Source organism: Carettochelys insculpta, chromosome 17 (genome assembly GCF_033958435.1).
Source record: "Carettochelys insculpta isolate YL-2023 chromosome 17, ASM3395843v1, whole genome shotgun sequence".
Classification (NCBI taxonomy): domain Eukaryota; kingdom Metazoa; phylum Chordata; order Testudines; family Carettochelyidae; genus Carettochelys; species Carettochelys insculpta.
Window position 1 is genome coordinate 9,842,623 of NC_134153.1, and position 144,179 is coordinate 9,986,801.

Here is a 144,179-nt window from a genome sequence, read left to right on the forward strand (position 1 = left end):
CAGGTTGACTATGCATTCTGTGAAGAAATATATCCATTTATTTGTTTTAAATCTGCTACCTATTAATTTCACTTGGTGATGCCTAGTTCTTGTGCAAAAAAAGTAAATAAACTTTTCCTTATTCACTTTCTTCATACCATTTACGATTTTATAGATCTTTGTCATATCCCTACTTGGTCTCTTCTTTTCTAAGATGAGAAATCCCAGTCTTTTTAATCTCACCTCATATATCAGACATTCCAAGCACCTAATTATTTTTGTTGCCCTTTTCTGAACTTTTTCCAATGCTAAGATATCTTTCTTGAGATGTGGCAACCACATCTGCATGCAGTATTTCAAATGTGGGTGTATGATGATAGATTTATAGAGACACAATAAGATATTCTCTGTCTTACTCTCGATCCCTTTTTTAAATGATTCCTAACATTCTACTTGCTTTTTTTGACTGCCGCTGCACATTGAGTGGATGATTTTAAAGAGTCATCCACAACGAATCCAAGATCTTTCTCTTGAATGGTAATAGCTAATTTAGTCCCGATCATTTTGTACACATATTCAGGATGATGTTTTCCAATGTGCATTACTTTGCATTTATCAACATTAAAATTCGTCTGCCATTTTGTTGCCCAATCAACTAGTTTTGTGAGATACTTTTGAAGCGCATTAAAATCTGCTTCAAACTTAATTTTCTTGAGCAGTTTAGTGCCCGCTGCAAATTTTGCCACCTCACTACCAAATTTCTTCAGTTTGTTTATGAATATGTTGAACAGGATATGTCCCAGTAGTTACCTCCTCTTCATTCTGAAAACTAACCATTTACTCCTACCCTTTGATTCTTTTCTTCTAGCCAGTTATCTATCCAAAAGAGTACATTCACTCCTAGCCCATGACTGCTTACTTTAGTAAAGAGCCTTGGCGATGGATCTTGTCAAAGTCTTTCTGGAAACCTAAGGATACTATGTTCCCTGGATCCCTCTTAAAAATTCTACTAGATTAGTGAGGCATGATTTCCCTATAACGTAAACCATGTTAAACTTTTTTCCCCAACAAATTATGTTCATCCAGGAACATTCAATAATGGATCTTAAAGTCACCATTGTCCTACAAAAGGATTTTACCACAAGATTACAGAGGGAGACATTTGAATTGGAATTCATTTGCAAGTTTGACATATTTAACCAGGGGCTTAACAGAGATCTAAATTATCTTATGTATTATTACATGGATAATTTCCCCAACTTTGATATTTGCAGTAATGGCACCCATTCTGTAGATACATCTCTGCATTAACTATTTTCTAATTGGAGTTTTGAATATTGTATAAAGTCCTTTTATATAGAAATTTTGTAGCTTTTCACATAGAACATAGAAACTTTGCATTAAGTCATTTTACATAGAAATTTTGGATCTTGTAGAATAGTTCCTAGAAATAAGTAAGGTAAAGAAAATGTTTTTGTATGCTTTTTTGTTTGTTTGTGTAATTGATTGCCCTGTTGAGTGAATGAGCTGTGAATGGACAAGACATGGAAGACAAGCACTTCCAGGTACCTGCAAGGTTTGGAGAAGGGATGAAAGCCAGATCCAAGACCAAGGAGAAGAGAAGAACAATGGGACCTATGAATTGGGCATATTGAAAGAAGACTGGACATATGGATGCTTTGGGAAGCACCACCCTCTTTGAAGGTGAATGAGACACCACCCAGAAGGCAGCACCACAGATATCTAACCACTAATACATAGCATGGCTCTCACAGATTATGCATATGCATGGGATGGCTAACTGGTGTCAACCTGCATGAGAGGGAGGACACAATAAATCTAAGGCATCTTGCAGAGGGACCCTAGGTCTTGTCTTGTCAGCTTTGGAGCATGGATCCAGATTGGCAGAAGCCCAGCTCCACCCCTCCCTCATCTAACTCACCTGGCTAGTGCCGTTACAGAGAGCAAATATTGGTAACAGCAATGAGACAGAGTGTGCTTGTGTGTGTGTATGTAATATAGCATATGCATATGGTAAGTGTTGATTGCTGTATGTGCATTACCAATAAATGTGGCATTTTGCCTTTTCCCCAAAAAAGATCCTGTGTGGTACTTTTAACAATCCCACTTAATTTACTTCTTCCACAAGTCCTATTAATGACAAGTGACTCCCCGCACCTTTTTTCTTTTCCTCTTGACCACCCCTGCACCAGCTCCAAATCTGATGAAATGGATATTACCCATGGAAGTTCATTACCTAATAAATAAATTAGTTGGTCATCCAGGTGCTACAGTATTGCTTGTTGTTTGTGAAGCTACAGACTAAGAGGGCTACTGTTGCTGAGACTGGTTTTAATCACTACTTAATGGCTTGTTCACAAGTTCAATGTCATGGTAACAGGCCTGGCAAGCTGAAAGACTTTTCACTTTTAAATTAACATTTAGTTTGGGGGAGGAGTCTTCTGTCAGCCAGCTGCAAGAGGCTGTTGAAGGAACCTTCAGGAACAGTAGAGGGGAAAGGTTGAGCACTAAGACCCAGGAGAGGCATTGCCTCCTTTCGCCTCTTATATCTGCTGCCCCTGGGAGCCGGGAACTTGTAAATTCATAGTTTTAAAGCCAAAAACAACCATTATGGTCATCTAGTCTAAATTCCCATGTTTTCATCCTGGCTTACCCACTCACTTGCTTTGTGTGTTAGAGCAATGCATTTCAACTCTCTGCCCTATTTTCCCCATCTGTAAATTGGGGACAGTACTTATTAACAATAAGCACCCAGGCCACTGCTCAGATAAGGCTTTGTCTATACTACAGCTTAAATTCAAATCTAAGACACTTAGCTCAATTTAAATTGTGACTGCTCACACATCAACTCCCGTTATTTCAAATTTAGGGGAAACTACGGCCGATATTCTTACTCCGACAATCTGAGTGGGATAATGGGAAGTTTGAATGTAAATTTTCAGATTAATGTCCATGTGGAAACAGCTTTTGTTTAAACTGGTTTTATCGGCCTCCAGAGTAGTCCCACATGTATCCCACAATGCCCCACAGATGTCCATTATGGCTGGTTGCATCTCCAGTGCTCTCCAGGTGGGCAGGAAGCAAGGTAACAGGAAGCCTGCAAATTTAAGATTTTTGACAGCTGGCTGTCAGAAGTGGTGGGGGGAGTCTCTCCACACCACAGCAAAGATTGTAGGGGTTGCCTGTCATCAGGGGAAGTCTCTCCCTCATGACAAAGATTGCAGGGGCTGGCTGTCACTTTGGTGGGGGGCGGGGGGGGGGGGGGGGGGCTCCTTCTGAAAAAATGGCCATTTGCTTTCCATAGGAGGGGAATGAGGGCAATGCAACGTGAGATGACATCACATACCCACAACCATTTGCGGGGCATTTTTCCCCATACTGCATCCGCAAAAAAACCCAGAATACTATGGGAGGGAACTGTGGGATAGGTCCCCACAACACACAGCTGCAACAGTTGATGTTTAGCAATTTACTGTGGCAGCACTAACATGACTTTGTGAGAAGGTGAAGATACTCAAATTCAAATTTATAAAACCCAGCGTTATAAAGTTGAATTTATCTTGTAGTGCAGATGTAGCTTAAGAAATGAAATCATGGCGCCTGTTGAGAAACTAACATCTACAGCAATCCTTATAAAACCAAAATACGAACCTGAATAAGTTAAAATTATCATAAGGAAATATATACAATATAATGTGTGAATAGGCACTGTTGTGCTGATGGACACTACTATGTTGGCAAGCAAAACAGGCATATTGATAAAAAACCATCAGAAAAGTTCCTGACAACACCATCCTTGCCACCATGGATGTAGAGGCTCTGTACACTGAACATTCCACACAAAGATGGATTACAAGTGATCAGGAATACCAGCCCTGATGTCAACACAGCCAATCTGGTGTCTGACCTCTGTAACTTTGTTCTCGCCCACAATTATTTCCGATTTGGGGACAATTTATACCTCCAGGTTAGTGGAACTGTTATGGGCACCCGCATGGTCCCAAAATATGCTAATATATTTATGGCTGACCTGGAACAACAATTCCTCAGCTCTCGTCCCGTTACCCTTCCTCTACTTATGATACATTGATGACATCTTTATGATTTGGACCCATGGTATAGAGACTCTAGAAGAATTCCACAGAGACTTTAACAATCTGCACCCCACCATCAACTTATGCCTCGACTATTCCACCCAAGAGATACATTTCCTGGACACTACAGTACAAATCAAGGATGGCCTGATTGGTACCATAATGTATCAGAAACCCACTGATCGCTATACTTACCTACATGCTTCTAGCTTCCATCTTGCACACACGACTAGTTCCATTATTTCCAGTCAAGCCCTTAGGTACAAATCGTATTTGCTCTGATCCTACTGACAGAGACTGAAACTGCAAGATCTACCAAATGTTCATAAACCTGAATTACCCACCAGAAGAAATAAAAAAAACAAATCGACAGGACCAGACGAATACCCAGAGACCAGCTATTCCAAGATAGGCCCAAAAAAGTCAAGAACAGAACACCACCGGTCATCACCTACAGCCCCCAACTCAAACCACTGCAAAGCATTATTAAAGACCTACAACCTATCCTTAATCAGGGTGCCACACTGCAGAAGGCCCTAGGTGACAGGCCTGTTCTCTCCTACAGACAACCTCCCAACCTTCTGAGGATTCTCACCCCCAACCACAGTTTATACTGCACGAACACCAGTCCTGGAACTTTTCATTGCAACAAAGCCCGTTGCCAGATTTGTTCACATATCTATTCTGGAGATACAATCACTGGACCTAACCAGGCTATTCACAGAATCATGGACACATGCTCATGCTCCTCAACTAACATCATATATGCCATCATGTGCCAACAATGCCCAGATGCTTTGTATATTGGACAGACTTCAAACTCTTAGACAAAGAATTAATGGGCATAAAACAGACATAAAAACACTCCTGATCCACACACCTGTCAGTCAGCACTTTAATGGAGTGGGCCTTTCTGTTAATGACCTGAAAGTTTGCATCTTACTGAAGAGGAATTTTCACAACAGTTTGGAAAGAGAGGCTGCTGAACTCTCTTTTACATTCAAATTCGACACATTAACACGTGGTTTGAACTGGGATGGGAATTTTCTAGGTCAGTATAGGGGCTCTTATGCATATTTGGCTTTGTCTAATTCTTGACTCCCCCACCCCCTCTTCTGTGCCTCTACTCTCTGATTTGGTCACCCTGATAATATTTTTCTGATTTGTCAATCTTGGTTACTATTTTTGGTTCTCTATGCTTTAAATATTGAGTCTGTTCTGGTATGGCTATGAGCTGAAGAAGTGGGTCTGTCCCATGAAAGCTCATCAACTAATCAATTATTTTGTTAGTCTTTAAAGTGCTATTGGACTACTTTTTTGTTTTGATAGTATATATATAGACTAGCACGGCTATCCCTCTGTTACTAGGTATATTGATGATTTACTACATTTGAGAGAATTGTGGAAAATATTTTCTGAAAATATTTGTGTGTGAAAATGAATAACTGCATTTGTAACCCTTTCACATTCATTTTTCATCAGTGCAGAAGCACTCATCTTTATTAGTACAAATACTGAGGTTTTTTTAAGTTTGACTGCTCAATTAGTCACTAAAAGCACATTTCAAACCAAGCATTCAATTGTAAATCTGGCAATTCACTTATCTAATAGCTCAGCTTGGTAAGTCAGTCATGTGGGATTTTTTCTTCTGCCTGACTGGATAATCAATAGAACTAAGAGTTCCCCTATGAACTGCAAATATTACAATTGAACACAATTTAAAAGTCATCCCATATCGATCCATTTCATGATTCACTTGAACAGGTTTTTAAAAAGGCCCCTTGAGATGCAGTCACATTTTTTTTTAAATTTGAGATAGTTTACATACTTTACCTACGTTACATGGGTTAGTGCAACTTGTGTATGAGATTATAATACAGTACACCCTCAATATAACAGAAAGTCCATTATAACCCAAGGGTTGGGCAGAGCCGGGGGGCTGCTAAGGCTTCCAGCTACCTGCCAGGGATCCCAGCCCCTGGGAGTAGGCAGTTGGGGGGACCTGGTGCCAGCAGTACTCTATTTTCTTTGTGGGGGGAGGACAGCAGTCCGTTATTACTGAAGTCTGGTAAAACGGGGTCTGCTATAATGAGGGTTTATTGTACTTACAGTTTTATCTACAGGTCAAGAATTAATTACTGAAAAGATTCTTGAACATCTTTTTTTAAAAAAGGAAATCATTTGCACTGTGTTCTCTTCACAGACAGCTCCTATAAAGCAAAAGTGAAATTACATGAGCAAATTATTTACTCTATTCTAATACCTTCTGCACAAGGGGTAAGAGAAGTTCAGTTTTTAGGGAGGCAGCTTTGTTTTGGTGTCTTCCAATTCTGAATTATGGATACTTGAACAAGTCACTTCACTTCTCTTTGCTTGTTTATTCACCTTTTTGTAAAGCACTTAGACATTGACAGATGAAAATGTGTGATGTATTGTTGAGTTATTACAATGCACTTGTGTGAAGGACTTGGAGAGAAGAAGGGGGACTAAGTAGTTATGGCAGTAGCCTTGGTCTTGAAAGAAATGGGTTCAAGTTCCCCCTATGCTGTAGCCTTTCCATGGGAATTTAGGCATGCCATTTAGTTGCAGTGTGCTGCTGTTCTCCAGCTGTAAAACGGGGCTAATAGCCCTGTTCCTGCCTCCCAGAGTATTGTAAGCACAGGGATACTTGGCAAAGCAAGGTTGAGGTGTTCATTTTGCATTGGATGTAACAATGATGTCATTATGGGAATGAGGAATGACTCTGTATATTGTTTCTAGATCAAAATTAAATTATAATTACACATTATAAATAGACTCCATATGTTGAGGAACTCACATACTGCAGTAACAGAGGCTAAAATACCACTTGAGACAGTTACTTAGGGGAGAAACCACTGTGCACCTCTCTCATCACTAAAGGGGGCAAACTTCCAAGTTTTCTCTCTGTAAAAATTTGTACAGAGGAAAAACATATTTGGGCCCCACAGAGGCCGTGACCTTGAGTGCTCTCAATCCTTGTGACCGAGTCTTCCCAGACCTGAGCTGTTATAAAAGTGTCTGCACGACTCTGGTGGGAGACTGTTACCTCAACTTTGTGCCTTTTCTGGGAAGACCAGAGCATCTAGCCCAGGAGGACAGGGTGGTGGGTAACCCCAAAGGGCAGGCAGGCTGGCTTAGTGATATGATCATACCATGAGTTAACAGTTTCAGATTAGACCACAGAAATCCACTTGTCACATAGGCCTCTGAGACAGACGAAATTATTGTTCAGAAAATTTTTGTGAGCAGAGGTCTCTGTAACAATTACTGTATTATTTGAACTGATGCCTTAAAACTTGCATGGCTTTTTCTGCTATCATAGTGGATTGAATGTTGAGGTAAAGCAAATCAGTTTTGTTTTGTTTTCAAATTCCCAGTAGAAAGTCAATTTAATAAAGTGACATTTTATTGGGTTATTTTAAATGTGATAAATGTGTCCTATCTGGACAGAGGAAAGTAAGTGGCTAGATTCATCTTTCTGGTTTATAATACAGGAAAACAGGAAATGAATAGACACAAACAATATGATTTCATGAATAAGATAATCAAAACAAGGATATTTTATCTGCAGTATCACAGATGTCTTCTTGGTAACTACTGTTTTAGCAATTACGTTGCCTGCTGCAAATATTTTTCCCCTCCATGAGCATTTTCTACATTCAGTGGAAGATTGACTCATCTAAATGTAAACAGCAAATAGCTACAATTCCACTAAAAGCCGATTACTTTGTGTTTAGTTGGTGGAGCTGTTGTGTGGGGGGAGGTTGTGGAGGTAGGGGGCACATGTCCATGCAAAGCCATAATGTTAATCTCAAAAGGTAATTGACAATGGCTGGACTCAAGCATCAAGAGTGAAATAAAAATGTTGATTTTAAAGAAAGTTTTGAAAATCGTGACTGTATCAAGTCACAAGCTAGAACTCCACAAAAGTCTATATTTTATATTTCTAAAAATACTGATTCTTGTTTTAAAATATCTTCTATTTATAGGCCAGGTACTTTTATATTAAAAGTTACGATTAAAAATGCTCAGATTCCAGAGTAATGAAGAAAAGTTTTATTAATTGTGCAAGAAGCTTCTACTCCATCTTTTTATCATCATCGGTATTACCCTAGTGTTTTGATGCTCTGGTTATGAGGTCACTGTTCTGCTAGGACCTGGTGAATGCGTCTAGTCATCTTGCATTTCAAAATGGTGGAAGAGGTAATTTAGTCCTCATAAAATGTTTCCATCAGCATACATAAAACCAGCAGATGTGGAATGTTTTACTTTATTATCCCATTTTATGGCTTGGCTGTTGCATAGAGCATATTACAATCCTTTATCAAATTGAAAAAAAATGAGCCTGATTCACCTCTGCATAATATCTGTGTAAGGCTGCTAAAATGAGTGGCGTTACACTGGTGTAATACTGCTATAAGAGAGCTATGAATATTACCTGTTATCTTTTACTCACACTGAGTAATCAGGCATGCCTGTGACACGTATGAACCATAATTATACGGCTTAGCTGCATTGCTAGTCTTGTGCCTTCAGCTGTACAAGAAAGATCATAAAAGCGCTTACAGCAGTGAGATAAGAACTGAAGCTAAACAGCAACAAATACAGGATCAGGAGGAGTATTCACAAAAGCCAAAATGATGTTTATTACAAATAAAGCTGAAGAACAGAACCCAGGGGATCAGAAAAAATTAGATACGATTAAGAATGACAAAACTAGTCTCTTTTAAACCAGGAAAATTAGATACATACAATAATTGCAGCTGCATGGGAGAAGGAAAGAGCAAGCGCCCACTCAACTTGAAGAATAGAAGATTGATAGATTACCTGTCCTGTGTCATGCCAGCATTGATTTATGTCTTAGATACACAGGCACTTATGTAATGATACTTGGAATACAGAGTAACTAACTCAGAAGTGAACTGCATCCTGGGAGCAGCTCAGGCAGCCCATCCATCATCATAATATACATGCATAGCCTGACAGCAGAGACTCTTCAGTCTATAATGCTTCTAAAGCCACGGTGTCCAATAGGTTAGCTACTTGCCACGCGTGGCGAATAGGACACTGTGTTGTGACGAATGCATGCACCCCTAACTCTTAAGAAATAATAATTCTTTGATGTCATCACATCTGTCGATTAGCACAGGTGCTCACCAAGTGAGGCAGCCTACCAGCCAATGGGGAACCCCTGCAGGCACTGGACGCCCCCAGCAGTGCAGGGCATGGCAAGGATGGGGGGTTTGGTATCACACTCTCTAACCCATGGGGGTAGTGCCACTGTCTCTGCACTACTCACAGGGAACAGCTGGAGCCACGCCACTCTCAGCCGTGCTGTGTGTGCGCGCGCGTGCATGTGTGTGTGTTTGTTTTACAGGCTATGCAAAGTTCAAAGCCTTTCTGTAGTTCGCCTTTCTTTGCTGCAACAAGTTGTGTTGCCATTCTTGAGTCTGTGATTATGTTGTCTCACAGTTTCGCATGAATTCAAGGCCAGAGGGTTTTTATTTTTCTAATAATATGTAATAAAGTTTTGTAGAATATAATGTGGTGAATAGGGAAAGATGACAACCACAAGTGTGGTGAACTTTGAGTTCCTATTGGACACTGCTGTATAAAGTGCCTTAAGCAACACAGTACTTCACAGCGCAGGTAATATTTTTCCCCCCCGATATTGAACATAATGGGAAAAGCTAGTCAGGGGTAGGCAACTGTAGTTGCCAGTGATCAAGTCAAACAGAAGAATATAGAAGAACGAGAAAACACGGTAAACCATGATGACATTTTTGTTATGCAATAGTCACAATAATGCCACTTTCATGATGAATGTAATTGGCTGTTGAAAACTGAGAATGTCTCCTTTGGTTCTACATCAGCACGTCACTTAAATTCAGACTGAGGATATGCCTCATTGGCAATGTCCTGACCAGTAAAGCAGCCAAGTGTACATGTTGCTAAGCCACTCTGTGTACGGAAACTGTTCAGCTGAAATACTGTAAAAAAACCAACCCATGGAAAAGCATACGGCTCTCTGTGATGGGGGTAAAGTGCCGTTGTACCAGTGTAGACACCTTGGTCTGTTACAATGTTGCAGCTGGCCTCCAGAGATGTCCCACAATGCCTATTTTCACCTTTCTGATCATTGATTTGAACTCTGCTGCCCAACCCTCAGGTGGCCAACCATCAGACCCATTCTTCAACTTACTTGTGAATTTTGAAAGTCCTCTTCCTGTTCACTTGACAATGCATGAAGCCATCTCTGTGCATCTTTCCAGGTGACCATGGCTCCTCCATGCATTAGGTGATCCCCTGCTTGGAGAAAAGCCACGTATCATCAGTATTTGGGGAGGGGAGACAGTCCACACTCAGCTGCACTCCAACCATACAAATTTTTATACCTACAGACAGGTATCATGCTTTGTGACAGAAAGGAGCCATGACCTAGTGAAAGAGCTGTAGAATAGAATGTCTATCCCAAGACACAGAAGGCAACCCACCATGGTGCTCTCAAGCTCCTGGTTCTACAAAGAGCTGGATAAAATACTCAGACACGACTCCACCTCCACTGTGCAGAGACCACCATGGATACTTCAGCAGCTCAGGAGTCAGTGGAGAACAGACCCAGCTGGCAGGAGGAAAACATGGATGAGGATGTGGAGGGACTGGGAGACAGAGGCTACGTCTACTTTAGCCCCAAACTTTGAAATGGCCACGCAAATGGCCATTTCGAAGTTTACTAATGAAGCGTTGAAATGCATATTCAGCGCTTCATTAGCATGCGGGCGGCCGCGGCGCTTTGAAATTGACGCGGCTCGCCGCCGCGCAGCTCGTCCCAACGGGGCTCCTTTTCGAAAGGACACCGCCTACTTCGAAGTCCCCTTATTCCCAAGGCGGTGTCCTTTCGAAAAGGAGCCCCATCTGGACGAGCCGCGCGGCGGCGAGCCACATCAATTTCGAAGCGCCGCGGCCACCCGCATGCTAATGAAGCGCTGAATATGCATTTCAGCGCTTCATTAGTAAACTTCGAAATGGCCATTTGCGTGGACTTGGTGTTCAGGACTTGGTGTTCAGAGCAGGACTTGGTGTTCAGAGATTAATACAGCCAGCAGCTCTTCTCTACCCTGGATGTGGCTAGCCAGTCAAAATGGCCAGCATGGTGAAGCCGAAACAGTAGAAGAGGCCTCTGATAATTGGCTCAGTGATTCTCAAACAACTGTAGAGGGGAAGAGGGTTGCATAAGGCTGCTTGTTTCTCTGTGCTGAGCGTGCAGGGAGGGATTTGCAGAAGGCTGGTTTGTGCTTGGGTGATGCACATATCACCATGTGCCTAATCAGAGCAGTGCAACAGGGTGTTTGTGCACTCCTTCACTTCACGGAAATCTGCCTCAGATTTCCACAAAGCTCTCCTGGAGATACTGGGCAATCTGCTGTGGCAGGTTCTTTAGCAAAGCTGCTTTATATCTAAAGGTAAGGGTAACATTGCTGCGCCACTCTGCTATCACAAGCAGTAAAGAGATCATTGCTGCACACTGGCAAGCCACATACGGGCCCAGGCTGAAGTCATGGTGTTGGAAAAGACTCTCCCCCTTGATTTCCTTCTCACCCTCAGCAGTGAGCTATCTTCCATATTGAACATCAGCTGTGGAAAACTTGTGTGGACAGTAACAATAGGTTTTGTAATTCCAGGAAATCCCAGTCATTTGTATTGTTTATCTCTGTTCCTGCATTCTCCTTACTTCACTCTGTGCCCTGGACACACAATGTCTTTATTACAGCCATTAGTCTCTTATCCATGTTAAGCAGCGTAGCAGAATAGTCCTATTGACGAAGTGGGGTCATTCTGCGCCACAGTATCAGACTCCAGCTTTTAGCATGTAAGACCCAGATGGTCAATGCTCTTTAAGTATCTAACTCCCACTGAAATTGATAGAGTTAAGTAAATACAGAGGCTATGTCTACACGAGAGAGTTTTATAGCGAAAACTCATGAGCATCTACACACAAAATGCATTTTGTCGATAGACACTGTCAACAAAAAAGGCTGTGTAGATGTTCTGGGAGTCCCTTTTGTCGACAGAGCAGATCAAAAGATTGATCTGCTTTTATGTGTAGATGTGATCTGTCGACAGAAGTTCTGTCAGAAAACCTCTTCCGACAATAACTTGGATAGACAGATGTTTCTAATGTAGATATAGCCATACTCTTTAGGATGTGGGTGAAAGCTCCTTGAGACAGGGATAACTTCTCCCTATTATCTGAGAAATGATATGCATTTTGGAACATTGTATCAATAACACAATAATTCTGAAGCTGTTTCTAAAGGATTAATCGTACATGAAACAAGTGAAAAGACCAGGATGTCTGTATGCTGAACCTGTGCCTTATAATCTTCTGCAGTCCCAAGAGTAGTCTTAGTGATGGATTGTAAAAGTTGACACAGCTGACAACAGCCAGATCTCTTTCAGCATTGATAATTATGACTGAGCTAGCCCTTCTTAATCACGCAGCATCAGAACAGCCAAAGAACACTCAGCTCAGGAGCTGGAAAAATAGTTTCCTGTTTAAATTTTTGCTTATGTGAAAAAGGGTCTGCTTTGTCTTTCACTTATATCCCCTTTTTACTGGTAATCCCCTTATGCCATTAAGCGGTTGACACAGTGCACAAGATGAAAGCTACCCACAGCTTAATAAAGTCTGCCACAGCTGGCCCACGGCAGATAGGGTCAAACCTTCCTCATGTTCAAGTCAACGGCAAAATGCCATGTCATTCCATTGCGTTAGGATCAGACCCAAAACTGCTTACAGAATTAAGTCACTGGGAGATATTAACCCAATTAAATTTCAGCCTCCTTTCTAGATTTTGCCCAACCAAAATGACCTCTCTTGGGTTTAACAAACAATTAAGGCTACACTCCAGCAAAATCTTTAAGTACATACTTAATTTTAAACTTAACATCAATGGAATTACTCACATACCTCAAGTGCTCTGCCAGCTCTAGACATTAAACTCCACCCTCTGTACTGCTGAGTAAAAGATTTCACCATAGAAATGGAGTTATCCTGATCAAGAGACATCTTTTTTGGAGAGTAACTACTGTTTGTACAGTACTTGGGCACCTTAGCTTCAGCCAAGCACTGGTCTCTGCATTTCCTACACATGCTTACGTATTAAATTCAGGTAGCACACATTTTGTTTGAGTTCATTCTAAAAGGACAAAATACAGAGTGATTTTCCATCACAGCTGAGACACGTGATAGTTCGGTTGAGACAACGTGGACACAGCTGTGAAAAGACCCTGATTGGGGAACACACTCGAAAGACTGAAGACTGTTATTATTGCCACTAGCTGACTCACAGAGGCATAGGATCAGGAGCAAGCATCAAGCTTTTTGTCTTCAATTATTCTCATCCCGCAATCAGTCATTCATTTTAGCAGTCTCTGGAACAAGTGGAAGTAGTCTCTCTGAGGTGAGGCCAATTATGCCTTTGTTACATTCAAAGTCAAAAGCTTGATAAAGCTATTATTTTAAAGCATACGGTGATCACAGAGAACAATGTGCTTATTGACAATAACTTCAGCTGAGATTTGCAAATAGCTCTAAGTACGACCCATTGATGGGACTAGACCTCTTCTCCATCATCAATATTACAAATGGGACCTCATAAAGAGCAATTATATTAAAACATCAACTGCCTCTTCAAATGCTTACGCATCATGAGCCAACATTTTCAAAGTTGTACACTTGGATTTGCACTTAATTTATGTACACAATCAACTGCATGTACATATTGACTTTGTGCCCATGGCTATCAGTTGACATGTACCAGCAATCGCAGCAACTGCACATACAGTCACACACAAATATTCTGACATTTTCAGAAACAGGTCTCAAAATATGAGTTTTTTGTCCAAACTTGGTGATGCTTACAGAAATATTTATGTGAAATGAGTTTGTAGCTCCAACCCAACTCCTATTCATCAGTATCAGAGGGGTAGCCGTGTTAGTCTGTATCTGCAAAAACAACGAGAATTCCTGGGGCACCTTACAGACTAACAGAGTTTTTGGAGCATAAGCTTTCATGGGCAAAGACCCACTTCGTCAGATGCATGTAATTAATCAGTTGTCCACATCATTAAAACTATCTCCTTTACAACAAAAACTGGAATTAATTCCTAGCCTTACTGGCTGGCAGGTAAAAAAGAGCAGGGGTGAAACTAGCAAACATACTAATTACGTTTGGACGTGAAAGGAAACTTGCTTGTGCCTGCTCTGTGTGTAAAAGAGCTCAGTTTTCATGGCTGTCAAGTTAACAGATGGCACAAATACCTTAAAAATCCCTTTCAGACATTATATGAAATGAAATGTAGGTAAGTATTTTGTTAGTAACACAAAATAAGAAATATGTAGGACTTAAGTACGTTGAAGGCAGACACTGCCAGAAATCTTTATTCTTTCCCAGTAAAATTGAAGAAATATTTCACAGCTGTTTTCTTCTTCAAAATTTACACCAACATAGGATTTATGGGCAATCTATAAATAACTGAGTGGGCATTCACAAGGAATAAAGCAAGGAAACATTAATTTTCTAGGCACGTGAAATAGACAGTAAATAAGGTGTGATGTAAAACAATCCTTTAAAATTATGAAATTAGTTTAATAGTTACCACAGGCTAATATCTAACCTGGAGAAGGAATCAAATTATGCAAAATCTAATGTTCAAATAGTAGCATTTAGTTTTACTTTTAAAGGTCAACTTAAAGTAAAAGATTTCAACTTGGTCTCAAGCCTTAATGTAATGATCTCTGGACTGAACATATTTCACAGTAATATACAAAATGTTTTCTGTATAGTTCTAGTGAGATGCAGAAAAAGTGAAATATGTTTGTAATTTAAATGTAATTTTTTTTATCTTTTTGAAAGATTGCTTATAAAACTTATTTTACTTACCTTTGTCTCACTGACTGCCACAGAAGTAAGGTCTTGCATGAGTAAGGGCTGTAACATCATAATCTACATTCATGGTGGTATAATAACCCTTGCCTTCTATCTTCACCACGATTTGCAAACATCAAATGTTAGTTCCTCTCAACAATCTTGGGTATGAGTAATATCCCCTTTTTTTAATATCTGTGGAAATGGAAATAAAGATAAACACCTCTTCCAAAACCACGTTAGAACTTGGATTGCAATTAAAAAAAAATCCTAATTCCCTGTACTCATCTTAGTCTATGCCTCTCTTTACAGCAGTATCTTCACAAAAGGCCAGCTGCCCAAGTTTAGAACAGCTTTTGAGACAATGCCTTTACGGCTGCTGAAGACAGTTCTCTGCAGCTACATATGCTACATGTACAGGAATAATTATCTCCAATATCTAGTACACTAGAATTACAATTAGCATTTCATCCTTTGCGAATCTAGTATTTTCAGCTTAAACATATAGATTATAGTACAGTAGTTTTGGCACTGCTGGAAGAGAGTTTCCATCACCAGCTTTTATCCAACATTTATTCTATGAACTCTATTGTACTTTGCATGCCTTAGGAACATTTTTTGATTTTCATCAGCAATGGGACAAAGACTTGAAAGTACTTTAGCTTGCAGCTCACTGTGATATACAGCAAAGCATCACATGTTCTACCAAGAGTCTAAATTAATCATTTATTCAGCCAAGAAAATTTACTAGTGACACTATTTGAATGTTCAGCTAATTTAGAGACCTACTCTGACACCTTCAAACCTGAGTAACACTTCAGTCTAGGAGTCCAACTGAAAACAACAAGCTGTTTGCGGGGAAGGACACATGAGCAAGGAAAAGAGAACATGGCCAATAAAATGTTCAATGTTTCTGAAGCTAATCATATGAATACACAATGAAAATCACAGAGCATCTCAGAGCACAAAGAGAAAGCTGCTATAGACAAAAGCTAATTATTTAATTAGTATTGTACCTTGTTAAACTACTTAGCAACATTCTAGCATAGAGGCTGGCTTTTGAAAAAGCATTTCCCAACAGTGGATTTGCTTATTTTTCTCTGTTTGCATGTTACTAAGCAGAATATTCACAGGAGCTAGCGTTATTTGAGCAAGGGGAAAAATATATTACACACACACACCCCTTTAAGAGTGTATATATATATATATATATATATATATATATATATATATACACACACACACACACACACACACTGCAATGAAAGCCTGGGGTTTGAACTCAAGCTGAAGTCTAATACTTCTCCTGTGTATACATGAATTGTGCTAATCTAGGGTCTAGGGTCAAAGGACCCTCCAGTGGCAGAGGGTCTGATTCTGCACCCAGACAGAACCCAGTGTTCAAGCTCTACTGCTTTGCAACATATGCACAATCCACCAGGCTTGTGCTCTGGGAATCCACCAAAAGCTCCTCACAGTCTCACAGAGTGAACTTTTTGCCCTCTGTTCAGTCAAGTTAAAGGACAGCCAGTTTTCACATATTGTGCCACAAAGAGCTTGAGTGGCCAAATTTGGGAGGGCACTAGGAAGTCTGGGATATGGGTGACTGGACTCAGACCTGCATAATCAGTGGAGGTGGTGAAGCCCCAGGTTGGGAGCCAGAGTTCAACAGTTCTGAACTTGGGGTTACAAAGGAGCATAGTATCAGAGGGTAGCCGTGTTAGTCTGGATCTGTAGTAGCAGTCGGCATCCTTCAGTCTGCACAGACTATGGATCGCGCCCTTTAAAGTTTCAATTTAAGACTTCATTTACAGTGTCTATTGTGACTATAAAGACCCACGCGAGAGTGACAGTCCTTGCTGCATCTCTTGCAGATGTAGTGGGTGTCTGGCAAGTCCTTATTGTGCTTTCTGTGCGCTCGCTTCTCCTCTGCTAGCTGTCTGATCTTCAACTCGCCCTTCTGAAGGCCCTTGTGTAACCCCTGCCTCCATCTGCCGCGGTCGTCTGCTAGTTCTTCCCAGTTGTCCAGCTCGATGTCTGCCTCTCTGAGGTCTCTCTTGCAGACATCTTTGTAATGCAACTGGGGGCGTCCGGGGGGTCTTTTGCCAGAGGCTAGCTCACCATACGTGATGTCTTTTGGAATCCTTCCATCGTTCATCCTGTGGACGTGGCCAAGCCAGCGGAGCCGACGCTGCCTGAGGAGGGTGTGCATGGTTGGGATTCCAGCTTGCTCGAGGACGGCAGTGTTGGTAACTCTGTCCTTCCATGATATTCCAAGGATGCGCCTGAGGCAGCGCAAGTGGAAGACGTTCAGCCTCTTTTCCTGGCGGGCATACAGGGTCCAAGTCTCGCTGCCATAAAGGAGGGTGCTGAGTATGCAGGCTCTGTAGACTTGCATTTTGGTGTGAGTGTACAGCTTGTTGTTATTCCACACTCTCTTGCTGAGTCTGGACAGAGTTGTGGCCGCTTTTCCGATCCTTCTATTTAGCTCAGTGTCCAACGACAGGGTGTCAGTGATGGTGGACCCGAGGTAAACGAACTCGTGGACAACCTCTAACGTATAGTTGTCAATGCTGATTGATGGGGATTCAGCAACATCTTGACCAAGTACATTTGTCTTCTTTAGGCTGATGGTAAGCCCAAAGTCCTTGCACGCTTTGGAGAACCGATCCAGCAGTTTTTGAAGCTGGTCTTCTGTGTGAGACACTACAGCAGCATCGTCTGCGAATAGCATGTCTCTGATGAGGACTTCTCGCACCTTAGTCTTAGCTCTCAGCCTTGCAAGGTTAAACAGTTTCCCATCAGATCTTGTGTGCAGCAAGATGCCCTCTGTTGAAGATCCAAAGGCATGCTTCAGGAGGAGTGCAAAGAAGATCCCGAACAATGTCAGAGCAAGGCAACAAAAGGGTCCTGGGGCACCTTATAGACTAACAGAAAAGTTTTGAGCATGAACTTTCGTGAGCAAAGACTCACTTCATCAGATGCTGGTCCAGCATAGACACTCAAGCCTTCTGGTAACAAACCCAGGTTTTACTAACTCCAATTCTATTAACTCTGGACTCACACTGCAGCACAGAAGTACTGTAACAGGGACACCATCAGCTTAAAGGCTAATCAACTAAAAACCCATCCAGAGTGTGTGTGTGGGGACGGGCGTGGTGAAAAGGCAGTTTCAGGTATACAATTTCTACCATGCATCTATGCCAACTTTGGTGGTCTGATAATACCTTCCTGTTTTTCCTCTTGCGTTGCCATGTGGCTAAACCTGCACAAATAAAAGAGAAGGTGAAACTATTTACAAAGTACTGTCAAGTCCATAGAGCAAATAAAGTGAACATTAAAAAAGAAAACCTTTTTTTCTCAGTTACAGAAATAGGTGTTATAGATAATATATTTCACAGAAATTAGATTTTAAGGTGAACCACATCCACTCAAGAGGAGACTGAGTACTACATTTAAACTTGATTCCACTTAAATAAATATCTGACACAGTTCACATGGTCAATGTGGGCTGGGCCAAGTTGCAAGATTATTATTTTGAATTCATATGTCAATTGGGATTGTGATGAAACCAAGGTCAGAAGTGTTCCCAAATTGTTTAAAAGCTAGAGGAGACCAGAAGTTCAGGACCCCTCTCTTCTACAAATGCAATCACAGCACAACATGGCTGCCTTTCAATAAACCACTCAGAGCCTGAATGTGGCTTGGGTAACAACCATAGTCCCAACTATATTTTTAAATGCTGAATCACATAACCTGAACTACAGTTGTTACCATGTGCCTCAAAATGTAATAGTGTATTGTACTGATTTGTTTGCAATAGGGCTATAGGTAAACCAAATCTTGGTCCAGATGGGAGTTTTCCCATCGAGCTGATTGGATTTCAATATCTCTAACTGAGGCAATATGAAAAGGATTAATAGCACCTTTCTCACCAAAAGACCAAGACTGCAGACTAACACCATTGGATGAAGTTGGAAGGGACGATTAAACAGTTCTTCATTAAACTACTCAAACCATCACTGCCATAATGCTGCACTACTTCCTGACAACGGAAGAATCCATTAAGTTGGGGTCTGAAACCCACAAGCATGCTTGACAAGAGTAGGACGCGAGCCAATTTTCATCAGCACAAGGCAGGAGCTCAGCCCCACTCCTCCTCCTCCCCATTCAGCCAGGAGCTTGCTCAAAGCTGTGCTGCCCGTGGATTAACAAAAGACCAGCTCTGTGTCTTAATTTATTAAAGAAGTTGTTGTAAGTAGGATTATTAGAAACTTCAAAAAAGCATCACTGGCTCTCGGACTACAAAGAAGTCAAAAGGTCAAATTTTGGCACTCTACTTCAGAAAGGTTGCTGGCCCCTACACTAAGTGTTCACTGCTTTTCTTAAAAAAAGAGGGTGTTTAAAAAAAAAAGCCAAAAGATGCAATCAACCCACTTTTTTCAGAGTTCTTAGGTCCTTAATTACAAAAATACTTCAAGATTTTTGCACTTTAAAGCACCAAACTGTTTTCAGAGCACATGAATAGGGCCTTGTCAGGTTCACAGTCCATTGTGCTCACTGTCACAGGATTTTAAAAGTTGTAAAATTCATGATTTCATCACTTTAAATCTGAAATTTCATGCTATTATAATTAAAGGGGTCCTGATCCAAAAAGGTAGGTGTGTGTGTATGGGTGGGTGGTGCGGCGGGACAGAGAGGGATTGCAAAGTTATTTCTACCCTTACTTTTGCACTGCTCTTGGCAGTGGCACTGCCTTCAGAGCTGGGCAGCTAGAGGACAACAGCCTAAATCTGAAGATAGAACCACCAGCAGCAGCAGCAGCACAGGAGTAAGGATGACACAGTATAGTACTTGTGTCACCACAGAAGATTAACAATACTGACACCCACCAAAAATAACCTTGGAACCTGCCTGAAACTCACTTTTGGGTCAGCACTCCAAGTCTGAAGCTATGTCTACACTACAATATACATTTGATTATTAAATTTGATTTTATAACATTAGGTTTTATAAATTTGATTTTGATTATCCTCACCTCTCCACAAAGCTGAGTTACTGCTGCCACACAATCACCAAACATCAACATCAGCAGTGCACCATTGGAACCTACCCCACAGTTCCCTTAGCCCTGTAGCATTCTGGGTTTCTTTGCTGGTGCACTATGGGAAAAAAATGCCCTGCAGGTGGTTATGGGTATGTGATGTCATCTTCCCACACTGCATTGCCCTTGGTCCCCCTCCTGTGGAAAGCAAGGAAAAGTAGGGAATCCTAAGCAAAAGAAAACCAAATAGACTGGCTTCAGAAGGTGACTGAACCATGTAAACTGGTTGCTCAGCTGCTTTTTCCCATCAGAAAGAACACCTTTAGGTATGACTTTTGCTTGATCAGCCAACTAGCACACCAGGCAGGGGACTGTCATACCCACAGGCCAGAATGACTCTGCACCCTAAGATCACCCAGATGACTGTGCCATCTCAACTGCCTTCCAGGCCACTTTGCCCCCCCCTTGATTCCACCCCTGCCTGGGCAGAATGGTGTGACTTTTACATTATCAGCTAGGTAGTGTGCCAGGCAGGGGACAGTCATATGGTCCTGGGATCGCCCAGGTGAGTGTGCCTTCTCAACCGGTCCTGCAGCTACTTTTCCCTCCTTGAAAGCACAGTATGTGTGGTATGAAAACAGGAAGAGCTTTCTTGAAATGAACCCAAGTTTCCAAAGCTTTCTAGCAGGGGGGCCAGCCCCAAATATCATTCAATGAGGGGGCAGGCCCCCCATATTTGCTCTGGGGTGGGGGAGTAGTTGAAGGGCCAGTTGACTTGGTCCCCCTTACAGCCCTTGTCTGGCAGGGTGGAGGACAGCGCCAAATTTTGTTCAGTGTGAGGGCTGGCCCCCTGATATGCTATCGGGGTGGGTAGTCGAGGGACCAATTGAGATGGTTCCTTCAGGGGCTGTCTCCATTGAAGGAGTGTAGTTGAAGGAACTGTCAAAGGGGTCCCCTCATTTGTTTCCCCCAGTGACAGCTAGCCCCTGAAATCTTTGCTGCGGGTGGGCAGGGGGAGACTTCCCCGCAGCGACAGCAAGCCCCTGAAAATCTTTCCCAACTTAGAGCCTTCACTGCATACCACATGCAAGCTTTTATTGAGTAAGAGGTTTGCCATGTGATTGGGTGGGGGGATAGACCCCTGACTGTATGGCACCTGTGGGGGTTGAAGGGGCTGCCCTGTACAAATGTGAACTGCAGAAGAAAAAATTCTCAGCCTCCCATACACGCATGACCCCCATAGACTAAGTGCCCCATGGTGTGCTGCAACAATGGCTAGCACAGCAGTGGAAAAAAAAAACATCTCTGTCTCTCCTGCTGTATCCTGTGGAGGGAAGAAGCCACCACTCCGTATTGGGGCTATTTTTTCATGGGTAGATGTGAGCACTGCGCTGCTAATAAAGAATTCTCTCTGCCTCTCACACCCAGTCTAGCCACCCTGGGCTTCCCAGGGCCAACTGCAAATTCACAGGCTTCCCGTCACCTACTTCCTGTGCACCTGGAGTGCAGTGGAGATGAAAGCAGCCAGAGCAGACAACCCTGAGGCATTGTGGAATACATATGGGACACGTCAGGAGGCCAATAAAGTCAATGCAAATAATTACCATTTCCACATTAGCATTAATCTGACCTTTTAAATTTAAACTTGGCGCTACGCCGACTCACTTTGTGGGTGTTATAGTACAGTAAGGTCTCAGAGCATGTGAGGGTTCCATGTCATGCACCCTCGTGTAACCCAGATTTCGCTAAGTGGCAGTCCGGCTTTTGCCCTGGCAGAACACATGTTCTGCAGCCAGGGAAGCAGCGGAAAAGTAAGTGCTGGGGTGGGGGGCAGTTGGGGATGGTTAAGCCTGGCGGTGGGTTTGGGGATAAGGCTGGGGTGGGTTAGGACTGCAGGGGGGAGAGGGGTGGAGTTAAGCTGGAGCTGTGTGCAGGTGGTGAGTCAGAGCCCCTCTTGGGTGATAAGCCAGGATGCAGTGGGAGGTTGAACCACAGCCAGAGCCAGGCACGGGTAGTGAGACGGCAGGAGGTGGGGGGTTTGAATGGGAGGCACACATGGGTGGTTTAAACTGGGGTGGGGAGTGGAGGGTGAACTGGAGCCATGCATGAGGCTTGGTGAGCCAAAGCCGGGGTGGGGGTGGCAGGTGAGCCAGAGCCACGCGCAGGTGGTGAGTCAGGCCGTGGTGGGGGGGGCTGAGCCAAAGCCAGGCATGGGTGGTGAGCTGGCAGGGGGGGGTTGAACTGGAGGTGGAGTGTCGAACCTGAGCTGCACGCAGGGGATTTAAACCAGGGCAGGAGTATGGAAATGGGGCCACATGCGAGAGGTTTAAACTGGGGTGGGGGCCGGAGGGTGAGCTGGAGCCATGTGTGAGGGGTGGCAAGCGAGCTGGCAGGGGGTGTTGAAGGGGGGTCAGGGAGGTTGAGTGGGAGTGGCGCCTGGGGGCGGGGGTGAGCTAGAGGCAGTGGCAGGGTAGGGGGCGGAGGAGCTATGTGAGGGTGGTGAGCAGAGCTGGCGGGGCGGCCTGAGCAAGTTAAGTGCAACTGGAAATCGCGCTACAAGCTTTACAACAGGAGTCGGGAGTCAGACGCGTAAGAGTGGGGTCGCGTACTCAGACCTTACTGTATTGAGTTTAGCGATCCCTTATAAAAACAGTCAAGCTAATGGTACTTACAGTGAAGACGGGGTATTGTAAAATCAAGCTAACTGCCTTAAAATTGACTTTCATGTAGTCGATTTTAAAACAAAACCACTGGTCTCTCCCCTGAAATCTGTGTAGTACAGATCAGAGGTTGGGAACCTTTGGCACACAAACCATCACAGTAATGCATTAGTGGGTGATGAGGCATTTTGTTTACATTGACCATTCACAGGCACAGTCCTCTCCCTGACCTGCAAGTGACTGTGTGTTGTCACTCCTAACCAATGGCAGCGGCAGGAAGTAACAGCCAATACATCCCTCACACACCACTTTACAGTTCCCATTGGCTGGGAATGGCAAACTGCAGCCACTGGGAGCTGTAAGGCTCCATGCCTACAGATGGTCAGCGTAAACTGTCTCATGATCCACCAGCATATCACCCTCATGGGCTGCACACTGAAGGCTGCCAACCCCTGATACGGCACAACAAAGACCAGATTTCATGGACTGTGACTCATCTTCATGGCTGTGAATTTGGTAGGGCCCTACAAATGAAGAACTGGATGGATTTGCACAATGCAGTGGCAACAGATAGGGAAGACTGGAAGTTCCTGTTTTTAAATGAAGCAGTTGTTCAGCTAAAATCAAAATACTTAAGTTTGCACAGCAGCAAGGACAAGTGCCTTTATGGCAGGCTTGGACTTGACTGGTTCTAAAGCAATGTTAGTATATTGGTTCATGACAACATTAATCCCCCTCTTCTCCTTTCTTCAGAACCTTACTACTAAAGCCTGAAGTAGGTCTGCATCCAGGTGGATGAGGTAGGGCTGTACAGCTACACCACACATTTAGGTTGATGCTTATGTGGCAATTGGACACGTATAATACCCTTTTTGTGCTGTCTGTCTCAATTCCTGCATGAAAGGATATATATTTCACTTATGTTTGTTTGACCTATTTTCTTAATTGCAAAAAGACACCTGAGTTTGTAATCATATTTAGCAGACACGCTTGGAACACTGTTCAGACATTAATCTGCACAACATGCACGTGAAATAAGAAATTAAGTATAGGCAGTGAGCTAAAACAGACAAATTTGCTATCTATAAAATAAACCACTTTCTCAGAATGAAACAGAAAACATGATCTATGAAGGATCATAGATCCTTTTCTCAGACTGAGAAAAAAAGACTGAGGACATGATAGTTTTCAAATAATAAAAAGCTTTCAAATAATTAAAAGGAAGAGGGAGAAAAACTGTTCTCAACTTTTGAGGATAGGACAAGAAGCAACTGGTCCAAACTGCAGCAAGGTCTGGCTAGGTTGTACATTGGGGAAAAACTTTTTAACTATTAGGGCAGTTAAGCACTTGAATAAACTGCCTATGGAGGCTGCAGTATCTCCATCCCTGGAGATTTTGAAGGGCAGGTTACACAAACAGGTTTAGTCTAGGTGATACTTTATTCTGCCATGACTGCAAGAAAAATCAGACTAAAGATGTCCCAAGGCCCCTTCCAGTCCTGTGATTCTGCAATTGTTCCTCAGGAACAAAAAGAGTACAGCTCTTCATTCACATTTTATATGCACATCTTTGCACTCAAGTAACCAGGGACTTGATTCAAGTGTGTTCTATATTAAGTAAAAGAACCAAGATCAGCAATGAGAATACATGTCACTGAACCCACCAACTGCCTCCATCAGCACCAGTTTGAACCAAAAAAAAAAAAAAAAAAATCTAGCACACTTATTAGGATAGAAGACCAACAAATTATGAAGTTTGTTTACCAAGGAATGCTACTACGTGATCAGGGATCACATGTCTTCCAAGAACTTCAGTAGTACAAAAGGATCACCAGTGATGGACATACAATGAACACTCAAGCCAGACTGTCTTAAGGACGTAGCTAGAGATCGAGCCACATGGTATTCAGTCTATAAGACTACATCTCTTTGTCTATGTCTAAACTTGCCCCTTCTTTGAAGGGGGCACGGTAATCATTAGTAATCTCCCATCACCCTCAAGTGCTGTGATGCATATGCAGCACTTTGTTGTTAGGCAAATTGCCCCCAAGGCAACTTAGAAGCACCAAACTTCAAAGTGCCAACATGCCCTGTAGATGTGGGCACTTCAAAGTACCCTTTACTCCCCAAATTATACTCCCATGGCCCCAACCCACCACCATCCTTAACCCTCCCCAACCCCAGGACTTACCTTCAAAAGGAGCTCCAGGTGCTCCTGCTGCTTCCCTGGCTGCAGAACATGCGTTCTGCCAGGGAAATAATTGCCCCCTCACTTACATGAAATTCAAGTTATGTGAGGGTGCATGGAACTGCAACTCTCACATAACTCAAAAGGACTACTGTAATCTGTTCCTTTTTATCATTCTTAGAAATAAATGCTGGATGAAGAATGGATGGTCTCTCCTGACTTCTACTGTATGTCTTTTTTTCAGCATGCTAAAAGAATTAGCTGTGGAAAGAGAACAAGTGGTCTCACTATGTTGGCTTCATAGAGGAACAGCAGTCTGTTCACAAAAGGCAACATATATAAACAAACCATTTGGAGGAATTGCCTTGCTGTTGAGATAGAGATGAAAGGGCATCATTTGATTTATGCTTAACATGAAAGGACAGTACCATTACAGCAACTTCTGTTTCTCCTCTTCAAGCTCAGTAAATCATATTAAGGTATATACACTGGATTTTCAACCACCCGGACAACAATTTTAATAATCTCATGTATATACAAAAATATACTTGGGCCAAGAACATGCAGAAGACACTATTTCTGAGGAAAGAAATGACTTAATGAAAAGACAAAACAGGAATGGTGTCCACATAACAGGCGCAAAAAGAACACTTCCTGCCTGTGAGAGTATAGCCCTAGCCTACGTTAATAAAACCACCAGGCAGACACAGCTGCCAGTACAATTTGTTCAAACTATGATCACTTTAAAAGACAATCTCACTCTTGGGCCAAAATCTTATTTTCGTATAACCCACTGCGAACCAGAGTACATATGCAGGTTTTCTTATGAGATAGCACAATTTGTTCATATACACCACCCCTACAAATTTTTTAAACTTTTTCCAACAAAATCTGAAGACCACAGAAAAAAAAAATAGGAAATGGTTATAGTTCTACTTATTTGGAGCAATAATCCAGAACAAATCAGTGTGTTGTATCCATGCTTCTCCCACACACAGATCGTTGATCATAGGATGCTGTTTTTCTCCTCTATTCAGCCTAGGGCTCACAGGACCTCCACTTTTTACCATTTGACTGGGTTTTGTCTCTGTGATTGTTCAGTTTTTACATAGCAATCATACAAATCTCTTAGGTGCAACAGTAATTCCTCTAGATTGTTTCCTGTCAATGCAGACAGTGGGATGACTCTCTGCTCTACTCTCTCCTTAAGGAGTAATAAGTTAGCTTTTGACTGAGGAAGATCAATCTTGTTCCCAATCACAGCATGCGGTCTCTTCGACAAGCCTTCTGCATACTGCTCCAATTCATATTTTAAGTCTTGGAGCTGAGTCCATGGCTCAGACACAGACAGGTCCACCACAAATAAGAGAAAACGGCAGTGTTCTATATGCCTCAGAAAGGCCAGTCCAAGACCCTTGTTTAGATGAGCTCCTCTTATTACACCAGGAACATCAGCAACTATAAATGAGAGAGAAATGAATGTGAACTCAACATGTTAAACCTAAAGATATTTTATTTGTCTGTTGGCCTAGATATGTATATAGCTCTCTTTCAATGCAGTCTCTAAGAATGCACTGTATGGGTTTGTCTCCTCTCATCCTGAACAATTAAGTAATTTCACCAGTTTCATCTCAGGAGTCTGAGATCAACAGTGCATACAGGAAATACAAGACTTAATATCTATTTCACTTTTATATCAGGTTTGTAGCTCCCTAGAACTAGCAAGCAAATAGTCATTTTTACAGTTTTACATTTACTGTCTAAAGCGAGAAGACGAAAGGAGACAATCAAATGTCCACATCTAAAAATAGTGATTATATTTACAAACTCTTGTAACACATACCTGACACTTGTTCATAGTCTTGGTACTGAACAATGCCTACATGTGGATTTAAGGTTGTGAAGGGGTAGGGCGCCACTGCAGGCTTTGCATTGGAGATTGCTCGCAAGAGTGATGACTTCCCAGCATTAGGAAATCCCACCTGGAATACAAAATATTCAAGAAGGTTAATTTGGAATTGTAGCCAAAATAAAGAATGATCTTTTACAAATATATATCAATGGCTCTTTATCCGTCATAATCTGAAGAGCTGTAGACCCTTTTGCATACAAATGCATCATAGAATAGTAGGACTGGAAGGGACCTCGAGAGGCCATCGAGTCCAGCCCCCTGCCCCCACAGCAGGACCAAGCACTTTCTAGACCACCCCTGAAAGCCATCTATCTAACCTCTTCTTAAATGTCTCCAGTAATGGAGATTCTACCACCTCCCTTGGCAATTCGTTCCAGTGTTTGATCATCCTGACAGTTAGGAACTTTTTCCTAATGTCCAACCTGAACCTCCCCTGCTGCAATTTCAGTCCATTGCCTCTTGTTCTATCCTCAGAGGCAAGGAAGAACAAGTTCCCTCCCTCTGCCTTATGACACCCTTTTAGATACCTGAAAACTGCTATCATGTCCCCCCTCTATCTTCTCTTTTCCAAATTAAACAAGCCCAATTCTCTCAGCCTTCCTTCATAGGTCATGTTCTCTAGACCTTTGATCATTCTCGTTGCTCTCCTCTGGAGCCTCTCCAATTTCTCCACATCCTTCCTGAACTGCGGTGCCCAGAACTGGACACAATACTCCAGCTGAGACCTAACCAGCACAGAGTAGAGCGGGAGAATGACTTCTCGTGTTTTGTTCACAACACACCTGTTTATGCATCCTAGAATCATGTTTGCTTTTTTTGCAACAGCATCACACTGTTGACTCATATTTAACTTGTGGTCCACTATAACCCCTAGATCCCTTTGTGCTGTACTCATTCCTAGGCAGTCCTTTCCCATTCTGTATGTGTGTGTGACACTGATTGTTCCTTCCTAAGTGGAGCACTTTGCATTTGTCCTTATTAAACTTCATCCTGTTTACCTCAACCCATTTCTCCAGTTTATCCAGATCCTTTTGAATTATGACCCTATCCTCCAAAGAAGTTGCAACCCCTCCCAGCTTGGTATCATCTGCAAACTTAATAAGTGTACTTTCTATGTCAATATCTAAATCGTTAATGAAGATATTGAACAGAACCGGTCCTAAAACAGACCCCTGCGGAACCCCACTAGTTATACTTTTCCAGCAGGATTGAAAGCCATTGATAACTACTCTCTGGGTATGGTTATCCAGCCAGTTGTTCACCCACCTTATAGTAGCCCCATCTAAGTTGTATTTGAGTAGTTTATTGATAAGTATATTATGTGAGACCGTGTCAAATGCTTTACTGAAGTCAAGGTATATCACATCCACCGCTTCTCCCTTATCTACAAGGCTCGTAATTCTATCAAAGAAAACTATTAGATTGGTTTGACATGATCTGTTTTTAACAAAACCATGCTGGCTGTTCCCTATCACCTTACCACCTTCCAATTGCTTGCAGATGATTTCTTTAATGACCTGCTCCATTATCTTTCCTGGCACAGAGGTTAAGCTGACTCGCCTGTAGTTCCCCGGGTTATTCTTGTTCCCCTTTTTATAAATGGGTACTATATCTGTCCTTTTCCAGTCTTCTGGAATCTCTCCCGTCTCCCATGATTTTCCAAAAATGATCGCTAATGGCTCAGATACCTCTTCTATCAGCTCCTTGAGGATTCTAGGCATCAGTTCTGCCTGCTCAAGTCTAAAGATGGAGTGCACATCCTCTACTTTTAATTTCTTTTAAATATTTCCTTATATTAACATATATGAACTTTCCATAAACTAAACAAATCATTCATAGTCTTATTATTTTAAAAGGTCCATTTCCAGTTGGTCAACCATTTGTCAGCTTTGCATTTATTTTCAACTTCCAAAGCCAATTATCATATATTATGAAATCTACTTGCTTCGGACACTGATCTTGGCAGATCACACACCTGACTACTAGGAGTAAATTGTATCACCACTCTGCCCACAGTCAATCATCTCATTTGGCCTATAAGGTAACAGAACCACAATATGTGGGTAAGCTAATACTTTTCTCTTTGTTCCTCTATTGCAGTCTCTCTTGGAGGCTAGTTGAAGCCTCCACTTTAAAACAAACACTTTCCTGGGAAGCTCTGCTCACTGGCTGGATTGGCCTTAGAACAGCTATAGGATATCTTATCCAATACAGACAATAGTAACGAAGAGGAAGCTGTGCTAGTCTATACACTATCAAAACAAAAAGCAGTCAAGTAGCACTTTAAAGACTAGCAAAATGGTTTATTAGGTGAGTTTTCGTGGGACAGACCCACTTCTTCAGACCAGAACAGACTATGGTCTGAAGAAGTGGGTCTGTCCCACGAAAGCTCACCTAATAAACCATTTTGCTAGTCTTTAAAGTGCTACTTGACTGCTTTTTGTTTTAATACAGACAAGTGTTTGTGGAGGGTAAACAGCACTTAGAAACTGATGTTCCAGCTTGTGGAGGATAATCACTCTCTACAACTGCTATGATAAGTTTGGTAGAGATCTGGAAACTCATGGATTCCCTCTGTCAGTTTTAAGTCCTGATAATGCTCCCATAAAAACCAGTGACCGAATTCCCATTGGCTTCAATGGGCATCGTCTACAACTTAAAATGCTGAATTTAGTACTGCCAATTTAATAACTAAAATAGAATGCCCAAGCAAAGATATGGCTAAGTTTATTGTACCAGCCATGCTGGTTCATCTCCTTCTCAGGAGATGCATATATTATAAGATACATGCATCTTACGTATTATTGTAAAATAACGGTTTGTTCAACAAATTTACCAGGAAGATGAAAAACTGTATGGATTTAAATACAAAAAAGTCAGATTTAATACCCACAACAATTCAAAGACAAATGGAAGGATGATTATGGTTTTGTTCAAAAAGAATGTTATTTAAGAGCCATAAATGTTCCTTGATAATTTCTAGGTGTAACATGCTGTCTCAGTGCATTTCATCATGTCACCCAGAAACTGCTTGTCCAATTACTTTAAAAGCAGCATTCAAAAGTTCTCCTGCAGTAGAATAAGCCCTGTATTTTAAATGCCAAAAGACGGGGGGTTTAGTTCCTGATGATAACTTTGCTTCCTGCTTGCATTCAAACCCTGTATCATGTCAAGACATATTCTAGAAATGTTTATGGGAAACTGTTTCATTACTGCAGTTATTACTGAAGCTTGTACCTTGTTTACTGTTGATTTGGCATGAAACATGTTACCAAAGAGATAAGGCTTTGACCTTATATATAAACAATAGCAAGAAAATGACAGAAGGGCAAGGCACTCTGGATACTCCTCTATTAAACAACACTGTAATCATTTACAGTCATGTCCCAAACAAACTTGCAGAGAGAGATAACAGTTAACATTCCTTCCTCAACCAGTCAAGTGACATGTTGGAAGTATCAAAAATTAACAAAACAAAAACACAAGGCAATACCCACCAGCCCTGCATGCGCCATAGTCTTGAGCTCCAAATAGAGGATTCTTTTCTGACCTGGTTCTCCTATAGTAGCGGTCTTTGGTGCTCGATTCTCATTGGACAGAAAGAATCTGTTACCCTTCCCTCCAGTTCCTCCATAAGCTGCAACATATTCTTCACCATGCTGAGCAAGATTAGCCACAATTTTCCCATTCTCCTTAACGACAGTGCCTATGGGAACCTTGAAAAGAGAGAAAGTCCTAAGCCAAAAAACCCCTACTAGAGTTCAAATACTTAACACAGTTCAGCTGTTCTCTGTGGCTAGGAATGTTTTCAGGGTTTTGCTAACATCACAACTCTCCATCTCTCAGCTGTGCAAAAGTATTAAAGCAGTCATCAGGACCCCAATTTAGCAAGAAAGGCCACAGACACACTTTTTCCCTATACCCAAACAGCAGTGTTGGACATTTATCCTAATGGTACCATAATTTGCTTTTGCTTTCTTGTGTACCCAGTCCTAAGTATCATAGGGCAATTGGAGAAGGGTGATAAGAGGTTGTAAACCAATTCAAGATACCAAAAAAAGGCATAAGCACATTGGGGACCGGGTAGCTAAAAAGCAAGGTAAGAATGACTTATATTTTAATAACAAACTAAAAAAAGAAAGCAGCAAAACAGATTAAAAAAAAAAAAAAAAAAAAAAGAGAGATTCCCCACCTGCTTAAGTTAACCAAAAAAAACCAAACCCACTAAACCAAACCAACATGATATATTACCATGTGTGATTTACCTGGGTTTCATTTTCCCACTTACTTGAAGAGTGCTTACTTGATCTGGGGCACTACCCCCCAAAAATTATCATCAAATAAATAAATCAGTTCACTCCCCATCTGAAACCAAGTCTGAAGACTGACTTCATGGATAGCACAAAACACAGATATAAAGATTAGGGCCATATGTGCCATAATCAAAATGGGTGTTTTTAAATCTGTGGTAGCTCAGGTATTAAAGGCTCAGCTGAGACAAAGCAAGTTGTTTTAAATATATTAGTGGTTACTGTAAACCCTATCTAACTTGTTAAAATCTTTTCCCTTGCACTCCCTTCTTTCCTAGTGAAGACAGGGCTTGGAAGCGTGGAAAACCTCCCTTAACTTGTGCTTGTAAAGCACATGATGAAATGTAAAATCTATTCTTGCATGAGAAAAGAATAAACACTGCTAAAAAAATATAGTCATGAACTCAAAGCATGGTAGGGGTCTGCATCAAAATGGACATGTCAGGTAGCAGAAATAGCCTGTGAAAACAGACACTCTGTCCGTCCATCCGTCCGCCTGCCCGTCTGCCCACCCAAGATGCAGCATGATCTTTCAGAGAGATGCTGGTGTGTGACCAATGAGAACTAAGTGGGTTGGTTATGCCTGTGTATGAACTAGTTTTGATGCTATGAATACTTACTCTGACCAGCAGCACTATTCACGCGCGTAAAGTTACTCACACAGGTAACCTTTTGCAGGATTGAGGACTGAATTCTCACATAAATTTTTTTTTTTTTTGACAGTCAACAGCAGCAGCTTACTTTAATATACTTGTAACTGCCATTGGCTCCATAACAGTTTTTGCTTCCTCCTCTTTCTCCATCAAAACCCCGATACAAAGGGAGGACTGAAGCCAGTGATTTAATTTGCTGGTCAACTATAAAACAAAACACAAAACTTTAAAAGCATTCTTATGTTAAAAGAAATACAGCAGAACCATCCTTTTGGCCACTTTATCCTTTCAGTGTGGCACAGACAGAAGTATTGCATAAGCTGGTGTGAGAGTCCGAGAGAGATATAATAGGAATTCTATTAAAGTAAAATTCTACATTATTTATATGCTTACATGTAAAAAAAGTCATAGAAACAATGGACATATAAAGCTCTGTTCATTCACTGTTAAACACACTTCTTAACCAATAAAGAACATTCCATGGTAATCAATTCATTGCTAAATCACTAGTTAGCATTGAGGACTAATAGAATCAGTTTAAAAATATATTTTAAATTTCTCCCTTCTGACAAATTACTGTGGTTTTTTAAACGTTTAAGGTTATTTAAAAAAAAAAAAAAAAAAAAAAAATCACACCAAACCAGTTGTGGTCTTATCAGGCTGTTTTTATTCCTCTTGTAGAGGACCCAGCACAATGAAATATCTTTGTGCTAATGTAATAAAACTAATGATCATCTCATAAGCTATCCTAGCTCACACTTACTATGTAAATGACAGGGAAAACTCCAAAAAATATCCAAGCCAGTCTCCATGATGGTGGCTCTATATAGGTGCTATTATAATCCAGTTGAGTGGACTCCCTTTTTAATAAGTACTTTTGAACTGCTAACTCAGCATGATACTACTGTTGCATGTGTAATTGGAATTGTTGCCTTCTGGAGGAGTGAAATCAAATCCTGATCACCTGTGGTTATTAGAAACCACAGGATTAATATTGGCCATATTCCAATTTGCAAAATTACAGACTCAGTAGTCTTCCTACAGCCCAGCCTCAGTGGGATTTGGCATTCATCACTCTCTTATGTAATGATGATGACTCTCTTTTTAAATTTGTATTTCATGACAAACATGGAGGCACTCTTTGATGGAGAAAATTACTGTTGTAAACGTACTTTGTAATACTCTCAGGGTTTGTCTATATTACCACCTTCCTTCAAAGGAAAGATGGTAATTAGGGTGTTGGGAGTTTGCTAATGAAGTGCTGCTGTGCATAGGCAGCACTTCATTAAGCAAATCCAACCCCCCGCCCCAGGCAACTCTGAATTTTTAAATTTTGAGCAGTAAGGGCACTTCGAAGTACTGGCGGGTGAGCTGTGGCTAGACGCACGCCAGTACTCCGAAGTTTAAAACTTCAGAATTGCCGCGGGGGGGGAATTTGCTTAATGAAGTGCTGCCTATGCCCAGCAGCACTTCATTAGTAAACACCCTGATTACCATCCCTCCTTTGAAGGAAGGCGGAAGTGTAGACACAGCTTTAGATTCTTTGGAGTGCAAGATACTATATAAAGCTACATTTACACTGGCAAATTTTGATAGCAAAACCCCAGTGGAGCATACACACACAAAACAGGATTTGACGACAGCATCTGGACAAAACACAGCACGTACACTGGCTGCGTTCTGCCTTGAATACTTAACGCTGCTGTCAACAGATTCTGTTGACAAAAGGATGTGTGGTCACTCTGGTGGGCCTCCTCTCAACAGACAGGGCATCCACAACAATGGGCAGCCCTGTCTGCTATGCTTCCGGGTGCCTGTTTTGTCAAGAGAACAGCTGGGCAGTCCAGCTGCTCTATCAACAGAGCGGAGCACTCTTCTGATTGGCTTTTGTGTGTGGCTGCACTCTGTCAACAGAAGTTTTGTTGTGAAAGCTCTTCTGACAGTGACTTCTGTTGACACAGAGCTGTAGCGTAACCATACCCTAAGCGTAAAGATGAAAGGAAGAACTGTAAAGTGACTAAATGCTAAAAAAAAAGTTCAAAAATACTTTGTTAGTAGTATTAAGGAGTTTAAATGCCAACTTTTAAAAAATGATTCTTTACAAGCACCAGAAGGAAATGTCAAATCTTTAATTTATTCTACATCCTTCCAGTGCCAACATGGGAGCCCAAATTGGAATCTAGTTTCTTCCATTCTCCACTATCATTTGTTGCTACTTCCATCTGCTTTTTCATGCTAATACCAACTATTATGCCCTCTCTGCTAAGTTTTCTTCTAAAGGTTTTTCTTGGGAACCCCCATTCCCTCCAATCAATTGGTATTCACTTGACAGTTTTCGCTGGGGATGCCCTAAATATATCCAAAGGCTTCTTTCTGATTCTGGTGGAAATGAGCAGCTGATCCAGAATCTCTCTCTCTTTCTTTTCCCCATTTTTTTAGACAATGTAAGATCTAAACTCTTGTAGCCACTGTATGGCTATAAGAGTTAGCGCTGAGATTATATTTGTATTGAAAATTTTCAGTTTTGTTCTGCTGCTTCAAGTCTTTGATTTCCATATGCTGCCAAGTTTAGAAATGTTGTGGAGCCTTTTCTGTCCTTGAGGACCTTAATGTACACCACAAAGGTTATCAAATGCCTTTTGGAAAAAATAAATTAAAACCCAGTATGGGCAAACCCTGGTAATCCAACCCCACGTTAACCAACACTCCATTTTATCCAACACCGCCTCAGACGGTGTGGAATGAAATGGAATGTTTGACAACTGGGGGGTTGGATACTCTCCTCCAGCACAGTGCAACTGGCAGCATGCCCTGGGCAGCCAGCAGTACCACAGGGCCAGCAGCAGCTCCCCACTAGCATCACTGGGCAGGAGCCCCAGTTGGCCAAGTGCCTTCCTGCCAGGGGAGCTGGCCAGCACAGATGGTGCCGGGGCAGGTGGTGACCCACTGGAACTCTGTGCCCTGGAGCCAGCGGCGGCTGCCCACCCAGTGAGCCAGCTCTGAGGAGCTGGCCAGGGGCAGTCAGCAGCCTGTGCCTGGCCCCCAGTGGCTCCCAGCCCTGGGGCTGCTGGCCCCACCGTGCCCTAGGACCGATGGTAGCTACAAGCCCTGGTGCTGGCAGCAGCTGACCATTGGGAACCTAGCCCCAGTGAGCGAGATCAGGGCCGCCCCCCGGGGGGGATCACCCCCCGCCGGCACCCACTTGCAGTGGCTTGGGCCCCAGGATCAGCTGGGACTCTGCGCCCTGGGGCTGGCAGGAGCTGCCTGCTTGGGAGGACTGGGGCTCCATATCCGACCAACAGAGCTCTTCTCCCTGGGTCTGGCTCTAGCCTGGGACCAGCTGGCTCTCAGCTTCCCAGGACTGGTGGGGACTGCTTGCCCAGAAAGCCAGCGCTGGGGAGCTGCTCTGTGGCAGCCCACCCCAGGGAGCTAACCACCATCATTTCAAAAGGGGCCCAGGCAATCCAGCCCCCCGCCATCCCCCTCCATGACCCCACACCCCACCCTTGCTTATAACATTTTTGGGTACCTGACCAGTCAGTCAGTCCTGATTATGTTGGATAATTGGGATTTTACTGTATTAGGAGAGCTTGCCATTCTTTCATTCTTCTAAGATTGTTCATGTGATTATCAGCTCTACACAGGATCTCTTTGGTCTTAATCAAGCCTGGTCTTCTAAAATTTGGTGCACTGCTTCTTCCATCCTGGCTTGTTACAGATGCTTTCCCTTATGATAGAGTAGTATAACTCCTCCCTATTTGTTAAAGTCAGGCCAGGTCTACAGGAAGGATCAACAATTTGTTTTAGATAAGCAATTCTCATAGCTGGATTTGTCTATCCGGACTCAACGAATCTAAAATAGTAGATATCTGCTGCTGTCCCCACAGTGGGAGGACGACGGTAGAAAACTCCCATCCACTTCCCCTATTGGCAGGAAGTGGACGTGGACGGTGGTGCCATGACAGTTCAATTTAGCAAGGCCCCAATAGGCACGCTAAATCAAGCCCTGGAAGATGGGCAGTCAGTGCATCAATCTTAAGTGTAGACATACCCTCAGTAAGAAAACCTTTTGGGGAAGATTGCGACTCCATGCTTCTTCTGGTCACAATGGATTTCTTTTTCCCCCCAGAGTTTCATTAAATTAACAACTTAATTTGCAGGTTTAAAAATGGATCCAATCAACTAAAAATTACTTAAAAGCAAGGCAAATTCCATATGGAATTGCTGACCCAAAACCAGAAAGTTAGGAATATCTTCTTACCATTGTATGATGCAACAAATTCCAAACAGGATAACTTAAAAATGAAACTAAATAAAACCTGGTATGTTAGTGGAGCAGAGTTAGTTCTTTTGGAAATAACTTCTAATTTCAGAGCAAAACACAAAAGTGAATGTCCTTCCAAAACACAAAACATTAACCACTGTAAAAGTCCTCCACTTTTTGTTTCCCAGTTCAGTTATAGAAAAATCAAAACAGATAAAGATTGACTATTTCTTTTCAAACCAGAAGCTGCATTTTATTTAATCCATTTTTGAACAAATTTAATGTTTTACCTTTTAAAAATGTATTTAACTTTAAAATTATGCCAGCCAATATTGAAGACAAATCTTTTACTACATAAAAGTAATTTTAATAAAAAAAAAGCAAGCAATTGTTTGTTGCCCGAGTTTTAACAAAAGTTAAAGCCACTAAATGTGTGAGTCACTGGCTAAAAATTTGAATCCAGAGTTTAAGTGCTAAATCAGGCTTTAAACATCAGGAGACCCTTCCATAGACATAAAGAGAATATGTTCCTTGTTATTTACTCAGCTAGTTCAAAATCAATGACGAGTTCATTCAATTGGAAGTTAAGCAGGAAGACTTACTGTCTTCTTTCAGTAAATAAAAACAAGGTGCAAGAGGATGATATCTACTACTTCTAAAATCTTACAGGACATGCTAAACAAAACCAACCAGTTCAACTCACTAACTCCTGATGTTTCTTCTTTGGGTAAACCAGCTATCTTTAAATTCAAAATCTATTCTGATTAACTCTTTTCTTCTGTGTGTATCCAGAACACTTTGGGTAGTTTTATTTAACTAATCAAAAACAAATTTTTAAATACTGTTTTGGTGTGTTTTAAAATTCAGCCAAATCAACTTGACACATCATTCATAAAAAAGGCATCATTTAGTAAAATCAGAAGTGTCATTCTCCATTTCCATCATAAAAGAATCTTAATGTATGTTAAGCTATATCATTGTATGTACTCTCTCCCCCCCACTGCCTAGCAAAAAAATTGTCCAAGTTATATTTAATTACAAATCAATATGTTTAATGTTGCTAATCAAAAAGAATAAGGCTTTCTTTAGGAAAACAACTACAAAGTACAACAGCAAAACAAAGTTTAAAAATCACTGACAAACCAATCCAGGAAAATTTTCTGCTTTGGAACTCACAAGTATGAAGCCAATTAGTAATTTAGAGTCTGTTTTAAAGATTATACACTATACCAATTTCCAGGTATGTATTTTATCCTTTTCAGATTCTTACATCACTCTCATTCATATTGCAGTATCCAAGTATTTTCCAGAAGCACATTAACAGATATGACTAGCATGTATTGGTTCTCATCCTTTTAGTATTCACCCAACTTACATTTTTGTAGCACTTTAGGTTTGCTGTGCCATGCATTTTTATTACTAAAAGCAAGGTCAAAGAAGTGCACCTTGAATGTATGTGTACAGTTCTACAAAAAAAAACCTTGGTTTCACTTCGTGCTTCAAGAGCAATCTGTGTCAATGGAGGAAGACGACAGAGTGTTAGTATTTTCCAAGTAATGTTATGAGATTTTAATAAGATATTAGATTTTTAAAGTCAGTCTGACATGTAGCTATGTCATAAGAAAAATCAGTCATTCACATCCCTTTCGCAGTACTACAAAGCACAGATGGAACAAAGACAAAAGAAACACCCTCCTGTCACATACATTTGTCAGTTGTATCACTCAAACTAGGTTTGCAGAAAAATATACCTTTAAGAAAAAAAAGACTATTTAACAAGTCATCCTTTAATTTGTCGTATAAACTATAAAAAAAAACCCAAAGATATATATGTGCAACTTTTACCTTTCAAAATGACATGGCCCCCATCTCCTCCATTTCCACCATCAGGACCGCCATACTCTTTTCTAGGTTCACTGTGAAAAGAGTTAATACCTTGTCCTCCATGGCCTCCAACTACACTCACTCTTCGATGATCTACAAAATATCGAGTCTGTAATGGAAAGATGTTTTCACATAATTTTTCTAGTTTGGTGAAACACATATCATAACTCTGCTTAAAAAGCTGAAAGTTTGTGAAAAATTTAGGTAATGGAGGTGTGTTATCTTTGATCAGGAAATTCCAATTTCCACTTGAAAATGAAAATCTATATAGATTAGCTACAGTTAAGACAAGACCCAAAGAAAGTCCATTAACCTAGCAATTATTCTGAAGTACTTACACAGAATCACATATGTTAAAAAGCCCTTAAATAGCACAGCATATGTCTTTTGAGTCTCCCCAGGCAAAGAATTCTAGTGAGCAGATACTGAAAAATCATTCTCCCTAATGATGTACATTATGAAGCAATTCTCATGATAATGCTCAGCTACTGAAAAAAATAAAAGTGGGCAAGGTAATATCTGGACCAGTTTCTGACGGTGAAAGAAATAAGCTCTGAAGCTCACAGAGAACACTTCTATGCAAAAAAAAAAGCGATAAAACTCAGTGATCTAGGTAATTGACAACACATGGATAATTTTAAAAAGGCCAGTTTAAGTCAGTTTGCTCTGTGAATTCAGTCAGCATGGAGTTTCCAGCATCTGACCAGAGGCCCTAGATTTTGTAAGAACTTTTTCAATAGAGTGGAAAAGTCTGGAGACATTTTGTAGATGGGATTTTTAAAAAAGTGCAGTGAAAGGAGTATCTCAACAGCACTAAGATAAAATGTTATTACAGCTTCTTCTTTTTATAAGGATGAAACCATTCTGAGGAACATATTATCAGTCCTAATGGAGGCCGACTATCAATAATTGGCCATTAGACTTCTATAAAGACAAGTAGCTAAACTCCTTGCTGCTTACCTGAAATATATGAATCTCAAGTCTACTGAAGTGGAATATTAATAGATTCTCTAAAGGGCACCTCTGGGTAGGGACTGAATCTTTCTTATACAATTGCAGAGTACCTAGTGCAATCCTGATCTGGAATCTCTGTGTAGTATCATCTAGCATTCTGTTCTACTCATGAGCACAAAATGGAAGGACTGGGGCATTGAAACATTTGAGAAATGCATAGATTTGTTTCTTGTACATGAGGAAAAAAAATTGCATCGCAGGGGAGGAAGAGGGCTATTTTGTGGTATCAGTTCACCACTCAGTACTCCAAATGATGCCATTCTTCATGCAAACATCTATCTTCATTTCATAAGACAGAACAGTCTGGCGTTCCAGCACATCAAGAATTTAAGGAAAGGTCTTTCCTGGGAATGGGGAAGGGTGGGGAATACTAAACAATTCCTGTAGGCAATGGTACAGTGGATAAAACAGGGGGAGAGTGTGAAGAATTCTGGATTCTCACCCCAGGCCTGTCATTGATTTATTGCAATGCCTTGGGCGAGCCATTTTAAATTCTCTGTCCTTGAATTTCTCCATCCAGGTGCCCCATGTTCAGTGGTACCTGAGGCTACTACATATGTGGGACCCCAGGTCCAGGGTCAGTGGTGAAGGCTCAGGCAGCAGCCAGAAGTTGGAGTGCAGGGCTGATGCACAGATTCTGGGCCCATACTGGTGGCAGCTAAGCATCCACATGAAGGCCATGTCTACACTAGCCAAAAACTTTGAAATGGCCACGCAAATGGCCATTTTGAAATTTACTAATGAAGTGCTGAAATGCATATTCAGCACTTCATTAGCATGCGGGCGGCCTCGCCACTGTGCGGCTCGTCCCGATGGGGCTCCTTTTCGAAAAGACCCCGCCTACTTTGAAGTCCCATTATTCCTATGAGCAGACGGGAATAAGGGGACTTCGAAGTAGGCAGGGTCCTTTTGAAAAGGAGCCCTGTCGGGATGAGCCGCATCAATTTCGAAGTGCCGCGGCCGCCCGCATGCTAATGAAGCGCTGAATATGCATTTCAGTGCTTCATTATTAAACTTCGAAATGGCCATTTGCATGGCCATTTTGAAGTTTGGGGCTAGTGTAGACATGGCCGAAATGTGGGAAGCAGCATGACTTCCCAGGTCCTGTGCTTATGCCTTCTTGCCCAGCTCACACCCACTTTCCCCCTACCCGCCACAGCTCTGAGCACAGTCCCCACCCCAAGCAGTGACTGCTACTCTGTTCCCCTCTACCCCACTTCCACATAGGGCACCATAAACCATAGGGCCCTGTGGTTAATAATGCTTAACCACTGACTTTTGGAAAAATTGCTGGGATCCTTAAATGAAAAGTGCTATAAAAGTATTAGTATGTACATGAGTATTTTCTTGGGTCAAGATGTAGAAAGAATTTTACTTACAAATGATAACAAGAATCTAGTAATGTGCCATGGGATTTTAAAATCAGGTAGAGAATGGCACATGTTTTTAAAAATAGAATAAATTAGCTTGCGTGGTGAAAAATTCCATTACTAGTTCAGTGACACTGACAAGCAAAAATCCAATTCTTGAATAACCACAATTCCTTTTGCACAGTCGTCAGTACAAAAGAACCCAAGCATTAAGAACACCACACTTATGACCTGATTGATCCTAAACTTCACCTGCAACTGAAAGTATCAGGCAGCCACAGGGACAATAATAAAATAAAGAGCAAATGCAACAAAAACAAAAATAAAAGGAAGTTTAACGTTTCAAAACTCTGTTAAGTGAGCATTCATTTGTAAACTTTTGAAAGAACCAAAATTGTGGCTCTAAACAAAATGCCTCCATTTTCATGGTGTTTATAACACTGGGGTTCTACTGCATAATACAAATGTGATCATTCCTAAAAGGCCTCCTTTTTCAAATGTGGTTAGCACCATCAAATGACAAAATTGCAAACTGCTGTTTTAAATTAGATAGATTTATTGCTGCTTATAAGAAACAGTTAATTTTCCTGCAACTGAAATATTGACCCAAGAGGTATCCCCTGAGCCAAAATGAGAAAGCCTATGATTAAATCAGCCCCAAAATCTAGGCAATTTGGGAACCACACAAGCTTTTTTTTTTTGTTAAAACAAGCAAAACTAATTTAAATTTTAAATTAATCACAAACACAAACGTCATTTTTTCAAACACAATAGAGAATTATAATCACTGAAGCCTCTACAGCATCATTTCTCATCCTTTCCAGACTACTTTGCCTCTTCAAGAGTCTGATTTTATCTTGATATGCCAGGTGTCACCTCATTTAAAAACTACTTGGTTACAAAACCATACATAAAAAGTGTCAGACCACACTGTTACTGAAAAATTATAATTATGTTGAAAAAATGAGACTATAAACAAAATAAATCAAGTGGACCATCAATATTGTACTTACACTTCAGCAGATGGCACACAGAGCAGCATAAACCAGTCATGGAATTTTAATTTTTTTGTGACGTTGTTAGTGCTTTTTCTGTAGTCCATTATAAAACTAAGCAAATGAGTACTCAGAGGCTTCCGGGGGGGACTGGTTGTCAACCACTGCTCTATAGTGAAGAAACTCCTGTAACTACTGATACTGAAGTAGTCATGAAAAATGTTTATTTATGAACCAGTATTATATGAAATACCTAAATACAACCATTTTTTCCAGTTTAAAACAGGTAATTATATTTTATAAAACTATTTCCTGATAACATCAATGGCTGGTATGTTATTTCATTACAGGAAAAAGGTAATGAGAGAATATAAACAAAATATATGTCTGGGAGTAAAGTGTTCATTTTAGCATGCAGCAAGCTCTTTTAAGATATGGTAGGTCAACCTATTTGAATTTTAGTTTAGACTTTACCAGCTTCTTTTCCGAAATTGCTCTTTTTTGTCTCAGCCGTTGATTTTTTGCACACTTTGCACAGCTTGTGGAAAGAATCCTCTGCCAGCTCTTAACCGGCTGCTGCAATAAACAAATCTGCATATGTGAATATGCAGTTCTCCATTGCCATAAACAGTTCAACGAAGCCCATGTTCTTGACGAGCAGACTTTAGAATGCAGCATAGTCACCTATAAAGTGAAAATCATAGACAAAGGCACACCACTAACTAAACTTCACCTTCGTGGCTCTAGAAACAACGGTTTCACATGCAAGTCGAGAGAGCAAAAAAGAGATTTACACTGATGAAGTGAGTCTGTGCTCACGAAAGCTCACGCTCAAAACTTTTCCGTTAGTCTATAAGGTGCCACAGGACCCTTCGTTGCTATACCTAGCAATAGAAAGCCAATCCCAGCGCCCCTGCCCCAGAGCCAGCCCCTGAGCCCCCCCACCTATATCCCAGAGCCAGCCCCTGAATCCCCACCTCTGTCCCTGAGCAAAGCCAGCCCGAGCCCCCCACCTATATCCCACAGCCAGCTACTGAATCCCCCACTCTGCCCCTAAACCCCCTACCTATATCTCAAAGCCAGCCCCGCGAGAGATTCCCCCCCAGTACACACCTATCGTGAGATATTACTTCCCGTCCGGCTCCGCCCACTCGTGCGTTCTCACGGACGCAGAGGTCACGGCCTCACGCAAAGTACGTCCTCATCCTTCAGATTGAGGCACGCACAGTTTGCACTCACCTCACGTGTGAGGCGTAAGGACGAAAAAGGCGGGAAAAGAAATGCGGCTAAAGGCTCTGTCAGCTCGAGTCGGGCGCGCTATCCCCTTCCCCTCCCTCACACATACTGGGTTTTAGCCAAGTGCGTGTGTTCAAAAGCGGTGATACAAACGCTGTCCTGGTCGGCAGAGCCTGCTGCTTTAACAATGACTTAGCGTGTGTCCGTGGGACTGGCTATCCTCAGTGTTACCTCTTCTGGCTTTCTTTTACCTTAGGGCTATTGGAATAGAGCCTGCTCGCCTGGGCCTGGCCAAGACTTCATCCCTCTGAGGCATGGTGATAGGCCAGCTGGCAGTCACCCTTCACCTCTTACACATATGCTAGCTCCTGGTAAGCCAGTCTACTTAAAGTAGAAGTGGGGCCAAAGTGATGCAAACTAGCTCCCTGAATCCAACCGTGCCTCCCTGGCCTCCAATAGGTGGTCAGCAGCCTCTGGGCTGTGGCCGTGGGCCAAGGTGGGAGAGGCTTTGGTCTGTGCCTACAGGAAGGTGTAGGGCTGGCTCAGCCCTCGTGATTGGCTGGAGGACAAAGCAGCCACTCACCATTGCCTAAGTATGTCATGTGACACAGTAGCCGTGTCTACACTAGCCCCAAACTTTGAAATCGCCACGCAAATGGCCATTTCGAAGTTTACTAATGAAGCGCTGAAATACATATTCAGCGCTTCATTAGCATGCGGGCGGCCGCGGCACTTCGAAATTGACGCAGCTTGCTGCTGCACGGCTCGTCCCGATGGGGCTCCTTTTCGAAAGGACCCCGCCTACTTTGAAGTCCCCTTATTCCTATGAGCAGATGGGAATAAGGGGACTTCGAAGTAGGCGGGGTCCTTTCGAAAAGGATCCCCATTGGGACGAGCCGCACAGCAGCGAGCCGCGTCAATTTCGAAGTGCCGCGGCCGCCTGCATGCTAATGAAGCGCTGAATATGTATTTGGGGCTAGTGTAGACACGGCCACTATTAGCAATTTAAAGGGCCTGGCCTTCTGTTGCCACAGTAGTTGGAGCCTGGAGCTCTAGGCTATTTGGATTGCTGGGCCTTTCAGTGACTACTTTTGCATACCCTGTTGGCAGGCCTGTCTCCTCCAGTCATGTTTTTTGACACTAGTGTCAGCCCCAGCCTTGCTGTTATTTTTTGTGTGCTAGCTGGAGAGAGCTACCACCTCTGCCCAAAGTGGAAAGTAATCTTAGAGGACCTGTGCAGACTGTACAATTGGGAGCACTGCTTTTGAAGTCAATTCATACATTTGCAGTGCATAAAGTTAAGCATCTGCATAAACCTTTGTAATATCAGAACTTTTGTTTCCATCTTTTTTGCCTGAGTCTGCCATCCTTAACATCAGTAGGAGTTTTGCTTTGACATCTGTGGAGGCAGGGGACGTATCTCTAAGCATTTAGTTACAGCCTATCCTGCAGGTGTATTGGTGGTTCAATATAAAAGTATAATAATTTTCCAAAGTTCAAACAAGACTTAAAACATCTGAAAACTGGTATTTTCAAATGCAATGATCTTTACCGACAGTATGGCATACTATGAGGGGAGGGAGTGTGATGAGACATTGTTTCCAAAAAGTCTGTAAATAAAAACTGAATCTCCCATTGTTATTACACTGGTCCTTTTTAAAAAAAGTCTTTGTATCATAGAAAAAATACCATCAATAGGTTTCATAATCAGTTCATTTTAACCTAAACAAGTTTCAAACATTCTGTATTACAAAACAGAAAATGATACAATTAATAAATGCTGGCATCACTTTTTGTTTCCACATTAATACATAAAAATGGACAGCACATTAAATAAACATTTCATTATTAACAATTAGAAATATTAACACCAAAATAATGTATAAATTAGGAAATAAATGTACAAACTATTTCCAAAGTGCTTTTTCAAATATAGTATATACACAACATTCAAGAAATTCTTAATGTAAGACATTTCAGATAGATGTAATGTTGCTGTTTAATTTTTTTTAAATGTTGTTCATATTAGCTCAAAAGGATGATTTCAGCACTTTCAAAAACTACATAAAAGGCATATTTCCAAGCTGGCAAGGAACAATATTGCATTCTCTTGGCTACCTGTAACATTAACATAGATGTAAAAAAAAATCATATTTCTTTTCTGTGCCTTATTCACTTGTATGAAAAGAGCAAGGAGGAAAATCAAAAAAGGACGAATAAAAAATGGTAACTCCATTTCACTGATCAGCAATTAGGACTGTTAATATGCTGCAAGGTCAGATCTTGAATAACATTTAATAATAAATTGTTTAGCTATCCAGTAGTATGATATTCTTCTTAAGGAAAAACAAATCCAAACCTAAAGTGTGACATCCAAATTCTCTGAGTGGTGTAGTGTGCAGAGGGTAAAAATTCCACAATTCAAAATATAATCCAATAAACACCTTATTTTAGACAAAGAAAAAGCAAATTCGTACAGGGTATATTTAATTTGATACTGTGGAAGTTCCAGTTAACCTTAGGGTAATATTTTAATTTTTAAATAATGTATATTAAATACATTTGACCCATTTTAACCCTCTACATGTCCAAATTGTCTGTGACTATTTTATTCTGCAGTAAAAATCCCATTTTTTGAAAAAGGTAAAATTGAATATAAATTACTTTTCACTAAAATTGTTCATATTGGCTTATAAGCACCACTGTCCCTATATTTTTTATTCTCCCTTTATATGTTTTAATGTCAAATCTCATAAACAACCACCTTTCCATATGCACAACAAATATTCAGAGTTAAAGCTGAAATACTGATTTTTTCTTTTGAATCAAAAATGGATTTTTACACCATTTTTATATTCTGGCAAGCTACAAGAGAAAAGTAAAAATGATGAACAACTACAGTAAAAGTCAAATTTATATAGCTATAAAGAGAGTAAGATTAATGCTTGCTGGAAAATCTGAACTAGCAGGCCAAAAACCAGAAATTAAAGAGCAAACGACCACCTACTGGGGAAATTTGGCATGGATATTTTTATGTTGGGATTACATTTGGAGTAGCATATTTAAGACTGGAATGTGGTCACATGTTTCATAGCTAAACATGGTATGAAGCACTATTGATTTCTAATAGACTTACAGATCCATTCCCAGAGTTTTCTGTTTTTTCGTTTTACCCATGACAGATACCTTTTCTTTCATGGGTGTATAAAAGGTGCTTCTGGGTATTTATATTTCCTTGAATATAGGGTTTGATTGTTTCTCTGCACCTTTTACTACAAAAATATGGACCTGTGCAGATATTAAATCAGAATACATGAGTAATTAGCTATGTAAATTTTATGAGCATAATGTCCTCAGCAAACAAAACGTTACTTCAGTTGTTTTTATTTTTGTCTTATAGTGTGGAAATGTATTCAATATAAACAATATACCCACCTCCATATGTTAAAGTAGTATGATTGAGAGCCATGGATTTCAGAGGCTGGCATATACAACAGGTAAATTGCAATACATCCAGTTAAACATAGTTTCATAACCTACATTAGAATAACTATATGGGGAGAGATGGGACTGAGTGGTGTTTGTATTTAGCTGGATTGCAGAATATCCAAGCTGTTTCCCAGATCTGGGCACATAAAAACTCTGATCAAATGACCCCTAAGCTATTTAAAAACATCAAAAATGGAGGAAAAGAACCCCAAACCTCTGCAATGTATCAAGATACATACTATACACAGCATCAAATATATCAAATCATTAAAGCGTTGTCTTGTTACCAGTAGCGCACTGCTTCATATCCAGCATGAAATGAACACTGTTCACATACAGACGCTGCTTTGTGCTAAGGGGTAACCAACATATTACAATTAATCAAAACTGCCAGTACATCCAGTTTAAAAGATGGATATACGTTCTAAATGAATCAGAGACAGGAGCTTCTCCTTTTATTGCTGGTAGTTTCCATATTGACCCTGTTAAAATTATAAAATATGACACATTAAAAGACAATATCATTTCTGTGTCATGCACAGGGGGGCTGAATGAAATGATTATCTTTTGGTTTGCAAAATTGAATGGGCCCAAAAATGCATTGCTAGTACTCTCACATTGGATTCCCTAGTAGTGTGATATCCAATACGTTTGCTGTTCACCACATGTGGTGAATGGGACACTACGTTGTGGTGAATGCATGCATACCTAACTTATAAGAAATAATAATTATTTGGATTGGTCATACATACTCAAGACAATTAGCACAGGCGCTCACCCAGGTGAGGCAGCCTGCCAGCCAGTGGGGAACCCCTGCGGACACTGACACTGCCCATACTGAAGGGCACAGTAAAGATGGGGTTTGGTATCATGCCCTGTTATGTGAGGGGGTCAGCGCCACTGTCTGTGCACTACTTGCAGGGAACAGCTGGAGCCACGCCACTCCCAGCCACACCGAGGGTGGTGACTGTTATGGACTACATGGGGTTCAAAGCCTTTCCATAGTTACTCTTTCTTTGCTGCAATGAGTCGTGTTGCTGTACTTGTGTCTGTGATTGTTACATCATCTCACAGTTTCGTGCAAATTCAAAGGCCAGAAGGTATTTATTTTTCTAATATAATATAATAATTATATATAATGTTTGTATAATATAATGTGGCAACTATAGAAAGATGACAAACACAAGTGTGGCAAGCTTTGAATTCCTACTGGACACCTTTGAATTCCTAACGGACGCCGCTGGCCTAGTATGACAGTAGATCTGGGTTTTACACCTCAGCTTTTTCTGTATGCAAGAAAAAAACTGAGTTCCTCCAAAACAGGATTTCCTCTGAAAGGACTAATCCAGTAATCCAGACCCTTTGTGGCAGAAATTAAGATAATTTACCTGCTCATAGCCATAAGGCCTCTGTTGTTGGGCAGATGGTCCTGTCTGAGATGCTCTGTAACTACCATACTGCTGCCCTTGTCCCTGTTGGTAGCTGGTATACTGTGAAGAGGCTCCTTGTGCAGGAACTGCAAAAGAAAGATAGGAAGAACAATAAGTGGTCAGTATGGTTCCATCAGAAGCGCTTTAATAATTTGAAAATCAAAAAGAAATCCTACAAAAAGTGGAAACAGATGAATTGTTCAAGAGTACAAAAGGGATCAAATCATAAAGGCTAAGACACAAAATGAGTCACACCTTAAAATGGGCGGAAAAGGCAATAAGAAGTTCTTAATATATATTATCAAAACAAAAAGCAGTCAAGTAGCACTTTAAAGACTAGCAAAATAGTTTATTAGGTGAGCTTTCGTGGGACAGACCCACTTCTTCAGACCATGGCCAGACCAGAACAGACTCAATATTTAAGGCACAGAGAACCAAAACCAGTAAGCAAGGAGGACAAATCAGAAAAAGATAATCAAGGTGAGCAAATCAGAGAGTGGAGGGATGACATTTTGATGACATCTTTATGATTTGGACCCATGGTACAGAGGCTCTAGAAGAATTCCATAGAGACTTTAACAATCTACACCCCACCATCAACTTATGCCTCGATTACAACATGCAAGAGATACATTTCCTGGACACTACAGTACTAATCAAGGATGGCGTGATCAGTACCACACTGTACTGAAAACCTACTAATCGCTATACTTACCTACACCCTTCTAGTTTCCATCCTGCACACGTGACAAGATCCATTGTTTACAGTCAAGCTCTTAGGTACAATCGCATTTGCTCTGATCCAACTGACAGAGACCAAAAACTACAAGAACTTTACCAAATATTCATAAACCTGAATTACCCACCAGGGCTACGTCTACATGAGCCCCAAATTTCGAAATGGCCACGCAAATGGCCATTTTGAAGTTTACTAATGAAGCGCTGAAATGCATATTCAGCAGTTCACTAGTATGCAGGTGGCCGCGGCGCTTCGAAATTGACGCTCCTCGCCGCCGCGCGGCTCGTCCCAACGGGGCTCCTTTTCGAAAGGACCCCACCTACTTCAAAGTCCCCTTATTCCCATGAGCTGATGGGAATAAGGGGACTTCGAAGTAGCCGGGGTCCTTTCGAAAAGGAGCCCCGTCGGGACGAGACGCATGGCGGTGAGGCGCGTCAATTTCGAAGCGCTGCGGCCGCCTGCATGCTAATGAAACGCTGAATATGCATTTCAGTGCTTCATTAGTAAACTTCAAAATGGCCATTTGCATGGCCATTTCGAAGTTTGGGGCTCGTGTAGACACGGCCCAGGAGAAGTAAAAAAACAAATCGACAGGGCCAGACGAATACCCAGAGACCAGCTACTCCAAGATCGGCCCAAAAAAGCCAAGAACAGAACACCGCTGGTCATCACCTACAGCACCCAACTCAGACCACTGCAACGAATTATTAAAGACCTACAACCTATTCTTAATCAGGATGCTACACTCCAGAAGGCCCTGGGTGACATGCCTGTTCTCTCCTACAGACAACCTCCCAACCTCATGAGGATCCTCACTAACAGCCACAGTCTATACCCCAGGAACACCAGTCCTGGAACCTTTCCCTTCAACAAAGCCCGCTGCCAGCTTTGTCCACATATCTTCTCTGGAAATACCATCACTGGACCTAACCAGGTCACTCACAGAATCACGGGCACTTTCTCATGCTCCTCTACTAACATCATATATGCCATCATGTACCAACAATGCCCAGATGCTTTGTATATTGGACAGACTTCTAACTCCCTTAGACAAAGGGTCAATGGGCATAAAACAGACATCAAAACACTCCAGATCCACAAACCAGTTCGTCAACATTTTAATGGAATGGGGCATTCTGTCAATGACCTCAAGGTATGTGTGTTACTGAAAAGGAATTATCGCACCGTTCTGGAAAGAGAAACAGCCGAGCTGGCTTTTATATTCAAATTCAGCACATTAACACATGGTTTAAATCATGATGGGAACTTTCTGAGTCACTATAGGGGCTCGTCTGCATACTTGGCTCAATCTAATTCTTGACCTTCCCCCGCACCCCTCCACTCTCTGATTTGCTCACCTTGATTATCTTTTTCTGATTTGTCCTCCTTGCTTACTGTTTTTGGTTCTCTGTGCCTTAAATATTGAGTCTGCTCTGGTCCGGCTATGGTCTGAAGAAGTGGGTCTGTCCCACGAAAGTTCACCTAATAAACTATTTTTCTAGTCTTTAAAGTGCTACTTGACTGCTTTTTGTTTTGATAGTGTATAGACTAGCACGGCTTCCTCTCTGTTACTATTTAATATATATTAGGAACAGGAAAAAGGAAAGGAAGTTCCTCCCCTCTACTCAACAGTGAAGGAGAGCTAACAATTAAGTCTAAGATTTAGTCATGGACATTTTAGTAAAAAATTATGAACAGGTGCTGGGCAGTAAACAAAAATTCACAGTCCTGTGACTTGTTCATGATTTGTATTATACACCTCTTAGATGTTCGAGGAGGCTCTGGGGTGCAGGTGTTGATCAGCAAGGGTGGGTCTGTGGGGCACCTGCTGATGCAGGGAGATCCAGGGCCTTGCTGGGTGATGGGAGGGAGATGCTTTGGGACCACAGCAGCCACAGCTGGCTGGCCTGGTATCACCACCAGTGGTGGCAGGGGATATCCCAGGACCACCACACTGCTGCTGGTTTGGGAGTGGTCCTGCTGGCTCAAGACTTCTGTTGCTACCGCTGGCCAAGAGTGCCCCAGTACTGCCACTGTTGCAGGGGGAAGAGGGTTAATCACACCTGCTGGCTGGAAAAGTCAAGGACGTCGGTGAACATCAAGATTCTGTGATCTGTGTGACAGACTCACAGCATTACTACAAACTGGTGACATCAAAAAGGTTGAAGTGTTTAATACCTATTTTGCTTGCTCCACTAAGAAGACTGATTAATGATGATAGATAGCACAATTAATATTAACAAGATGGAAGGAATGTAAGCCTAAATAGAGAAAGAACAGGTTAACAAACATTTAGATAAGTTAAATATATTCAAGTAAGCAGGGCCTGAGGAAATTCATCCTAGGGAATTTAAGTAACCAACTAGCTGAGGCAGTTTCAGAACTGTCAGCAATTATCTTTGAGGTGACATGAATGATAGCTAATGCCAAAATCAACACAGGGAATTATGGACCAGTCTTTTAATACCTTGAAAGATACTGGAAGAAATGATTAAATAATCAGTTTATAAGCACTTAGAGAATCATATGGTTATAAGAAATAGCTAGCATGGATTTACCGAGAACAGATCATGCCAAACCAACCTAATTTTCTTTTTTGACAATGTTACTAGCATAATGGATGGTAGGGGGATACGGTAGAGCAGAATTTAGTGAACATAAGAACAGCCATACTGGGTCAGATCAAAACTATCTTGCCCAGAGGAATGAACAGAACAGGTAATCATCAAGTCATCCCTCCCTTCACACATTCCCAGCTTCTGACAAACAAAGGCTGTGGACACCATTCCTATTCATCCTGGTTAATAGCCATACATGGACCTATCCTCCTAGCTCTTTTCTGAACCCTGTTAAAGTCCTGGTCTACACAACATCTTGGCTGTGGCTACACCCCACTTTTCGGCTAGCCCCCGCCCTTCAAAAGGGGGATGCTAATGAGCCACTTCAGCAGATGCTAATGAGGCGCTATCATGAATATGCAGTGCCTCTTTAGCACAACCGCGGCTGCATGTGTTTCGAAAGTGCCGCTTTTGAAATGCATGCTGCTCGTGTAGACAGGGGCCTTTTGAAAGGACCCCCAGATTTTGAAAGCTCCTTCTTCCCATTTGGTTTTGGGAAGAAGGGGCTTTTGAAAGCTGGGGGGTCCTTTTGAAAGGCCTGTCTACATGAGCAGCATATGTTTCAAAAGCAGCACTTTTGAAATGCGCGCAGTTGACATTATGCTAATAAGGTACTGCATATTCATGGCAGTGTCTCATTAGCATCTGCCAAAGTGTCTCATTAGCATCCCCCTTTCAAAAGGTAGGGGCTAATGTAGCCATGGCCCTTCTGACAAGGTGTTTCTTTGGTTAACTGTGTGTTGTGTGAATATTTCCATTTGTTTGTTTTAAACCTCCTACCTATTAAATTCATTTGGTGATCCCTAGTTTTTGTGTTATGAGAACAAGTAAATTACTTTTCCTTATTCTCTTTTTATACACATCATAATTTTATATATCTGTATCATATCCCCCCTTAGTTTCTTCTTTTCTAAGTTGAAGAGTTCCAGTCTTTTTAATATCTACTCATATGGCAGCCATTCCAAACCCCTAAATGTTTTTGTTGCCCTTAGCAGAACTTTTTCCAATGCCAAGATATATGTTGGGGATGAGGTGACCATATCTGTATACAATATTCAAGATGTGAGTGTACCTTGGATTTCTATAGCAACAAAAAGATAAACTCTGTCTTATTTTCTATCCTTTTTTAAAGTAAGTTCTAACATTCTATTTGCTATTAGTGCGCTAGTCCAAGTTAAATATTCAGATCACATTAAACCTCTTCCTCCTCAAGTGACAGTAAAGCATTTGTGCAGTTGCAAGAAACCTATGTGAGTTAGTAGTGATTTTGTGGAATTCCCTTCCCCTTTAAATTATATTAAAAATTCACATTTGTAAAGCATGATCAGCAATAAAATAGCCTTCTACCCACTCCTGTAAATAAGTCAGAAATATGGGGAATGAGCATACTCTCTGTCTGGACAGCTTTCCAACCCTTGGTGTTAAGATGTTCAGAGATCCTCTATGATGTGATAACACACTGAACCATGACTGGGCTGAATCATATTAGTTTTTTAAGTTAAAGCTGGTGCCTTGAGCAACAAAGGAAAATATATGTTCATTACTAGGTACAGAATGGACACATTTGTACCAGGGATTGCAAACACAAGACATGCCAAAGAAGACTTCCTCACCATATCCAGGTTGTTGTCCTGGATAACTTTGCTGATTTGGGTACTGTTGCTGTGAATATGTTTGCTGTTGTGCTGCTCCCTGTTGGTATCCTGCCTGCTGCTGGCTATACTGGGAATTTCCTAGAAAGGAGAAGATTGATATAGTTTCTGTACAGACTCAGTGGCTGTTTGATCACCCTGAAAAAGATATACCTTTGAAAAAAAACCTTCCATTATATTTTATCAATCAGTGAAAAGGAGTTTTTTTCCCCCTGGTTATTTTTAGTGCCATTAAAGAGGCTGTGTTTTTATTTGGTGCATGAAAAAAAATTATTTTTAAGTAATCAATGTTTACATTTCTTCATCCCCTCCCCTGGTTGCTCCCTTTTCCTCTTACTTTTAAACCATCAGCTTTCTTTCAAAGAAATATTTTAAAAATAACATATGTTTTGAAATAACAGAGTATCTGTTTCCAGTGCATTATAAATTAGGAAAAACAGAATCTCAGAATTACACATTTTTCCCACAGTAACACAAAGACCAAGTAAAATCTGTTCCAAGAATGGCCGAACAGTAGTTTATGAGGCTCATGCAACTCTTTTACAGCTAAATTGTAGCTCTCACAGGCTACCAGACTCTTTGGGGGAAATTGGAGCTTATGCCATGGGGTTCAATGGCAGTGCTAAGGCTTCTGCCCAGCAGGGAGGGGGGTCTTATTGTTTCAGCCCCATACAAGGCACCTACCAGGGCCCAGGGCTTTAGCAGTAGAGGGGCTGAAACCCCAAGCTCTGGCAGACATGCCTCACAGGGTTGAAACTGTAAGACCTTTTCCTCAACCCCAACTCCACATGGCAGAAGCCCTGGCAGGCACTGCCTTGCTTTCAAACTTCTGAAGATTGCATTATGTGTTTGGGTCAGTAAGTTTGGCCATCCCTGACCTTTTCAAATACACATTCTACAGTTTGTACATAGTCTTTATGTGGGTGAGAATCCACCCATATCCCAGACATCTTAGTGGCTTTCCAAAATGTGGCTGCTTTAGCTATTTGTTTATGGTGAAGTGTAGGAAAACTTGACTGTCGAGCAAATTCAGCTGTCCAGAGGACAATACGAGGTCAGTGTGATACTTGAATGGACTACCTGAGCATGAAAACCAGTGGGGTTGCATATACGCTGCACTGCAATAGGACTTGAACCCTGGCTCGCCACTTGACTCAGGGTTGCACCATCCATTCCCCGGGAGCTCTGGGTCTGAACCCTGGGTTAGTGTGGCTTGATGGAAGGGGAGGGGTGAGGCTTGAGACAGTTCAAGCCCTGGGCTTACACGTCAGTGTGAAGATACCTTAAATCTCTACAAAAGAGAGCCCACCAGAGCTGTGTGACCTGCCTGTGTGTGGGCAGATTTAACAATTAGATAGATTCTGAAAAAGGTCCTATACTTCCTTGGGATGAATCCCATGACTACACTGACCCCAAACACACCCCATGGCAGTTAGATCTTTGGGTATGTCGTCAGCTGTAGCACTGCCTCCCCATGTCCCAGCAATGGGGCATGGGGTGGAAAGACTCTCTTTTGGCTAAATGACTGGCAATCACTTGTGGATAAACCACTTGGTTGTATGGCTAAAGATTTCTGGCTCATAGCTCCAAAATGGGTGTGTTAGCAAAGGAGCAGAAGACGCACTGAGCAGAACAATGCCCAATACCATCTCACACTCACATATGAAAATTTTGTTCTGTTCTTCCCTCTTTTCACAATTGGAGCAGCCCTATTCTAAATAAACAGTTACTATAGTCTTAGTACGTACAGAAAAAGCTGGGGTAACTATATAGCTCAGCCTTTCTTTGTGTCTTATATAGGGTTTCCATGAGTCAAAATTTGAGTCCGACATGAATCATGATTTGGCCCGATATGATTTTGTTTTTAAGCAAATGCGCCTTATATTTAAAACAAAAAATTCAGTCACCTGACATTTATATGACTAAATACTTGATGAACACTTGATGAATATAATGAACATTGTGATTCCTATATTCTTTAATAGGAGTTATACGTTAGAATTTTCTGTCTGGACTTGATCAGCAATAAGTAATCCTATACCAGGGGTCAGCAACCAAAAGAGCAATAAGAGCCATTTCTTCCAATTCAGTAAAAAACTCAATAATTCAAGAGCTGCAATGCATGTAAATATGAGACAGTGCCTAATAAATAACATCAATCAATACTTTTTGTAACCCCTAATTTAAGAACAGCATACACACAATGATTTGTAATGTGATACGTTCACAAACTTCTTACATATTCTACTTTCTCACACTTTACGTGTCTATATTTGTACCACTGTCTTCCTGACTTTTATTCCTGAACCTTCTCTCTCTCTGGAGGACGCTAGGGGGAGTTATCCAATGTTTTGAGATCACATAAGGTATGAGTTGTTCATTTTTGGGCTTTTAGACACTCACTATTTATAGAAAATAATTAGGAGGGTTTTTTTTTTTTTTTAGTTTGCAATTATAGTGCCAGGAGCCACAAAGAAGTCCTTAAAGAACTGCAGGTTGCAAACTCCGTGCTATGCTATGCAACTAATCTGTGTATGCAATACAGCCACAGTGTCCAAAACGCTTTCTCTTCGCCACATGTGGCAAACTGGACACTGTGGTGTGGTGAAGTGGCTCATCAGAGCCACACACATGGAACGCCCTCCTCCCACTCCACACACGTATCCCACCACTTGGTGGGACAAGTGTGTAGTGGCAGCAGTGGAGGCACCTCCTTCTGTGGCATGAACCTAGGCACGGCAGCGGCTCCAGTGGTGGGGCAGCTCACGCAGCAGGGCCTCCAGCCATGGCGCGGTTTCAGTTGGTGGGGCAGCTGTGGCGGCAGCAGCTCTGGTGGGTCACCAGCAGTTTGCGCGTGGGCCGGGGGGGGAGAGGCAGGTGCCTGGCTCTTAGGTGGCAAGGAGGGTGCAGGGGTGGGTTATGGTGATTGTTAAATGTCTTGGACACCACTGCCTGAAGGAAAATCAGCAAGGAAATAATTCATTTTCAAACTTTCACGGGGCTACTGTAAAACATAAAAGTGGATTAAAAACTAAAATGGTATTTTAGAAGAGTCATTTCAGTTACCTTGACAGTGCTCCTTACTATTTTTGTTCAGATATTGAATTATATTCATAATTTTCTACACATATTGAACAAATTGTAACTAGATTAAATTTTAAATCTACTCTTCAGAATGGGATTTTGTTTTTCAAAAGCATACAAAGTGCATTGACTTTAATTTGCAATTTGTTGAATTGTAGATCTGCATAAATTCCATTTCTTGTGGAGCTCACAGTAGGGGCAGATGGGATGTTGGGGGTTGTTTATTCATCTCTCCACCCCTGGAAATTGCAAATACGCAGCATGCCTCAAAATGGATAGCTTTTCTGATCAAAAACTGTTCTAAGGGAAGAGAGTTTCAATGACAAAGAGTGCCACGACACAACATCTGGGCTGTGGCTACACTTGACCAAAACTTTGAAATGGCCATGCTAATGGCCAAATTGAAGAATACTAATGAGGCGCTGAAATGAATTTTCAGCGCCTCATTAGCATGCTGCCGATCATGGCACTTCAAAAGTGCCGCTTTCGATTGCGTGCAGCTCAGCTACATGGGGGTCCTTTTCGAAAGGATCCCGCATATTTTGAAATCCCTTATTCATGTAAGATGACAGGGGATTTCGATGTTTGCAGGGTCCTTTCAAAAAGGACCACCATGATGCTGAGCCATGGGTGATCAAAAATGGCACTTTCAAAGTGCTGTGGCTGGCAGCATGCTAATGAGGCACTGATTATTCATTTCTGCCCCTCATTAGTATTCTTTGATTTGGCCGTTAGCATGGCCATTTCGAAGTTTTGACCAAGTATGGCCACAGGCCTGGTGTTCCAAGAAGCCCTACCACAGTATTTGTTTTCAGTTCACAAATAAATATTTTTATTCATATTTCCAAGAAAAAGAAGGCATTTCATGGTTATGGGACCATGCAATTTTTATTGAAACTATTAAAACCCCTACAAGGGAAGCCTGGTTTGCAAATAACAAAATGAATGAAGTCTCTGCCTAAAAAGTTGGTTTCCTCAGATGAGATGTTTTAGTTGTTTAATTTAAGTGTTTCTAGTGATTAAGCTCCCAAAATGTTCAAGCAATGGGGTTGTTACATTGGCTGAATGTTCCGTCATTACTTTCTGGAACAAATAGGCTGAATCTTGCTGAAATTATATATAGTATCACTATTACCAAGAAGGAAAATAAACCTCATTTAACTGAAATTAAATTCTCTCAGCCAATCACTGCAGGAGGCAGTGGCATTCCTGATATGGAATATTTAGATTTTCCTCATCTTGATTTGCAAAATCACAGAAATAGATATTTCCAAAGGCACTTAGGTGCCTGACTCCCATTGACTTTGAGTGGAAGTTAAGTACCTAACTGAAAATATCTCCTGTATCATAATTACTCAGTAACTGTACTGTGAATATACAAATCTTTCTCCTCTTAATTGCTATAATCTCTCTGCTCTAGGTGGTTTCTGTGCTAAATATGTGTCTGTAAACAAACATACCTGCTACCATATCTTCGTCTTAAACAGACTAACTCCAACATTTAGCAATATACGAAAGAAAAAGTTATTAAAACACACAGGAAATAGGGTTGTCATAGTGGTGAAGGTGAAATTGTAAGGTTTCTTTTTAATGTTAATATCCTTTGACTCATTTCACTCACAACCAACTCTCTCCTCTCTTATTCTCCCTACCTGTTCCCTGTTGGCCAGCAAAGCTCTTATCACCAGAAAATAATTTTTATATTATATATATTTACTTGCAGTTTGGAAACATAATGAAAAGATATTAATTATTCAAGGAAGAAGAGCTTCCTTGACCTGTAAAGAGAGAGTGAGCCAGGGTGGGAAATGAAATAAGAGAATGGCAGGAGGAACTGGGGAGTGAGAAGGGAAAATATAAGACTTAAGAACAGTCTGGCGGCCTATAGTAGTCTCTGTATTTTCCTCTTTTTTAATTTTAACTTTGAATATTTAATTAGGTATTAAATAATAACAACTCAATGCTTCTAGTTAATTAGGTAGGAACAACAGGTCTCATTCCACAGTTTCTGCTCATCTCAGTAGTCTCAGTCATTTACATTGCCTGGTCTTCTTTACATTAACTTCTATTGCTCATTATTTGATCTGCTTCAAATTTTAGGACTGTCTGAAAATTAAAATATACCAGGCCATCATTTGATTTCAATTACAAGTGTGAAACCCCATTAGTTCGTGCCAATATGCCCATCCTCATTTTGAAAACGTTTTCATCTATAGCAACGATTTATTCCCTAATCTTAAGCCATTTTGAAAACTCTAGTACCTTAATTTACTTCTTCAACTGTGATCTCTGACTTTAACACTTAATATGCTGAGACACCCACATCTCAGTTTAAAGTTAAATAAAGCATCATAAAGCATGTTATTAAAGAAAAGAAATAATTGTGGTATTATAGCTAATATTTCCTCAGATATAAAACACGCTTCTAATATTGAATACTTTAACTGCATCTAGCTCAGCTACATGTTTTGTTGTGAATAATCAGTGGTTTACCTATTGCACACAAGACGTGTGAGCTATTAACCTACAGTCACTAACTTTAACCAATATTTTGCATAGTATTTTGAGACATACATAATATAAAAGTTGTTTTACAAAACCAAATTCTATTGATAGACACTTCTCAGTAATGTTGAATTTAGGAAGACAGTTTAGCCGCTGAACAGTGTTATATTTCTGCGGAAATGGTATAAAACAGCTTTCATATTTTCCCTGAGTAGATGTAACTTAGAGCATAGATTTCAAATGTATCTTCTCACCTCCTTCGTAGTAATGCTGTGTGGAGTCCTCAAATGATCTGTCGTAGCTTTGCTCGGTATAAGATGACTGCTGATATGCATAATCACTATGACCTGCAATCAGGTGGTAAGAAAGAAACAAAATGGACAAGATTAATCAAAAAAGTTCATCTGATCCATAGTTTATTTTGGCACATGCATTATATAACTGTGTGTATGTGTACATTACACACAGGCCGTGTCTACACTAGCCCCAAACTTCAACATGGCCATGCAAATGGCCATGTCGAAGTTTACTAATGAAACACTGAAATACATCTTCAGCGCCTCATTAGCATGCGGGTGGCCGCGGCACTTCGAAATTGATGCGGCTCGCCGCCGCATGGCTCATTCAGACGGGGCTCTTTTTCAAAAGGACCTCGCCTACTTCGAAGTCCCCTTATTCCTATCTGCTCATAGAAATAAGGGGACTTTGAAGTAGGAGGGGTGAATCTGATGAGGTAGATGGCTTGCTGTTGACATGCATATCCATTTGCCAAGTGTTAAGCAACACTCCTGGCTAAACTGGGCCTATCCCAGGAAGTTTCCTGTAGCCTTTCTGCTCCTTTCAGGATGCAGTTCATAATGGTCTATAGTGGACATACACTGACAGAATCGTATGTAGGAACAGGACTTGCTCAAATTTCAGGTTGGAAACACATTTTATGGATTATTTGATTCCCAATTTTTTAATTCTTGGATATGCCAATCACAAAATTCAGTTATTAAATCTCAAGCTCTGCTGAATCAGTATTAGAGTTACTATTACTCAAAAAATTACCATCTGGGTAATATTGCTGGTTCATTGGCTCTGAGGAGCTTTGTCCATGGCTGTATTGTTCACTGTAATACTCCTCCTGCCCCATGTACTGCTGAGAGGAACCTGTAAACCAAAAGGAAAGAGAGAGAAAGTGAGTGTTTTTAAGTAGCCCATAAACCCAATGATTTTTTATTTACATATTCTTGGTGTGAACAATGTTTTCTTCTGGGAGAAATCACTCAAACTGTGTATGTTCAGAACTGTTTCAAAGATTTTTTCCCCCCATTGGCAAGGAAAACTGCTTTTGCTAAATTTGAAATAGAGGCTATGTCTACACTAGCCAAAAACTTCGAAATGGCCATGCAAATGGCCATTTCAAAGTTTACTAATGAAGCGCTGAAATACATATTCAGCGCCTCATTAGCATGCGGGCGGCCGCGGCACTTCGAAATTGACACGGCTCACTGCCGCACGGCTTGTCCAGACGGGGCTCCTTTTTGAAAGGACCCCGCCTACTTCAAAGTCCCCTTATTCCTATGAGCAGATGGGAATAAGGGGACTTCAAAGTAGGCGGGGTCCTTTCAAAAAGGAGCCCCATCTGGACAAGCCGTGCGGCAGTGAGCCACGTCAATTTCGAAGTGCTGCGGCTGCCCACATGCTAATGAGGCGCTGAATATGTATTTCAGCGCTTCATTAGTAAACTTTGAAATGGCCATTTGCATGGCCATTTCGAAGTTTTTGGCTAGTGTAGACATAGCCAGAATGTTTAGTTCAATATTAGAATTGCATAGCTGTCAATAACAGGGCAAAAAAGCCCTACTAGGTGATACAATTAATCTACTATTCTGAGTTGGCAAACTGCATAAAATCCAGAAGAATCCTGTGCTTAATAATATAGGCTACGTCTACACGTGCAGCCAACATCGAAATAGCTTATTTCGATGAATAACGTCTACACGTCCTCCAGGGCCGGCAACGTCGATGTTCAACTTCGACATTGCTCAGCCCAACATCGAAATAGGCGCAGCGAGGGAACGTCTACATGTCAAAGCAGCACACATCGAAATAGGGATGCCAGGCACAGCTGCAGACAGGGTCACAGGGCGGACTCAACAGCCAGCCTCTCCCTTAAAGGGCCCCTCCCAGACACAGTTGCACTAAACAACACAAGATACACAGAGCCGACAACTGGTTGCAGACCCTGTGCCTGCAGCATAGATCCCCAGCTGCCGCAGAAGCAGCCAGAAGCCCTGGGCTAAGGGCTGCTGCCCACGGTGACCATAGAGCCCCGCAGGGGCTGGAGAGAGAGCATCTCTCAACCCCCCAGCTGATGGCCGCCATGGAGGACCCAGCAATTTCGACGTTGCGGGATGCGGATCGTCTACACGGTCCCTACTTCGACGTTGAACGTCGAAGTAGGGCGCTATTCCTATCTCCTCATGAGGTTAGCGACTTCGACGTCTCACCGCCTAACGTCGAAGTTGGTGCCGCTACTTCGAAGTAGCGTGCACGTGTAGACGCAGCTATAGTGAGCATTAAATCTCTGAGTATCCAATCAGAAAATAAGCCAAAATTTCATAATTTAAATTCATTTTACATCAGAATTGGCCTAGCAGTTTCTTCACTTTATATAATGGTTTCCAATATGCCGTCAGTCCAAACTGACAGTTGTGAAACTACCTTTGATGCCTAGTGGAAATAATTTTTGTCATATCCCTAACATTCCTTTATTAATCAAAAGGCTACTTGGTGTTGATTATATCCAAGGTATCAGTATAAACATACACATCCTTATATTCTATACCCTAACAACAACAACAGTTATAAGCATTGGCCAAAACAAATAGAACAGGTGCAGATCCAGGAAGCACCTTCTTACCATTGTGTGATTAGCCAGTGGTTAAGAAAAGCTCTGACAAAGAAACTACTAAACCTTACTTTTTTATACACTACAAGAAACCAGTGATGTCATTGCTGGTTATTGGACCTTACCCAAAGACAGAAAAGGGAATCTTAAGAACTATACCTTGCACTTGGTTTCCAATTAACTATCTTTCCCTATTTCCTGAGCCTTACATAAAATAATGCTGGTATTTCTAGGGTCATTACACATTTAACCCAAACAATTATTTCTCATATTTTTATTCTTTGTGCTCATGCTAACATTTAAACTCAAAATCATAATATATTTAGGCACAATGTAGGCCCATATTTTACACACACCAAGCTCCCCACATCTCCTTCTCTCTCATTTGCAAAGACCTCTTCCTTACTAGGGACAGTACCACACTGAGACTAATCCAAAGCCCACTGCAGTAAATTGAAATACTTTCATTGACTTTAATGGATTTTGGATCAGATTCCTGGCCTTTTCCTTTATGCAGACAGATGATGTATAAACTTTAGAAGTGGCAAGTTAGAGCAAAACTTACTGACATTCTACCTGCACCTTTCACTCTGCTTACCTTTTCCTCCCTTACCAACCCTTACTGGGGTCCCTCATTCCCAGATCATTAAGGCTTCTGTGGCATATTTGTCTGTGCAGCAGGAATGGTGGGACAGTCACCTTTCTAGAAACTGAATAATACACTATACCTTGCTGAGAAGATCTGTAAGGGCCCATGGGTCGCTGACCCATCATGCTGTTGCCTTGATTGCTCTGACTCATCATGGCAATGGAAGACTGCCCTTGGTAATGCTGGCTCCCTCCTTGTGCCGAGTTGTAGTGTGATGTTGCTGCTTGCTGGTGCATCATAGAGACTACATAAAACATAGATAATTGTTTCCTAAAGGGATATCACAATTCTTTTCCTACTCTTTTTTTGGAAATAACTACAAACATCAGCCAATTTTGTCTTTTTGAAGTTGCATCCAGATCATCATTCAGTGAATTTGCCATGAGTGGGGCAGGGAAAAAAAGACAGAAATTGTTTACATTTTTCCCCAGTGTGCAAATTTAACTTTTCAACAATCTAATCTGACACCACATACTGATAACATAATCAATTCATACCCAGATATTCTAAAATAAATGGTTTCAATAAATAACCAAAATAATTTCTGCAACAGGACTACAGAAAAGGGCCCTGTATGAAGAAACTGAAGTACAGTATTTGTTATTCTTTGGCTGTGTCTAGACTTGCCCCCAGTGTTGAAGGGGGAATGTGAATTAGGGTGTTGGGTGATTACTAATGAAGTGCTGTGGTGCATATGCAGCACTTCATTAGGCTAAATCTCCCCCATGGCAACTTGGAAGTGCCAGCTTGCGTGTAGCTGCAGGTCAGCCGTAGGTACTTCGAAGTGCCTTTACTCCTCAAAATTTTAGTAATTTCCCAACACCCTAATTAACATGCCCCCCTTTGACATTGGGGGCTAGTCTAGACACAGCCTTTGTTATCTTTAACTGTATTTTTTTCATTACCCAACTTTTTCTTTCTTCTTCTACCTTATTTACATGTCGGCTAACTACAGAATTTAAGAAAATTGAAGTTACAGTATTCTTTCTGAATTTCACATTACTCCCTTGAAAGAATTCTTTAATATCTGAAATGCTATTCATTACATAAAGGTGAACATTTTTAAGAGACAGGAACAGAGTCTTCTTTGCTCTCTGGCCCTTTGTGCCACTCCAGGAATGTGAAGGGCCTGTAAAGAGAGTGGAAATATTCACTGAGAACTACATGGACAGCTTCTTTAGCTGGCAAAATTGTTCCATGACAGCCCCTTTCACAACTCATATGGGCAATGTATGTTGGGGCTGTCACAGTGTGAACACTGTGAATATTTCCTCCTTCTCCTCTCATGCTGAGGGTCATTAGAAGAATAGTGGCACGTAGAGTGATGCTGAGGCTATTCTGACTATTTTCAGTCCTGAAATACTGAACTCAAAAGTAGCTTACAACCACCTCTTCTCCTGCCCCTATGCTCCCATACAGGAACAGAGTTATACAAAATATTTACAGCACATTTTCACATCTTGTGCCTCTTTGAGACCTTTAAAAGTCCTTTCAATCCCCAATGTTAAGGACAGGGAATCTTACCTGGGTTTGATTGCATGTTGATATTTGTTCGAGACACGTAATTGCCTATTGACCCCTGGCCTTGCATTGGCACATTCTGAGATGCTGGCACTGTATGGCTATAACCAGGCCCAGTTCCATGGCTGCTCACAGTCATACTCAGAGAGGTTGTGGGCATTGTATTCTGGCCCGACTGCTGCATAGACACATGATTAGGACCTAAAAGATCACAACAATAAGAGTTATTGACAACTCTTATTTATTGAGTATAAAATATATAATGCCTTAACTGGATTCTCATTATCTAGGAAAGGCTAAAAAAGTAAAAATATAAAATATTTTAATATGCAAAAGGCCATAAAATAAAAAAATACCCTAATTCCACACATTAATCCTTCTGTTAGTTACAAACAGCCAAAAGCCACTGTCTGTTATAAAGCTAGACTGAACCTTATCCTAAAGACTACCAAACCTGGCTTTGCTGCACTGTGAGCGGGAACACGTTTCAGAAGTGAAGGCTCCAAGTACATAGAAGGTACTGCAAGCTTTTCCTAAGATGAGGCAGATGAAGTAATCAGCATGGTTGGCAAATGTTAGCTGTGACTTCAGTCACTAAACTGAATCAAGAACTGTGGGTATGTCCCAGACCTTCAGTAACTCAGGTGTTCCCTTACCAGGTTCAACCTCTGCTTCCTACTTCCCTGACAGTTTTCTTGTCAGGGGGTGTTGCTGTGAGGACCCAACAGCAGTCAGCAGCTATTTTATGCTGCAGTTGCCTCCAACATAACTGTTTTTTGCCCAGCAGCAATACCAACACTTTCTCCTCTGCTAGGATTTAAAAAGACAGAACATACCTGGAGACCCTGACACCAGGTGAGCAGTGGGAGAGAGGAGCTAACTGTATGGGAAGGGTGGTATATCACATGGCCCCATAAAGAGGAGGGGAAGAGTGGAAATGGAAGAGGCCCCTCAGCAAACCTGATACACAAGGAGAGAGAGAGGGGGCCCTACCAAGCCTAACTAAAGTGAAAAAGAGAGAGAGAGAGTCTGGTTTGCCTCTACAGCTATCACAACTACATTATCCTCCTGTCTTCCCCTAATTTGATAGAAGATACCTAATGGTTTCAGAGGGAAAAGTCTCCAGAACATCATGCTAGCTCTTATTAATGTGACCATTACCCTTCTCTTCCCAGTTAATTTGCTGACTTGACCCCTGCATAAGAAGTTCAGCATTTGGGGTTCATACTAACAGTATCCTGTCAACTATAATTGGAACATTCTATGTACTTGCCTGACTGATTTTGCCTTTTAAAGGCCTGTAAGAGTTCAGTCCACAGCCCACTGAGGTCAACTCAGAGATTACCACTGACTTCACTTGGTTCTGGATTGGGCCCTAAATAAGGACATTCATAGGGGTCTTTGAGCCAACCCATACACTAAATGCAAATTTTCTTGAGTGAATAATCACATATGTAAAGCTCTGAATTACCAGGCCTGTCCTTAAAACGATAAAGAACACAAAGGCTATGTCTACACTAGCCCCAAACTTCGAAATGGCCATGCAAATGGCCATTTTGAAGTTTACTAATGAAGCGCTGCTATGAGCAGATAGGAATAAGGGGACTTGGAAGTAGGCAGGGTCCTTTCGAAAAGGAGCCCCGTCGGGACGAGCTGCATGGTGGCAAGCCATGCCAATTTCGAAATGCCGCAGCCACCTGCATGCTAATGAGGCACCGAATATGGCATTTGCATGGCCATTTCGAAGTTTGGGGTTAGTGTAGACACGGCCAAAGTGATGGCTAGCACCCACACTTTTGGGGGATGATCTCACAGTTCATTGCTGACTTGGCAATAAGCAAATTCCTGGTCTCCTGTCATGATGGTGAGAGGGACAGAAATGCTCAGTTTTTTCTTGGAGTTGTACAATACAAGAAGAAACCTTATAACTTTATTCAGCTTTCCAGCAGTATTTGGCCACACTTTTATTGAGGGATCACTCAATTGATAAAGCTGACCTTGTTTTTTTCAATACATATAGCTGTAAGTTGTGGTCTATTATCTGTAGTACTAATAAAAGCTAACAGTCAATAAAAATAGCTGTCAATGTACTTTTGTTGAATTCAGGGACTCTAAGCACTGTCCTATTTACCTTAGTACATATTTAATTATCTTAGCTCTTTAATAATCTTAATGCAGGACCAGGTCCTGATTTCATACACAGTATTGCTCTGAATTCTTTTAACAATCTTTTTATTTCAAACTTGGCTGTTTTAACTGTGCACTATTTCCCATTGTTGCAAGACCATTTAGATGAGTGGTTCTTCAACTTTTGTGCTGGTGATCCATTTCACATAGCAAGCTTCACAGTGGGGACCTCCCTATAAATTAAAAACACTTTTTATGTATTTAACATCAGTATAAATGTTGGAGACAAACCCTGGTTTGGATGGAGGCTGATAGCTTGTGACTCTCCTGTAACCCAGAGGGGCCCAGTTTGAGAACTGATTTAGGTGGAAGTACATGTAGCCTCTCCAAATATGACAATATGCTCATGTTGTTTTGATTTAATTAATAATTGTATTGACAACCTGAAGAGCATCAAAACTTTTTTGAATACCAGTTTTCCTAAAATATTTACAAATAGTGAAATGAGAAAACTTGCTGTAGATTACTTTTCCCTCTTACAAAGAGATTATTGACCACAGTCTCAGCAAAAGTAAACTGGTATAGTTTGGTTGAAGTCTGTGGAGCTATTCCAATTTATGGATGCTGAAGTCTGAGCCTACAGTTATGTACATCTTATAAAGCATATACTTGTCCCTCAATGAAACAGAAGACAACATGGAGTTTGGATGAAAAATGGAGTTGATAATCTCTCTGAGTGTGAGTGTTTCTGCTGATTGATTTTGCAAATATTGCAGTCTGGATGAACTACACTGCTGATCACTCTTGACGTATTTTGTTGGTTTCCTTAAGGCCCAAGATCCCAGATGTTATGTTATTACTCTGGAATTTCAGCTTACTTTAAAAACCCAGTAGGTTTCTGGCACTAGTGGTTGCAGCTAAAAAACTGAAAATACTACCCGAGTGTACTTAAAGCTTGAACCAGAAGGCAAATATAATGCACCTAACTTTTCTTTTCTTTTCTTTTCCTCCAAATCTTGTGATTTTTTTAAAACCAAACTTATGATTTTGGGGGTCTGATTCAGGATTGTGGAAGGCATGGGATTAGCAGTTCTATGACTTGCATGACAGACAGACTTTACAAGCTGCGCCAATAGAGCTGGCAGGCTAACTGTTTAAGCTTGGGTGGTTTCAGCTGTACATACAAGGCCTGGGAAATAACTGACTTTGACTTGGTGTGTCAGGTGGCGTATATGAAATGCTAGTGGTAGCTTCTGTCCACTTCCTAGTAGACTGTTGTCCCATCATGAAACATCTCTCATAGAATTGTTAAGGACTGAATAGATATTGGGAACTGAACTACCTTCTCACTGTTAGAGAGGATTCTTTTAAGACCTGACTGAGGAAAATAGAGAGTCAGTCCACAGAAGCATGCACTGCTGCCTCCTGTGCTGTACCTGTGATGTTAAATAAATAGAACAACAAGAAGTCTTGTGGCACCTTATAGACTAACAGATATTTTGGAGCATAGGCTTTTGTGGGCAAAGACCCGCTTCATCAGATGCATGAGATGCATCTCTCACGCATCTGATGAAGCGGGTCTTTGCCCACGAAAGCTTATCCTCCAAAATGTCTGTTGGTCTATAAGGTGCCACAAGACTTCTTGTTGTTCTCGAAGCTACAGACTAACATGGCTACCCCTCTGATAAATAAATAGAGAACTTCAGTTCTTTATTCATGCCACTCAAACACTTTCACAAATACTCAACCTTCCATTTTCAGAACTGCATGTGCATCTGAGTACCCAGTTTGCAAAACAGTTACTTTCATTCGGTGATTGGTCAGGAGCCTATGTGAAATTAGTTTGTTAGTCTTAATCTAATTCCCAGTGGATTGCTGTTCTCGTCACAATATCAACTGGCACTAATCAGATGCTTTGCTGACATTCTCAGCAGAGGGCAAGGATTGTCTGGGCATTGAGGCTGAACTACCTTCTCATCCCTTGAAGTGAGTCCCCGTAGGTCAGGTTTGACACACTTTGTTGGGGCAACACAGTGTAAACGTAAACTGCTGCTGCTCTTGCTGTTACCTGTTCCATGGATAAATAGAGGACATCAGTCTCGAGGGACCTTTCTCTCACACACAAAATATATAAGGAAAAAAAACCCAACAACAATAATGAAAATGGAGCTGCTTAGTTCACTGATTGATTTACATTGTTACTGAGTACCAGGCACAAAGAACAATGCAATAGGAAAGCCTAGAATAAATACTAAATGTCCACTTCTTTAAGCTGCAGAACTATTCTAAGTAGGATTCCATCAATTTAGAGACACTAATAAGTTTAAGAAAAAGGTTAAATAGATTCATGACATTCTGCCCCATAGTCCTCCTGCCGATGTTTGTGGAACAATCTTTTTTTTTTAAAAAAAAGTCTTCTTTTTCTTCTTTGACATTTTGGTAAAAACAAAAGCAAAAGGAGAAAGTTTACTAAATGATTATGAAATGAACATTGATTGTCAAATATATGATGTAAACAAAATAAAAAAAATCTCTTTCACTTGCATTCATTTATGGTGCTCTTGTAACAACCCTGGTATAAAAAACTCAAATGGAAGTGTGTTTTTTAAGTTTACAGTTTTCCATTAAAATCGCTATTTGACCTATTTGGTTATACCATACCACATTTTAAAGGCTACTCTTGCAAAAGAATCTAAAATAACTGCATTTTATTTCTGACAAGGTATTTACCTAAGAAGAACGCTGAAGTCAGAAGACCTGATCTCATTTAAACAACCCCTGCTTCACCCTATTGAACTTTATGGGGCTGCTTGGATGAGGGCAAAAGGGTTGCAATGTACAACTCAATGTATGTTTTAAAAATAAACTATTAGGCTGTGTCTAGACTTGCATACCTCTTTTGAAAGAGGTATGCATATTCTTATTTCGAAATAGCTTCTTTTGAAAGAAGAAAACCAGTGTAGACACTGCTCTTTTGAAAGTAAAACCCCATCTTCGAAAGAATCCTTTTTCCCTTTTTTTTTTTAATGGGAAGAAGGATTCTTTTGGAGATGGGGTTTACTTTTGAAAGAGCAGTGTCTACACTGGTTTTCTTCTTTTGAAAGAAACTATTTCAAAGTAAGAATATGCAAATGAGGTGCCAGATATGCAAATCTGCGCCTTATTTGCATTTTCGATTTCCCTCATTTGCATACCTATTTCGAAAGAGGAATGCAAGTGTACACACAGCCATGGGGTATTTACTTTTAAAGTATCTTTTCATTGGTGATTTTCATTGCATGTTTTTAAATAGTGTTTTATATTTATTTTCCCTACACAAATCTGTTAAGTAAATTAGAGCCCCTGCAGAATCCAAGCAGCAGTACAAGCTGTAGCCATTTTGTGAATATTTCAGCATGTATCTGAAATTCCCATGTGCCTGAAAGGTGAGTTACAGAGCTCTAGAAGACCTCTTCTAAGTATATTCTGCATTAATGAGTTTGTTGCTGGGCAACCATAAAGCAGCACAAAGAGGAATGGAGCTCACCATTGCTAATCTGACTCTGCATGAGGGAGGAAGGAGGCAGGCCTGTCCCAATTGCATCACCAAGATTACTCTGTGAATGGAGAGATTGGTTGGATGCACTCTGAGTCATTCCTCCTGGGCCCAAATTCATGTTTTGCGTTGGTGGCTGCAAACAAGAAGAAGAGGAAAGCAGATTTTTGGTTACATTTGAATTAGAAAAAAGCATAACTCTGAAACTAACCTTATGAATACACCCTGACTCAGCTGAAACTGTTTTTACAGATTTGGGGTATGATCCCACTAACCATATAAGTATTCCTTAGAGGTGAAATGTAGAGGACTGCAGAGCAAACTGCACAAGGTACAACATTCCCCCCAGAGCCCGAAGTGAAACACATTCCTTGTGACAGCCTCTTTGCACAGTGGTGAATTTCATCATACACCATTGCCTCACTGAGGTCAGTGAGGCTACATACTGGGGCAAGGACTATTCATGTAAGTAAGGGTTTGCAGGAATTAACATTTATAACACACATCTTTAATTAGAGCACTGTGCCAATGGTATTTTCTAAATCAATTAGGAAAGAAGTTCACTGCAGAATCAAAACACATAGAACCCAAGCCTGTCAATTTACTCAAACAAAACTCTCATTTAAATCAATGAAAATTTTGCCTGAGTAAGGGCATTAGACCTGACCATGAGTCTACAGAACATCTTCAGAACAACTGGAATTAGTTAAGAAATTTGAGCCATATGAAAGAAAACAGACATGAACAGTCTTTAGTACTTACATTGAGAACAAAAACTGATAAAAGAAGCCTCTTTTATAAGAGAGCAGATAAAGGTATAACATGGCCCTGTCTCTGGAAGCTGAAGATAGACAAATTCAAATTCAAAATGAGGTGCAATTTTTTAACAATTAGGCACTGGAACAATTTACCTTAGGATTATGGTGGATTTTCCATCTCTGAAAATTATTTTTAATCAAGGTTAGATGTTTTCCTAAAGGTTGATCTCTAATTCAAACTGGAATTAAATCAAGGAAATCCTATGTTCTTTGTTATGCAGAAGGTCTGCATGATCACAGTAGTCCCTTCTGGCCTATAATATGAAAATATGGTTTCAATCTTACAGTTCCTATGCAGACAAAAATGTCTGAAGTCAGTGGGGGTTTTTTTCTGCATAAGTACTGCAGAAATAAACCCCATATCTTTCAGATCATATCTTTCAATTTGGCATAGACATTTTGCAAGATTCTGTCACCACAGAAGTCAATGACAAAACTGCTATGGACTTCAGCGGTGCAGGACCATATCCTTACACTAGGCTTATCACCATGTGTGAGCCTTGCAAAAAACAGGCTGCTAGCTTATGGAGAAATGTTATGCAACATTTAATCCTCAATTGGTGGCAGATTTAAGGAACAATGTATTGGTATTTTCAGGACTAGAAAGAGTAGTCTTGTACCGTGGCAACTGGAAATTTCTAATGGCACACACAGCACTTGGCTTAAGCATAAGAAGGTCCTGAGATATTATCACATATAGGCTGTGTCTACACGTGCCCCAAACTTCGAAATGGCCACGCAAATGTCCATTTCGAAGTTTACTAATGAAGCGCTGACATGCCTATTCAGCACTTCATTAGCATGCGGGTGGCCACGGCACTTCGAAATTGACGCGCCTTGCCGCCGCACGTCTCATCCAGACGGGGCTCCTTTTCGAAAGGACGCTGCCTACTTCGAAGTCCCCTTATTCCCATGAGCTGATGGGGACTTCGAAGGGGACTTTGAAGTAGGAGGGGTCCTTTCGAAAAGGAGCCCCGTCTGGACGAGACGCGCGGCGGCGAGGCGTGTCAATTTCGAAGTGCCGTGGCCACCCGCGTGCTAATGAAGCGCTGAATATGCATTTCAGCGCTTCATTAGTAAACTTCGAAATGGCCATTTGCGTGGCAATTTCAAAGTTTGGGGCACGTGTAGACGTAGCCATAATTGCAATATTTTAAAGTACAGAAAAGTAATTTTTGGTTATTTAGAGATTTTAAATATATGTTATTGAAACTTGTACATTTGGTTGGATTCATGGAAATTTGGGTATCTGGTTCTGCAGGTGGCTGGATTAAAAACAGTCCAAATAAATATTTTAAAAACAACAGAAACATGCATATAGTGGTTTTTCTATTACTATCCATTGAAATTCTGACCTGTTTCAGTATTTTTTCCTAAAAACATTTATTAAAAATGGCTAGGTCGTAGCAATTTTTTGTCACCAATCAATACTCAAAGAATTGTCTCAAGTACAGTCAACATTGTATTTCATATTAGTATTGGTACTTACTGCAGGAAGCAAGGACTGCATATTCTGGTTAGAATCTGCTATAGTTGCCAAGTAAACCAAATTTCTGTGCAAGATTTGTTGGTATCTAAAAAGATAAGAAATAGAACTTACTTTGGGAAGAGTTAGCAATACCAATATATCCCATTTCATGAATTCACTATAGGCTTGGCTTCTCTGTAAAAGAACGCAGTTCTTCCTCTGGAAGCCATCTTCTACTCCCAGTTCAGGAAGAGTGCCTCCTTTGGAAAGTGTCTTTTGAAAGAAAACATGTTTAGATGCTCCCCGGGCACTTTTTTTGAAAGAGCAGTCTTCATGGCACCTGATTTTTTGATCCCTAGTCCTTTCTTTCAAAAGAATGGGGGCTGCAAGGACACTGTGTCACAAGAGCAGACTGATCTTCCAATCTGCTTTTTTGTGTGTGGACACACTCTTTCTAAAGACAGATTTTCAGAAGAGATCTTCCAGAAGAACTTCTTTCAAAAGATCACTGTAGTGTAGGCATAGCCTGGAATAGCTTATTCTGGAGTTATTCCAAAATAAACTATTCCAGAATAATGTGTCCAAAATACAGGGAAGCCCCAAAATAAGCAAAACTTATTCTGAAATAGTGTGTCCACATACAATAGAGCCTATTTCAGATGACAAACCCTGGAAGCACATAAAAAGATAGGCACTTGCAATCACTGTTCTGTGTATACACAACAGCATTATTTTGGAATAAGCTATTCCAGAATAGGTTATTTTGAAATAGCTCCTATTCCATGTCTATACAGATCATATTCCTAAACAATAATTTCAGAATAGGCAATACTCATAGAATGAGGCTTACAGAATTCAAAATACGCCATCTGCTATTTTGAAATTATTTCAAAATAGCAGTTTTGCTGTGCAGCAGTTATTCCGAAATAACTTTTCTGTGTAGCACCCTAAGTGATGTGTTGAGAATATGCAGAAGATTAATTATTTTCTTTATGGATGCCAGAGCTTACAAAATTCTATGCAGAGCTAGTCTCCCTGACTGTACAAGCCTAATTTCTGTCATTGGAGTTCCCTGTACAAGGCTCATAAGAGGAATATAGCTTTTAAGAACCAAACGTATCCTAGCTTTCATTTTCATATGGTAAAGACTCTTCTCATGTGCTAATTGGCCAAGTTTTTAAAAACAGCATGAATGCATCATTCGATAATTGACCAAACCTAGGCATTTTGCCTGCATCATGAGTGCAGGATTGGGTCCTAAAAGAAAATGCTGTTGTTTTCCAGGCAGAACTCCAAATTCCTCATAATTTTCTTCTCACATGGGCCAGTCCCACAGATGATCCACACTTGATTTTAGTGGAAGTTCTGCATGCAAAATAACTCAGGATCAGGTCAAAATATACATTTCAAGTTACTCTTCACTGTTTTTAAAAAACAAAACTGCTATGATCCTTCCTCATTCCCACTATTCTTCTTTCACTGAGGATAACAATGTGCAAGTCACAAACTATGGTCAGATTAAAATTCTCCTTTGAAAACTGTGGAAATATTCAACTTTCTTGCTTATTTTTAGAAGGTGTTCCTCACCTCTTATCACCAACACCACTACTGTCTTGAGTTCCACAGTTTTTCCTTTGCTATGATATAGTAGGAGATTTGCCAGCATTGCTTGGGTTTTGGGGTATGGCTGGGTATGAGGGGTTCTGTATGCACACAGCCCTGAGGGGAGAGAACAACTCCAGGCCTCTTTCACTGCAGCAGCTTGGAGCCAGGTGAGAAGCACCTGTCCATGGCTGCTGCAGCTCCAGCAAGCAGAACAGGGGAAAGGTGCATGTCACCTGGCTCGGGAACAGACAGACACACAAAGTGTCTGAAATATACAGTAGACTGCTGTCCCCTTTCTCTGTCCCTGCCCCAGCTGGCCCAATGGGATTGCAGTTATCCTGGTCCCCATCTGTGGCCCCTTGCTGTTCCCCTGTGCTCATTCTGCAGTGTAACTGTCTCTCCTACCAGACTGCTCACTTTGCATTTTATGAGAAACAACTGAATTCCAGACACGTCCCATCGTCTGGGCACAACCAAAATTTACCTAGCTTTAAGTTATGCAGCTTCCTTTTATCATACTAAAATTTGGTGGTTCTAGTTCTTACTGTTTAGGAGGAGTTCTTGAACAAACACGCTCACAGACAGAGAGACAGACACCTAAAGTTTGTAAAATATAAAATAGATTATTGATCCTCGTATTTTGTACAACTTCACTGCTTAAAATATTCAAGGTGAAAAAGTATTGTGTCCCAAAAATAATGTACACTTGTTGATACGTGATAAATGTTAGAAAATTAGCATTCCAAATACTGCCAGTGGCAGTTGTGTAGCACTATTCAGAATATTCTTGCACTTTTTGGTAAGGATAGGAATAATATTCAAAATATTTCGAAGTACATAATACTCACTGAGTACATTCTGCTGTTTTGCCTTTGCTCTGATAATCCATAATACACTGTATTAAGTGGTGATTTTCATCTAGCATCTGGATAAAAGAAAAATGACCAAAATATTTATTACTATGCAATAAAACTAAAACACACCAAGTTCAACTATATGTTTCTTCCTTCTGTAATACTCCATATTCATTCATTCTTAGCGTGATGGTTCTTTGTGTGTGTCAGTGTCCTCTAGTTCACTATGAAGTTCCTTGACTGGAACAGGAACATTGATATGGAATCAAAACTTCCAACTACTCCCAAATGTCAAATTTATTTATTGAACATGAATATAATAGAAAATACTGGGGGGGAGTCCATTTTGTGTTAGTCTTAGTCTGTAAAGCCATGTCTACACGTGCATGCTACTTTGAATTAGCGGCACTAACTTCGAAATAGCGCCCGTCATGGCTACACGTGTTGGGCGCTATTTCGAAGTTAACATCGACATTAGGCGGCGAGACGTCGAAGCCGCTAACCCCATGAGGGGATAGCAATAGCGCCCTACTTTGACGTTCAACATCGAAGTAGGGACCGTGTAGTCGTTGCGCGTCCCGCAACATCGAAATTGCGGGGTCCGCCATGGCGGCCATCAGCTGAGGGGTTGAGAGACGCCCTCTCTCCAGCCCCTGCGGGGCTCTATGGTCATCGTGTGCAGCAGCCCTTAGCCCAGGGCTTCTGGCTGCTGCTGCCGCAGCTGGGGATCCATGCTGCATGCACAGGGTCTGCAACCAGTTGTCGGCTCTGTGGATCTTGTGTTGTTTAGTGCAACTGTGTCTGGGAGGGGCCCCTTAAGGGAGCGGCTTGCTGTTGAGTCCGCCCTGTGACCCTGTCTGCAGCTGTGCCTGGCACCCTTATTTCGATGTGTGCTACTTTGGCGTGTAGACGTTCCCTCGCTGCGCCTATTTCGATGTGGTGCTGTGCAACGTCGAAGTTGAACATCGACGTTGCCAGCCCTGGAGGACGTGTAGACGTTATTCATCGAAATAGCCTATTTCGATGTCACTATATCGAAATAAGCTACTTCGAAGTAGGCTTCACGTGTAGACGTAGCCTAATAGTTATATTTTATGCCTGAGTAAAAATAATAGAACAGAAGAATATGACAAAAGCTACGTCTACACGGGGACGCTACATCGAAATAGCTTATTTTGATGTAGCGAAATCGAAATAAGCTATTTCGATGAATAGCGTCTACGCGTCCTCCAGGGCTGGTGCCATCGATGTTCAACGTCAATGTTGGGCAGCACTACATCGAAGTAGGTGCTGCAGGGGAGCGTCTACACACCACAGCGGCCCACATTGAAATAAGAGTGCCAGGAACAGCTGCAGACAGGGTCATGGGGCGGACTAGCACTTCTGGGGCAACAGCAAGCCGCTCCCTTAAAGGGCCCCTCCCAGACACACTCAGCCTGCACAGCACGCGGTCTGCAGAGCCACAGGCACGCACACCTGGTCGAAGCAGTATGGACCCCCAGCAGCAGCAGCAGCAGCCGCCAGAGGTCCACACACTCGCCCCTGCAGGAGCAGTGCTTGCCTTGCTCAATGCTATGCAGGAGGCAACTGATCATCTTTTATTTGTGGAAGAGGAGCTGCCTCCAGGGGATGAGGAAGTGGCCCCATACCTTGCTGCCCTCCGACCCCCGCCCCCCCGCGCCGCACACGCCGCCGGCTCTGGAGCTACCCCACGAGCACGGACTGGTGGGAACGGCTGGTGCTCGGCTAGTGGGACAACGAGCGCTGGCTCCAGAATTTCCGCATGAGCCGGCAGACATTCCTGGAGCTCTGCCAGTGGCTCACCCCTGCCTTACAGCACCAGGACACCTCCATGCGATGTGCCCTCACTGTCGAGAAGTGGGTCGGCATCGCTGTCTGGAAGCTGGCCACTCCAGACAGCTACTGATCCGTAGGGCAGCAGTTTGGCATGGGCAAGGCCACTGTCGGGGCTGTCCTCATGGAGGTAAGAGGACCCGCGAGGGGGAGCCCGGGGGGGGGGGGCGGGAACCCTGTGGTGGGGAGCCCTGGGGTGGAGGGCCATACACACCCTGCACACCCCTCACTGGTGCTCTCTCATGTCCTTCCCCTGCAGGTCGTCCGCGCAATCAATGCCCTGCTCCTCCACAGGCTCGTGCGGCTTGGGGACCCGGATGCTGCCATCGTGGGGTTTGCCAGCCTGGGCTTCCCAAACTGCTTTGGCGCTCTGGATGGGACCATATCCCCATCCGTGCCCTGGAGCACAGCAGAGGACGCTTCCCAGCAGGAAGGGCTACCATTCGGTGGTCCTCCAGGCCTTGCTGGACAGCCGGGGCCGCTTCCTGGACATTTATGTTGGCTGGCCTGGCAGCACCCACGACGCCCGGGTGTTCAGAAATTCGGGCCTGTGCCGCTGGCTGGAGGCGGGGACCTACATCCCCCAGTGGGAGATCCCTGTGGGGGACACCACCATGCCCCTCTGCATCGTCGCAGACACGGCGTACCCCCTCCGGCCCTGGCTCATGCACCCTTACACAGGCCATCTCACAGCCAGCCAGGAGCGGTTCAACACGCGGTTGAACCATGCGCGCCAGGTGGTCGAGGGCACTTTCGGCTGCCTCAAAGGGCGCTGGAAGTGTCTCGTCACCCGCCTGGATGCAGGCCCCACCAACATCCCCCAGGTTGTGGGCGCGTGCAGCGCACTCCACAACCTGGTGGAGAGCAAGGGAGAGGCGTTCTTGCAGGGCTGGGCTGTGGAGGCTGGCAGGGCCGATGTGCAGCCACCCGCTGCCCCCAGTCGCCAGGTCGACCCCGAGGGGATCCGGGTCCAGGAAGCCCTGTGGGCCCATTTTGACCAGGCTGTGGGGTGAACGCTGGCAGGCCACCCACTGCACCCCCCATCCTCCACAACACTCCCTGCCCCCACGCCCACACCACAGAGCACCCAAGAGCATCCCCCCCCACTTTTCTGGCAAATAAATGGACATGTTGTTTGAAACCAAACAGTGCATTCTCTTATTAATCATATATATATATATATATATATATATATAAAGGGGGGAACTATTTACATGGGGGTGCAGGTAGCAGAACAGAACAGGGGTCCAACACAAACTATTTACAAATGGGGGATATGTACAAAGGAGGGGCGGGTCACGTCCTCGGCCCCGCACCCCTCTAATGTCCGGCGCCCGGGGTTGGAGGGCATGACCCTCGCCTTGGCCAGAGCCCTGGCTGAGGCTGGGCACACCAGCAAATACGGCCGGCTGGTGTCCGCAGGCCCCAGGTCCCCCTCGGTGGCAGGCCCCAGGGTGGCGGATGGAGGTGGGACGGCGGTTGGAGCAGCGGTCGGAGCGGCGGGCAGAGTGGCGGGCAGCACGGCATGGGGGGCCAGGTGTTCTGCTATGTGCTCAAAGGTCCGCATGGAGGCCCCCCAAGCCTCCTGGTGCCAGGCCAGCGCTCACTCTTGGAGCTCCAGCCGCCGCTCCGACACCTCCAGCTGACGCCGGAGGGTCGCGAGCAGCTGGGGTTCCGTGGCCGTCCTCTGGTGGCTCTGCCGTCGGCCCCGTCCTGGGGCTGGTTGGTACTCCGCCGAGGGGCTGGCCTGCTGGGATGGCCCCGGTGGGCTCTCTGGGACCATGGACACCTCGCCGGCGCTCTCCGGGCCCTCCGATGGTGCAGCTACGGAACACATGGGGGAAGAAGAGTGGAGACAGCCGTTAGTGTGGGCCCTGACCCGTGGCCCTTGTCCCCCCACCCCTCTGCTGATGGTTCCCCATCTCCGTCCCCGGGAGATGCTGCTGCTGCTGATGGGTGTCCGACCCGCCCCCCCAGGGGACCCTAGGTTCTGCTCCCCCCATCCCCAGCGATGGGGCATGGCGCTGTTCCTGCTGGGGGGCAGGGGCTGATGCACTCTTCTGAGGGACATGCCACTGCTGTCCTTGGGGCCATGGTCATCTGTGCATGTGGTGGGTCCTGGTCATGTCTCTTTTCCCCGCCCCTTAACCCCCGGGGTGTGCACTGGGGGGGTACATACCTGACGGTCCACTCCCACGGTCGGGGGACACCCACTGGGCGGACGCCCTGCTGGAGCTCCGGGACAGGATGGCGATCTGGAGCCCCCTGTCGCTGGAGGAGTCCCCCTCCTTGTCCTCCGACATCCCAAGGGTGGGCTTGTGGGGGGGCCCCTGGGGTGCAGGGCTTGCCTCTGGGGCGGGCTCCGTCTCCGGGGCCTGCTGGGGCTCGTCGGCTGAGGTGTCAAGAGTGGCCGGGGAGGGAGGAGGTGTACCGGGGGCCCAGGATGGACCTGAGCTCCCTGTAAAAGGGGAAAGTGGCGGGGGCAGCCCCAGATCGGCTGGCCACATCCCGGGCCCGGGCGTAACCCTGCCGCAGCTCCTTAACCTTACTCCTGACGTGGTCAGGAGTGCAGGCAGGGTGACCCCGGGCAGCCAGGCCCTCGGCCAGCCGAGCGAACGCATCCGCGTTCCGCCTCTTGCTCCCCATTACCTGGAGCACCTCCTCCTCGCCCCAGAGCCCCAGCAGGTCCCGGATCTCGGCCTCCGTCCAGGAGGGGCCCCGCTGCCTCTTCCCCGGCTGGGTGCCAGCCTGGGAGCCCTGGCTGTCCTTGGGGATGGGGGGTGCCCTGGAGGCGCTTGGGGGGCTGGCTGGCTGCCATTGATGCGGGAGTGTTGGGCTGCGGCTGCTGCGGGCGTGCACGCTGACCGCGTGGCAGTGCTGCCACCTGCACGTGCTCTCAGCTTCCTGCACAGGAACGCAGGGGGCGGGGAGCTTTAAGGGGCTGCTGCACGCAGTGACCATAGAGCTCAGGGGCTGGAGAGAGCGTCTCTCAACCCCTCAGCTGATGGCCGCCATGACGGATCCCGCTCTTTCAATGCTGCGGGACGTGGATTGTCTACTACACGTTCAATGTTGAAGTAGGGCGCTATTCCCATCTCCTGTTGGGGATACCAACTTTGACGTCTCGCCGCCTTACGTCGATTTCAACTTCGAAATAGCACTCGCCACGTGTAGACGTGGCGGGCGCTATTTCGAAGTTGGCGTGGCTACTTCGAAGTAGCCGGCTCGTGTAGACGCAGCTAAAAAGACACAAGACTCCCATATTAAAATGCCCAGTGCATTGTTCTGGTTTCAGAGCAGTTTTTTATGAAACATTCATTAAACATAACCCACAAAGTTTACAATTTTGAATTCCTTTTAAATGGAGGAAAAATAAGTAAATCTGACATTTTGGCCATACTATCAAAAATGAAAGCTGATACACCTTATATTAGTTTAGAAATATTTCTATAAAAATACAGCTCACAAAGGCTATACTTTTGGCTTATATCTCACTGGTAGTTAATACTGTAACAAACAAATATGACAATGTGATGTGTTTATTTTGGTAGTTATTACTCTTACTTAACATTAATAATGTGGTAGCAGTTAGAGGGCTCAAACAGGTGAGGTCCCCATCATGCTAGGGGCTGCATGAAGATATAGTAAACGGTCCTTGCTCCTGAAATCTTACCATATAAAATATGTTGGAAATTTGATTTAAAATGCACACATGAATATGGCATTAAAAGGAAATGTTGAAATTTGTTTATGTCCCTTTTACATTCCAGTACCAGGCCTTATGAATGTATTTTCACTGTCTCTTAGAGATGAGCAGAACATAGGTTGTATGTCCATGTGGGCCCACTGAGAGATATTGCTAGAGTTTGCCTGAAAGATTTTTGAAAACTAGAATCCATGAGACTACATCTACACAATGAGATAAATTCTAATTTATTAAAATTGATATTGTAATTCTGGGTTTTATGAATTCAAATTTGCATATCCTTGCCTCCCAACAAATTCCCCACAAAGTTGACTTATTGCTGCCACACTCAATCGCCAAATGTTGCAGCAGCACTGTGGGAACCTATCCCACGGTTCCCTGAGCCCCATAGCATTCTGGGTATTTTTGCTGGTGCAGTATTGGAAAAAAAATGCCCCACAAATGGTTGTGGGTATGTAATGTCATCTTCCCAGATTGTATTGCCCTCATTGCCCTCCCGCAGAAAGCAAACAGCCATTGCTTTTCATAAGTAAATTATCAAAGATTTTACAAAAAGCAGCAGGTGTCTGAGTCTTTTCAACCGGCCCTCCAGCCACTGTCCCCCCTCCCTTGATTACAGAAACATGATCCCTGAAAATAATAAAGGAACAATGCAAAGCTTGAAGAAAGAGTAGGATAATAAAGGTTTGGAAAAAAAGAGATTTTTGTGAGTTAGGATTTTTGGCTTCCCAGTTCATTACACAGAGGTGTCCAACATGGGGGACAGGGCTTGCCAAATTTACACATGCATGAATGCTTCTCTGCCCTCAGATCAGCCAGGAGTCTGTATCATCTCAAATGGCCCACCAGCCACTTTTCCCTGTCTTAAGGGGGTCATTTCTTCAGAAATTTGCCAAAAAAACCCCAAAGATTGGAAAGAATGCATCAACAAAGATCGTCAAATTAACTGAAATCTCTTGCTTTTATAGCAGAACTATCAAAGATTTTACAAAAAGTAGCGGGTGTCTGTGTCTTCTCAACTGCCCCTTCAGCGACTTTTCCCATCTTAAGGGGGCCATTTGGTAAGGAATTTGCCAAAGCTTGAAGAAAGAGAAGGATGGAAAAGGTTAGGAAAAAGGTTTTTGGCTTCCCACTACACTACGCAGAGTTGTCCAAGATGGGGCTTGCCAAATTTCAACAAGCAGTTGCTCAAGTGGGGAGGCAAGCCCTGACTGCCTGTTAGGAGGCTGGCTCCCCTCATTCCATTTGGGGGGGCGGTTTCAGGAGATCAGAGGATGAAGGGCCAATTGAAATGGTCACTTCAGTGTTGCTCAGGTGGGCGGCCCAGCGCTGATTGACTATTGGGGGTTGGCCCCCCTCATCCCATGGGGGGGATTAGGGGAGATCAGAGGATGAAGGGCCAGTTGAAATGGTCCCTTCAGTGTTGCTCAGGCAGGGAGAGGGCAAGCCCTGGAAAATCTTAGCTGCCAGGGGAGACTTTCCCCAGTGGCAGCAAGCCCCACAAAATCTTTCCCACTTTTGGAGCCCTTACCACATGCAAGCTGGAAGCATGGTCCACACTGAACAGCAGGCACGTCCTTTTATTGGGTCGCGGCTAGCCACGTGATGTGGTTGGGCACGGGAAAGACCCTGACTGCCTGGCACCTGTGGGGGAGGGAGGACGGGCCCTGCACAAATGTTGACCGCAGAAAAGAAGTTTCTTGGCCACTCATACAAGCATGACCCCCATAACAGCCTAGCTGCCATGTGATGTGGTGGGGCAGAGGCTGGCACCAGCGCTATTAAAAAAAAAAATTCAAGTGGTAATCTTGCAGAGGTAGAAACAGAACTATGAACTCTGTGTTGGGGCTACTTTTAATGGGTAGATGCACTCACCACGCTGATAGCAAAGGGAGAAAGAAGTTTCTCAGCCTCTCATACAAGCATGACCCCCCTCCCATGGGCTTCCTGTTACCTAATTCCTGCACATCTGGAGAGAAGTGGACATGCAAGCAACCAGAGAAGAGGACTGTTGGGCATTGTGGGATACATACGGGACACCTGGGGTGTCTAATAAAGTCTATTAAAAGACATGGCGTTTCCACACTAGCCTTAATTTGAACTTTCAAACTCCAACTTGACGCTTCGTTAAGTAACTTTCCACAGTGTTATAATACTGACCTTAGCACTGCCTAAAAGTGATCTAACGGTGTTTACAGTGAAGAAAGTAACACAGTAAAATCAAGCTAACTGCCTTAAATTCGACTTTATCATGTAGTGTAGACATAGCCTCAGACTACTGTGGACCCTTATATAATAGATGGGAAAAGGCAGATATGTAGATGCCATGGGAAGAATGTAGACTCTCTGGATAAAAGGAGGATTGTACAACACGCACCTACATATTGTATTAAACACTAATCATCAGCTCCAAATCTGAGCTTCAGAATACTACATGGAAATGTCACAAGAACATGCTTAAATTTTACATTTTTGTTGAATTTGCGAAGTTTCCTTTCTTGCATGTAATAGTCTTTACATAATGAAAAAAAAAGAATGATACCTGACAAATGTGACAGCTGTAAAACCAAAACTTCATGATATTTGCATAAAAACATATGTTTCACAGATGATGCAGAGAGGCTAACGTTTGCAGACAATGAAAAATTCCACTGTTCCTTAAGCCACAAAAGATCACCAAATTGATACTTTATGAAGAGCTGTGTACTTGGGTCATCGGACACCCTGCAGCTTTTATCTCAAACAAACTTTATCAACTGACTCCTATCTGATCCTGGTTTCCTGCAGCTGTATGGTTTCCTGCAACTACAATTAGCACAGGAGGCCCCAGTTTAACAGATATGGGAGGTCCTTTTTGCTACATATATAATTTCACTGATCTGGGATATGAAACATATATACAGTAGAACCCTGAGACACACACACTCAAGCTGCACGAACCTCGGGTTAATGTGACTGAGTGGTGGGAGATGGTGTCTGGCTCTGGGCTGCCCCGCTCTCAGGGGAGCGGGAAACTGACCAGTGCAGCAGTGCTGGTCAGTTTCCTGTCTCCTGTGAGTGGGCAGCAGCCAGGAGCCAGGCACCAGCTCCCTGCTACTCACAGGAAACTGATCAGCGCTGCTATGCTGGTCAGTTTCCCAGCACCTGCCAGTGGCAGCAGTCAAGAGTCAGGCTGCCACGCCTGACAGGAGCTGTGAAACCACTCCTATCAGGGGCAGCAGCCTGACTCTTGCCACGCCTGACAGGATCTGTGAAACTGCTGGCTCTCAGCTCCCTGCTGCTCACAGGTGACAAGAAACTGTCCAGGACTGCTATGCTGGTTAGTTTCTTGGCTCCCTCAAGTAACGCAAAATTTGACTTACGTGGGGATGCGCAATAATGCAATCTCTGCGTAAGTTGGGAGGTCTGCTGTGTACATATATGAAAATGTTCACTTAGGAACTCTGGCAAAAGTAACATCTTAAGTAACCATCACTCTTGGTCCAGAGGACACATAACTGCTAGATTCTCAATAGGCTGCATATCAGCCAGGATACAAATCTAGTCAGCTTGTGAGGTATCTCCATATGGTTTGACACCTCATTCTGCACCATCCTCAAAATGCCTTTTTGTTCTCCACAGGCCAAAAACAGGCCTAATACAATGCAGTGCAGTATGTGGAATAATCTCTGCTACAAAGAGCAACTATTTGTATGCTAAATGTGGTCTGCAAGCACATTTACTGGAAATATAGTACTTATGGAGCAGCCCTGGAAACCTCTTTTTAATATTGGGACCAACAGTCATATAAGCTTCCTCTGTTATGAATCAAAAATCCATTAGTTCATATACATGCTCTTTTAGTAGATTTACAACATAAGTCTGAGTAGAGGTACACATGTTGTCCTAATATTTCTCCTTCAGGAGCACATTTCACACAACAATTCCCAAACAGATACTTTTACAGTATCAGGAAAGCTTTGTAACTCCATTGCCAGTTATGTACAATGTTTAAAGGTCTGTTCTGAAATATGGATCTTTCCTTTTCCATTTATTAGATATCTGAGCACTGCCCATCATCATCACGGAAAAAGTAGATTAATAACCATTTTACTGTTAATTAGTATTTTCTGTTATCTCAGACCACTGAATCTGAGTAAAAACTTTTGATAGGGCCAACAATATACCCTTTACAGCTCCTCAGGCTAAAAATAGTCTTACAGGCTAGTAAATAAGTCTGAGGTTAGTTTGAAATGGGCATTAAGCCATGAAATGGTTCTATTCTAATCAAAAGTTATGTGTTGGAATTTACAAGTGTTTAGACAAAATACAGCTTCATCCAAGTGTCTTTGCTGAGGCACTTGCTCAGCATTTGTATAGTACAGTTATAGGCAGTTACGTTTTTAGAGGATTTATCTAAAGTATACAGAATCAATGGGCATACTTAGTTAGTCCTTAATGCCAGACAGATTGTTGCCACGCAGAGGCACTTTCTCCACTAAATATCTGCACCTGATTCTAAAATGCCTTTTCAAAATGTCCATGTAACCATACTATCGATTAAGTTCCTAAAAAATAATTCCAGACTATCCAGCCTTGCAATACAACTAATTAAGCTAGTACGTGAAGTGTACTGCACTTGAAGGAACAGTTTGAAATCTGCATCTCTGACTAGACTGAAACTGCATTCACAGGAGAATTACATCCCTGAATGTGTTATTGCTCTCTGAAGTAGCTCTGTTCCGAAAGAAATGTTTTGAGTAACTAGACATGAGTGAGATGACATATGCCAGTGGAATAGGTCAAAAGTTTCAACTGACTAGTCTATGCCTTAAGCAAGTTCTAGTGGTTGACTTGTTTTCAAAAAATTAGTGTTACTGGGCAAAATGAGAGAGAACATTTAATAACAATCTACATTTCTTAAAATTCACATTTTGCTTTTTTTAAAATGCTTTCAAGAATAAAGAATTATTTTGGTCTTCACCAACTTCTTCGTGAGTTTAGGGCCTGCTATTGTATTTTTTATTATTTCCTTGATAATCTGTGGTGAAATTTCTAAAATGAAAGACTGGAGAGATAAAAAAGAAGGCAATACTTACCAAGTTAGGGCCTGATCTGAAGAACAACTTAGACCAAGATCCTCAAAATGCTTAGCTGTCTAACTCCGCTGAAATCAATGGCAATTAGACATCTAGGGTGCGTCTACACGTGCATTCCTCTTTTGAAAGAGGTATGCAAATGAGGTAAATTGAAAATGCAAATGAGGCATAAATTTGCGTATTTGGCAGCTTATTTGCCTATTCTAATTTTGAAAGAGCTTCTTTCAAAAGCAGAAAGCCAGTGTAGATGCTGCTCTTTCGAAAGTAAACCCCATCTTCAAAATAATCCTTCTTTCCTTTATTTAATGGGAAGGATTCTTTCGAAGATGGAGTTTACTTTCGAAAGAGCAGCATCTACACTGACTTTCTTCTTTTCAAAGAAGCTCTTTCGAAATTAGAATATGCAAATACAGTGCAAAATATGCAAATTTATGCCTCACTTGCATTTTTTATTTACCTCATTTGCATATCTCTTTCGAAAGAGGAATGCAAGTGTAGACGCACCCCTAAATACCTTTGAGGATCTACACCTACTATGAGTCGTTTCATTAAAGTCAGTCGTGAAGATGTCCATGGTCAAGAGTACTATTCCTGGTATTCAGCATTTGCAGAATTGTGCCTGCGTTTTTAAATTTACTTTATCATCAGGAAATATGAAACATTCAATATTTTCCACACAAAGTAAATATTAATTTATCCATATAACAGCTTATTCTATTTAAGGAATGATTTTTGACAAAGTTATATCCAGCCACAGGACCAAATATGAAAAATTGAAAAAAGCAGCATTATCATATGCCTGTATCATAGCCAACAGCTACCCCCACATACAGCTCAACATTTCACTTGCATCTGTATTTGTGCACACAGAAGGGCTGCCTCATTACCAGGCATGGGGGTGTACTTGCAGACCACTACACTGTGCCTGCTAGGGTTCACAAGCCTCTGAGATGCCTGTCATGAAGGGTATAAGGAATGGCAGGGTATCTACCTCCTGGAAGGTTATGGGGGGAATCAGAGTCATGGCAGACATGATCCATATTTCTCCTTTATGTTTTCTAGTATGTATTTATGCACATACAGGAACCCAGATTTGGCACAGAATCTCTCAGAGCAAAATAGTCCTGTCCCATTGTTTCATATTCTGCATTCATGATGCCAATAGAAATTCCCAGTGAAGAATTGGTGGCAAATAGAAAGCAGAGTTCAGCAGAGCAAAATTCAGAGGGTAATGATGGTGAAAAACTTAATTACCTTATAGGACACTACAAATCTTTTAAAGTTTCACTAATACATGTCTCAGTTTATAGCAAACGCACACCTAGGAAAGCAGACTTAGAGATTAAATCTCACCTCTGGATGTGTATTCATACCCAGTACTGGCATGCTGATGGTATTACAGATGGTTGTTGCATTAAGTGAAGGGCTTTTTGGATGGGATGATCAATTGAAATCCACTTTCCTCATTGCAAAAAGGAAAGGGAATAGTTCTGGTATCCTATGTTAAGAAAGCACTACATTCTGATCGGAGTTTCATGTGAGTACAAATAGGGTCAACATCCAGCCCTGCTCATGAGCTAATGTTAAGTACACAGTTGCCAATTCTGCAGTCCTAGTGGTTCAAAAGCTCTCAATTTCTTCTTCAAGGAAAGTTTTGTGGAAGTAATGTAGTACTGGAATACTAAAGGCTTTGAGGAGCCTTTGAAATTGAGTGAGCAATGTGTAAGTTGAAATTAGTTGCTTATGTATTTAAGCATACAAGTAATAATATATGGAGATATACCTATCTCATCGAACTGGAAGATACTAATGCTTTGAGATTCTTGCCCAGGCCCATTCCCAGTGGTGAGCAGTAATCCATGAAGCGGAGGACCAATTTGAGAGGTCCTGCTGCAGTGCAGACAAGGAAAGGCAGAGAAGAAGGAAAAGAGTGGCAAAAAGCGCCCCATACCCTCCAACAGCTACGAACACCTGTCCCTTTTGCGATAAGACCTGTGGCTTCAGAATCAGGCTGATCAGCCATCAATGAACTCACAAATAGGAGGGCGATATGGAGATGTCTTATTGTTATTGAGTGACCACCAAGAGAAAGAAAATATTTATGCTTTGAAAATTGAGACAATTATGAAAATTCTTTGACTGTCCTTTTTAATGGAAATTAATCACAAGTAATTTTAAAGGACTACATTAAATAAATTGTGACAATCTATCTTAAATACACAACATCCAAAGTTATGGATGAAATTCCATCCTTAACCACAGATACCTAATGATTTCAGCATTTGAAAGTAAGTGGATTTGATTGCAATACCACATGTGCTGCAAGACCAAGACACAAGGGAATGAATTTCAGATTGATTCTTCTGGTATTTACAGATGTACAACAGGCCTTTATGTCTCTTCCAGGTTGTATGTCCTGCCTTAATTCTTCTGCACTTTGATCATACCTTCTATTGAGATAAATTCCCATATAAATCACAATAATGGTAATAGATGATGGCTTGGCTCTGGAAAAAATGCTGATGAGCAACTGACTGCTCTCTTACCACTGACATCTTTTGTGTCTGTATGTGTTCGCCATTATGATTTACAAATGGGCCACATCAGACCAGTATTCCTTAGTTCCACTTACTAAACAAACTCCTGAATAGCCAGAATTTCTAAAGCAGAGCAAAGCATGACCTAAAATACACAGTGGAACTAGAAATTACAGATACCATTTAAGTAAAACATATCAAGGACACGGACTTGTTCCTTTCTGACATCTCCACACCTCTTCCATTATTTAGAGTTATCTCATATGCATCTCACCCTAGAAGGATGGCAGGGGAGGAGGAGGGCAAGTATATATCTTCTCACCCTTTTCTTATTTTCTCACAAATAGCTATCATAACTTCTGAACTCAGTACCCTCAGATTTAGCCCTCAGGCAAAACCTAGGCTGAGTCTATAGAGAAAATTCTTTAAAACCATTGCCTGCTAAACATTATATGTGAATAACTACAATTGCTATTTAAAAAACAAAAACAAAAACCTTTGGTGGATGCACTTTTTATTGCCACACTTAAGTATCTACCTCCATATTTTAAAGAATTTAAATCCTACAACCAACTAAAAAAGAAAAAAATCTTGTCAATTTACAAAGACAATTATTTTTTGTTAAGAGCTGACATGTTGTCCAAAATGTGCAGAACACTGCTCACAATTTTGTAATGTATCCTGGCATTTTTTCTTTGCAAGCATTAATTTTCAGTCTGCAGATCCTTCTCTGGCTGCTTTCCTTCGCTCCCCCTCTCTCTTTGCAGCGATCTGAACACCTTTGCTTTGTTCCACCTCCTCCTCCGCCACCCCCCTCCAGCTGTCCATCTTCCCAACCCTTGTAAATTCACTAGTTTTCATGAGCACTTTAGAATTAAGCCTCCTTCCCCAACCACAGCACGAAAGAGGGAATATATAAATAACATTTCTTGTCTGTACAAAAGCATGCTTTTTTACCTTCTGGATAGTTTGCTGCGTGACCTCCCCTTTGCCTCTCGGGCGAGCAGAAGCAAAGGCAACCGACATGCTGGGTTTTTTTAAGGTGTCTATAATATATTGCTCCTAGGCTCTAATAATATTGTTATTATCTGGCTGCTATTGCTGTGCAAAGATTCTCCGCAGTGCATGGGGAGGGGAGGCAGCGCAGATGGTACAATCTGTGCCCTGCAGTGAGTCAGGGGCACTGCACCAAGAGCCTGCATGCACCACCCTTGCCCTGATGCCTCCGATCCCAACGCAAGCTGGGGACCAGCTGCTGAGATTTGCGAAGGAGGGGTAAAGTCAACCGAGCTGTCCCCCCTCCTTTCCCACCTCCCCTTTGATCTGCACATGGTGCATCCCTGCTGCTGGGTTTCCTGTCGCAGGCGAACAGCATGTTTCTGCCTTTGCCAAGAGCGGCCCAGTGCGTCAAGTGCGTAGGAAAAGAAGCTGGGTACGCCAAGCTCGCCGCGGAAAACCGACAAGCCAAGTGCCTACGTCAAATGCGTAGGGGAGGCAGGCAGGTACGCGAAAGGTGCAGGTCCGATGCCTGGCACGCCGGATCGAACTGGGATCTTCCTCCCACAGGCGTACGTCAGGATGCAGATCCTCCTACTCATTTGGCGTAAGGGCCGCCTTCGGCGTACGTTGTGAATGGCGCGGCTCCGGAAGCGGCGCCAGGCGCAGGGCGGAGGCATGAGTGTGCTCTTTTGAGGGAACTTGTGGGTTCCGGTGCGTGCGGCTCGCGAGGCCCTGAGAACGCGGCGGAGCCATGAGCTACGACCGGGCTATCACCGTCTTCTCGCCGGACGGCCACCTCTTCCAGGTGGAATACGCGCAGGAGGCGGTGAAGAAGGGCTCCACCGCGGTGAGTGAGTGAGGGCCGGGAGCGGGCCGCGCCTCGCCGCCGGCGGGAATGGCCGCCGCTTCTGGGTCCAGCGGGCGGGTGGACGGGCGGGGAAACCAGTGGAAGGGCCGGGGTAGCTGGGGGCTGTGGTGGAGAGATCTGTGGAGAAGTGGGGGGAGGGGCCTGTGGAGAGGTGGGGGGTCGGGAGCGAAGTGTGGGGGGTGTCGGTGGGGGGAGGGGCTAGGGAGAGTGAGGGCATCGGGCAGGGGTTGAACCCCAGGCAGTGTATGACAAGATGCTCCAACGAGCCAGAGCTGAGCCCCTTGTCTTGGAAGGACCTTTCACGGTAACGCCTTTCCCGGGACACTGGCACAGTTGGGAACTGGATAAGCAGCTACGGTCGGGCCTTTGAGCCTCGGTGCTCCCTACCTCCCGTTGGAGGAGGAGTGGCGAATATCTGGGAGTAATATTATAATAAACTTGAGCCCCAACCCAGTAGATCATAATAAGTCACTGAGGCAAATGGTATGTGGAGCAAAGAGGTCTGACAGTTCCTGCATTGCCTTTTTGGCCCCCCACGGTTTTTTTCTGCAAGATTGACCGTTATATGTGGGGGGAAAAAGACGTGTATGAAATTTTTCAGGGTGACAGCAGTAGGGGAAAAAGTAATTCACCAGAACAGTGAACCTTGTATAGCTATTTACCACTTATAAAGTGCAGGGTAACAGTGACTCAGGTGTAGAATGTGCCACGGGGTGTGCAGAAATTTTTAATTATTTAAAATAGCTTTTCCAACTGCGTGGGTCATTGTTCAGCAAAAAACAATTCAGGTTGAAATTCTCTTTGGGTACTTTGTCATCCAGCAACATGGATTGTCTGGCAGGACAGTGGACCAGAGAGCTCTAGCTGTGCAGGGTGCAGCAGAGCCCTGCTGGTGGCATGGAACCCCACTGGTAGTCTGTTCTGGGGAGCCCCAGGAGCAGCCCTGGAGCAGGAGCTAGGTCAGGGAGCCCAACTGTGGGTAGCACAGCCCCAGTCAGGAGCTTGCCAGGAGCCCTGCAGTGGGGAGTTGAGTTGTGGCACAAAGCTCTGCAGCTGCAGGGACCCCTGTTGGGGCAGCCCTGCCAGCATGGGGAGCTCAGCAGTGCAAGGAGCTGGTCAGGGCTGTGGACATCCCTGAGGCACTGGGAGCCAGGGCAGAGGGGGAGCCCCACTGGCAACCCTACAGCCACAGGGAGCCTGGCTGGCACTGAGGGGAGACCCACAGGAGGAGTGGGGACCCAGCTGTGGAAAGGAGCCCCACTGGCAGCCCGCTGGCACAGGGTGCCCAGCTGGGGTTAGGTGGAGCACAGCAGTCTCGCAGCTGCAGGGACTCTGGCCAGCGCACCCCAGCAGCCTAGTGGCAGCAAGCTAGCTGGGACAGAGAGCTCAGACTGCAGCCATATGCCCTCCTACCCTCTGCCCTCCAGGCAGCCTGAGGCCTGACTGCCCCTTCTCTGGCAAATCTCCTCATTTGGAACCAGTCAGGTCCCAAGGGTGCTGGACAACGGAGGTGCAACCTGTATATCTCTTTTTAACTCCTCAGTATGCAAACAGCTGGAAGAATTTAATCTTCTTCTAAAATATTTGCATTTGGCATGACCGTAACAAACTTCAAGTCCAAACAGACTTTTAGAAAGTAATGAGAATGGGGATATGTCAAGTGAAAGGTTGGTTGTAGCTTTCATTATGTGATAATCTGTAATAAGGCAAAGTTGAAACAGGTATGGGAACATCATAAATCAAATTGTGAAGAAAGAACCAAATTTTCCAGTCAAGGTGTGCATAGGATGATCTGAGAGTTGGTATACAGAGAAAGCAGTGAATGGATGGGCTGTGTTTATGTTTAGGACTGTGGATTATGCAACAATCTGAGTTGGCCCTGATTTACCACCATAATAAGTAGTCAACTGTGGTAACAACAGCATTCTTAATTCAGTTTGGATTTAAGGCTATGTCTACCCTAGGCAAGAAGATTAACTGTAGATACGCAGTTTCAGCTATGGCAATTGTGTAGCTAGAATTGATAACATCTGCACCCTGTTTGTCTGGCCATCCTTACTAAAGGTCGACAGGAGAGATTCTTCCATTAACTTCCCTTCCTGCTCACTTCTTGTGAGGTGTACAGGGATTGTGACCGGAGAGATTGATTTTTCGTGTTCCTACCAGATGCACTAAATCGAACACCAGAGGACTGACCCCTGAGCAGGTCTATCTTCCGGGCTAGTGCAGACATAGGCTAAACATAAAGCACAACTACACTACAAGCACTAATGTATGCTTGTGGGAATTATTTTGTGGCATGTTCATGATAAAGCCCTTCAGTTGCTGATAAAATGGACCACTTTCTCCTGTTTTAAATCAGTTTTTTGGCAGCAGAGTCCATACTGAAGTAAAACATTCGAAGCTTCATATGAATTTTTTTTTTTTTTTTTTTAAGAAAAGTCTATACCTATTATAGGCCTGTTGGTCATATGTTAACGGTCGTTGGTTTTGAATGCATTTAAGGTTGGTGTACGAGGAAAAGAGATTGTTGTTCTTGGTGTGGAAAAGAAATCTGTGGCAAAACTTCAGGATGAAAGAACTGTGAGGAAGATCTGTGCCCTTGATGACAATGTCTGCATGGCTTTTGCAGGTATGCACTGTCTGACTGTTAAATGTTCATTGTGTTAAGCTGGAAACAGACTTCAGAATTAAGGGGTCATTACTGGAACATTGCTGTGCTGCATAGAATTTATGAATGATGAAAATCAAATTCTTTTGAACAACTGGTGGTGGAAAGAAGATGGATTATTATATTTTGGTGTTTTCTGATTCCTTTAGATTACAATGCCTAAAAGGATATTCTGCAGAACCAGCAATTTAATGAGGAAAATGTCTTTACGTTAGGAGCTTGTATGATGCAATAGAATAAATGTGAGGCTGGAACCTGGGATTTGGTGTGTTTTCATCCTAGTTGTGGCAGAGGTTGCATTGTGACTGAGGGGAGGGGAATAAATGGAAATGCAAGTAAAACAATCTTGTTATCCATAAAATGGGCAATGTATGTTAACAGGCTGAACTAAAGAAACTCTCCCCATTTGAATCTGACCCCAGGACTAACTTATACAAGCTCTTTATAAAACTAAGATAGAAAGAAAAAATTACATTTAAAAAGAATTATTCTGGCTACAATGATTGGAGCACAAATGTTGCAGCACAAAGAACTTGAAAGTGACTTGACTGACTTTCATTGTCCAAACGAAGGGAGTTAGGAAAAAGAAACAACTAATGTAATGATAAATCCAAAATGCTTTCACTTTCAGTGTTAGTAACATAATTCTTAAGTGCTGTACAGTTGTAAATGATTTTTCTTTGCACAGATATCCAAATCAGTGGACCACAGTATTCTTCTTTAGATTCAGACACATCTGTCATTCTTGCAAGCTAACTTTTGCTGTTCCTAATCCTTTGTACTTATTATGGCAACAGTAGCATCAAACTTTACCTCTCACCAGGAGAACGAACAAATTCATTTGGATCTGTCACTTCTTTACGAGGAAGTACACAATATAAGCAATACAGTAGAAATCTTTGAGGACAGATATTTTGCTATACTGTTATTAGCTGGGCTACTGTCACTTTGCTAACAGATGTTTTGGACACATGTTTGAGCATCTTTTCAGTTCATGAACATGTGAAAGATAAAACCTAAAACTCTCTTCATGACACATCCCCTTTTTATTACCCATCGCTCTTGTCTTATTTAGATTGTGAGTTCTTTTAGGCAGGGATTGTCTGTCTGGTGCTAAGTGCACATTTGAGGACATAATGAACTATATTGTTTCAGGGCTCACAGCTGATGCCAGAATAGTTATTAATAGGGCCCGTGTGGAGTGTCAAAGCCATAGACTTACTGTAGAGGATCCAGTCACCGTGGAGTACATCACACGTTACATCGCTAGCCTGAAACAGGTAAACTACATAGCACAGAGTTGTCTTTCTCCATTCATTGGTTTTTTTCTACATATATATAAAAATGTGTTGCCTGAGAATCAGACAACTAAAACCTAAGTTTGGGTTGCCTTCTGCTTTTACACTAATGAAAAAGCCTGGGTAACAGAGCTTACCCAGCTCTCCTTTGTCTGATGCTACAGCAGCAATATCCAACAAAGAAGATGGGTAACGAAGGGGAGCAATGAGGTACGTCATCAGTTTCTCCCAAAGACAGGGAAATTTAAAGAGTTAACTTACTGGGATAGCATTATGGCACTTATCTTGTATTAATAGCAGAAGTGTGCTGATCTGCAAACATTAATTCACGCGGATAGTTTTTTCTTGCTTGCCAAAGATTTACTAGAAGAACATGGTAATGAGACCTAATAAAGATATTTTTATAAAATATATTAGGAACTTTTATTTAAAATTAAATATAGTATTAGTGGACAGATAAGTACATTCCATGGTGCATTTTTATGTAATATCTTCCTTCTACATTACACTCAATTATCTCCACTAATTAGAGTCCAATTTATGCATTGTCAATCTATAGTGTAAGCTATTTACTCATGAAAGCTTATTGCAGACTTATTTTACTGCAAGGGAATAATCTTTCATATAACTATTTTTATTCTGACAGGAAACCCAAATCTTTTAAAAACTTGTTTCACAAACAATGTGTCTAATTCTGTATTTTCTGTCTGAAATTGCTGCCAAAATAATTGGCAAAAAATGCAGGAGTGGGCCTCTGCACAGATGTAAATGGGATGTGCGTACTCTTTAGCATTATGAAGCACCACCAGCTGTTGAACAGCTTGTTTCTTTTCACAAAGTATCTCAAGTCTCAGAAATTTGGGATCTTAGCATTTACTGGACTTTGAGGGAGTTTAAGGAGTTTTCTGAGCCTTTCTGTCAATATAGATTGGTGAAGGTTTTTTTTTTTTTATTAGGTCTCTATGATCATCACTACTGCTAATCAATTTACACAAGTTAATTCCCTAGATATGTCTGAATATCTTAACAGTTGTTTAAAATTTTTAAGGTGGTAGTAATTAATTCAGAAGTAGCTAAGAAAAGCTATTTTTGGAAACATCCTTTTATATGCTTTGGTTAATGGGTGGCCTACAGTTCAAGAAATCCTGTCTTGGAACCACGAGGGGAGAGAACCACCCAGTAACAAATGATATGGGAAATACCTAGGATAAACTTTCTATATTGCCACTGTTGCACAACTGCTACTTCAGAAATCATATGCTTGTACAGAAGTTTCTGACATAAGCTGTCTTGTTTCTCAGCGGTATACTCAAAGTAATGGCCGCAGACCTTTTGGGATATCTGCCCTTATTGTGGGATTTGACTTTGATGGAACTCCCAGACTCTATCAGACTGACCCTTCTGGCACTTACCATGCTTGGAAGGTGAGTTGACTCTGCCTGCTTGCTGAGATTAAGTGAAATATCATTCAGCAGCTATGGGGAAATCAATTTTTTCTGGGAGATGGACTTGGTGGTTGTTACACACTATATGATCTGAGAGTCAGTGGAAGAGAGCTGTCTGTTAGCCTGACGCTAGTTTGCCAGCTGCAAAAACATTCTGAGAGAGCAACAACTATTGTGGCTGTTGTGTCCCAACTGTAAATGGGAAAGATGCTCATTATGTTTATGAAGATGTAGTCAAGGCAAAAGGTTGAATACCCAAATCGATACTATATGAATTGTAAGATTTTTAGCTTCTGCCTGAAAATCTCAGCAAAAAAAGCACATTAGCAAAACTTAGTATGAGCTTCATATTGTGTTTGTAATAATTTTAATATGTAACACTTACTTTTTCATATTTTTCCTCTAAAAGTTGAATTGGAAGAAACAACCAGTATTTAGTACAGCTAGCAGGCCAGAGAATAAAACTTTACTGTGGAAACCTTCCCTAACCCTCCTGAAAACATGCTCATGCTTTTATTTCTGTTAAGTATCTTCCAACACTTTTATAGTGTTCTTAGCATCATTAACTTCTTAACATGGGTGAGTAGCAATGATACTATTAAGCAGGATGCTGAATTTTCTGAATGGTTATTCATAATATGTACAACAGGGTATCTGGTTTGCTGGGAATTTGCATCATTTTGTTTTTACTGTCTCAATTTAGAGTTCTTTGAAAAGTATTGAACCCCCAAAAACTTACACCTACTCTTCCCTGCAATTATTGCAGGCTAATGCCATTGGGAGAGGAGCCAAGTCTGTACGTGAATTCCTGGAGAAAAACTATACTGATGAAGCCATCGAAACAGATGATCTGACCATTAAACTTGTCATCAAGGCTCTTCTTGAAGTAAGTGTGTCTCAGCCTGCTGAAAATGTTTAGTGTATTATTCTCAGGTCTTTCCTGTTCATTCACCCTAAATCATCCATACCGTCTAGAGCAGGGGTGAGGAACCTATGACCTGGGCGTTTGACCCAGACCATGAGGCATGAAGGTCACTTTGCCCTCCAGCTCTATAGAGCCCTCCCTGCTACCAAGCGGGGGAGCCCTGAGCCGGATCCAGGTAAGTCAGGACTGGATCTGGCCCAGAGGCTTTGCCAGGCAAGGAGGAAGAAGTGGGCTGTGTGCTGCTGCTCACCCTAGCTGGAGTGGCAACACATGGAAGGGCTGGCTTGGAGGCTGTTCACTGCTTCTCCTGTTGTCAGGAATCATGGCCATTGGGAACAGGTGGGGAGAGCTATGTATGCCTTTGTAAGCTGTGCAGGTGTTTTCTCCCCAGGGCTACTATGGCCCAGGTGGAGCACTCCCACCCATGATGGCCTTTGGGGGGCTGAAGCCAACCCCTTGCTGGGGTTGGGCCTGCTCCAGCCCATACTGCTTAACCAGTTAAACTTTAACATCCCCACTCTTGAATGTGCTGAGTTGAAGTACAGTTCATTTGAGTGAAGAGGGTTATTTTACCATGCTAATAGTTGTAATGAAATATGCAGCTTTGGTGAAGGGAAAGAAAACGTTCCCATCAGTGAGTGAGAGATTTAAGCAGAATTGAGCTATAGCATAAGGAATCCTATTCCAAGCCTCTCATCTTTTTTGACTACTTCAGGTTGTACAATCAGGTGGGAAGAACATTGAGCTGGCCGTTATGAGACGAGATCAGCCACTCAAGGTAACTGTTTTAGCAGTATTGTTCACCATTGCTACTCCTGAATATTCTCTACTTTTCTTCATGTATGACTTCCATTGACTTGTTCAGCAGCTTTACCTTCAGGGCAAATGCAAAATGATTTCTAAGTAAAGCAAAAAAAAAAAAAACCCCTCCCCCCCTCCGTTGCAGGCAGATACACTTGCCCTATCCAAGTAGACTCAATTTTCTATTCAAAAGTAGATTTCACATTTGAATGAATCCTCTGTTGGTATCTTAAGGTTCACTTATTTTTTTTCTCTTTTCTTACAGATTTTAAGTCCTGAAGAAATTGAGAAGTATGTTGCTGAAATTGAAAAAGAAAAAGAGGAAAACGAAAAGAAAAAACAGAAGAAAACATCATGAATAAAATCCAATTGCGTAGCTGCTTGTTTTTAATTCAATCATGGGTTATTCTGTATAGATATGTAGGCATTCCATTCATTCATACTGTGTCCCTCTGAGACCTACAATAAACCTATTGATTTTTTTAAACTTTTTATTTTAAATGTTTGTTCCTTGGATTTTAAACTAGATTCATACATCTGGTTACAGAAGAGCCAGAGTAATCACAGTATCTTTACCCCTTACTTATTTATAAATCTCTTGAACCTTGCTACTGCTCTCCTTGTTCAGTGGCTACAGCTCACTGGATAGATCTAGCATAATTATAAAAGTGTATGATTCCAACTAGTTTTCTCTCATTTGACAGTACTTCTATTTTACAAAGGTTCCTCCTAACTGGTAATCTAGAAGTCATGTGACAGTCATTTCTGTGATAAGCACAAATTAGGGCTAGGAGCAACAGATCCAGCTGTGGGGTTGCAGTGCCTGCTCTGCTGCTACTTCAGTGTTGTGAAAACACAATAGCATGTTACATGCTCTTGTATGTGGTGGATTTGGCACTTGTTTTTAAAATGCAAAAAGTTTATCTGAACATGACTTGAAATAAATGATGCCCACAGGTGTAACAGGCACCAAAGGGCCTAATCTACCAGTCCCCTGCCTGTATTTAAAATAAACTACAAGAGTTTTTTGCACATGTTGCAATAAACATTGAACTAGCTCATTTTGCCAGAGATTGATGCTTAGTGACTTTAGACTAGTTGCTCCTGGTGGAAGGGAGCTGAGAGTATTCTTTAGGGTCAGAGTTAAATCAGTTCTGCAGCTATAGCAAACTAGCTATGTTATTCTGAAGACATTTCTTGTTCAAGCTCATTAGCCACACTCAACTAGCCAAGCAGCCACATGTAACTTCAGTAGTAGATGCCATGGCTCTGCTGATTATGCTCCCTCTTGTAGCATTCATAGGGTCTGTTCAACATAGTCTTTTCCCTGCTTGTAGAAGCTCCACTCAGTATTATCTTCTGTCTTTTAGGAAGCTGCATTTTTAGAAAGTCTAAACATGAAGTTTCTATTTACACAGGCACTACTCATCAAAAGCATGCTATGATTTACAAAAAAGTTACTTAGCTACTAGAGGGTCTATCAGCTTAAGTTCCTGATGTAGCCATGGAATCAAACTCTAAAGTCTAGAGCCCTTGGCCCAGGTGCCCAGATGAGTTAGTAAGTACATGCAGCTGGATCTTTAACAAATAAGGGTTTTATTTCAAGATGACCAGCTATATTTCCTATTTATACAAATCACTAATTTTTGAAAGATCAGCTATCAAACCCCTTTCAATTCTGTCTTAGGTCATATTTGTATGAAAACTCAGCATGCATGACAGTACTACTGTCACCAGTGTTGTGACGGACAGCAAATTACAAAAGAATAGTTCTGAATGAGAAACATTTACTTAATAACTGGAAAATACAACCTCTCTCAATGCTGTGGGTTGTAATATCACTTTGGAGAAAGGAAGAGCAAGACAGAAAGAGCAGCTTCAAAAATGGCAGTACAGGGACTACAGAACTGTATTTTACATTATCATGAAGTGCAGCTTATCTTAAAGCTATTACCAGAGCTTGCAATGCCCTCTGCGCTCTCCCTGGAGGAGTAAAGAATGAATGTAAGCTTTAATGGAACCCCTTTAACCATTTGCTAAGGGAATGGGAAATGCTGCTTCTCTGTTTTTTGTACTCCGATGTACCAAGAGGACCTAAAATGTACTTAAGAAAGCTTTTCTTTCAGCCCTCAAGTTATGTAGCAGCTGGATATTCCTGGTGTAAGACACTGCAAGCACAGCTTGGTATCAATCCTATCTTTGTAGGTGGAGGAAATCACCACCACTGCCTGCTGTGCCAAGCTCCATTCCCTTTGAAGGTCCAGCAACACAAAGGCAATAGCACATGTAGAGAGAATCCTATCCCACGTCTCATATATCAGATAAAGAAAACTTGCATTGAGAACACCCTTATCATTCAATTAGTATTGAGGGCAGTCTACAAACTTCCACCCAAATAAGAGAAAGATGTACTAGACTATGTACTGTCAAAACAAAAAAGCAGTCCAGTAGCACTTTACAGACTAACAATTTATTAGGTGATGAGCTTTTGTGGGACAGACCCACTTCTTCAGACCATGGCCATATCAAAACAGACTCAATATTTAAGGCACAGAGAACCAAAAATAGTAATCAAGGTTGACAAATCAAACATCATTCCACCCAAATAGTGTGCGACTTGAAACCTATTAAGGTGCTATTTGTGTGTCTGCACACAGCCTTGCATTCATCTTGCGGTAAAAAAGGCGATTGATTGTAAGGATGGTTTACTACTCACTTCAGCTTCCTGAAACAGATGATTACTTTGATGTAGATCCAGTTCTGCGTACTTCAGCCTTAAGGGGCCCGTCAGGTTAGCTAATTGATGTTAAATCTGCATGTTTGTATGTGAACCAGCCTTCACTGGTCACAAAACGTGGTTTAAGAGTTTCCCATGCTTGTTCAGAAAACCAGAACAGACCAAGCTTGAAATTGATATTTTTAAGGCCATTAAAAAAAGTTTGGTCTTAACACATCTGTCTATACCAACGTCTCCTTGCAAAGGAAAAATCCTTTGCAGAGTAGCAGTGATTGCTGTATTTCCTGCACAAGTGGACAGGTTGCATATTTAAATACAAACCATATTATATAGTAACAGAAGGAGCTGTGCTAGTCTATATACTATCAACACAAAAAAGCAGTCAAGTAGCACTTTAAAGACTAACAAAATAATTTATTAGGTGAGCTTTCATGGAACAGACCCACTTCTTCAGACCATAGCCATACCAGAACAGATTCTGGTCTGAAGAAGTGGGTGTGTCCCACAAAAGCTCACCTAATAAATTATTTTGTTAGTCTTTAAAGACACTGCTTTTTTGTTTTAAACCATATCAGGAATAAAATACCTCTCCACTCCCTCAGGATAAAAGGATAAAGCCCCCAGTCACCGTTGCTGCTTCCTCCTCCCCATTTCCTGGCTGGGGAATAGCAGCAGCACCACAGGGAGCTGCTTCCTACCCATGCACAGATTGGGATGGCAGGAATGCACACCCACCCACGGGGTGACTCATGGGGATTCCACATGCCCCTGCCCACCCATGCTCAGTCCATGCTCCTCCCCTTCATGTCCCCTCACACACTTCTTGCTGCAGAAGTACTGCACTACTTGCAAGGAGTGCAGCTACAGGCCCTCTCACCTCTCCCTAGAGCTGCATGAGCGTGGAAACACACTGCTCTCAGCCAAGCCACTCAGAGGAGAGGCAGGACGACCCCCTGCCTTCACTGAAGCAGAGTAGTTCTGACAGTGAGTGGGGGAAAATGCACAAACACTTCCCATACACCCATGTTTCTTCTGCCCACCCACTCCACTGCATCCCAGCACCTTAACAGTGGATCTGTCTGCAGTTGGGTAGCAGGAATTCAGGCCCCAATGCACTGACACCCACACAGGCACTGGTTCCATAAGAACCAAGCCAAGTATTCCTGGACTATTTCCACACTCCCTCAGCTTCAGGTGTACCTCACTGTAGAAGCCAGTGTAGTTCTCAGGGATATAGCCAAGAGGGACCTCTGATGGCAGTTACTCAGCACCAAGGTCTGTTTGTGGTCCAGGCCAGTCTTCAGCTTAGGTCACATATGCCACGGTCTCCTAGCTCAGGACCTCCATACAGATGTCTGGCTCCTCTAGCCATTGAGCAGGTGATAGAGTTCAGTGAGATGCTCTTCCCACCTCTGGCTCAGTGGGTTGCCGCTCTACCCCTCCAGAGTTATATTCTGAGACCTAGCAATTAGCATTAGATGTCTAGGCTTCTTCTATGGAGAAGTAACCTCAATGTAATCAACTGAAACGGCCTGTTTCTACCCTCTTGAAGCAAGGAGGCTGGACTTCTCTAAGCAACTTGCACAGGAAAGAGACCATCAACGTTGGCCTGGAATGCTATTAAGGCTCACTTTCAGTGGTTTGATGGCATATACAGAGAAGTTACTCACTGTAGTAACGATGGTTCTTTGAGATGTGTCCCCGTGGGTGCTCCACGATAGGTGTCGGGCTTGCCCCGGCGCCGCAGATCGCATCTTTCCAGCAGTTTCTGCCGGACCGCACATGCGCTGGCGCACGCCGCTCCCTTCCATGCTCCCAGCCACGTGCGCGATCTGGTCCCTGCCAGTTCCTTGACCGACCGCCTCAGATGCTCCTGAAAAAACAATGAACAGAGATCCGAAGCGGGGAGGATGGGCGGGTGGTGGAGCACCCACGGGGACACATCTCGAAGAACCATCGTTACTACGGTGAGTAACTTCTCTTTCTTCGAGTGTCCCCATGGGTGCTCCACGATAGGTGACTAGCCAGCAGTAAGCCAAGAAAGGAGGTGGGTAATCGGTTTATGTGCAGCTTGCCCCTGAAAGGACTGCTGTCGAGAGGCAGGTATCCTCTTGGAATACCCGCCAAGCATTATGCCCTACACCGAAGGTGTCATAGGATGACCAGGTCGCCGCTCTGCAGATGTCTTTTAGCATGATGCCCTTGAAAAAGGCAGTTGATGCTGCCACTGCCCTGGTGGAGTAAGCCCTAGGCGGGGCCAGTAAAGGGGTTTTCCGAAGTTCGTAGCACATCTTTATGCAGGACACAATATGCTTAGAGATTCTCTGTGAAGAGAGACCCTCTCCTTTTGACGTGGGAGCGAGAGAGACTAGGAGTCTGTCCGTTTTCTGGAAGGACTTAGTCCCATCTATGTAGAAGGCCAACGCCCTCCTCACATCCAGGAGATGCAGGCGTGCCTCCTTGCTGGAGCTGTGAGGCTTCGGGTAAAACGAGGGTAAAACTATAGGCTCGTTAAGGTGGAACTCTGAGGAAACTTTTGGAACGAAGGCTGGGTGCAGCCGTAAGGTTACCGCCTCCTTTGAGGATACTGTGCAAGGCGGCGTTGCCATAACTGCTGCGAGCTCACTCACCCTGTGAGCTGACGTGATTGCAAGAAGGTTGTCTTTATCGTAAGGAGACGGAGGGAAACTGTGGCTAAGGGTTCAAACGGTGGTCCCGTTAGCGTGCTGAGCACCAGGTCCAAGCTCCACGATGGTGGAGGTGGTTTCCGAGGGGGGGGTACAGGTTTACCAGCCCCTTCAGGAACCTGGTAACAATAGGATGGGCAAACACCATGGGCCCTTCCTTTTCATGCCGAAAAGCCGATATAGCGGCGAGGTGGACCTTCAACGAGGATAGGGAGAGCCCTCCTCTCGAGGTCCAGTAAGTATTCTAGTATTACAGGTATAGGCACATCAAGGGGAGCTAATTGCTTGGTAGAACACCATGCAGTGAATCGAGTCCATTTCTGCTTGTAGGTCTTCCTGGTGGAGGTCCTTCAGCTACGCTCCAGGACTTCTTGTACTCCCTCCGTACATGGGCTCTCTAGGGAGCTGAGCCATGGATTAACCATGCTTGTAAGTGCAGGCCTCAGGGGTGTGGGTGCACTATGGACCCCTGGGCCTGCGTGAGCAGGTCTGGCGCCAGCGGAAGGGGAAGCGGTGGGCGGTCCGACATGCGCAGAAGCAAGGGGAACCATTGCTGTCGATCCCATGTTGGGACTACTAGGATCATGCGGGCTCTCTCCCTCCTGGCTTTCTGCAAGACCTTGTGGATGAACACTGTGGGGGGGAAAACCATGTAAAGCTGGGGGCCCTTCCACGAAATCGCAAATGCGTCCCCCAAGGACCTCCACCCCAGTCCTGCCCTGGAGCAGTACTGGGGGCACTTCTTGTTGTGTTGAGTGGCAAACAGGTCTATCTGGGGAAACCCCCATGCATGAAAGATAGGTCGTAGCAGATCGGAGCGGATCTGCCACTCGTGTGTGAGTGCAAAGCGCCTGCTCAGCTGGTCTGCCTTCACATTGTGAGTGCGTGGTAAGTATGAGGCTTTCAACGTTATATTGTTGGCGATGCACCAGTTCCACAGACGGACTGCTTCCGCACATAAGGCACGGGATCGAGCTCCTCCTTGTCGATTTATATAAAACATGGTGGAGGTATTGTTTGTATTGATCCCGACTACTTTGCCTTGTATGTGGTCTCGAAAGCGTTTGCAGGCGTTGAATACTGCTCTGAGCTCCAGTATATTTATATGCAGTGACTGTTCCGTAGGGGAACGCAGTCCTTGCATCACCTCTTCGCCAATGTGTGCTCCCCACCTTATGTGGGAGGCGTCTGTGGTGAGAAAAATAGAGATTTGTGGTTGGTGAAAGGGTACCCCTGTTAGCATGTTCTTGGGGCTTACCCACCATTGTAGGGATCTGTGCACCTCTGTCGTGGGCGACACCACCCTGTGGACGGTGTGGGATGCCGGCTTGTAGACGCTCGCCAGCCAATGTTGCAGGTTGCGCGTATGCAATCTGGCGTTCTGTACCACGAATGTTGCTGCTGCCGCCATGCGGCCTAGCAGCTGCAAGCATGTTAAAACCGGCACCGTCGGGCTGTATGTAATGACTTGCACCAGGGAGCCGATGGCGCGAAAGCGAGCGTCGGTTAGATAAACCCTTGCTGTGATAGAGTTTATGCGTGCCCCTATGAACTCTATGTCTTGTGTGAGGTCGATCTTTGACTTCGCAAGGTTGATGACCAGGCCCAGCGAATAAAACGTGTTTGCTGTTACGCGTATCGTGCGTAGTACCTCTGCCTTCGAGGCCCCTTTCAGTAGGCAGTTGTCCAGATATGGGAATATAAATACCCCCTGTCTGTGCAGGTAGGCTGACACTACTGCCAGGGTCTTGGTAAAGACTCTGGGGGCCAAACGGCAGAACCTTGTATTGGAAATGTTCTTTGCCGACCATAAACCGGAGAAAACGTCTGTGTGCCGGGTGGATCGTTGTATGAAAATATGCATTTTGTAAGTCGAGGGCTGCAAACCAATCTCCATCGTCCAGTGCCATGAGCACAGATGTGACTGTGATCATCCGAAAATGTTGTTTGCGCAAGTACCGGTTGAGGCCTCGAAGATCTAAGATGGGCCTCCAGCCTCCTGTTTTCTTCTGTGAGGAAGTATCATGAATAAAACCCTTTCCCCTGGAGTCGCTCCGGCACTCTTTCCACTGCCCCTATAAACATAAGGTGGTCCACCTCGTGCTTGAGTTTTGCCTCGTGGGATGCATCCCTGAGATGAGGCCTGGGCGGAGGTCTTGGCGGTGGGAGCGACTGAAAGGGGATCACGCAACCCATGGCTATGATCTCCAGTACCCATTTGTCTGTGGTGATCTTTTGCCACTGTGAGTGGAACGGTCAGAGGCGATGATGGAACATTAATTGTGGATGACATTGTGCGATGGTAGTAATAGTGCAGCCCTTGACCTGTCCGTCAAACTTGTTGCCTTTGGGCCTACCCCAAGGATGCACAGCTCTGTTGGGAACGTCGCCTAGAAGTTCTATACTGTTGTTGCTGTTGATGCCGCCCTTGGTCATAGCCCCATTGGTACTGAGCACGCTCAGGTTGGTACAAGTATCGCCTTTGTTGAGGGTAATACTTTTTCTCTTTCTGTATGGAGGGGTATAAATACCCAGGGTTCTGAGTGTAGCTCTTGAGTCTTTACTGGAATGAAGGACCGAATCAGTTGACTCTGCAAACAACTTGTGTGTCGAAAGGGAGATCGACAATTTTTGCCTGCAGATCCCTCGGGATACCCGATGTCTGAAGCCAGGATTCCCTGCGCATGACCACTGCCGTAGCCGTTGAGCGTGCCGCCGTGTCTGCTATGTCCAGGGCAATCTGGACTCCCGTCCTGGAAGCTGCATAGCCCTCTTGCACGATGGACTTCAGCACCAGCTTCTTATCTTCTGGATGTGAATCCGTGAGAGAAGTAAGCCTGGAGTAATTGTTGAAATTGTGGTTCGCTAGATGTGCTGCATAAATTTGCCACTCTTAGCAGCAGGGTGGAGGAGGAGTATACCTTTCTGCCGAATAGCTCTAGCTTCTTGGCATCTGTCTGTTCCCCCCACTTTGTACTGGGAAATCTTCGATCTCTGCTGAGACGATTCGACCACCAGTGAATTTGGTTGTGGGTGACTAAACAGGAACTCCATGCCCTTTGCTGGGACAAAGTATCTCTTATCTGCTCTCTTGTTTATAGGTGGAGTGGAAGCCGGGGTCTGCCATATGGTGGTAGCAGACTCCATGATTGCTTCGTCGAGCGGGATAGCGATTTTGGACAAGGCCGGAGGCCTCAGGTTTTTGAGGAGCTTGTGGTGCTTTTCCTGCACCTCTGCAGTTTGGATGCCTTGCGTGAAAGCCACCCTTTTAAACAGCTCCTGAAACTGTTTGAGGTCATCCGGGGGTGGGGGTGTCAAACATCCCCAGGGGCCGTAGCCTCGTTGGGGGAGGACAAGGAGAAGCCACTAGGGTAGGTCTCCCTCGAACTCTCAGGGTCCTGCTGTTGGTGGTACACCCTCTCACTGGAGGTTTGTGAGGGAAAAATCTCAGGGTTCCAAAACCAACTCCCCCTGAGACAACTGTGTTTCCGTCCCCATCCGTGAGTGCCCGCGGGGATACTGGATGGTCGAGGGGGACCTGCCCCTGGGTGTATGCCTGTGGTGTCTATGCCCAGCGTGATAAGGATGACTGTTGCAGCACAGGCACGGTTCCTGGGATGGAGACCTGGACCACTCTCGAGGTGCATAGCCCCGATGTCTGGGAGAGCAAGATCGTCTGGATGACTGAGACAATGGTGAAATGGGTTTGTGATAGTACTCCAGGGGGTCAAATCCCAGAAAGGGCGAGGGTGGCCCGAGCCAGGGTGACACTGGTTGGAGGAACGGAGAAGGAGGCTCTGGGTAGGCTGGGGGAGACCCATGTCTCCTGGTTGGTGTTCGCAACATAAGGGGAGGGCTTGTTGAGAGCAGCCCTGCCCAGAGAAGGGCTGCGGTGCAGGGTTTTTGCTGCTGCCTTTCCCCTCTCCTGCGGGGCTGGCTCCGCCCCTTCCCATGCCGGGGATCTCAGCCCTGCAGTCAGTGCTGTGTTCAGCACGCTTATCTGCGGTACTGCGCGGATGGCCTCCTCCGGTGCCTGCAGGCTGCGTGCCTGTTGGCCCTGCACCGTTGGTGCTGTGGGGGTCTGTGCCGCTTGCGGCGGTGCCTCTGGTTCTGGTGCTTGCCTGGCCGCCGCTCTGAAGGCTGTGCGTGCCAGCTGCTTAGTAATCGGAGGCTCAGCCTCTGCCACGTGCACTGCCGCTTGTTTGCAACTGCAGCTGGGGGCTGTGCGCTAAGCCCGTCCCGCTCGCTGTGGCCGCTGGCAGGGATTGGGCTGGAGAGAGCTTCCTCTGTTTCTGCGCTGAGGGGGTGAGGGATGCCGCCTTCCTTTTATGAAGGCCTGTGGGTCCCTCCAATTGAGGCCTCTCCGGCACGTCTGGCTGGAAGGCCTTAACAGCAGCATTTTCAGCTGCATTTCTCTATCCTTTCTGGCTCTGGCTGTGAGCTTTGCACAAAAGGAGCATTTCTGGGTAACGTGCGATTCCCCCACGCACCTAATGCATTGGTTATGCCCATCAGAGGCCAGCATAGCTTCGGGGCACGACTCACACTTTTTGAATCCTGCAGAGGACATTGCGGTGAGTCTGAGCTGTTAATAGGGTACTTAGCACCTTCTCGGTGCCTGTTCTCCTCTCACAGGCCCCAGCCTGCTGCAGCAGGCGGCCTACTGGCCTTCACGTCCCCCCGTTGCCTCCGCTCCTCCTCCTCTTTTACTAAGAACTTTCTACGTATATATTTTGCAATAAAGAAACAAACAAACAATCTAACTAAGAACTCTGAAACTCTAAAAACGTTGACTCTGGCCGCAGCCTGAGCGGATTCTGTCTGCAGCTGATGGTGGTTAAGAAGGAACTGGCGGGACCGGATCGCGCAGGTGGCTGGGAGCGCGCAAGGGAGCGGCGCACGTGCGGTCCAGCAGAAACTGCTGGAAAGATCCGATCTGTGGCGCTGGGGCAAGCCCGACACCTATTGTGGAGCACCCCCGGGGACACTCGAGGAAGAAAGAACATTACCAACATATATTGTATGTTTAACCCTTTCAGAGACCATCTCCATTATTTCCAGGAACGGTAGAGTAGCGTCTCTAGGAAGAGCTAAGTGATCAAATAATGCAAAAATGCCACCTTATTCAGTTCCAAAATATTCAATTCCACCTTCCTTTCAACTATCCCTTTTCAGAGACCTCTCTCCTAAGAGTCTTTCAAAATGAAGTTCGAGCTGTTGGCTCTTAATGCTATGGAACAAATACCAGCCGCATATCAGGGAAGAGTTTTATTTTTGATATTTTCTTGTCACCAAAAAAAAAGGGGGGCAGGCTGAAAAGAGTTGAATGTCTGTTTGCTAGTTGAAGTTAAAAATGAGGGTTACTTTCTTCCCACACAACTCAGTCCATCCAGCCTGCACAATTTTGTTTTATAGCAGGCTGTACACATTACTGCACAGCACACAATGCTGCCTTTCAGGGGGTGTCAGTGGCCCAAGAATTTTCAAACCTGTGGCTGCTGTAGTAGCACCTGTAAAAGAAAACTACTGATTTACCTTTTTCTGATTATTTTGTCACCAACCAATTGTCTATTGAAGAGGTAATAAAATGTTCATTACCTATGAAACTGTACACCAGACTGAGACAGTGTGAAGATATCATTTAATTCCAAAAGTTGATTGGGGCTCTAACTGATCACACAGCAGCTCAAGCATAAAACTGCCACAGACCAGATTTATCAGCTCTTGGATTGTTTAGCAGGAACATCAGCTACAGTACATGCATCTTTTAGGCATCTTGGCTTCATGTGCTCTGGAGATGCCATACAACAGCCTGCATCTTCACTGTCCTCACAGGTATTCACAGATGGTCTACCACCCTGATAGTCACAAGGTAGATACAGGAATATACATCACTCAAAAAGAGTTTTGCATTACTTCATCTGGGGGGGGGGGGGGGGAGAAAAAAAAAAAAAAAAAGACTCAGATCTGCAAGAGGGTGCCATTCTCCAATACTTTCCACCAAGTCAGCAGTAACTGATGCTTATTACTGGGGTGCAGAGCCCCTCTCAAAAAACTTAACAGGGAGTGGTCATCTCAGAGTTTCAGCTCAAACATCCTGGGGCTCAGTGACACTGCTTGTTTGCACAGTCTTTCTACCTCATATCAAAGTATACAGATAGTTCTTATCACTACAATGTTTTATATAAATGATGAGGAAGGAGGAACTGGATCAATGCTCTAACATTAAGGAACAGAGTCTATGAAACTGGGTTATCTGGCACAAGCACTAGTAGACCATTCAATTACGCATTTTTCCTCAGAATTAAATGGCTCAAAAAAGACTCAGGCAAGTCCATTTTCCATGAGCAACAGGCTCCCCCCAGTAGATCTGTTTGCAAATGAACAGAAGAAATACAAAATGTTTTGTTCAAAGGGAGGATAACATCTAGGTATTCAAGGAAAGGGCTTCCTAATCTCCTTGATTCAGGATCTGTTTATATTTACTCATCATCTTCTTGATTCCCATCTGTGTTAAAAAAGTTCAAGCAGGACAAGGCAGCCTCTATCATCTAAATAGCCCCAAATGAGTCCAGGCACTTCTAGTTCAGATTAAAATCAGACATCTCTCACTGAAACCACCAATATTGTTCTCTATTCTAGCAGGCTTAATTACTCAAAATGGAACATCATTCAGATAGGTTTCTGCTCTTCTGGCACAAAAACTGGCTAATAGACAAAGGCTACATCTAAAGTTTTGATGACAAAACAGCATCTGCACACAAAATGTAGTTTGTTAACAGAAAACGGTTAACAAAAACTGTAGATGTTCGGAAGGACCCTTTTGTCAAAGATTTCAAACTTCTTCCTGGTAGTGTAAGTCTAATTAGACAAATCCACGCTGGAGAATACAGCTCTCTCACAGAGGAGCAAAGTGCTTTCTGAAGAAGACGATCTGCTTATGTGTAGATGCAATCTGTCGTCAAAGTTTCATTGGAACATCTCTTCCAACAGCAACTTTGGTAGAGACAGATGCTTCTAGTGTAGATGCAGCCTTAGAGAACTGCTGATATACAAAATGTGTTGTTTCAGCACTTGTAGTTCACAAGGACAAGTCATACCGAAAAAATGAAGTACTTTTTCATCCTGGATTTACCAGCATTGTCTCACTCCACAAGAAAAACCCTCTTCTCTTTACATACCAAATACCTTCAAAAAAATCTTCGGTTTAATCAGTAAACTTGTGCTGGGACTGTAGCCAAGTGAACCTGGAACTTTATCCAGGAATTAAAGACTAAAACAGGCTTTTTGTCATCCTTCTCAAGTTCGTGCGAGATTTTTGAGCATTTCCTTTGATAAGGCAACTTATTTAATCTTCACAGAACAAATTATCAGTCATGTAGCAGTTTAAAGATGAAGATACAAACTAACAGGGCCACCCCTCTACAACTATTCATCTTTTTAACCTTGGAATTGTAATATGGCCTAATGGAACCTTCAACTAAACCACTAACCTCATGCTTGTTACTCCACATGTTCAATTGTTCCAGGATCTGAATTGCAGATGTCACCCCTCTCCCGTGCCCCTCCATTTTTCAGAGAAAAGGTGTGGCTTAGAGACTAACTTTCTTAAAATAAATACTGGATTTTTCACTTAGTCTGTTTACTTGCCTGCATTTTCCCCAAAAAAGCTTTTTGCATCCAGTGAGGCTTCCTTAAATGCTGAGATGTCCTCCAAGTACTGTAATTTTATTTGACTAGATCAAAACCATTCAGGCCATCACCAAGGTTCTCTATTATGGAGATCCAAGCATTACATATTGAGTAAAGACTACCTAACTGGGTGTCATACTGCATAAGAGGTGTGTGTTATGAGGTGCTTAATTTGGAGGTCCCAAATCATTTGGTCATATTCCAACAGAGCACAGACCACTTCTGCAGCCTTCTTAGGGGAATGACCTCCCTCTACTACTTGCAGTAGTACGTATACTCTAACTAGCCCTTACTCTTTAGTTCAACCATCTTCTTCAGACAACCAATTTTAATTAGATTTACAGCTCCCTCTTTCTACAAGATATGGTTTGGGAGTCATAGAGGAAGAATGTATGTAAATAAGTACTTACCTTTAGGAAGTATAGTTCTTTGCAATGTGTGGTTTGTTCCATGACTAGAGCCCTAAAGCAATGTGGAAACAAAATTGGTATCTAAAAAATAAGTCAGATAATCAGCATCCACAAATATGAAGCTGAGGCCCGTAAGTCCACAGATAGTCATTCATCTCCCATCCCTCCTTGCCACGCTGTTACTAAACTTGACAGCAATGCAGCAACTGAGTAGTTGTTGGTCATTCTACCTTATGCCCTAGAGGGAAGACGCTCAAGATAAAAGGAGCAGCTGTGGCCCATAGACAATGCTGTTTAAGCACTCTCATCTCCATTGGGTGCATGCATAGAAGTTTAAACACAAAAAACCTCCAGTTAAGAGATAAGTAACTTTCCTTTCTATCAACTTCATAAATAGAAACAAGATCCCTTTCAGTAAATTTTGTAAATTACCATCCTGCTCTTATGTGCTTTTAAATTGGTAAAATAGCAGATATTTAAAATTGTCATGCTTAGATCACAGGATGACACAGGTCTTAAAGAGGGACAGTTCAGTAGTGAGAAAGGCATATTCATGCTGTTGAAGACACACTGTTCCTAATTTTAAAGTTACTTAGATAAAGAAAGTTTTGATTCGGTAGTACAAACATTTCTCTTAATGGGAGCTATTACATAGCCCATTCACCACAAAGCATTCTCCAAGATTTCAAACTACTTCTTGGTAGGGTAAGCCTAATTAGACAAATCCACAACGGAGAACACAGCTCTTCTCCAAAAAGCTCTTGATCCTTTGCAGAAGACTAACATGGATAAAACTAGTTGAAAAAAAAAAAAAAAAAAAATTCTGTTGATGCACTCCCTCAATGCAAAATGACTGACAAACAAGACATGTAAATGGATAGAGACAGAAACAGGATTCCCTTTTTTCAGGTGAGAATTTGTGACAAGCATCCAAAAGCAGTAACTACCAAAAAAGCTAATAGAAGTAAGAGGTTTTGGGAGGAATTAATTTCCTTAATAACTCCACACTTGTATACTCTAGAATCAGAAGAGGTACCTTCTACTTAACTCTCCAAATCCCAGGGCTGCTGGATGGCAGTGATAGTACTGTTGGGCAGGGCAGGGGCGCAGCAGGGAAGAGAATTTGGTTGCAATATGGACTTGCCTCCTCCTCTATCAAGAGTCGTATCTTTGATGGTCCAAGATTATTTTTGGTCACCATTCTAGAAGCCCCATTTCAGATCAGAGCCTTAGTGTGAGGAACACTGTAGCTACATGTTGTGAAAATTTTAGCTCTTCAGGACAGGCTGTCTACACAGATGGGTTGGATAAACCAGAAGCAGCAAGAGGGCAAGTGGCTCATTCAGTATCACAGCAGACCAGTAGTAGAGCCAGAATAAAACCAAGGTCTCCTGCAACCCCAGTTTTTTTAGTAGCTCCCAGATCAGATGTAGGATAGGAAATAACCATAATCTGCCTACATAAAAATCCAGTTATAAGTTTCTTGCAGATGAAAGTCAGGTCTGTTTCTCAGAGTTCTTATAAGTTAAGGACCATCCAGGCAAACAAGCCACAAAGGAAGCAGGGACACTGGGTCCCCAAAACCTGCATTGCACTCATCTCCTGGTCTCTCCCTTGACTTGGCACTTCCCACACAAGATGCAATGCCCATCAAGTGAAGGAATGAATGTCACTGCAATCAAAAGGTGGCTGCAACTAGGCAGCTGAGACAGCTACTTCCAACAAATACGGAAAGAGCAGCAACAAGCAAGGCTGCAGCACATATTTCAGGGAAGGAGAGCAAGGAGAAGGACTATTTGTAGAAAGCCAAGTTAGTCGAGTCACAGTTTGGGGAGAGTTTTTAACTTGACGGCAGAACCTCTTTCAAAATGCAAGAACTAGAAGCCTCCTTGACTTTCAGATCATGACAAGCTGATGGACCATGTAGTAGGAAAATTGAACAAGTCAAGCACTGCACTTAAATGGTGTGAAATTCCATGCCATTTATACAGACTTATCATGCACCTGCACTTCAGTCACTTAGATAAGGATCAGGCTATTAAAAGCTATTGGCTGACCCAGTTAGTTGACTCAGCAGAGGGCACTGAGCACCCCTCCCTCTTTTTTTTTTTTTTTTTTTTTTTTTTAATATATGTACCAAGATCTCCTGCTTACATCTAACTTGGGTCCACTCTCACAAAAGCAGTTCTGTGCAAGACTGAACACTAAGTTCTCTCAAATGAATACTTAAAAACTTGAAGTGCTGAATACTAGGATAACATGTCAATTAGGCCTTAAAACCGTGGGGCCGTGGCCACACTTTGCCACAAACTTTGGCCAAACTGAAGAAACACTAATGAGGTGCTGAATTGAATATTCAATGCCTCAACAGCATTTGCATGCTGCCAGCCATAGTGCTTCAAAAGCGCCCCTTTTGAACAGGCATGGCTTGGCCTGGCTACACAAAGGTCCTTTACAAAAAGGACCCTGCACATTTCAAAGTCAGCTGAGAGGAAGAGGATTTTGAAATGTTTGGAGTCCTTTTGAAGACTGCCCCGTGTAGCCATGCTGTGGCCAGCAGCATGCAAATACTAATGAGATGCCAAATATTCAATTCAGTGCCTTATTAGTATTCTTTGATTTGGCCGTTAGCATGGCCATTTTGAAGTTTTGGCCAAGTATGGCCACAGCCAGGAGGTTTTATGACTACAGTTATAGCTGCTGAATAGCTTTACCTGCCACTGTAGATATTCTGGTCATCTCAGAGACTGAAATTGTTTCCATTACAAGAAACTCCCATAATTGGCAAGACTGTAGACTTTCGGAACAGAGTCTTGTCTCACTAACTCATCCTTCTTTCAGGTTGAAAAACTTGTCTTTCACACAGATTGCAAGAAAAAACCCAACACCCTCCCCGCCCCCAGGATCTAGACATTGCAAGGGAGAATATAAAGTCTGAACCCCACTATGTAATCAACTGGTTGTTCAGACTGGCAGGGTGCATGTAAATGTAATGTTCAGAAAATGAGTCTAATACACATAGCTATGATTTATGTACATAGAATATTATGTTCATGACTCAATTTCAAGTATTCTTTACAAGAGGAAAGTGCTCCTCAAGAGGAATGTTTATGCAAAATTAGCTGCAAGACACAATGCATGGAACTACACAGGAGAAGACAAATGAAAGAACATTGCGGTTCATCTCTAAAGCAAGCTATGTTTATTAAATAAAGTCAGAATCAATGATTAAATAGTAAAGAGTAGTTTGTTACCCCAAGCAGAGCTTGGTGTGCCAGCCACAACAAGTCTCTCTCCAAAACCAAACTTAACTGCAGACTGGTTTTCACACTTCAGGCAATCAGCCAGAAGAGAAAAGGCTGACTACTAAGGAAAGGATTTATGGAAATCTAGGACCCCAAGGCACTTTGCAAGGTTTAACTGAAGAGACCTTTATACTTGTGGGCTGGGTATGGCTATTACAGCTCTGAGCCACAGGAACATAGCATTAGGGCTCAAAGTTACAATGGGGCAGGAATGGGTCTAGATAATCCCCAACATATAACATGTACAGTTGAGTACAGGAGTTGACTCAGTTTTTAAAACAACTCTCTCAATCTTCTTGAAGCTTAAGGAGGATTCTCTGCACTCTTCAACTTTCTTCCTCTTTTGAAAACTTGTTTTAATAGATTTCTTCAGGACTATCACCGTTTAGCTTCATCCAAAATAAATAGCTGTGGGAGGCATCATCAAGGGCAGCTGGGGAGGCAATGCTCCTGAAGTACCTGAAGCTACAGATTAACAGGGCTACCTCTGATATAGAATGCAAGAACAGGAAGTCTTGTGGCACCTTATAGACCAACATATTTTGGAGCATAATGCCCACAAAAGCTTATGCTCCAAAATATCTGTTTATCTATAAGATGCCATTAGACTTCCTGTTCTCTACATTCTGTATGGTAGCTGTGGAAGAAGAGGCTAGTGGTAAGATTGTGCCTTACGTGCTATAAAGGCCAATAGCAGGTATTGAAGTTATTACCGTGATTTTGCTCTAGAAGGGCTACCTAGCATGAAGTTAGACGCAAAGGGCGTTCTGTAAGAATTAGGGAAACCTGCCCAAAGCCAGGAGTTTTGCTTGTGTGTGAACCATCTATTAAGAAGTATAGTTAGATCTTTCACCCACCTTTCTAAAAAAATGCAAGAAATCTACAAGCAGCTGACAGTTAAGTTGTTTGTATTTGCACAACAGAACCTTGTTTAGTAAGTGTGTATTGCATAACTAGCTACTAAGAAAAATAATCTATATACTGTAGTAAAACAGCAGATGTGCCAAATAGTAAACAGTATTCCAACCATAAAGGTAGGAGATTTAAGTTGAAAGGGAATTCACAGCTCAGTCTCATTGAGACTATGGAGTTTATTGCTAAGAATAAGTTTAGCATAAGCCAGTCCAGAGTATTTGTAACTTAATACAGGAAGTTTTTTTTTTTTTTTTTAATATATAAAACACTTTTACAGAAATCTTGTGCTATGTCTACACCACAGCTTCTTTTGCCATATTGCTATCTTCCGGCAAAAAACTTGTCACATCATGTCCATGCACAAAACTGGAGCGAAAGATCAATCCACTCTGTTGGCAGAACAGCCAGACTGCTTGGACACTTGACAGAATGGTCAACTGGCAGCTCAGCAAACATGGCTGTGCTGTGAACCAGAAGCCCTGTCTGTCAAAGAGCCCGTGGACAGTTGACATGGAAACTGTTGACAAAGGCATTATTCTTCATTGGAGAGGCAGAGTGCTGTCAGCAGAAGTGCAGAGCTTTGTTGACAGACTGAAAAATACATTGTGTAGATGCTCCAGAAGTTGACAACTAGTGTAGATATAGCCTTAGTGAACAATTTCTTTACACTTCTAGCCAAGAGATTTGATCCAACACGATCCTCCTGCTCGAGGATATTTATGGACAATAGGTGATTACTGCAAATTAAGTTAGGCTCAAGGAAATGCAAAGGAGAAATCAGGCTTTAACCTTAGACTAATGGATATTTAATCTAAGCAGTTAGTCTTCTGGGGAGTATAGAAGCAGCAGCTAAACTAATTGTTCCAAATGCATTATCCTGGAGCATCATTTAATTGCCTATGAAATATAAAACGAGCGAATTGACTTTAAGGATAAAGCAAGTGCTGAAGCCTTCATTGCCACCGAAATAAGTGGCCATCTAAAGAGGGAGAAATTACTTAAGTTTCATATAAACAAATGTTATACACTTCTGGCTGTAGTGAACACCTAGCCTGCCCTTCATTATGTATTAGGGGTCCAGCTTATTTCAAGCCAATATTCCAGCCATTAACCCACTGAGCAACACCATCACAAGCAGAGCTAGTAGCCATTTACAGAAAAAAATGGGAGAAGACTTAAACATACATATTTATTACAACTTACATTACTCCATAGCAATGGGGCTACTCATTCTAATTCTTAGCAGTGAAGTCCTAAAAAATAAATCCAAGCTTTGTAGTAGCTTAATGAATAAAAACAAATTCTGGCTAAGTGATGGGATTCAGTTATCAAAGTGCTTTTTCAACAGAAATTCCCCATCAAACATGAAAGGAATGCTTCCCCAGAATTAAAAAGTTTAACCCACTTATTCATGCAAACAAGTTTATAACCTTTAAGGTAGGAGCAGGAGAGATATTTACAGTTGAGGGGGTGGTGGTGGTTAGGGAACACAAACACCACCAATCCAGTCTTCATTGGATGGGCTCACTCCCCTTCAGTTTAGGGAAAGTAGTGCTCTATGGTTTTTCATCAGAGCTTAGTGTATGTAAAAAGCTGTTTGCAGTGTATATAATTTACACTATGAGGTACTGTTAAGGGACAATAAATCATCCCCCAAGTTGCTCCTTTTAGTATTTGAGAGTCTCTCCACCTTTATTGTTGCTTAGTTTACAGAAAACATTTAACAAAGTATTAACACTGTATATAGTTCCCCTTGCTGTTCTAGCACTGTTTTCATGAGTGAGGATATATAGCATAGCACTCCACCACGCTGAACCTTGCTAGAGGCTTTGGGCTCTTTCCTCCCAAGGACTTCACAGACAATCCTAAGCAACTTACCTTCCACCACTGCATGGAATCATGCAGTATCTCTGAAAGATCAGTGGATTCGCAAACAACTGTACAACTTACATTATCACATGATCAGCAGCCACCCAATATTCCCAAATCATACTATACATAATCCCTTTAGCAGTGGAAATCCATTTCCACATGCTATTGAAGTTATGCTGCCTTAAATGAGAGATCACCAGCACCAAAGGTTACATTCGGTTAATGAGAAACAAACAAGTTAGCTGGTTTACTTCATGTCAACTTTGGTTCTGTTTTAAAGGAAGTTAAAATAGCATGATCTTCTTCAGGATACATAAAGGGAGTTTTACTTTGTATTTCTGCTACAGCAACCTTTTACAGTCCCAGAAAAAAGAATCATGTTTTAAGCTGCCTGCACTTTAAAAAAGAAATTAAAAAAAAAAAAAGACTGAAGGTAACCTTGAACAAATTCCCCTCTTCCAAAATATTCCAGCTTTCATGCTGGTTGAATTTAAACTGAAGCTCAAAATATAAAGCAGTAGTACAGGAACTTCTGCCACTGAATCCAACAGTAAACAAGGACTTAATCTTATCCCACATTGGTGCTGCAGTTATTTTTCATTTTATGTGCACGAGTTCGTCTTCACAGCAGAGGACTTTAGAACCTGCCAGAGAAAAACTGTATTAGGCATCAAAATACAGGAGAACTTTCCTCCCAAGCCTGTCCACAAACACTAATCAGAGATTAATTCCTGTTGTCAAAACTATACTTGAACTAAAATATAATTTCGTTATTTTGCGTTCATTATCTTTGAAAGACAATAGGTACTTTTATTTCAAGCTTTGTCATAATGTCTGCCCCAGTGATACGCAACCAGTTCCCTCATGACAGACATCACAAACGACATTAAAGCTGCTCTAGCCCAATACCACTCAATATGGAGAGCAAATGAAAGTTACATCCACGAGGAGTCATCTTTTGTCTGCTCAAACCACTGAGCAAGGTTAAAAAAAGTTTTTTGTTTTTTTTTTAAAAAAAAAAATAAACTCACCTCTGTTTTAAACTCTTCCAGTACCAGCTCTGTGAGCTGTTTGGTTTCGTTGGGCTGTTCCACTACCCCTTCCACCTCGAAATCCACCACGAAAGCTACGTCCACGAAGAAACCTGCCAGAGACTCCAAATGTCTCTGTATTAAGCTTCCTCTCTTCAGCCCATGTTGTACGCCTGGAACTGAAGGCAGCTGCGGTCAGGCTTGAGTTTAGGAAGACATTCAGAAAGCTGGGTTTTTGACTGAGTTCATGCCACTTGTGTAAGAAATGTTCCATTCTGCTTTCTCTGCACCTCTACTCAAACTTAGGACTTTTCCCATAGAGTGATAGCTCCACAAATCTTATTGCTCATCCCAATTGGAAATGGGAACCACGAGTGCCTTAAAGGGACTTTATAGTTTACTTTCAAAAGTGATTCAGTACCCTTCACCAGTTTTCCTGAAATGCTCTAATTCCTCTAAATTTTTGATCACATCAACCAGGAATTGAGACAGTTTGTGGTTTTGACCAGCTGTAGCTATTAGAAAGCACTACAGCATGAACCACTAGTCAGGTGTCCTCAGGACCTGACTGGTGCTTGAGAGAATTTGACAAAACCAGATGTCAATGTTTCCTAGCAATGTTACCAGCACTTCCACTCTGTACTGGGGTCTTAGGACAGTTGGGGTAAGTTAGAGCTAACAGCACAGAACACTGAGAACTACAACTGGTAACTATAAAACTTCATGGGACTGTGGGAAACTTAACTGATACTGGACTAACTAAGATGCTGGATCACAGACATTGCTGGATGAGTGTGCCAGATGTCAGAGACTCAATCTGCAGAATTCCTTGTTCTCCACAAGAGGGTAACTATATTGCTAAACTACTTACAGTAACAAATTCCAGTAATCTTGAGGACAGAACACTTCCTAATTTCATTTTCAATATCAATGAGATCATCAAAGTTGGGCTTGAGTGCTGACAGTTTCACATAAGTGAGTTTATGCAAGGGACAGAACAAGAACAGTTCCTGGATTTACAGTCTCAATAGTTGGGGGGTGGGGGAGAGAAGAGGGTGAAAGGAAACTGGTGATGTGATTTGCTTAAGCAGTCAGGCCTTCATTAAGCATTAGAAGTCTGACTTCCATTTTTGCATATCCTTAGAGTGGTGTATTGTGGAAGTGGACCCGGCTCTGGGGAGCACTGAAGTTCCTAAGGGGGGCACAGCATGATCAGCTGCTGGGTGGCAGGCTCATCCATGTCATTAAGAGTGTTGAAATCCATTGTGTGTATTCACATTTATACTGATAAATAAAGTTTCCATTCAATGACTTATTTATTTTCCTCACATGCCAAAAGATTTTTCATATGAAGAAAACTGAAGTTTCCATTGCTTCGGATTACATTAGAAAGGTTGTAACAGCAACGAAGGGTCCTGTGGCACCTTATAGACTAACAGAAAAGTTTTGAGCATGAGCTTTCATGAGCACAGACTCACTTCAGATGCTGGTCTTGGAAATCTGCAGGGCCAGGTATAAATAAGCCAGAGCAAGGGTGGGGATAACAAGGTTAGCTCAGTCAGCAACGGTGAGGCTTTCTACCAGCAGTTGATCTGGAGGTGTGAACACCAAGGGAGGGGAAGCTGCTTCTGTATTTAGCCAGCCATTCGCAGTCTGTTTACGACAGAGCTGAGGGCATCGAATTTGCAGATGAATTGTAACAGTATCCCTGATGGCGCTACAGCACATCTGATGGCTGAGCTCTGTAACTTTATCCTCACACACAACTATTTCAGATTTGGCAACGACATATACCTTCAAATCAGTGGCACAGCTATGGGTACCTGCATGGCCCCTCAATATGCCAATATTTTCATGGCTGACCTGGAACAGCGCTTCCTTAGTTCTCATCCACTAACACCCCATCTCTACTTATGCTACATTGATGACATCATCATCTGGACCCATGGGAAAGAGACTCTGGAAGAATTCCACCGGGACTTCAACTTTCACCCCAACATCAACCTCAGCCTGGAACAGTCCACACAGGAGATCCACTTCCTGGACACCACGGTGCTAATACACGATGGCCACATCAATACCACCCTGTACCGTAAACCCACTGACTGCTATGCCTACCTTCATGCCTCCAGCTTCCATCCCAGACACCACACAATCCTTTGTCTACAGCCAAGCACTAAGATATAGCCACATTTGCTCCAGAGACAAACATGTACAGGATCTCTACCAAGCATTCTTGAAACTGCAATACCTACCTGAGGAAGTGAAAGAACAGATCAGAGCCAGGTCGTGTGCCACGAAGCCTCTACTACAGGACAAGCCCAAGAGAGAAACCAACAGACCACCACTAGCCATCAGCTAAAACCTCTACAGCGCATCAGGGATTTACAACCCATCCTGGACAATGATCCACCACTTTCACAGGCCTTGGGAGGCAGACTAGTCCTTGCCCACAGACAACTTGCCAACCTGAAGCAAATCCTAACCAGCAACTATACACCTGACCAGTCACTAACTCGGGACCCATCCATGCAACAAACCTCATTGCCAGCTCTGCCCACATATCTACACCACCAACGTTACAGGACCTAACCAGATCAACCACACCATTGTGGGTTCATTCAGTTGCACATCTACCAATATAATTTATGCCATCATGTGCCAGCAATGCCCCTCTGCTATATACATTGGACAAACTGGACAGTCTCTACGTAAAAGACTAAATGCACACAAATCAGATATCAGAAATGGCAATATACAAAAACCCATAGGAGAGAACTTCAATCTCCCAGGCCACACAGTGGCAGACTTAAAAGTAGCTATCCTACAGCAAAGAAGTTTCAGGACCAGACTCCAAAGAGAAATTTCTGAGCCACAATTCATCTGCAAATTCGACACCCTCAGCTCTGGCTTAAACAAAGACTGCGAATGGCTGGCTAAATACAGCAGCAGGTTCCCCTCCCTTGGTGTTCACACCTCCAGATCAGCTACTGGTAGTAAGTCTCACCCTGGCTGACTGAGCTAACCTTGTTATCCCCCACCCTTGCTCTGGCTTATTTATACCTGGCCCTGCAGATTTCCAAGACCAGCAGCTGATGAAGTGAGTCTGTGCTCACGAAAGCTCATGCTCAAAACTCTTCTGTTAGTCTAAAGGTGCTACAGGACCCCTCGTTGCTGTTACAGATCCAGACTAACACTGCTACCCCTCTGATATTAGAAAGGCTGGGCTGCCAATTGCAAGGGCAAAGTGGGGCCAGGACAGAGTTTGCTCATCTATTCTACTCCAAGATTGTTGGAGGGGAGTGTGGTATGGCATGGCATGGCATGAAAGCTACTTTGCACAATTTAGACAGTAAGAACAGAGCACAATTAGAGACTTGAGGACAAAGAGGCAATTGTTAGCCACAGAAGTATAACATACAATAAAGTCTGAAGTGTTTCAGGCTAAAGTCTCCAACAGCTGGAATGAGTTAGTTTAGAACTTAAGTTGTTCCTGAATGGCAAACCAACCACCACTTATCTGGTGAGGAGACAGGAATGGATAAGTGATCAGCAAACTAGTATTTTGAAACCCAGGAGATTTTTTAATTAGACATTTAAAGGGACACTGACAGTTGAGACTCATTTTAATGAATTTCTTAAGTTAGGGGGATTATATTTAGGAAATTATCATGGAAGCATGTAATAGCTTGAGTCAGACTCTTCCTCACAAAACATTGCAACGTTTGTGCATGGAAAGGCAAGAGCAAGCAACTCTTTAGAGTCTTAATGGAAGAGATTCAGGCCTGGGTGACACACTAAAGAGGGAGACTTTTGTAAGAAAGTTGAAGGTATTAAAGTTTTCTAAATTATCAAGATGTTTAATATGATAATCCAATAAATCAGATAGTCATGGCAAGAACAACTTTAGCTCAGATGTTAACAAGACTAATTTGTTCTAAAACTTTTAGTGATAACAGATTTTTAGTAGTGTCTTGTGAGTGGTCACATTTTAGGGCAACATGCCTTCTAAAGGGCTGCCTCTTGATCACGGCAAACTTCAGAATAGAAGCCCTTCAAGATTGAGTTTCATTTGATGTTCCTGTATGGCTAGCTCACCACGGGGCAAAACAGAATGCATGCCAGACAGATAGTTACCTCGATTTCAGTTCTGAAGAGATGTTGTCAAAGAAAGACTTAGATTTATCATAATAGCAGTTGGGTCCAAGGAGATCCTCATCCGCATTGCCATCATTTTGAGTTGCTACTCCAGGGTCACTTTTTTCTTCCCCTGCCTCAGCTTTGTCATCTGAAGATAAAAGATAATTACAACCTCCTTGCTGCATATTGAAGCGCCATCAGTTTTCCTGATTCCTGAAATTACATCTGAGATTCTTATTTAATCATGAAATTTCTCAGTGGAAGAGGTTGTCTGTAAACCATCCTCACGTTAATAAAGTCATCTACATTTACTAAAAGTCACAAACCTTTAAAGTTCAGTTTCTTCTTAAATTCTTTATCCAGCTCCTCTCGGTTGAACTGTGCATTTGCACTTTCAAAATCAAAGTCACCTTCAAACTTTATTGTGCTTTCCTTCACAGGGGGTGGTCTGTTTTGTCCTCTAGAACGATTTCTGGTTCTCCTGTTTCCTGAAACCAGGGCAGTTTAAACACTAAGTACCATGCAGAAAAATTAAGTGACTTGGTCAAAGCTAGAGGAAATACAAAATTAGAACCTCAGGTGTTTGTCTTCCAGTCCTGTGATCATGACTGATCTTTAAAATATACTTCAGATCTTCAAGTATTGCTGTACTGTTGCCAATGAATTTTTGAAAAACACTCTTGGATGTCAAGTCACATGACTACAGCCACCTTTCCCTACCAATGTTGCATTCAGCTCCTACTAAACAAGATAATGCCAACCACTGCATGGGAGAAAACCTCAATTAAGTTTGTCAAGAAAATCCCTTAAATCAACACACATTGGAATACAGATTTCAGGAAACCCACTCAGGGCTGAAACCATTCACTTTGTTCTACACAGTGAAGGCCACCTTGATAAGTTGTAAAAACGTTGTCTGGCTGATTACAACAACTGCTTCAAATCCCTTTTGAAGATCCTAGCAGCATGAGGGGTATCCTATGTAAGGATGATGCCAATTCAGAACAGTTTACACAAGTACACCTGAGTTTTAAGAGATGCAGCAGAGAGCCATTTGCCTGTTGTGCATTCTCCATGGCTCTGCAAAATCCTTTCAGAGGAACTTTTGATGTTAAGTATTACTTTTGCATGTCTGAATGTTCCTTTGTTCAACATACCCTCTTTTTTCAGTTAACATGTGGCTGATCAAAAGCATCTGTTATCCTGTATTTGCCAGTTCTCTGCTCATGCAAACTGGTTTATAAAACTCCAGTGTATGTTTAGGTCAAGTCTGCCTACCTGATCTTCTTCTTTGAGGTCTTCTGTTTTCATCATTCACCTGGTCTTGAGTTTGCATGGGTGGTGGCTGAACTGTGTCTATAGGAGAGAAATTGGAAGAAGATGACCATTTATAACCCAAACATATAAAGTTGAATGTTAAGGACTGCTCTAAGTTACAGCAACCTTCATTTAACTATTTGAAAACAAGACTTGTATACCATTTGTCTTGCTTTGTGGAATCTGCCGTCCATTGCGTTGGATTGCAGTAGCTACTTTGGCTGGTGGTGACTTTTTTTGATTCATGTTATCAACTGGACCAGTCTGAACAGCCTGCTCTACCATGGGGCTTTTGCGTATTTGGTGAGTCAGTGGAAAGCCAGCACCTGGAAATACAAAAAGGTATTACAATAGCTCATTTTTAGTTGCATTCCAGGAAGTCGCCATATAAGAATGATGCCAACATTGTCATGGTGGTAGAAGGACTCAGGAGCAAACTATATTTCACCAACACCCATGCAGAGCTTTTTAGGCACTTCCATTTTACTCAATGTTTGTATGCCTCTCCTTACATATGCTACCATTGACTAAAATTCAGGGCTATGAGTTAATGGCTATAAACCAAGTCAACAATTTCATCCATTAAGGATGCAAAGTAGCCAACTGGTAAGGACAAAAGTTAGTGTTCATATCAAGAATCATTATTTGCAATAAGCCTCCAAAAATGCACAAATCCCCATTTCTCTTCATTAACTAATACTGTTTGTGTATTATTTTTATACTTTAACAAAAGACTACTGCTTTGGTCTTTGCCTGAAAGTGCTTCATTTTCAGGGTAGTTGCGAGCATTCCAGGGTGTATGACCTTTACTGCAGCAATAGCCTGGGTCTCTCTGCACAGTTTTTTGACAAGCAAAAAACAGATTAGTGTGATAGTGTCAGACCTGTTAAAATAAATGCTTAATTACTCCAGTAGTTATGGTACATCAAGTCACATTATATGCATTCAGAAGGCTTTCCCATAACGGCCCTACTTAAGTAGATGTGTAAAAATATATTTCCCCTGCCCAATCCTCAAAACAAGTAGAGTCTCAATGTCTCAGATACTAATGCACACAGTACAGGAAGAGTAGACGGTAATATTTAAACCTTAACTAAACCTCCTGGACTTTTGTTTCATGAAGACCACACGCGAGACTAGTTCCTAATGTGTCCTAGTGTAGAGTACAGTCAATGATATTACCAAGTTGGAAAACATTTACACTCATTACCTAAGCTTGAAAAGGAGTAAACGTATAGCACTTACAGAAATCAGACACTGATTATACTTGCTTCTTTACAGTAGAGGCGGACAACCTTTTTGGATCAGTGGCCACCAACCCATGGGGGTGGGAATCCAACACCAGTCAGGGCCACACACAAGTGAGAAACAAAAGTACCCCCCCACACTCCCCTTACACTCCAGCACTACAGGCAGGAGGGTGAAGGGGTGGCAAGGTTAAGGACTTCCACAGGCCAGATTAACTCTTCTGGGGGCTGGGCTGTGACCAAAAATGAGGTGGTTTCAATGTGTGGGAAGGGGCTGCTGGTGAGCAGGTGTGGGGTCTGGATGGTAATGAGGATGTGGGAATGGCTAAGGTGGGCATCTGAGGTCTGGGTGGGAGGCGAGAGTGCAGGGGTCTGGTCAGAAGGAAGAATTTGGGCCACAGCAGAGAAGCCTTGGCAGGCAGCACTATGCAGCTGCTCCCCGTCAGTGGGGAGAAAGGAGGAATGATGGCACCACTTCCTTGCCCCTCACATGCTGTCAGAGCCTATGGGCTGCATTCAACCTTGCCTAGTTCAGCCCAAGAGGCTCAGAACTTGACCCTCCATTGCACCACAGGCTGGCTACTGGGGAGGGGAGTCCTGAGTCTTAGGGTATTGATCCAAAGAAACCATGGATTCCCCATCCCTGCTTTACATGGGCATAAAATCTTAATGGACTGCTAGGTGGTTTTGCTAAGCAGAGGACAGATATTTGCTTCCATCCAACTGGTTCAGTTTTACAAGGAATACATTATACAAGCCAAGCCATTACTTATTTTAGTGCATCCTGAATCAGCACTCTGTTTTGATTATTCTTGCATATGGTACATTCTAATCTACTATACATTTAGTCCTTTCACAAGGCTAAACCAGGGATAATACCCATAGCATGTGTCTAGCTATTACACTTTCACAGTAGTTTATTACGAGCGAGCACCATTTTGAAGTTTACTTTACTTCACTTCTATTGGTTAGATATGGAGATGCCCAAAGGCAGGAATGGAAGTGGGGCAGGGGAGGAAAATCTACCCAACATCCATACTTTTCAACCTGACCCAAGCATTTTTTTTTTTTTAAAATCAGATTCATGACAGCTACTGGCACACATGGATGTCACCTACACTATCTGCTCTGAAAATACTGCAAAGTTCTTCAGCCTACGTTTGTCACTCAAATTTTATGCAGCACATTGAACTCAGTTCAAAAGTAGGTTAAGATCAAGCAATTAGGTCTTAGTATAACAGTTCCCCCTTTCAGATTGATAGCTGCTCTACTCATGCAACAACCATAGCCCATGTCAAGTGCAGAATGCATTTTAAAAATTTCTCCAATAACTAATTGAGAAGGCTCTAGTATTTTCCTTAGGACCTAGCAAATTAGCAATTAATTGCCTCACAATTTAGTACAGTAATCTGACAGAGGTGGCATCCTGGGTAACAGCCCCCCCACCCCCATGTACATCAAATTTTGTACAAATGGGGCAGGGAGAGGCAGACAGCCCTTGGCTTCTCCCAAAGGGGGACACAGGCTGTGTCTACACTAGCCCCAAACTTTGAAATGGCCATGCAAATGGCCATTTTGAAGTTCACTAATGAAGTGCTGAAATGCATATTCAGCGCTTCATTCGCATACTGGTGGCTGCGGCACTTTGAAATTGATGCGCCTCACCAGGGCTCCTTTTCGAAAGAACCCCCCCTACTTTGAAGTCCCCTTATTCCCATCAGCTCATAGGCACAAGGGGACTTCAAAGTAGGGGGGGTCCTTTCGAAAAGGAGCCCTGTTGGGACAAGTCGTGCGGCGGCGAGGCGCGTCAATTTCAAAGTGCTACGGCCGTCTGCATGCTAATGAAGCACTGAATATGCATTTCAGCACTTCATTAGTAAGCTTCAAAATGGCTATCTGCGTGGCCATTTTGAAGTTTGGGGCTAGTGTGGACATAGCCACACTCCTGCCCCCCAAGGGGATAAACTGCACCACAGGCAGCTGTCTGTGCCAGGCTCCCCCAGCTGGGGGAGGGGTTTTGATTTGCACTTAAGTCATGCTAATACAAGTTAAAACACAATATCACAGTTTGAGGGTTTATTGTGTCATTATAGCCTGGAGGGGATACAAAGTTTGTATCTGCAGCCAAATCTGCTTTATATCACTGCAGACTTTGCAAGGATCTGTTGATTTGCAGAACTAAGCAGCATTCCTTCCTCCCTCTACAGCAAGGAAAGGTCAGTTACAAACTCAGTGGCATGAAAATATCTATAGGCACAACAAGAACATGTTTGCAGCTAGTGCTGAGGGAAGGCTTCTATATGAAGACTAGCCACTGTCCTGTACTTGTTCTCATTCCTCAGCCTGTCAATCAATTCTTCCAGAGTAGCAGTAAGTCAAAGATTTAACAAATGTTTGACACAAAGCAAGCACTAAGAAACAGTGTAGTATTTGTTTTGCTATAATTATACATAAGTACTGTCATTTTGAGAGGGTCAACAAGCAGAATAGAATGTTCTGCAAACACCATGCTGGTTATATCAAGTATCTGGAGTCCTCAAACTGCTGTTACCCTTGGAAGAAAGCAGATGTGGCTCGGAAGACATGTCAGGCTCTGAAACAGGTTGTGGAGACGGAGAAGAGCTAGGGCTGGAAGCAGCTGCTGATGTTGGAGGGCTTACCAATTTCTCTAAAGAGACAGAGGGGAGAAGAGAAAAAGCAAAAAGGTATACAAATAAGGCAAAGTAGTTGAGCAACTGAGCTCTTGGAAGGAAATACAAGAAGTCACCTAGAATATGCTGAATGCTACATAATCTGGAGTCCTTTCATATAGTACTGAGCGTTTTGAGTGTAGTATATGCAGGGTACCTTAAACTAGAAAGGCAACTTAAGTCCTTGTTAAGTCAATAACTTAAGTGTTTCAGCTTGTGTTCAGTACTTCCAAACACTTTAATAGCATTATCTGTTCTTAATGTTGGTATATAGACAAACTTCTAGTTTAAGATTTTACAATGAAACAGTTTAAAAAAGCTGGTTGGTTTATCAGATAACCAGTCATTTTTCAGACTTTAGTATCAGAGCACAAACTGCTGTAAAGCCACACCTTTGAGATTAGAGAGGGAGAAGGAGGACTTCAAATTGTACATCTTTAAGCATTTTACTCACCTAAACCTAACGATGCTGCATACTGCTGGCTCAGTAAAGAGCTGGCAGCAAGTTGGCTGTAGGGTGGCATGCCTCTAAATGGACTATAAGGCACATGTGGCTGGAACGATGATGTAGAAGCAGAGCCCAGTGAAGACTGCAGAACAAGATAGTAGTATAAATATATTTCCACTGATGGTACTCAGCAGTTTCTGAATGCTTATATTTTCTGTTTCCACACTGTCTTTGCAGTAGCAGATTTAGTGCTTTTAGAAATTAGGGAAAGCAACATGACTGTTTTAACTAGTTTCATAAAACGTTTTAAATACAAAAGTTTACTTCAGTGATTTTCTCCTGATCAGGGTGAGAATATCCGGACTGATTATCAGGTTTTTTCAAATGCTGCAATATTTTGATCAGACCAAACTGAATATTGGTTTCCACTTGAATTATGAAAATTCTTGGAAACATTTACAGACCTGGTTACTTCTGTTAAGCCATCTTTATAAAAAAGTCCTTGTGATTTAGGTCAAGCTTTGAATTGCTAGTATTGCCTCAACTTTTACCACCATCTCAAATAGTAATTCTTACTTGGACAATGGCAGGATCCTGAGGCAAAGTATGTTGAGCTTTAGGAGGTTCACATACAGTAATGTCTTTGATGTCACTCCCCCGGAAAATTATGTATTCGTAAATCTCTTCTCTTGGAGGAGCAGGTCTGTCTGTGGGACGGTCTTCAGTACCAAATGACCGCACTTTGGATTTAAAAAAAAAAAAAAAAAAAAAATAGTAGATTAGCCTCTACTAGTACCATAGCTTATTTCACCAGCCCTATATAAATTAGAAATTTAGCTCTCTCAAAGCACATGGTACATACTCAGCGCTCTATCCATCCCTGCTACATAAAACAATTAGGCCAGCATTTGAAAGAACACCTATTCCTGACCCACATACATCCAGTTTCTTTGGAGTCCAGTAGTACATGTTTAAGGGCAATAACTTTGGCAATTTTGTACTGACAAAACTGGTTTCCCAGAACTCTCAGCCCCGTAAGTAGAGGCTGCACTACTGTCATAGTCCTCAAACAGAAATCCAGCTTCAGTTCCTCCAAACAACGGTGGCAGAATAGCAAAAGGAAAGGGGCAGTCTCAGGCAGCAAGGTCCCAATTACAGTGATCAAAGGTTTTTTAATTCAGTGGCAATTCAACATAAGTTAAATAGCATTGGTCAAACATTCGTATCTGCTGAATCTTTCCAAAGAGTTAGGCACCCAGCTTGATCCTCCAGGCACAATTTGAGCAAATCCACAAAAAGAGAGGACTAGATTCACAAGACACCAAAGGAGCTTCTCACTTGGCGTGTTACAGACAAGAGTCACTTAACTAGTGAAAAGTAACAGAGAGGAAGCCGTGCTAGTCTATACACTATCAAAACAAAAAGCAGTCAAGTAGCACTTTAAAGACTAGCAAAACAGTTTGTGAGGTGAGCTTTCGTGTGGGTCTGTCCCATGAAAGCTCACCTAGTGAACTGTTTTGCTAGTCTTTAAAAAGTGCTACTTGACTGCTTTTTGTTATAACTAGTGAAAGAATGACTCATCTGGTGGTTAATGTAATTACCTAGAATGGGAGAGTTTCAAGTTCTAGTCCCAGTCCCAGTGGACTATCTTATTTACTTTTTTTAAAAAGGCAAGGAGATGCAACACAAAAGTGAGAGCCTCATCCCAGATCTCACCCACAGCCTGGCAGCTAGGGCACTGACCTGTGATGTGGAGAAGAGATGTTAACTTGAGTTTCCCCACAACAGGAAGACAGGGAAATTGAGAGACACTGCTTAAGGGTAAGTGAAGCATTTTCCTCCCACCCCAAAACACTCTGAATCTAAGTATTTCTTTGTCTCTGGCAAAACACCCAAACAGTCAAGCAAAGTTAAAAACCTTGCTCTCACATCAAGATTGATATCTGGGTTTTTTTGAAAACAAAACATTGGTCAAAAAATTGACCTCAGCACAAACCCGTGAATACTTTGTCAATCCAAAGTGTTTTTTCCAGAGTAAGCTATTCACCAAAAGATTTCATGCAGCTTTGGTCCCCACACCACTTAGAGTTCAAACCATTACCTTATATTCAGTTTAGGTTTCAAGAGTGAAATAGGTTCATGGAAAGTAAGGTTAAACATATTTACTCCTCTCCTTAGAGGAGAGCATGACCTAGGTTTCATGATTAATGCATAACTGCATGCCTTACATCTTAAGCAGGGATCTTGAACACAGTAACTAGATTTTGCAAATACTGAGCTATTGTTAAAACTACCCAGTTCTACTGAATGAACTTCTGGATCTGCAGATTCTTGAAGTGTGGCCTTAGATGTTCCCACTATTTGAGCATCACTAGTGTGAATTCTCCTTACAAGTCAATACATGGAACATAAGGAATGCAAACAGGAAGAACTCAAAATGCTAATAAACTAAACTGAGTTTGGAGACTTTGGTGGACAGTCCCTGTAACTGGAGTACCGGTAGAAAAGTTACAGCTTGCTCAAAAAGGACAGCCAGGGGAAAAGAGATATTGCCTTATATATTAAGCATATATATAGGCTGAGGTTAAGATGGAAATTAAACAAATCTGTCTTAAGTCTCTGGGTAAGATAAACAGAGGTTATGGTATGGATCTAAAGATAACTTAATCAAGAATTAGAGGCATATATATTGTTGGTGGCAGGGAACCCACAGCCACATACTGATTAGCCAACAAATGTTTGGCATATACTGGAGGCTTCTATACAGAGAGCTATTGGAGGAGGCTGTTCTAATATTTTGATAACTAGGAACTGGATGAGAATTTGAAAGTGGAAAGTAGCTTGGGTGGAAGTGCTAGCATTAGATTCTACTCTCCCTCCTACCATTCCTTAGAATCATAATGAAGGCAATGATTTCAACAAGGCAGACTAGTAAAACTGGGGACTGGTACACTTGTTTCCCCATGGGATCTTACCTAGTGGAAAACACAGTTTAAGAGTTGGCAGTTTTTCAAAGATTATTAATAGAGCCCTGTAAATTTATAGTATATTACCAGCATCCATGGATTAAGTAGCCTGCAAAAATAGCCTGTGGATGCAAATGTCAATACAAATTGAGTACCTGTATAGCGCTCTGATTAACAGCACAAGTGCATGCTATCCCACTGCATAGGAACAATAGGAAGTATGGTAAGAAGCCACCATGTCTTAGCCAGGAAATCTTGAATGACCTAAGAAGAAGTCCTATAAAAAGGGGAAACTGGGTCAAATTATAAGTGACTGAATGTAAACAACTGTGGGACAAAATTAGAAAGGCCAAGGCACAAAACAAGACCAAATGAGCTAAGAGACAAAAGATTAAAAAAGATTAGAAGCAAAAGGAAGACCAAGGACAGGGTAGAGCCACATTTCAATGAAGAAAACAGTAACAGAAGGTGGAAATGTCAGAGGCACTTACTGACTTTGCCCAATTGCTGTCAACCTTCTCTATGAAGACTAAAACACTTATAGTGCCAGTGAAAATGAGATTAGGTCAGAGGCTAAAATAGGGAAATGAACAAGTTAGATGTGTTTACGTGAGCAGGATCTGCTGAAATACATCCAAGGAGCTGACGGAAGCTGTACCTGAGCCATTATCTTCAAAAAGCCAAGGAAAACTGGATAAGGAAAAATATAATGCCTAACTATGAAAAAGGGAAATACAACCACCCTTGGAATTACACAGCCAGCTTCACTTCTGCCAACAGAAAAATTGAGTGAATTAAACAATCAATTTGCAAACATTTATAACAAGGTAATACGTAACAGCACAGATTTGTCAAAAATCTGAGTGTCAAACCAACATTATAGCTTTCTTTGACAGGATAATAAACTTTGTGGATGAGGAGAAGCAGGAAACATGATACATCTTGACTTTAGCAAAGTCTGATATGGTCTTCCATGATCTTCTAAACAAGCAGACGAGGGATGTACATCCTAGATGGAGCTACTATACATTAGATACAAAAATGGTTGTCAACCCATTCCAAGAGAGTAGTGACCAATGGTTCACAATCATGAGGTAAAGACATAAACAGGGTCCTCCAAGTCTGGATCTAGTTGCGTTCAACAACTTTGAATTATTAAACCATTAAAGATATCTGGACAAACTGGAGAAATAGTCTGAAGCAAATAGGGTAAAGTTCAATGCAGAGTACTGCAGCTGGAAAGGAACAAAGTTGTGCACACATCCAAAATGGGAAATGGCTGCTAGGAAGAATTACTGTATAAGCTGATCTGGAGGGTATAAGCAGGCAAAAGCTAAATAGTAACACTTGCAAAAAATTGCACATCATTCTCAGATGTATTAGCAGGACTATCATAAGCAAGACAAGTAGTAATTCTACTCTGTGCTGATTAGGCCTCAAGTAGTGTCTAATTCTAGGTGCTACATTTCAGCAGAGGTGTGAACAAGATGTAAAAAATCCAGAGAAAAAGCAACAAAAGTGACTGAAAGGTCTAGAAAATATGACTTAACATGGAAAAATTGGGTTTAGTTTGGAAAACTGATGACTGAAAAGTGACAAAGGTTTCTTCAAAAAAGGAAGGAGAAGCACTGTTAATTTCTGAAGACAGGACAAGCAGCAGTAGGCTTAAATTGCAACAATTGTTTAGGTTGGACATTAGAAAATCTTCTTAGCTTTTATGGTGAATAAGCACAAGGGAATGAATTATCTAGAAAGGTTCTGGAATCTCCATCCTTGGGTATTAAGAGCAGGTTGAAAAAGCACCTGTCAGGAATGGTTTAGATAGTAATTAGTCTGGCTGAAAGTTCCTAGAGACCAGAACAGAGCAGACCTCTTTGAGAGGCCCTGCAGTCCTATGATATTGTTGCACTTCACTGGATTGTTCCAGCTCCCCTGAGTATACAAAAATCTTATGCTAGGGCAACACCACAAGCTAGGGGCATTCTCCTGACTGTGTACATACTTATATTCCAGTGCTCACTGAGCTAGCACAAGAATAAGCAGTGCAGCCACAGCAGCATGGGAAGTAAATACCCACTTGTTTCAGACAGGTTCCTATCTGGCACAGCTCAGTGCTGTATACTGTAACTATTAATACTCAACACTAGCTCAAGGGTCTGCAACTCATGGCTCCAGAGCTGCATGTAGCTCTTTAAGGACTACTGTGGCTCCTGAAACTAACTGCAAAGCCTGCCAGTCATTGCTCTGTCCTCCAGCCCCAGATTTCTCTGGTCCTGCAACATCCATGGTTCTGTTGGACCACACGTTACTGGACAACAGTGTACTGGATTTAAGAGGTTCATTGTGTACAACTTGATGCTGACTATATAGCTAGTTATCAGCTAGAATCATGTCTGCCTTTTTCAGAAAAGCTATGGAGAGAGTTCATTATCTAGACGCCTTCGATCACTCTTAACCCTAAATCAGTCTGGATCTAGGCTGGTAAAGAGATTCAGTGGTCAGCAACAGCCTTGTGATGGATAAAGACCCGGTATTAGATCACCTACCTTTGATACAGCTGATCACAGGCATTATTGCCTCACCAGCTGACCCTATCAGAACAGGCAGGGCTGCTTATCCGTGGCTTCCTTCTTTCAATGCATATGAAGGCATGGAGAGCACTGATTTCACTAGACTGAGGAAACTCAACTGTGTGTCCATCTTGTTTGACTCTGCTGATCAGATTCCGTCCCCAATTTGGTGTTCAGCAGAAACTAGAGCATGAATAAAGCACAAACTGACTGATGCTCAATGCAGGTAAGAGATGGATTGGGGAAGCAACCAGAGGCAATATCAGTCCCTTTGTGTGATGGTCATTACTGCACTAACCCACATGGCTTTTACTTTTTGCAGCTAGCTAAAAGGCTTCAACATTTCCTTTCAGATGTTTACTTTGCCACTGTTTGCCATAAGTTTGTTACCTCCAGATTAGAGCACAATACAAAGATATACCTGCCAGGGCCTGCAACTACCTTACATAGGGTATCTGACTGGAAGCATATGGTGGACATGCTCTGGGATCTGCACTAGCTGCTCATTCGTTTCCAGGGGGAGTTTAATGGGTTTTCATGTATAAAAGCTCAATGGTCCGAGACCAGCTTACTTAAGGGACTGCCTCTCCTCATGCCATACTACCATACCTGTAGTCAGCAAGGGCTACTCAAGCTGGATCCTCTCAGAGGAGTGGTAAGCGGGCAGGGTGTTGTGATAGCCCCAGAAATCGAACTTGCTCTTCCCTTGGTCTGAAACAGGCTGAATGTGGTGACCTTCCAAGCACACTGAAAAATAAATCTGTCAATTTTAAAGCAAGTTTACGGTATATCCCAAAACAGTAAGGGCACAGAAAGGAGTTTAACAGGTGTACAACTTAGTTCTTACTGACAAGGTTACTTTACATTGCTGAGACCTTGCCATTAACGTGATGTTAGAGCACCTAGGGCATTTGCAGTAAGAGAATTCTGTCCAGGCAAAAAAAAATATTTCGATTAACATGGCTAGCATGCGCTAGCCACATGCTATTTGCATGATTCTGTCAAGAGTTCAAAGTGTTCCTCTGTTTCTTCAAAGAGATCAAGGTATTAATGAACTTTACATCTATGTCACAATGGAATAGGTCTAAGTATGAATGCAGGACTATTAATGTAATCAAGTATCAGAAAGTACTTTTGATATAAAGCCCTACCTAAGAAATAGTCTCAACTCAAAAGCTGAATCTGAATTAGCAAAGTAATATTTCATTGTTAAAATGCTGATCTGCCAGTTAAAAAATTAAGTTACAATTGAAAACTACTAGTATGCTACACAGGGTACCAAATAAAGCTGATCAACAGCCAAAATACTTTGAGACTTACAGATTTGTTTCTAAGGCAAACAGCATGCATCCCCCATTTCCTCTCACCCTGACTAATTTCATATGTATTAAGACATAGAAGTAATCCCATGAAAGGCATGCCACTTAAAAACACTGAAGTAGTGAATGTTAAGTGGAAAATGAAGGCTACAGATGAGACTGCTGCATCCGACTGATACAAGGATGCTCAATCAGCAGTGTAGAGGACAGAGAAAAAGATTGTATTTGCATATATGGATGCCAGGAGTTCTACTTATAGGATAAAGCAGCCATAGCCCTGCTGTCATCATTCCCTTCTCCTGGCTTCACCACACAATCTAGTACTCAGGTTTTGTAAACGATATGAAGAAGTCCATAGCTTTAAGACAAATGCATGCTTATGTAAAAGTAATTCTTGATCAGCTACATTTCCTGATCTGAAATTCCTCATACTTAATTCAAAATAAGCCAGTTAAGGAGGTTTCAAGTATCCAAGCTATATGTTCCTTGATCAGCTGTTCTGCTTAGAAACTGGACCAGGAAGACTGTTGGATCCCCTGACTACTCCCTAATATGGTGAGATGAAGTCCTTGAAACTGATGCATTAAGATTAATCCTCCCACTAGTCAAATTTGAGATACAGAAGTGGTTTGATTATTTTAACAGCAACACCTGTAACAGACTGGACAGGAAGTAGTGATAGCCAGGACAGTTAGACATTAGACACACTTTTTCCCTTATTAGGGGCACGAAGATGATATGTGACGAGAAAACAACAAAACTAAAGAGAAGGCAGAGTTTAAAAAAAAACAAAGCTTACAGGGAGAGAGAGGTGGTGACAGACAAGCAGCATGGAAGTGTGTTTTGAAAGACTGTATGTAATGGCTAGCAGAACAAAGATGCCAGACACAAGCAAATTAGGGAGTCACCTGTTCAGGTGGTAGCTGAAAATAAGAGCCAAAGACTAGGAGAGAATGAAGATCAGATAGAAAGAAAGAAAGAAAAAAAAACCAACATATGTAGAGCAGTCTGCAAGATAGAGGAACCAGATAAGCAAAGTGTCAAAAACACAGGTAGAAAGACCAAAAGTTCTACCTTGGTTTTAAGAGGGTTCTGCACAAGTGGTTACTATTCCAAAGCTCTAGAACCATTTGAACGTATGCCAATTCTTGATCATAAGTACTATATTAAAACAAGGAACTGAATTTAGATTTAAGTCTAAACAAAACAAAATTGTAAAATGAAAATTATTCTATGTCCATGCTGATCTGTTACTCTCCCACGCCAAACATTGCACAATTTTGTCGTCCAAGTAAAGAAAAAAAATAAAATTCAGTTAGAACAGAATTTTAGGATTAGATTATTTTAAGAAAATGTAGTGTGGTTGTTTAAGGTTACCTAGGGAACTTCAACCTTTTTTATGAAGGAAATATGAGAATATCTGAATTGCAGTACTATGCCTGAAAAATGAAAAAAAAGTGTCCAAAAACCCTCGCAATAGTCCCAGGGACCTCCAAGTAAGGAGCAAGATACCCAGCCGGTCTCTAGGGAATGTGCGACTTTCTTGCATATATTCATTTGCAAAGCAAGCCATGCTCACTATACTGTAGAATATAGCTCTTGCACTGGAAAAATAATTCATGAGATGCTGAATCATGAAAGAGGCCACAGCTAAATGAGCCGACTCTGGCAGTAATTAAGGCTTTGCTCCCAGTCTGCCTTTGCACTTGGGCACGTTGCTATTTCAGAGCCGGAGTCAGCCATCCCACAATGAACCAAGATGCGGGGTCCCTGGGGCTTTCGTCAGACCACCCCCTGCAACGCAGCTTAGCTCCAGCTGCTGCCTGTTTACACCTCCCTCGCCAGAAGGGCTCAGCTCATTGTTCAGGCGTCTGGGGACTAGACGAGCATCCCAGACACCGGGAGAGGTTTAACACGGGACTGAAGCGGAGCTCCAAGAACCAGCGGGAGAGGGCGACCTCGGGGCCACGGCAGGGAAGCGCAGCAAGGACCCACGGTCTGCGATTCCGGGGGAAGGGGGGGGGGGGGAAGAGACACACAATGGTCCGCGTTAACAGGCGTAATTTCCGCAGAGCCCCCCCCGTCGCTGCCTTCAGCGAAGGGGTGGGAGGGAGCAGCGACTCCGAGTGACTCCACTGTCCCACCCTGTACCATGCGCCGGGGGTCCGACCGGACCTGACACCGCCCCCCCGCCAGCCTCTCTTCAGGGAGCAGCCAAGGCCCAACTCCCCCGTCCCCCACAGGGCCAGCCCGCGCCCCAATGCGTGTGGAGACGCCCCGCGGCAGAGAACGCCCGGGCGCCCCTCACCTTTGGCCAGCGCCACGGTGGAGTTCTCGGTGTCGATGGTGTAGAGGATGCCCTCGTAGCGGATCTGCGCCTTGGAGATGAGGCTGATTTTGCTCCCGATGTAGGGGGTGCCAGAACTCATGACTCCGCCGGGGCCGGCCGCGCGGCCTGGCCAGGGGCTGAGGAGAACGCACCAGGCGCAGCCGCGAGAACAGGCAGTCTAGGCCCGAACTGGAGGCCGCTCAGGTAGCTCCACCGCCAGCCCAGATTCACCCCCTCTCACACACACACTGCGGACTCAGAAGCCCCAGGGCCGCCGTCGGCGCCTTATATAGGGCGGAGGGAGACGGGGGCTGGTGCGAGATTGCGCATGCGCCTTTCCGTCGCTGACCAGACAGGAGAGACTGCCAGGGTCCGGACGGCAGTCACGTGATCCTGCCGGTCTCGGGTGCCACGTGCGACTGAGGGCTCCCAGCGGCTCGGGGCTGAGAGCGTATGTCGGGAGTAGGCGCCGGACTGCGGTCCAGCGCGGACGCGGGTCTGAGCGCGTGGAGGCCACAGCCAGCCTGCAGCACAGACAGACAGACGCCACCCTCTCTTTTGGACCGGCCACGCCTCTCCTGTGCGCCGGGACCCTGGGGTGAGAGGCCCACACACCCACCACTCTGCCACAAGCATTAAACAGTTGCAACTGAACACCCCCCCCCATCATGCGCTTCTTAGAATGAAGTCCCTGGGGTTTTGGTTGGTTGTCTAGAGGGGGTAGGCTTTGAGGTGATGCTTGGCTCCCCCCTGCTTGTCTCTTTACGGGCCAGGGCTAGAAATGTTTCCTTCTGAAAATCTAAATTCTCACCTTTTGTCATTGCTCTAGAAGCTGCACCTTTAAGGAAGTGACAAGAAGTAGCAACATGGACTGTAGCTACCTGGGCCCAGTGGGTGGAGGTCAGGGCAGCACAGAGAGGCCCATGCAGGCCAGTAGGCAAGGGGGAGGGTGCAAACGAACCCACACTCAGGTCGGTACAGGCAACGATAAGCAATGGCATGTAATTATCAGAGGGGTAGCAGAGTTAGTCTGTATCTTCCAAACAACAAGAAGTCTGTGGCACCTTATAGACTAACATATTTTGGAGCATAAACTTTCATGGGCAAAGACCCACTTCCTCAGATGCATGACTGGGGGTTCCCGAAGAGGGTCTGGAACTAAGACTCCCCTCAGTCTTAGCGCTCAAGAACTCTCTTCTTCCTGTCCCAGGGGTCGTCAAGCAAAATAGCAAAAAGAGACCTTTTTTTTTCAATTTTTGTTAAAAACTCAATAATTTAAGAGCGCACTGCATGTGGATATGAAATCTTCCTTAATAAATAATGTCAAACCATGCTTTTTGTAATCTCTACGTAAAGAACAGCGCGCACATGATTTGTAATGTAATACATGTTTTTTGCCGGATGTTCACAAACTTTTTACATTTTACTTCACATTTAATTTTAGTTTTCTTTCCTCAAATGTGTATTCTCCTTCACAGCAGGAATGCCACAAGCATGCTTTTCTTTTTCAAAAATCAATACTTTATTAGCAACACGATCAAAATACAGATATAGCATCATATCCTGCAATACACTGCACATATTAACGGGGGAGTCATGTAGCACTTTAAAGACTAAGAAAATAATTTATTCGGTGATAAGCTTTTGTGAGGCAGACCCACTTCTTCAGATCTGGAGATACTAGAAATTTCCAGTACAGCACTGTCTCCAGATCTGAAGCTCACCACCTAACAAATTGTTTTGTTAGTATATGAAGTGTTACATGACTGCTTTTTTGTTTTGTTAAGATACAGACGAACATGACTACCTCTATGTTATTATTGAAGGAGGGGTTATCCAACATTTTGAGATCACATATCATTTGTTATTTAGATATGAGTTGTTCATTGTTGGGCTTTTAGATGTTTACCATTTATAAAAAAAAATCATTTTTTTTTAACTCTGCTATTACAGCATCAGGAGCTACAGAGAAGTCCTGAAAGAGCCACATGTGGCTCCAGAGCCGCAGGTTGCAGACCCATGTCCTATCCTTATTCTGACTGTCACTGGAGGCTCACACAATAGCAGCTTGCAGACTCATGACTCTTCCCCTAAAACTAGCTCTCTTAACTTAAAAGTGAAAACACTTCCAGCTTGTCCGCCCTATTAACATAGAACCTGTGAAAGAGATAGTAAGTGGTTATTAAAAGCATTTAACAGGCATGTGCCAAATGAATTTACTGACAAAAACAGTTGTGTATCATGGACACAGGACTTTAGTTTAAAATTTGCTTTAAATATTTCATAAGTTTGTGACTGAAACATCTAAAATCACATCCTTAAAAAATCCTTTCATAGATAGATACGCAATCTGAGTATTGAGCTTTTGCCTTAAATGCTTGGATTTTCAGACCACTCTGACTTAAATCAGTGGCCAGGTAAGATAACATTCACAAAAAAAAGCACCTCCTCCCAGAAATTCCTGCATGCAGGCCTGCCAAAGCATTCTGCTTCTGGGAGTACAGTCCACTTCCCAGTTCTACAGAATAGCAAGGCCCTCAGAGCTCTGAAATAGAGACAAAACAAAGCACTCCTTCCCGCTTCTCCCCCCCATGATGCAGAGCCTCAGTAGGAAGACTAAGAGGCTTTAGGGTCCTGAAGTAATGTATCTCCTTGCTTACTCTTTCAGAATCCATGCAGGCAGAGAGTCCAGAGCTTTATAACAAAGAGATTATGGACCTCACCTCCCTAGCCAATGCTATGTAATAACCTGCATATTTCCTTCAATAACACAGTAGGCAGGGCCCCCCACCCCACTGCACTACAGCAGAAAGAGCTGTCCCCTCAGGGACTGTGGTACACTCTGGAGCCCTGTATTATGGAGTGTGCAATAATACAGAGTGCTCAGATCCCTCAAAGATCTATGTGGTACCCTGTTCTCTACCAACTCTACAACAGTGAGAGGCCCTGTAGGACCACCTTCAATAGCATGTACCTATTTCTTACACTTCCCAAAGATGCTGCAGTGCTATGCTCCATGGGGTAGAGAGCTGTTATGCAGCAGGGATAGCAGAGATCTTTCAGCATCAAGAGTACATACATCCCTTTGCTGATCCTGGAATAAACATCCATTAAAATATACAAAATAAAAAAAACTGAATGAGATATGGGAATTAAAAAACATCTTTGAAAGCAAAAACATTTAAATTTGATCACTGTTTTCTGCTATTAAAAATCTTTCTATTGATATTTAAATTAAAAGTTCATAACCCAGCTTTCAATGCAATATATAACCTATACTGAAGCACAACAAAGCTTATTTCAAAAATCTATATCCTTGAAAGCTACCAGTTAGAAAGTTCCCTAAATAGGATAATTCATTTAAATCTAACTGAGGTCTGTGGAAAAGTTAGAACTGAAAAACAGGACAAACAGAAATAAAGAAAATTTAATAATGAAGTCAGTTCAGAGGCATCAGAGCTAATTATTCTGTATGAAGTATTGTAGTGGAGAATATTTAGCCAAGCATAGAAAAATCATTTCCTCTTTCCATCTGTGTCCCCAATATTCACAATACTGTTGAATCTGACCTAATACTCCTCATTCCCAATCTTACACATTTTTAGAAGTGTGGTGATGATGTATGGCCTAAAGTTTCTTCAATCTTTTTGTCTCTCCTCAAGATGCAGATACAGACCAGAAGACTCCTGTAACTACGATTCCAGACTTCATGGAAACTTGTGATTCCAGTGTTCCATCTTGTATCAGGAAAAAGTTACCACAGTAGTTTTGAAGGAAACTCTGTTTTAAAGGAAAGAAGAGGAAAAAACCTTCACAACCTATTAGAGCAGAGATTGTCGTGTGAGGATAATAATTAAGGTAAGAAGGAAAGGAAAAAAGTGGAATAAACTTCACACTGGAAAGGAGACACAGCATAGTAAACTCATGCCTGGCAGAGCCATAAATTAGTACTCCAGCAGCACCTTTTATTATAATGAATTACTTCAGCACCATATAAGATTATTGAGAATAAATATAACAGCTTGTATTTGTAATGCTCCTGTAGGCTTAGTTAATGCTATGGCTAAACTAGAGGGCTTACTGTGTACAGCTACACTGATGTCAGCCATCTAGTGTAGCCACTCTAAGCTGACAGGACAGATCTCTCCCCCAGCATGTACGTCTGCATAAGTAATGTCACTCAGGTAGTTCAGTCATGAGTCAACATGAGCACAGTGTAGCCCTGACCCCTTAAGTGTTGGAAGATTGCAAGAAGTTCCCTCAGCCTGTGTGTTGACCGAGTATATCTGTATGGAAGTTTGTATCGGTTAATGGGAGTTGCAGGGAAACCCATAATAGTGACATTAGATAACCATGATGTTCAACCAGTTCTGAAGCAGTAGCCACTATACTGCTATAGCAAACTAGACACAATCTTCTGAAAATATTGTTCAAGCCAACTAGCCACACTCAACCAGCCAAATAGCACATGTGGCTAGCATGTTGGACACAATGGCAACAGGGGAACAGTTGTGGCAGATGTGAGTTTTACACTATGGCATTTGGGCCAGTAGGACAACCAGTGGCAGCTGATGATAGAAGCAGTTGGAGACAGTGCAAGTTGGAGATAAGTGGCAGTTGGTGACAATTTGGCAATGTTGAAGGGATTCCTGTGGAATGACAATTAATGACAGTTGGAGGGAAACCTAGGGCAGTTGGTGAGTGGAAGCATGTGAGGGACACTAATAGTATTTCGTGACAGTGTCAGTGAAGGGACACTTGTAGCTGATGATGGTTAATGGCAGTTGGAGGGAAACTTGTGTAAGTATGCAGAACACATGCGGCCACTGGTGTTATTGGCAGTTGGAAGCAACCAGTGGCAGTTGGAGAGAAACATGGCAGTTAATGACAGTGACATTTAGGAGGAAGTCTGTGGCAGTGTGAACTCTTGGGATATGGGAATTGCTGACAGAATGTTCATTGGAAAGAAGTCTGTAACAGTGTTAACTGGAGGACTACAGGTGGCAGCTGTGGACTGTTTGCTGGAGTGACACTTGTACCTGAAGACAGCTGGATGAAAACATATGGCACCTGGTGGCTGTGGAAGTTGGTGATAGCAGTAGGTGAAGGGAAATCTATATCAACTCATAACAGTTACAGGCAGTTTGAAAGGACAACCATGACAGCTGGTGATAACTAGAAGGACACATTGGGTGTAGTATTTATCAGTAATATCCAGATCTTGTATAGTGAAGAAGTAGCAATATAAGAACAGTTATGGCAGTTAGAAAACAAATGAAAGCTGTGTATCATACAGCTAGTCTCTTTCCAGTGCTGCAGTATGGAGATCGGAGAGAGGAGGTCCTTAGCAGAGGCCCTTATTTCCTCAGTGTTGCAATGCAGTTATTGGGAGGTGGCTAAGTGAAACTGTATAAGTGGTCCAAGAAAGGCTGGTGGTTCAACAATAGATGGGACAGACAGGACTTAAAAATGAAAGGAAGAACTTTCTCTGGGTTCAGTGAGGGAAAAAGGGGACGGATGACATATGAAGCGGTATAAAGGAGTAAAGACAGGGATGAGCTCAAGAAAGAGAAGAGTGGGAGAACTGGGTAATATGTGGAAAGAAATAAAGGTGCCTGAAAGAAAGGAGAGCAAAGATGGAGAAACAATGTTCGATCATTAGCTGTGGAGTAGAGAATGAACAGCAAAATAAAGGAGTGACAGAGAGAAGGGTGGAACAGAATGAAAAGAGATAGGAAAGATGAGAGGAAAAAAATATGCTCTATCAGTCTGTATAAAGCTGAGAATTTTTTTCCTCAAAAAAGAGAAATGCTGGGTGCAAAAATGGAATAAATAAAATGTAGATTGTCACAGAAAATGAAACAAAGGCTCTGTTATCTGGCACTCAAATAACCAGAAAGCTCAATTAACCCCATTTCCATCATCTCCCAAAACAAATATTCAATCTAATAACTGGGACTAGTATATTGCCTAGCACATTATACAGTTGCACATTCTGCACTCTACTTTTATGGAAAAGAGGCAGAAGACAATTAAGCAAGCCAATACCAAGGATTTATTTAAAAAAGCAGTTTCCAGAATATGTCATAGGATCATTACAGATTCAGCCCTATCTCCTATATCAGGCACATGCAAAAATATGGCTGTGGGCTAGATCTGGTCTGCCAAATCTTCCAATCCAGCCCACCATATTACTCTGGGCCACCAATGTCCCTCAGTCCAGCTGGGCCCTTGGGCAGGCTCCCTGCCTACATGCCCCACACACTGTTCAAAGTGGCCAGCTGCAGGGGTCATGTGCATCTCTGTGCAGCACACATCCCTTGGAGCGGGAGAGGGTCTCCATGTGCTGCCCCTGCCTGCAGCACAATCCTGGGAAACTAGCCAATGGGAGCTGCTTGGGCTGTAGTTGTGGTGCAGGCAGTGCAGTAACCTGCCTGCTGGCACATGGCCCAGAGACACACATGGCTCCAGCAGCTGGCTGCTTTGAGCAGCATGTGGGCCTGCAGCAGCCAGGGAGACTGCCCGAGGGTCCCACTGGATTGATGGACATGAGCCGCCTATTGTAAGTGCCTCCCAGCCAGAGTCTGCACCTAGCACTCCCTCTTCCAGAACCCCCAATTCCCTGTCCCAGGTTACAACCCAAACCCTCCTCACATCCTCTTGCAGCCTTTTCCCTGGTCACAACTCCACACCAGAGCAGTCCTTTCCAGACTACCCCTTGGCCCCCAGAAGAATTAATCTGGCCTATGGGAAGCCTTGGAACCTCAGTCCTTCCTCCCCCTCCCCATGGTGTTGGAGCACAAGGGGAATACGATGTCTCAGTTGGAGGCCATATGAGTGAGGATAGGTGGCTTTTTTTGCTTCTCACTTTTGTGTGACCCCCCCCCCAGCTTGTTTTTCTGGGGGTCAGTGGCCCCCAATCCAAAAAGGTTCCCCACCCCACCATAAATAAAGACAGTGTTGAAACCTTTTGTTTGGACATAAGCTAGTATTTTACTTTATTTAAAATACATGCCCCCCTTTATGCTATAGCTCCATATTAACATTTTTATGATACAGTTCTTAATTTGAATAATTAAGCATTTAATGTATTTAGAGATAAGTGAAGGAATTTAGTCATCCTGGGTGATTGGGTGGTGGTCCACAGAAAGGTTTATGTTGAGCATGATGGGCCTCAGGCCAAAAAATTTGAGAATCACTGCTCTGTACACCTAAGGGCTTCAAGAAACAAACCACACTGCACTGCAGTGCCACTACTGGATTGGTGAGTGTCTGTATAGTCTTCTATACTTTATTCATTTATTGTATTCTAATTCTTTGAAGATTGGTATTCAATGGTAAAGCATAACTCTCAGTTAACCATCAACCTCCATTCCTCCCACATGACAAATAACAGAGCTTTTACTGTAGTACTAGTATAGAAGAAGGAAGGTAGAGGGGGAAGACAATGGAAGAAGGAGATGAAAGGAAAGAAAGAAAAAAGTTAGAGAAAAGGAAGAAAAAGGAAAGAAAAGCCCCAAACCACAGATGCCATGAGTGTCAGAGTCAGGGTCATAACTCAGTGTTCAAACCACTAGGAATAACAATGTATGTGGGAAGGTGAAAACTTTTATTCGGTATAAGCTGATAACACAGTAAGGCTATGTCTACACTAGCCCATTACACTACTAATGAAGCACTGAAATACATATTCAGCACCTCATTAGCATGCGGGCGGCCGTGGCACTTCGAAATTGACGCGGCTCGCCGCCGCGCGGCTCGTCCAGATGGGGCTCCTTTTCAAAAGCACCCCGCCTACTTCGAAGTCCCCTTATTCCCATCTGCTCATAGGAATAAGGGGACTTCGAAGTAGGCAGGGTCCTTTCAAAAAGGAGCCGCGTCAATTTCAAAGCGCCGCAGCCGCCCGCATGCTAATGAGGCTCTGAATATGTATTTCAGCGCTTCATTAGTAAACTTCAAAATGGCCATTTGAATGGCCATTTCAAAGTTTTGGACTAGTGTAGGCATAGCCTACATGAAGTCACATAGGTACAGTCGTCATGTAGAAAAACAGTATAGGATTCCAAAATTCTGCTGTAGTCTAATAGGTTCTGGTGCTGTGCTCTTCATTGTAGTATCTGAGCACTCCTAAAGAAAAACATTTCCACAGCCGTTACAATTTCTAATTGTACAAATGCTATTGCTGCTCAAATATGTAATAAAAAATAGGGGTATTAAACCACATTCCTACCCATACATGACATACTAAGAAAACAGGGTAAACAAAAACTGCTTAACTGGTCTCAGAAGGGTAGCTGTGTTAGTCTGTAGATTTATAAATAACAAGTAATCACGCTGCACCTTAGAAACTAACAAATGTATTAGGTTATGGGTTTGTGTGGGTAAAGTTCACTTCCTCAGATGAAAAATGGAGCAGAGAAACAGAATCCAGGGTTTATATAGTAGGAGGTGAGCACACAGAGTGGGGAAGGAGAAAAAGAAAAAATGGTTACCTGTCACTAGCAGGACAGGTTAATGAGGCTAAGTCCGATGTGTCTCATTCCTGCAAATCTCAGAGGCTGTTTCTTCGAGAGTGGCATGCTAATAAATGGCCCAAAATATGCTAATAAGGCACAGATGCAAATTCCCCGTGCCTCATTAGCATAAGGTCACGTGATTTGGAGTCTGGAAGACGTTTTTCTGGATGCCAAAATGCCATTTAGAAGCGCGGCCCCTGCGGTGGTCTTTCGGAAAGAAGCCCTTCTTCCGGAAGT

General features: G+C 42.7%; 4 protein-coding genes and 1 long non-coding RNA gene across 12 annotated transcripts in view; 1 reads left to right on the forward strand and 4 right to left on the reverse strand.

Moving 5' to 3' along the window:
* Window positions 1-25,437: 25,437 nt before the first annotated feature.
* MTG2 (mitochondrial ribosome associated GTPase 2) lies at window positions 25,438-42,504 on the reverse strand. Its single transcript, XM_075011748.1, has 7 exons — window positions 42,454-42,504; window positions 41,815-42,024; window positions 37,923-38,070; window positions 31,902-32,017; window positions 30,348-30,566; window positions 26,782-26,920; window positions 25,438-26,396 (listed from the first exon to the last, which is right to left on the reverse strand). The coding sequence occupies exons 2-7, from the start codon at window positions 42,016-42,018 to the stop codon at window positions 26,002-26,004; spliced, it is 1,221 nt and encodes a 406-aa protein (XP_074867849.1). The 5' UTR covers window positions 42,019-42,024; window positions 42,454-42,504; the 3' UTR covers window positions 25,438-26,001.
* Window positions 42,505-44,241: 1,737 nt separating this feature from the next.
* SS18L1 (SS18L1 subunit of BAF chromatin remodeling complex) lies at window positions 44,242-87,994 on the reverse strand. Of its 2 annotated transcripts, none has more exons than XM_075011681.1 (11): window positions 87,702-87,994; window positions 73,564-73,640; window positions 71,132-71,216; window positions 68,816-68,960; window positions 63,166-63,363; window positions 61,721-61,885; window positions 59,147-59,248; window positions 58,348-58,440; window positions 52,466-52,585; window positions 47,454-47,581; window positions 44,242-46,547 (listed from the first exon to the last, which is right to left on the reverse strand). In XM_075011681.1, exons 1-11 carry the CDS (start codon window positions 87,768-87,770, stop codon window positions 46,521-46,523), a joined length of 1,209 nt encoding a protein of 402 aa, XP_074867782.1. In that variant the 5' UTR covers window positions 87,771-87,994; the 3' UTR covers window positions 44,242-46,520. The 2 variants fall into 2 exon arrangements, with proteins under 2 accessions (XP_074867782.1, XP_074867783.1); XM_075011682.1 differs by lacking the exon at window positions 87,702-87,994 and adding an exon at window positions 84,208-84,327.
* A 384-nt stretch (window positions 87,995-88,378) lies between these two features.
* PSMA7 (proteasome 20S subunit alpha 7) lies at window positions 88,379-96,238 on the forward strand. Its single transcript, XM_075011684.1, has 7 exons — window positions 88,379-88,590; window positions 91,117-91,243; window positions 92,438-92,562; window positions 93,882-94,004; window positions 94,792-94,911; window positions 95,666-95,728; window positions 96,017-96,238. Exons 1-7 carry the CDS (start codon window positions 88,495-88,497, stop codon window positions 96,107-96,109), a joined length of 747 nt encoding a protein of 248 aa, XP_074867785.1. The 5' UTR covers window positions 88,379-88,494; the 3' UTR covers window positions 96,110-96,238.
* Window positions 96,239-115,159: 18,921 nt separating this feature from the next.
* LSM14B (LSM family member 14B) lies at window positions 115,160-135,761 on the reverse strand. Of its 6 annotated transcripts, none has more exons than XM_075011979.1 (11): window positions 135,406-135,540; window positions 132,388-132,525; window positions 126,819-126,982; window positions 126,249-126,384; window positions 125,656-125,772; window positions 122,019-122,183; window positions 121,819-121,896; window positions 120,867-121,028; window positions 120,538-120,688; window positions 116,401-116,600; window positions 115,160-116,013 (listed from the first exon to the last, which is right to left on the reverse strand). In XM_075011979.1, exons 4-10 carry the CDS (start codon window positions 126,316-126,318, stop codon window positions 116,408-116,410), a joined length of 936 nt encoding a protein of 311 aa, XP_074868080.1. In that variant the 5' UTR covers window positions 126,319-126,384; window positions 126,819-126,982; window positions 132,388-132,525; window positions 135,406-135,540; the 3' UTR covers window positions 115,160-116,013; window positions 116,401-116,407. The 6 variants fall into 6 exon arrangements, with proteins under 6 accessions (XP_074868080.1, XP_074868079.1, XP_074868075.1 ...); XM_075011978.1 differs by having other exon boundaries at window positions 132,388-132,538; window positions 135,406-135,529; XM_075011974.1 differs by lacking the exon at window positions 132,388-132,525 and having other exon boundaries at window positions 116,401-116,579; window positions 135,406-135,761.
* A 1,202-nt stretch (window positions 135,762-136,963) lies between these two features.
* Window positions 136,964-144,179, reverse strand: part of LOC142022143 (uncharacterized) — a 21,320-nt gene continuing 14,104 nt past the window's right edge. For both annotated transcript variants that reach the window (XR_012647862.1, XR_012647863.1), the window contains exon 5: window positions 136,964-139,206. This is a non-coding gene — a long non-coding RNA (uncharacterized LOC142022143). The remainder of the gene's footprint in view (window positions 139,207-144,179) is intronic.

Excerpts from the sequence above, each read along its gene's own strand:
- MTG2 (XM_075011748.1), bottom strand. The coding sequence starts at position 42,018 with ATGCTGCATTCTAAAGTCTGCTCGTCAAGAACATGGGCTTCGTTGAAC. Across the intron at positions 38,071-41,814 it reads CAATTTCGGAAAAGAAGCTG|ACTCGATATTTTGTAGATCA; the intron begins GTAAAGTCTAAA and ends TTTCCATTACAG. Across the intron at positions 30,567-31,901 it reads GCAGTTACAAGTATATTAAA|GTTCCCATAGGCACTGTCGT; the intron begins GTAAGCTGCTGC and ends TCTCTTTTCAAG.
- SS18L1 (XM_075011681.1), bottom strand. The coding sequence starts at position 87,770 with ATGTCGGTTGCCTTTGCTTCTGCTCGCCCGAGAGGCAAAGGGGAGGTC. Across the intron at positions 73,641-87,701 it reads CGCAGCAAACTATCCAGAAG|ATGCTAGATGAAAATCACCA; the intron begins GTAAAAAAGCAT and ends TCTTTTATCCAG. Across the intron at positions 61,886-63,165 it reads CAACATGCAATCAAACCCAG|TCTCTATGATGCACCAGCAA; the intron begins GTAAGATTCCCT and ends TGTTTTATGTAG.
- PSMA7 (XM_075011684.1), top strand. The coding sequence starts at position 88,495 with ATGAGCTACGACCGGGCTATCACCGTCTTCTCGCCGGACGGCCACCTC. Across the intron at positions 91,244-92,437 it reads TGTCTGCATGGCTTTTGCAG|GGCTCACAGCTGATGCCAGA; the intron begins GTATGCACTGTC and ends ATATTGTTTCAG. Across the intron at positions 92,563-93,881 it reads ACATCGCTAGCCTGAAACAG|CGGTATACTCAAAGTAATGG; the intron begins GTAAACTACATA and ends CTTGTTTCTCAG.
- LSM14B (XM_075011973.1), bottom strand. The coding sequence starts at position 135,526 with ATGAGTTCTGGCACCCCCTACATCGGGAGCAAAATCAGCCTCATCTCC. Across the intron at positions 122,184-125,655 it reads ACATCTGCTTTCTTCCAAGG|GTGCTGGCTTTCCACTGACT; the intron begins GTAACAGCAGTT and ends TTGTATTTCCAG. Across the intron at positions 121,029-121,818 it reads ACCTCAAAGAAGAAGATCAG|GAAACAGGAGAACCAGAAAT; the intron begins GTAGGCAGACTT and ends CCCTGGTTTCAG.